The sequence below is a fragment of the Erythrolamprus reginae genome, chromosome 12, assembly GCF_031021105.1.
Source record: "Erythrolamprus reginae isolate rEryReg1 chromosome 12, rEryReg1.hap1, whole genome shotgun sequence".
NCBI classification, from domain to species: Eukaryota; Metazoa; Chordata; class Lepidosauria; order Squamata; family Dipsadidae; genus Erythrolamprus; species Erythrolamprus reginae.
The window spans coordinates 7,197,646-7,341,824 of record NC_091961.1 but is presented as its reverse complement, the minus strand read 5'-3'; the positions used below and the strand labels follow the sequence as shown (position 1 = coordinate 7,341,824).

The 144,179-nt window shown below is 41.9% G+C and overlaps 2 protein-coding genes across 4 annotated transcripts; one reads left to right on the top strand and one right to left on the bottom strand.

Moving 5' to 3' along the window:
* The first annotated feature begins 36,369 nt into the window (after nt 1-36,369).
* Nucleotides 36,370-44,182, top strand: NKX3-1 (NK3 homeobox 1). Its single transcript, XM_070765134.1, has 2 exons — nt 36,370-36,883; nt 43,434-44,182. The coding sequence occupies exons 1-2, from the start codon at nt 36,595-36,597 to the stop codon at nt 43,835-43,837; spliced, it is 693 nt and encodes a 230-aa protein (XP_070621235.1). The 5' UTR covers nt 36,370-36,594; the 3' UTR covers nt 43,838-44,182.
* A 43,645-nt stretch (nt 44,183-87,827) lies between these two features.
* Nucleotides 87,828-142,150, bottom strand: SLC25A37 (solute carrier family 25 member 37). 3 transcript variants are annotated; one of them, XM_070765260.1, is made up of 5 exons: nt 142,086-142,150; nt 139,580-139,887; nt 98,940-99,168; nt 93,742-93,798; nt 87,828-90,190 (listed from the first exon to the last, which is right to left on the bottom strand). In XM_070765260.1, the coding sequence occupies exons 2-5, from the start codon at nt 139,856-139,858 to the stop codon at nt 89,670-89,672; spliced, it is 1,086 nt and encodes a 361-aa protein (XP_070621361.1). In that variant the 5' UTR covers nt 139,859-139,887; nt 142,086-142,150; the 3' UTR covers nt 87,828-89,669. The 3 variants fall into 3 exon arrangements, with proteins under 3 accessions (XP_070621361.1, XP_070621360.1, XP_070621362.1); XM_070765259.1 differs by lacking the exon at nt 142,086-142,150 and adding an exon at nt 140,170-140,449; XM_070765261.1 differs by lacking the exons at nt 98,940-99,168; nt 139,580-139,887; nt 142,086-142,150 and adding an exon at nt 98,675-98,931.
* Between the last annotated feature and the right edge of the window lie 2,029 nt (nt 142,151-144,179).

Below are 144,179 nucleotides of genomic sequence, written 5' to 3'. Positions count from 1 at the left end.
AGGGGCGGCATATAAATCCAATAAATCTAATCTAATCTAATCTCAGATTGTGCCCCCTTGTTCTTTTGTTCACTTTCCTATTAAAAACACCTCCCTCCTGAACCTTATTTAACCCTTTGACATATTTAAATGTTTCGATCATGTCCCCCCCCCCCCCTTTTCCCTTTTGTCCTCCAGACTATACAGATTGAGTTCAGTAAGTCTTTCCTGATAAGTTTGGTGCTTAAGACCTTTCACCTTTTTGTAGCCCATCTTTGGACCATATCTCCAAATCTTTTTATAGGTGATCTCCCCAGAACCGAGCACAGTATTCCAAATGGGGTCTCACCAGCACTCTATACAGAGGAATCACAATCTCCCTCTTCCTGCTTGTTATACATCTAGCTATGCAGCCAAGATATTCTACTCGCTTTCCCTACCGCCTGACCGCACTGTTCACCCATACAAACTCAAAGTAAACTGCCCCAAACTTGACTTTAGAAAATACGACTTTAGCAACAGAGTGGTTAATGCTTGGAACTCACCAGCTGACTCTCTGGTTTCGTCACCAACTCCCCAAAGCTTTACCGTTAGACTGTCCACTGTTGACCTCACCCAATTCTTAAGAGGTCAGGAGAGGGTGTGCCTACCATCCCTGTCCAATTGTTCCCTCTTATCAGTACCCTTCTTATGCATATAAACAATGTTATATCTATGTATATTAAAATATGTACTTGACAGAAGGAAGGAAGGAACAAGGAAGGAAGGAAGGAAGGAAAGGAAGGAAGGAAGGAAAGGAAGGAAGGAAGGAACAAGGAAGGGAAGGAAGGAACAAGGAATGAAGGAACAAGGAAGGAAGGAAGGAAGGAAGGAAGGAAGGAAGGAAGGAAGGAAGGAAGGAAGGAAGGAAGGAAGGGGGAGGAGACAGGGATGAAAAAAGAGAGGAGAGTGTGTTAGAGTGTCATTTTGTGTCATTTTGGTTGGTGGTGTGCCCCAGGATTTTGTAAATGTAAAAAAATGTGTCGCGGCTCAAAAAAGGTTGAAAATCACTGCTCTAGGTGTGGTTTAACTAAGGCTGTATAGAGTGGTATTAGTACCTCCCTAGTCCTAGATTGTATCCCTCTGTTAATGCAATTTAGGACTGTATTGGCTTTTTTGGCTGCAGCTGCACATTGCTGGCTCGTATTTAGTTGGTTTCCCACCAAATCTCCAAGATCCTTCTCACAGTTGCTGCTCTTGAGTATGGTTCACCCAATTTATTTGTATATCTTTGGTTTTTCTTCCTTGGGTGTAGTCTTCGGAGAGGGGCGGCGTATAAGTCCAATCAAATAAATAAAATCTCTGCCAACTACCCATGGTTTGACTGATTTGAGATTGACTCAGCCCTCCATCCGTTTGGTAAAAGGAGGATCCAGACTGTTGGGGGCAATATTGCTATTTCTTTCCTATATCTCCTATACCTTTCTTCTGTTCCTATATCTCTTCTTCTATTCTTTCATTGATATGTTCTATTACTTTATCTTCTTTTCTATTATTTCTTAGATACATTTTATTATGAGTATCTCCTCTATAACCTTCATCATGTATTTTACTGTGTGTATATAGATATATACCCACTAAAACCCTCATTGTGTATTGGACAAAATAAATAAATAAATAAATAAAATATGCTAACTCTCTAAACCGCTCTTTTTACTCCACGCTCCATCTTTTGCAAAGTTACTCTGAAAAGCATGGTTTCTGATTGGCAGCTAGGCTCCTCCAGTGACAGCACTAGAAATTTTTAGAGAGAAATTGAATCCACATTCTGAAGTATTTATATTAAAGCCTGCCTTGCACGAGCAAATCAGATTCCAAAAACCGAACTGCCTCCTAACTCCTTTGAAAAGCAATTTGCGATTGCTATCTACTTACCCTTCTCTCCAGAAGATCCTGTCATCTTCCCAGCCCTAAGGGGCACCGTAGTGTGATCTCAGCTGTTTTGGCCCAAAGCTGGTGAAATGATTGAGAAATAACCTTTGCCCAATACATCCACGTTCCCTCATTCGCTGGCAACCGTTGTAAAGATAGATCAAAGAAAAGATTGCTCTGATCTCCAAGTTGCACTAATAAGACACAGCTGCTCTTTAAGAAGGCTAATAATGTAAAGGAGCTTAGTCATGTTTTAATGTCCTTAATAAGCCAATCCATCTTTTACCCCTCCTTCCCAATCATACACATTTCTGTTTCCATTTAACTACTAACACTCTCCTCCTTCCCTCTTCTCCTTTCAGCTCTATGTTTTTCATCTGACTTGTTCAAAAATAGAAACATAGAAGATTGACGGCAGAAAAAGACCTCATGGTCCATCTAGTCTGCCATTTCCTGTAATCTATCTATCTATCTATCTATCTATCTATCTATCTATCTATCTATCTATCTTTCTATCTATCTATCTATCTGTCTGTCTATCTATCTTTCTATCTATCTTTCTATCTATCTATCTATCTATCTATCTATCTATCTTTCTATCTATCTTTCTATCTATCTTTCTATCTATCTATCTATCTATCTTTCTATCTATCTATCTTTCTATCTATCTATCTATCTATCTATCTTTCTATCTATCTATCTATCTTTCTATCTATCTATCTATCTATCTTTCTTTCTATCTATCTATCTATCTTTCTATCTATCTATCTATCTTTCTATGTATCTATCTATCTATCTATCTATCTATCTTTCTATCTATCTATCTATCTTTCTTTCTATCTATCTATCTTTCTATCTATCTTTCTATCTATCTATCTATCTATCTATCTTTCTATCTATCTATCTATCTATCTTTCTTTCTATCTATCTATCTATCTATCTATCTTTCTATCTATCTATCTATCTATCTATCTATCTTTCTATCTATCTATCTTTCTATCTATCTATCTATCTATCTATCTTTCTATCTATCTATCTTTCTATCTATCTATCTTTCTATCTATCTATCTATCTATCTATCTTTCTATCTATCTATCTATCTATCTATCTTTCTATCTATCTATCTATCTATCTATCTTTCTATCTATCTATCTTTCTATCTATCTTTCTATCTTTCTTTCTATCTATCTATCTATCTATCTATCTATATATCTTTCTATCTATCTGTCTATCTATCTATCTATCTTTCTATCTATCTATCTATCTTTCTATCTTTCTATCTATCTATCTATCTATCTTTCTATCTATCTATCTATCTATCTTTCTTTCTATCTATCTATCTATCTATCTTTCTATCTTTCTTTCTATCTATCTATCAATCTATCTATATCTATCTTTCTATCTATCTATCTATCTATCTTTCTTTCTATCTATGTATCTTTCTATCTATCTATCTTTCTTTCTTTCTACCTATCTATCTATCTTTCTGTCTATCTATCTATCTATCTATCTATCTATCTACCTACCTACCTTTCTATCTATCTATCTATCTATCTATCTATCTTTCTATCTATCTTTCTATCTATCTTTCTTTCTATCTATCTATCTATCTTTCTATCTATCTATCTATCATCTATCTTTCTATCTATCTATCTATCTATCTATCTATCTACAGTGGTACCTCGTGATACGAACACTTCGAGATACGAACACTTCGAGATACGAACCCGGGGTTCAAAAAAAATTTGCCTCTTCTTACTAATTTTTTTTGTCTTACGAACCCACCACAGATCGCAAAATGGCGCTCCGCTGGGCGCCGCTGCCCGGCTGTCACCTTTTAAAACAGCCGGGGAGCTTCTTGGCGTTCTCCCAAACCCAAACCCAAACCCGAACTTTTCGGGTTCGAAAGGCCACTGAGAAGCGCCGCCGCCCGCCTGTCACCTTCTTAAACAGCTGGGGGGCTTCTCCCTCCCTCCCTCCCGAACCCAGGGGTTTGGGTTTGGGTTCCGAAGGCCGCCAAGAAGCGCCCGGCTGTTTCAGAAGGTTACAGTTGGGTGCCGCCGCTCGGCAGAGCGCCGTTTTTGCGATCGGCGGCGTCGTTTTCGGCCAATCTGAAGGCTGGAAAGGAGGTGGGGAATCCCAATAGGGAATTCCATGGGCGGAGCTTTGACGTTTTATCTTGGAGGAAGAACGGGAAACTCTAATTTATCTCCTTGAATGCTCCAGAATGCATTGTCTAAGAGTGTCCTTGATAGAAAACTAACGTTTAAAAAGTGTTAATTCTGGGCAGGGACTTGATGAGAAAGCTGTGATGTCCCACTGGAAATAGATGGGAGTTCAGGGAACGCCCTACACATGTCTCAGTGAGAAATAGTTCGAGTGCCTGTGAATTTTTTTGTACATGCTTATCAGAGTCTTGAGATTCTTCATTGGAAGTTTCTTCATAGTTTTTTGCCCTTGAGAATTTCTCTCCTTTTACTCCCTTCTCATTATGTCTCTCGTCTTCTTTGTTTATATGTCTGATATGAGCCTTTTATTGCTTATTCTGCCTGTCTTATTATGGAAGACGTTGCCTAAAAAAAGTTTGGTAAGAATTAATAATAAACAAATAGGCTTTTATAGATATATATACACTAATACCGGTAGCAGCAGTTAGAGGAAGTAGTACCTGTCTCCCAAGTGATATAAGAACATAAGAGAGAGGGGAGTGGCATACAAATCTAATAAATAATAATAATAACATTAGAAGAGCCATGCTGAATCGGGCCAAAGCCCATCGAGTCCAGCATTCTGTGTCACACAGTGGCCCACCAATTGTACATGGGGATCTTGAGCAGAAAGTTAAAACCGGTGTTCCCCAAGGTAGTGTACTGGGACCAACGCTCTTCATTCTCTCCATCAATGACCTTTGCGATTACGTCACAAGCAACTGTGTCCTCTTCGCCGACGATGTAAAACTCTTCAACACCACCGATAACACAACTACTCTCCAAAAAGACCTTGACGCTGTTTCTGAGTGGTCTAACACATGGCAACTCCAAATCTCAACTCGCAAATGCTCTGTCCTACACATTGGGAAGAAGAATCTGAACTCCAAATATGAACTGATTAATCAAATTATCACAGATAATCCCCACTCGGTTAAAGGCCTTGGTATACTAATAACAAAAGATTTAAGTGCCAAAGCCCACTGCAACAATATAGTCAAGAAGGCTTCAAGAGTTGTAAACCTAATCCTACGTAGCTACTGCTATGGCAATCTCACACTGCTTACCAGAGGTTACAAAACTTTTGCCAGACCCATCCTCGAGTACAGCTCATCTGTTTGGAACCCATATTGCATCTCAGACATCAACACCCTTGAAAATGTCCAAAGATACTTCACCAGAAGAGCCCTTCACTCCTCCACTCAAAACAGAATACCCTATGAGACTAGACTTTCAATCCTGGGCCTAGAAAGTTTAGAACTAAGACGCCTTAAACAAGATCTAAGTATTGCCCACAAGATCATATGCTGCAACGCCCTGCCTGTCGGCGACTACTTCAGCTTCAACCACAACAACACAAGAGCACACAACAGATTTAAACTTAAGATTAACTGCTCCAAACTTGACTGTAAAAAATATGACTTCAGTAACCGAGTTGTCGAAGCGTGGAACTCATTACCGGACACCATAGTGTCATCCCCAAATCCCCAACACTTTACCCTTAGATTATCTACGCTTGACCTATCCAGTAGGCAAAACCCTCCCTTTCCCTTGACCCCCAACAAATGGTACCCAAGGGAATCCAACTGCCTCAACCAACATAGAGACAGCACTATCCAAACAGAAGAGGTCATGATCAAAATGATATATCTTCACTTCTTACCCTTGAGATGTATGTAGTTCTCAGCCTTAAGATACATCTCAAATCTTCACAAAGCTACTCTTGGACTTAAAATGGAGAAATTTAGGGACAACCATGACATGGATGATTGAGAATCTCCATAGACATGGTGAAAGAGAAATTTATTTTTCTCCCCACCTTTAAAGGTGTCACCAACACAGACTTCAGAGGATAATCAGGACTGCAGAAAAAACAGTTGCTGCCAATCTGCCTTCCATTGAGGACCTGTAGACTGCACGTGTCAAAAAGAAGGCTGTGGAAATATTTACTGACCCCTCGCGTCCTGGACGTAAACATTTTCAACTCCTACCCTCAAAATGTCACTACAGAGCACCGCACATCAAGACAACTACACAAAAGAACAGTTTATTCCCAAATGCCATCACTCTGCTAAACAAATAATTCCCTCAACACTGTCAAACTATTTACTAAGTCTGCACTACTATTATTACTAATTTTTTCTCATCATTCCTATCACCCATTTTCTCCCACTTATGACTATGTGACTGTAACTTGTTACTTGTATTGTTAAGGTTTTTATTAATACTGATTGTTTCCTGGTGGCTTATTTGACTCCTATGACAATCATTAACTGTTGTACCTCATGATGCGTGACAAATGTATCTTTTCTTTTATGTACACTGAGAGCATGTGCACCAACCAACAACAAATTCCTTGGGTGTCCAATCACACCTGGGCAATAAAGAATTCTGTTCTGTTCTGTTGTTCTCCTCTCCTCTCCTCTCCTCTTGGTATCTTTTTATAAATGTACACTGGAAGCATCTCTACACGGGGCTACCTTTGAAAAGTGTTCGGAAACTTCAGATCGTGCAGAATGCAGCTGCGAGAGTAATCATGGGCTTTCCTAAATATGCCCATGTCACACTAACACTCCGCAGTCTGCATTGGTTGCTGATCAGTTTCCGGTCACAATTCAAAGTGTTGGTTATGACCTATAAAGCCCTTCATGGCACCGGACCAGATTATCTCCGGGACCGCCTTCTGCGGCACGAATCCCAGCGACCAGTTAGGTCCCAGAGAGTGGGCCTTCTCCGGGTCCCGTCAACTAAACAATGTCATTTGGCAGGACCCAGGGGAAGAGCCTTCTCTGTGGCGGCCCCGACCCTTTGGAACCAGCTCCCCCCAGATATCAGAGTTGCCCCCACCCTCCTTGCCTTTCGTAAGCTCCTTAAAACCCACCTCTGTCATCAGGCATGGGGGAATTGAGACTTTCCCTCCCCCTAGGCTTATAAAATTTATGCATGGTATGTCAGTATGTATGATTGGTTTCTAAATTGGGGTTTTAAATTAACTTAAATATTAGATTTGTTTACATTGTATTATTATTGCTGTTTGCCGCCCCTAGTCTGCGGAGAGGGGCGGCATACAAATCTGATTAATAAATAAATAATAAATAAATCTGCACCGAAGACAAATTCCTTGTGTGTCCAACCACACTTGGCCAATAAAGAATTCTGTTCTGTTCTAACTTTTTGGTGTCTCCTCTCACTTCACCTTAGCAAAACTAACAGATCTGTCTATCAAAATCTTTCGATGTATTACACAGATTTTTTTTTCCCCATCCTTGACCAGGATATCACACTTGAGATCTTCTCCTCAAAGCAAGAAAAGGCACTTTCAGTACCACTTGAATGAATTAGGCGTTATAAAAACAACAAAGGAAGAAGAGACGAGTTTTCCCAGCGCAAGATTGAATGGAGCTCAATGGGAGTATTCTTGTCTAACTAGTTGTGGCAGACTGCCACCCGAAAAATCTTCTGACGGAGGTTTTGAGGGGATTAAGAAAAGGAGAAAACCTTCCAGGGGAATCCAGAAGTCTTTGTCAGGCCAGGAGATGCGAAATCTGCTCATACTCCTTGCGTGCCAAATCCATCTATCTTTTTTTTCATGTTCGGACAATAAGGGCAGAAGAAATCTATTTGAAGTCTTCGGAGGAATCAGGGTGAAAAAAATAAAGTTAAGAGCAAAGACATTGTAAGGGAACTCTGTGGTTAAAAGGGTTGGATCACAAAAGGTGCAGACTTAGCAGCCAGGAGTGGGTTCCGGTTACCTTTGCCGCTGGTGTGCATTGCAATGTTTTGAGCATGCGCATCCTCTTGTGCATGCTCAGAAGGATGTTCCAGGCTGAAACACAGGTGAGGAGCTCAGGTGTGCTTTGGATGAAGAAATAAACCCACTAAATGGTGGCAGAGTCAGACCTATTCTAGAATATAGCTCACCTGTGTGGAATCCACACTGCATATCAGACACTGTAACACTCTCTACATGGGGCTACCTTTGAAAAGTGTTTGGAAACTTCAGATCGTGCAGAATGCAGCTGCGAGAGCAGTCATGGGCTTTCCCAAATATCCCATGTTACTCCAACACTCCGCGGTCTGCATTGGTTGCCGATCAGTTTCCGGTCACAATTCAAAGTGTTGGTTATGACCTATAAAGCCCTTCATGGCACCAGACCAGAATATCTCTGGGACCGCCTTCTGCCGCACGAATCCCAGCGACCGGTTATGTCCCACAGAGTTGGCCTTCTCCGGGTACCGTCAACTAAACAATGTCGGTTGGCAAAGAGCCTTCTCTGTGGGGGGGCCGACCCTCTGGAACCAGCTCCCCCCTGAGATTAGGATTGCCCCCACCCTCCCTGCCTTTCGTAAACTCCTTAAGACCCACCTCTGCCGTCAGGCATGGGGGAACTAAAACACCTCCCCCTTGCCCATGTTGTTTTGTTGATTGATTGACTGTGTGCCTGTTTTTTTTAATATATATTGGGATTGTTTTATGACATTACTAATTTTAAATTGTAATTAGATTGGTGGGCATTGGATTTGTTATTATGTACTGGTTTTTTATTATTGTTGTGAGCCACCCCGAGTTTGCGGAGAGGGGCGGCATATACATCCAATAAATCTAATCTAATCTAATCTAATATTAAAAATAATCTAAAAAACCCCCAATTTAAGAGACCAATCATACCAACAAGCATACCATGTATAATGGTATTTCGGAGAGGGGTAGCATACAAATCTAAATAATAAATAAATAAAAATAAATAAATTCTATAAGCCTAGGGGGAAGGGAGAAAAAAAAATTCAATTCCCCCATGCCTGACGACAGAGGTGGATTTTAAGGAGCTTGCGAAAGGCAAGGAGGGTGGGGGCAACTCTGATATCTGGGGGGAGCTGGTTCCAGAGGGTCAGGGCCGCCACAGAGAAGGCTCTTCCCCTGGGTCCCGCCAAATGACATTGTTTTGTCGACGGGACCCAGAGAAGGCCAACTCTGTAGAATGAATGAATGAATGGATGGATGGATGGATGGATGATTGAATGAATGAATGATTGAATGAATGAATGAATGAATGAATGAATGATTGATTGAATGAATGATTGATTGAATGAATGAATGAATGAATGAATGAATGAATGAATGAATGAATGAATGAATGATTGAATGATTGAATGAATGAATGAATGATTGAATGAATGATTGATTGAATGAATGAATGAATGAATGAATGAACGAACCAATGAACGAATGAATGAATTTAAACAGCCGTCCAGCAGGGCAAGTACTAAATACATTAAATGAGTTTTGTCTAGTGCTGAATAAACAAGAAAATAAGATGTCCCCCCCCCACCCTCCCCCAAAACATAAAGGCTTCTGGAGAGTGGCAGAAGACCAGTGTTTCTCTGCTTCTGCTCCAAGTAGCGCAGCTTGTCCTAAGGTGATGTAAGTGACCCAGATTTAGCCTCTGCACAATGTCCTCATGTGTCACCGTCCAGTCTCTGAATGGGGTGATGGAATAACAATGGGAACCTGAGCCGGTTCAGTTCTCCATTGACCAGGCAAGGAAAGGAAGAAAGGAGGGAGGCAGAACACTGAAATCGTCTCTCGCACAAAGGAAAGACAAGTCGGGCAGAGCCAGGGCCAAAGAGGAGGCAGCCAAATCCTATCCTTAATTAATTAATATCCTTAATTAAACTCTGGGACTTAAGGCCGAATGGTGGTCGAAACTGATTTATTTATTCGAGTAAATTTGATTAGATTAGATTAGATTAGATTAGATTGGATTGGATTAGATTGGATTAGATTAGATTGGATTGGATTGGATTGGATTGGATTGGACTGGACTGGACTGGACTGGACTGGACTGGACTGGATTGGATTGGATTGGATGGGATGGGATTGGATTGAATTAGATTAGATTAGATTAGATTAGATTAGATTGTCAGGAACTCCAGAAAGATCTCTTGAAATTGAACGAGTGGGCAACCAAGTGGCAAATGCATTTTAACCTTAACAAGCGCAAAGCTATGCACATCGGGACAAATAACCCCAAGTCTACCTACCAACTGATGAGGACCAAGCTTTCTGAGACACCCCAAGAAAAGGATGTTGGGGTTTTGATGGACAGCTCAATGAAGATGTCAACTGGTATTCACCATTACCCTTCTTGCGCAAGCGCAAAGCTATGCATATCGGGGCAAAGAACCCCAATTCTACCTACCAACTGATGAGGACCAAGCTTTCTGAGACAACCCAAGAAAAGGATCTTGGGGGTTGGGTGGACAGCTCAATGAAGATGTCAACCCAGTGCGCAGCAGCAGTAAAAAAAAAAACGCAAATTCCATGCTTGGCATGATTAGGAAGGGAAGGTTGGCAAGTGTTGTATTGCCTCTGTACAAATTGATGGTGAGACCACATTTGGAGTACCGCACCTCAAGAAAGGTAATGGTGAATACCAGTCATTTGCAAAAAACAATTAAAGTGGTGTGTGTATGTGTTTGGGTGTGGTATGTATATGTCAATAAAGTAACAAAATTATTTTGGCAAAAAAATAAAGAAAAATCATTCAAAGTATGTTAAATACTTGGGGAAGAGAAAAAGCTCCATATATAAGACTAATAACTTTCCATTTTCTTCTCTTCCCCAATCCTATCCCTGTCCTGCAAGGGAAATACAGTGATACCTCATCTTACAAACTTAATTGGTTCCGGGAAGAGGTCCTTAAGGTGAAAAGTTTGTAAGATGAAACAGTGTTTCCCATAGGAATCAATGGAAAAGCGATTAATGCGGGCAAGCCCAAAATTCACCCTTTTTCCAGCCGAAGCGCCCATTTTTGCGCTGCTGGGATTCCTCTGAGGTTCCCCTCCATAGGAAACCACACCTCTGGACTTCTGTGTTTTTGCGATGCTGCGATTTCACTGAGGCTCCCCTCGCAGGGAAACCCCACCTCCGGACTTCCGTTGCCAGCGAAGCGCCTGTTTTTGCGCTGCTGGGATTCCCCTGCTGGGATTCCCCTGCAGCATCACAAAAACACGGAAGTCCGGAGGTGGGGTTTCCGATGGAGGGGAGCCTCAGGGGAATCCCAGCAGCGCAAAAATGGATGCTTTGCTGGCAACGGAAGTCCGGAGGTGGGGCATCCCAGCAGCGGCGGTGGGTTTGTAAGGTGAAAATAGTTTGTAAGAAGAGGCAGAAAAATCTTAAACCCCGGGTTTGTATCTCAGAAAGTTTGTATGATGAGGCGTTTGTAAGACGAGGTATCACTGTAGTAGGTTGTATTAGATTTGGCTAAAAGGCGGCACTGTCCCATTAATGCAGTTGCTGGGTTTACGATGTTATGTGAATCCAGCTGTTGAAAGAGGCCACGATTGAATATAGAGCCACAGTTCAGGGCTGCAAAAATCCAGATAACTGCTAGAAGGCAGCAAACAGTAAAAATTGTCTATGTCTCTCTGTTGCCATCTGGTGGTTTTGCAGATTTCTGCAGCCCATATCTACCTAGTAGCCCTGGACCGCTATTAAAGCCATAAAGCCATTTTGGTATGGCTGGGTTGCTCCCAGTTCGGGCTGGTTTGGCAAACTGGTAGCGGCGGTGGCAGGAGGCTCCACCCACTCACCCGGGATGCTTCTGCACATGCAGAACTGGTAGCGACTGGTTTTAGAACTGACTAGTGATTACAATGCTGTAAATAAATAAGTGGTCCTATTCTGGGGTGATGGAGACAGCTGCACAGCCTTTGCTGAGTAATTTCGGACTCCAAATGGACCACTATTTATATGGTATTCATTTTTAGTAATCTGCCTTTATTTTCTCTGCAGAAATGTGGTGTTCCCATTCATTGGATTGCACTGTAGGTGCAATAAACACCATTCATTTTTAGGTCCAGAAAATCAATTTCCACTAATAAAATTATTATTTAAAACATACTTGTCATTATTTCCGATGATGGAGTTAATATAATTTCTGACTTCACATTAGTGCTTTAAAGAAACTAGCACAAAATATTTCATCTTTAGAGGTGTGCTAGCAATATAACAGGACATGTCCAGTCAACGAAGCAGTGGGAGTGATGTGCCGGTGTCTGGAGGCTGTTGGGGCCTGGATGGGTGCCAACAGACTCAAACTCAACCCGGATAAGACGGAGTGGCTGTGGGTCTTGCCTCCCAAGGACAATTCCATCTGTCCATCCATTACCCTGGGGGGGGGGATTATTGACCCCCTCGGAGAGGGTCCGCAACTTGGGCGTCCTCCTCGATCCACAGCTGACATTGGAACATCATCTTTCGGCTGTGGCGAGGAGGGCGTTTGCCCAGGTTCGCCTGGTGCACCAGTTGCGGCCCTATTTGGACAGGGAGTCATTGCTCAGAGTCACTCACGCCCTCATCACCTCGAGGTTCGATTACTGCAACGCTCTCTACATGGGGCTACCTTTGAAAAGTGTTCGGAAACTTCAGATCGTGCAGAACGCAGCCGCGAGAGCCGTCGTGGGGCTTCCAAGATTTGCCCACGTTTCTTCAACACTCCATGGCTTTCATTGGCTGCCAATCAGTTTCCAGTCACAATTCAAAGTGTTGGTCATGACCTTTAAAGCCCTTCATGGCAATGGACCAGATTACCTCCGGAACCGCCTGCTACCGCACGAATCCCAGCGACCGATAAGGTCCCACAGAGTTGGCCTTCTCCGGGTCCCGTCGACTAAACAATGTCATTTGGCGGGCCCCAGGGGAAGAGCCTTCTCTGTGGCGGCCCCGGCCCTCTGGAACCAACTCCCCCTGGAGATTAGAACTGCCCCCACCCTCCCTGTCTTTCGTAAACTACTCAAGACTCATTTATACCACCAGGCATGGGGGAGTTGAGATAGCTCTTCCCCCTAGGCCATTACAAGTTATGCATGGTATGTTTGTGTGTATGTTTGGTTTTATAATAAGGGTTTTTAGTTGTTTTTATTATTGGATTGTACATGTTGTGTTTATTATTGTTGTTAGCCGCCCCAAGTCTGTGGAGAGGGGCGGCATACAAATCCAATAAATTATTATTATTATTATTATTATTATTATTATTATTATTATTATTATCAAAATAATTTATATTCCGCTTTTCCACAATCGGAATGACTTGCAGTAAAGTATGAAACTTCCTCCTAGAAAGGGGTATCATCCCTGGTGTCGGTGTGGGTGTGGATGTGAGAGAGAGAGAGCACACACACACACATTTATTGAATTTTTGAAGCCTTCTCTACTTCCTGGCAACATTTCATTGAAACAACTAACAGTGCAACCTTCTTTAATGAGGTATGTTGCAAATCTATTAAATGCATTCATATGTGACTCTACCTTTGGTTGGCTTTAACATTACTTCCCTTCCCTGTTCTCCATTTTTTGTTTGCAATTCCACTTGCATTTTGCAACATCAGGAAATAAATTCTGTAACCCATTTAAATGTGTTCTGTGTCTTGCTGGGTGCACAGCAAGTGTTTCTCTTTAGTTATTCCTTGCAAACAAACCAAAATCCCCTCAAAAATCTTTTGCATTCTCACGGCGCAGCAGAAGAAGTAATAACTGCCTTCTTGTCCAGTTGGGAGCATTTTAAATTTCAGCTACAAAGAATATGTGGCCCTTGCTTAATATTTTTATATCATCTTGCTGACATCCTATGCGCTGTTTGTAAAAACCAGCATCAAAGTTTCGAGAGAGAAAAAAGATAAGTAAAAGAAAGAGCTCCATCTACTGGTAGCGATAGCTCTAACTTCATTATTTATCCATTTTGGGGAACTTGGTGCAAAATATCCATCGGAGCTCACAACAAAGGATAAATCTGTCCATTAACTGTGAGTTGTACATGCATAAATATTCGCTAAGATTAACAACTCAGACTATATCTGGTTTACCCCCTTAATCTGCAACTTATTCTATAATGAAACATCCAGAAAAATTGCTCCCCATTCTCCTAAGATACTGATTGGAAAAGACTTTGATAGGCAAAAAAGTGTTGGGCAAAAATACACGGAGGATTAGGAAAAAATAGCAAAATAACATAGAAATCTAAAGCCAGCAATATTTTTGTTGGGTAGTTTACCAGGGAAATACAATAAAGGGAATATGTATCTAATTCTACAGGTATTAACAACAACCACAACAAAGGGTGGGAAGGGATTCCTACAGATGAAATTGTAATTTTTAAAAAATATTAGAATGTGCAGAAATGGAGCGATTAACACTTAAAATTAAGGAGAAAGAAGAAACTGAATATGGGATTTGTTTTATCAATGCTCAGTCAGTAGAAGCAGAAGTTAGAAACCTAAAAGTATAAGGAAAGGATCAATTACAATGAAGATTTATTAAAATGGATAAGTAAATACAGTGGTAGATCTACCTAAGAACGCCTCTACTTAAGAACTTTGCTAGATAAGAACCGGGTGTTCAAGATTTTTTTGCGTCTTCTCAAGAACCATTTTCTACTTAAGAACCCGAGCCCGGAAAAATTTCCCAGGAAATTGTGCAGGTGGATGTGGGGGAAACATCCACATGCCGCAAGCCTGTTTTGTTCCCGATGGAATCTGCCGATGAAGCCTCCTCTGATCAAGGAAGCATGAGTGACAGGGAAGAGAGGAGTTTGGCAGACAGCCCAGGAGGAGATCAATCATCTGTATCATCCCTGGATACTGAACAAGAATTAATGACACATCCACGCATGCGTAGAGTGATGCATAGGAGGCAACAACTGAAGGATTATTACAAGAGAAAATGAGGCCACCTGTGGTTGGGTGGGGCTCCAGTAATTAGGGCTGCTGCTATAAATAGCAGCGTGTGGGTTTGGCCAATTGTGAAAGAGTATCTGATCGCAGTTCTTCAGGAATCCTGTGTTGCTGTTTCCTGGACTTTGTTGATTTTTCACGCCTTTGAAACCAAAGCAGAGCAACGTGTGTGTGTGTGTGTCTCACTTCGTTGGAAGAAGAAGGGGTGTGAAGTTTTTTCACAGCTGCTAGCTAAGTACTTAATGACTGCTTAAGGGAAATTGTACAGACTACCCGGTTGTTTTGGGATGAGTGCTCTTTGCAATACAAAAAGAGTGCTTAGTTTATTTTGAATTTTGTGATAAAGAACATTGTTTTGAATTTTCAAACGTGTGTGTGTGCGTCTGAAATTTGTACCCTTGAATTTTCGGGAGGCTCCTACCAGAGAGTCCAGCAGAACACTTTCGATTGCAGTACCCACCAACATCCTGAGGCCAGATGGTGCTCCTGGGTAAATTCAAGTCCAGGCAGAACCTCGGACAGCTCTCAGAACAACTGTCTGTAAGACACAAAAAAGTCTTCAGCCACCAACAACCTGTTTTGGTCATAGGTTTTTGTTTATCCAAAATTAAAGTTAGAGATTAGAGTTAGAGGCTAGAGGTTGGAAGTTATAGTTTAGAGTGTAGAGGTTAGAGCTTAGAGTTAGAATAATTAGAGTTAGACTTAGAATTACCATAGAATTAGAATTAATTAGAATTATTAGAATTAGGATTAGAATTCTTCATTGGCCAAATGTGATTAGACACACAACAAATTTGTCTCATATGCATAATCTCTCAGTGTACCTACAACAATAGTGATAGATCATTATCCTAGTCATCGTAAAAATACATTCTGCCCATAACAATAGGAGGCAGAGGACTATTGCAAATCCATCAAACTGTAGAAGAAAAATGCAATTTGAATGATTATGGGAACCAAAGTACAGAAAAAAATTGCTGCAGGCTGTGAAAATGGAGCACATTATAAAAACAACAGAAACAAAGGCAGAATATAAGGAAAAACAGCTGGATGGCAGATTAAATAGATGGAAAATCAAAGTTTTGCACGGACAACACTTGAAAAACAATGAAGGGAAATGTGATGGCAACCTTACATGGGCATAGCTTAAGATGCGTTAGCAAAAACTTCAGAAGAGAAGGATTTAGGGGTAGTGATTTCTGACAGTCTCAAAATGGATGAACCGTGTGGCCAGGTGTTAGGGAAATTAAATAGAATGCTTGGCTGAATAGCTAGAGGTGTAACAAGCAGGAAGAGGGAGATTGTGATCCTTCTATATAGGCCGCTGTCAAGACTATATTTGGAATACTGTGTTCAGTTCTGGAGATTGCACCTACAAAAAGATATTGATAAAATTGAATGGGTCCAAAGACGGGCTACAAAAATTGTGGAAGGTCTTAAGCATAAAACCTATCAGGAAAAACTCAACCTGTATAGTCTGGAGGACAGAAGGAAAAGGGGGGACATGATTGAAACATTTAAATATATTAAAGGGTTAAGTAAAGTTCAGGAGGGAAGTGTTTCTAATAGGAAAGTGAACACAAGAACAAGGGGTTAGTTGGGGGAAAGATCTGAGGTTAGTTGGGGGAAAGATCAGAAGCAACGTGAGAAAATATTGTTTTTTTAAATAAATATTGATTTTTTACAATATAAAACTCTCACAACATAAAACCTAATCCTACATAGCTTCTGCTCTGGCAATCTCTCACTACTTACCAGAGCTTACAAAACTTTTGCCAGACCCATCCTCGAATACAGCTCATCTGTTTGGAACCCCTATTGCATCTCAGACATTAACACCCTTGAAAATGTCCAAAGATACTTCACCAGAAGAGCCCTTCACTCCTCCACTCGAAACAGAATACCCTACGAAACTAGACTTACAATCCTGGGCCTAAAAAGCCTAGAACTAAGATGCCTTAGACAAGATCTATGTATTGCCCACAAGATCATATGCTGCAACGTCCTGCCTGTCGGCGACTACTTCAGCTTCAACCACAACAACACAAGAGCACACAACAGATTTAAACTTAATATTAACCGCTCAAAACCTGACTGTAAAAAATATGACTTCAGCAATCGAATTGTCGAAGCGTGGAACTCATTACCGGACTCCGTAGTGTCATCCCCAAACCCCCAACATTTTACCCTTAAATTATCCACTGTTGACCTATCCAGATTCCTAAGAGGTCAGTAAGGGGCGAGTACAAGTGCACTAGAGTGCCTTCCGTCCCCTGTCCTATTGCTCTCCTATATCTCCTATACCTTTCTTCTATTCCTATATCTTCTCTTCTATTCTTTCTTAGATATATTTTACTATGAATATATCCTCTACAACCTTCATCATCACTAAAACCCTCATTGCGTATTGGACAAAATCAATCAATCAATAAATAAATAAATAAATAAATAAAAAGACCCGTGGCGGATGTTGCTGATTCTTGGCATTCGCCAGAAAGTGAGCCCCAGAATCAAAACTCAAATGAACAACGAGAAGCGGCAGAAATATACCACGTCAGAGAATCACACAGTAATGAAATGCTACCACAAATCAGAACCTCAAAAGCGTGGCTACCAAAAAAGGATGTGGCTATCAATTGTGGAAATAAGTATAGCCTGACTCAAAGATAACTGAGCTTTGACTGGCTGATCAAAGAAGAGTCATAATCAGAAACAAAGCATACAGTGAAATGGAGCTTGAAGAAATTCGAAAAAAGTTTTAAAAGCTTTTAATTGACAAAATGATTCGGGAGAACTGCAAAAGCCAAAAAACTGACTGTGCATGCATGCGCAAGGATGTGGGGCACATTGGAGGCATTGAATTATGGGTATGGGCATGCATGTGGCATCCGAGGGCAAAAAGGTTCACCCTCCTCTGCCTTATAACTTTTCAGACAAATGATTATCGAATCTCTTCCTAAAAACTTCCAGCGTTGGAGCATTCACAACTTCTAGAGGCAAGTTGTTCCACTGATTCATTGTTGCAACTGTTAGGAAATTTCTCCTTAGTTCTAAATTGCTTCTCTCCTTGCTTAGTTTCCAACTGCTTGCTTCTTATCCTACCCTTAGGAACTTTGGAGAATAATTTAACTCCCTCTTCTTTGTGACAACCCCTGAGATATTGAAACACTGCTATTATGTCTCCCCTGGTCCTTCTTTTCATTAAGTAAGTCAAGGACTATTAGTAACTGTTGTGGTTAGCTCTGGCCCAGCTCCTGCCCCAAGGACTGTGGATGTGGGGGAGACATCCACATGCTGGAGGCCTGTTTTGCCCCCGGTGGAATCTGCTGATGAAGGCTCCTCTGACCAAGAAGACATGAGTGACAGGGAGGAGGAGAGTGTGGCAGACAGCTCAGAAGGAGATCAATTATCTAGCTCCTCCTTGGATTCAGAACAAGAGTTAATGATACAACCACGCATGTGGAGAGCGATGCATAGGCAACAACAACTGAGAGATTATTATCAAAGAAAATGAGGCCACCTGTGGTTGGGTGGGGCTGTGGTCATTAGTGAGGCTGCTATAAAGAGCAGCCTGTGGGTTTGGCCATTGTGGAGGATTATCTGATCCTTGTGTTTCATGACTGTTTTGCTGACTTTGACTTTTTGTGTACTGATTTTCCCCCGCTTTGAAACTAAACCAGGGCAAAGTGTATTTCACTTTGTGAAAGAAGAAGGACTCTGAATTGCCTCACAGCTGCAAGGTAAGTATCACAGAACTGATAAGGGACTTGTACCAATTACCAGTTTGTTTGGAGACGAGTGCTCTTTGCTATACCAAAAGAGGGCTTGGTTTAAGTGACTTTTCATTATAAAGAACATTGTTTTGAATTTTCAAACGTGTGTGTGTCTAAAATTTGTACCTGTGAATTTTTGGGAGGATTCTACCAGAGAGCCCGACAGAACAGTATCCAAGGAATAGACTTCCAAATACTTTTATTTTATAACCAAGCAGATGACTTTTCTTTTCTCTGTCTGTGTTGTTACACGCCTCCCTACCCGGTAATTACAATGCAATAGTTGTTGACCACCAAAAATGCAACATTGCCAAAACATGGAAAAAGACAAACCATGGAAAATACAAACATGGAAAATTATAAACATTTGGTTAAGGCATTTGTTAATGAAGCAAGGGAAAAGTGATTAATGGAGATTTTTATTACTCTGGAGAGAGGAATGAGTAGACTCCACAAGGCATTTGGAAGCTTCTGTTTGAAGGAAGAGCAATGACAGAAGCTGAAATAAAGCTTAGGATATGTCTTTCTCCTTTGCCTGATATCAGGTTCTTAGTCCATCAAGATCCAACAGTATTATTTGTCTGTCTGTCTGTCTGTCTGTCTGTCTGTGCCTATCTATCTATCTATCTATCTATCTATTCATCTATCTATCTATCTACCTATCTATCCATCCCTCCATCCCTCCCTCCATCCCTCCATCCATCCCTCCATCCATCCATCCATCCATCCATTTATCTATCTATCTATCTATCTATCTATCTATCTACCTATCTATCTATCTATCCATCCCTCCATCCCTCCATCCCTCCATCCCTCCATCCATCTATCTATCTATCTATCTATCTATCTATCTATCTATCTATCTATCTACCTATTTATTTATCTATCTATCTATCTATCTAAATATCTATCTATCTATCCTTCTATCTATCTATCTATCTATCTATCTATCTATCTATCTATCTATCTATTAGATTTCTATGCCACCCTTCTCCTTGGACTTAGGGTGGCTCACAGCAAAGATAAATACAAAAAAACCATATAGAAATCTAAACTTAACAATACCCTAAACCCCCCCAATTTTAAAACCCAGCATCCACATTCATCCTATTGTACATATAGTTTCGGTCATCGGCCAGGGCTTGATGTTAAGACTCAATGGACCCAGGCCTGTCAGCAAAGATGGGTTTTAAGGGCCTTGCAGAAGGTCGGGAGGATGGTGGCATTGCGAATCTCTGGAGGGAGTTGATTCCAAAGGGCTGGGGCTGCCACAGAGAAGGCTCTTCCCTTAGGCCAGTGATGGCGAACCTTTTTTCCCCTGGGTGCCAAAAGAGCATGTGCGCACACTATCACGCATGCCTGAATGCTCACACCCATAATTCAATGCCCAGGGAAGGCAAAAACAGCTTCCCCCACCCCCCGGAGGCCCTCTGGAGGCCAGAAACAGCCTGTTTTCCAACTTCTGGTGGGCCCAGTAAGCTCGTGTTTCACTTTCCCCAGGCTCCAAAGGCTTCCTGGAGCCAGAGGAGGGTAAAACACCCCCCTCATCTCCCTGGAGGCCTTCTGGAAGCCAAAAATGCCCTCCCAGAGCATCTATGTGAGCCAAAAATCAGCTGGCCGGCACACACATGCACTCACATTAAGAGTTTGGGTTAGGGTTAGCGTGCCTGGCTTCTTCTCACCTCAAAAAGTGACCGATTAAGTCCCACAGAGTTGGCCTTGTCCGGGTCCCATCGATTAAGCAATGCCGTCTGGCGGGACCCAGGGGAAGAGCCTTCTCTGTGGCGGTCCCAGCCATCTGGAATCAACTCCCCCCAGAGATCAGGACTGCCCCACCCTCCTTGCCTTTCGCAAGCTGCTGAAAACCCACCTATGCCACCAGGCATGGGGAAATTGATATACCCTTTAGCTATCATGATTTATGTATGTTTTGTTTGGGTTGTTTGCTTAATTTTATTATAGGGGTTTTTAAATTGTTTTTTAATATTGGATTTGTACACTGCGTATTGTTGTTGTGAGCCGCTCCGAGTCTTTAGAGAGGGGCGGCATACAAATGTAATAAATTATTATTATTATTATTATTATTATTATTATTATTATTATTATTATTATTAACTAATTCTATGCATATATACCATAGGTATACATACATATTACACACAGGCACACAAAATAGACATTATTTACTATATAAAGTGTATGTAAGGGAACACACAGCTCTTCCAAAATTATACACATTCAACCTCATTCACTGCAATAGGAAAAACACACCCAGAGCCCCTCACTGATCTAGATGCTAAAGTTGGACTTTAAAGGTCCCTTCCAATTCTGTTATTCTGTTATTTTCTGAGGCCTCCTTTTCTTTAAGGAAGTATTTATGCGCGGGGAATCCCCCTACAAGTTTGCAACACTGGTGATGAACCATAGACAAGATCATTGCAGTGGGGTGGACCATATCATTCTGGTTACCCCTTTAGCAAGGCTATAAGTAGCTCACATATGCTCTTTTCTTTCTTTTTTCTTTTTTTAAAAAAACCTTGTTTCCTGCTGTTCTGCCAGGTTCTCTGGTAGGAGCCTCCCGAAAATTCAAGGGTACAAATTTCAGACACACACAAACACACACGTTTGAAAATTCAAAACAATGTTCTTTATCCCAAAAGTCAAAATAAACAAAGCACTGTTTTTGTATTGCAAAGAGCACTCGTCCCAAAACAACCGGGTAGTCTGTACAATTTCCCTTAAGCAGTCATTAAGTACTTAGCTAGCAGCTGTGAAGAAACTTCACACCCCTTCTTCTTCCAATGAAGTGAGACACACACACACACACACACACACACATTGCTCTGCTTTGGTTTCAAAGGCGTGAAAAATCAACAAGCAAAGTCCAGAAACCAGCAACCCAGGATTCCTGACAAACTGCGATCAGATACTCTTTCACAACAGCGAAACTCACACGCTGCTATTTATAGCAGCAGCCCTAATTACTGGAGCCCCACCCAAACATAGGTGGCTTCATTATTTCTTGTAATAATCCTTTAGTTCTTGTCTCCTATGCCAGTGATTTTCAACCTTTTTTGAGCCACGGCACATTTTTTACATTTACGAAACCCTGGGGCACATTGAGCTGGGGGGCGAGGGTAAAAAAAGTTTGGACAAAAAAATTCTCTCTCTCTCTCTCTTCCTCCCCTTCGCTCTATTTCTTTCTCCCTCCCTCTTTCTCTCCCTTCCTTCCTCTTTCTTTCTCTCTCTCTCTCCATCCCTTTCTTTCTCTTCCTTCCTTCCTCTTTTTTGCTCTTTTTCTCTCTCCCTCCCTACCTCCCTCTATGTCTTTCTCTCCCTCCTTCCCTCCCTCTTTCTCTCTCTTTCTTTCTCTCTCTTTCTCTCTCTCTCTTTCTCTCTTTCTTTCTCTTGTTCTCTTTCTCTCTTGCTTTCTTTCTCTTTCTCTCTCTCTCTCTCTTTCTCTTTCTTTCTTTCTCTCTCTCTCTCTCTTGCTTTCTTTCTCTTATTTTCTCTCTCTCTTGCTTTCTTTCTCTCTGAGCTTCGCGGCACACCTGACTATGTCTCGCGGCACACTAGTGTGCCGTGGCACACTGGTTGAAAAACACTGTCCTATGCATCACTCTACGCATGCGTGGATGTGTCATTAATTCTTGTTCAGAATCCAAGGATGATGCAGATGATTGATCTCCTCCTGGGCTGTCTGCCAAACTCCCCTCTTCCCTGTCACTCACGCTGCCTTGGTCAGAGGAGGCTTCATCGGCAGATTCCATCGGGAGCAAAACAGGCCTGCGGCATGTGGATGTCTCCCCCACATCCACCTGCACTTTCCTTGGGGCAGGAGCTGGGCCAGAGCTAACCACAACACCCGCAGTGCACAAATTTAGAAAAGGTTCCCATTTTAGCAGTATTTTATCAGGGTCCCGAACCTTTGGAATGAACCACCCACCAAATTCTTTCAGAATGTCATTGATGATGACCCTGCGTTGTTTCTTGTGGAATGTCAAATCGTCTGCTCATGCTTGAGATATTTCTTCAAGGCACGAGGCTCAGATGGAGAATGTAGTTTAGTCTCAATGTGGACCCAGTAGAAAGAGATGTGGGAGGATGATTCTTAATGAATGATACTTTTCCCCCAGTCCCTTTTAGTGCTTCAAGGTTGCGTTTTATTTAGATCCTATCATGTCAAGAATCACAGCTCACGCGCCCCTACAAAGGACGTCAGGGAGAAATTAAGCAATTTCCTTGCTCTTTGGAGTCCACATAGTTTAGGTCATAATTCCTCACCAAGTCATTCTTGTTCAAAATTAAATAAATGCCTCTAATTTAAAAAAAAACAAAAAACAAAAGGAAAACACACAAAGGCACAAACACATGTTATATATTCCTGATGTTTTGCAGTTGTTCTTTTTTTTTTTTAAGGAGAAGACAAATGTCCTCCTTCCCTTCAAACAGATTTTTTCTTTTTAATCTAAAGCAATGAGTAATAAATATTCAAATTCCACGATTTTAAATGAAGTCAGAGAAAGCCCTTGGGGAAAACAAAAGGATTACATAGATAAGGAATCGACCGTTCTTAGCACCAGTCTGTGGAGTTCCATTTTGTAGACATCCCTGGTACAATGTGACATTTTTAATATTTCAGAGCAGAAAGGAGACATTTTTAAGAAAAAAAACAGCAGGAGCCTCAAGAAGATGCTAACTTGTACATTGGCTATTAACTATTAAATTAGATGAGATGAGATTTATTGGATTTATATGCCACCCCTCTCCGCAGACTCGGGGCGGCTCACAACAATGGCAAAAACGGTACATAGTGACAAATGTAATATTTACCAATCTAATTACAGTTTTAGGTTAAAAAATTCATAAAAGCAACCCCAATATATATAAAAAACAAGCACAGAATCAATCAAACACCAAAACAACATGGGCAAGGGGGAGATGTTTCAATTCCCCCATGCCTGACGGCAGAGGTGGGTTTTAAGGAGTTTACGAAAGGCAAGGAGGCTGGGGGCAATCCTAATCTCAGGGGGGAGCTGGTTCCAGAGGGTCGGAGCCACCACAGAGAAGGCTCTTCCCCTGGGTCCCGCCAGACGACATTGTTTAGTCGATGGGATCCGGAGAAGGCCAACTCTGTGGGACCTAACTGGTCGCTGGGATTCGTGTGGCAGAATTGTTGTTTTAACCATGTAAGGATGGTTAGAATAGAGTGGGAGGTCTGCTTAGGCAGGAAGACCTACATCACTTTAGAGACAAACAGTTATCCAACATCTTCTTAAAAACTTCCAGTGTTGGAGCACTTACAACTTCTGGAAGCAAGTTATTCCTCTGATTAATCATTCCAACTCTCAGGAAATTTCTCCTTAGTTCTAAGTTACTTCTCTCCTTGATTAGTTTCCACCCATTGCTTCTTGTTCTACCCTCAGATGCTTTAAAGAATAGTTTGACTCCCTCTTCTTTGTGGAAGCCCCTGAGATATTGGGACACTGCTATCGTATCTCCCCTGGTCCTTTTCATCAGACTAAATCATTGATGGCGAATCTATGGTATGGGTGCCAGAGGTGGCACGCGAAGCCACATCTGCTGGCATGTGAACAGTTAATAATAATAATAATTATTATTATTATTATTATTATTATTTATTAGATTTGTATGCTGCCCCTCTCCGAAGACTCGGGGCAGCTCACAACAATGATAAAAACAATATTATAGTGGCACAAATCTAATATTAAAAGAAATAACTAAAACCCTATCATATTAAAACCAGACAACACATACATACCAAACATAAATTATAAGGAGCCTGGGGGAAAGATGTCTCAAATCCCCCATGCCTGGCGGTATAGGTGGGTCTTGAGTAGTTTACGAAAGACAAGGAGGGTGGGAGCAGTTCTAATCTCCGGGAGGAGTTGATTCCAGAGGGACGGGGCCGCCACAGAGAAGGCTCTGTATATTTGTGTGTGCCTGTGTGTAATATGTAGGTAGACATATGGCATATATACATAGAATTAAATAGTATATTTGGGATGTTCAGTAATAGTAAATAGATAAGGAAATTGTATCTCTTTGAGGCGAGGAGAGGCCAGGCCTCCTAACCCTAACCCTTGACATGAGTGACGTCAAGTTGGCCACCTTTAAGCCAGTCACATGACCTTTAAGCCACCCCTCCATCACATGATCATCAAGCCACTCCCACCTGGTCACACGGCCAACAAGCCACACCCACAAAATAAGCCATGCCCACAGTGTGCTAGCAAACAATTACCTGAATCCTGAGGCCTACGTTTGCCTCAGAGTTTTCACAGGTGACAGTTTTGAGGCAAACGTCCAATTGTATTTGCTTAGGAACTGTAACGGCTGAGGAACATGTTCCCTGGTTTTACAACCACAGACACATCCCCATAATTGCACAAAGTTGAGTTGACAGAGTGAGGAAGCCCAGTCTGAATTCCGAATTAGAACATAAAGAGGTCAAATTCTTACTCAGCCACAAAGTTCTCCGGGTGACTTGGGGACAGTCCGTGACGTTCAGTTCGGTTTACCTCAGAGGAGGTTACAAGAAGGGAAGAAAACCATGTGTGTTGCTTTGAGCTGCTCCCAGAAAGGCTTTAATGGATTAAATAGAAAAGCAGGCCCATTCTCACACATATAAATACACCAAGGGCGTACAGGAAGCACCTGGTCACACCAACAGCTTATTCGGACCGCAGACTAGGCTAAAAAAATAAATAAATAAAGAGGTTGAGCAATCTGTGGGCCGAAGCGTCGCAGAAGAAATGGCATTGGGATTAATAAGCCAGAATGTGGCTTCCGCTCTGGGTTCTGTGTGTTTTGGGAATCCAGATGTAAACCTTGCGTTCATTGCTCTTTTTAAATAGTCCGTTCATCCCCCCCCCCCAATGGGGAAAATCTCAGCTTCTCATGAAGAAATAGAAGGGAGGTCAGGATGGCCAGATTCCTGTCTCCATCTGCTGGCCAACTTTGGCCACTTCATTTGAGGGACATTTTCCTTTTGCAGATCTTTTGCCTCCTTTCAGGGAGTTTAGACCGGAAGAAAACAAAGCAGGCACTATTTTCCATTTGTATCTCAATTATATTCTCTCTCTGTTCCCCCCTCTCCCTTCCTTCCTCCCTCTCTCTCCCTACCCATTCCCCTCCCTCTTTCTCTCCATCCCTCATTCTCTCCCTCCCTCTCCCTCCCTCCCTCTCTCTATACACCTTTCCCCCCACTCTCCCTCACTCTTCCTCACCCACTCTCTCCTTCCCTCTCCCTCTCTCCGTACTCATTTCCATCCCTCTCTCTCTCCGCCCCTCTCTCCCTCCTTCTCTCTCTCTCCCTCTCCTCCTTCTCTCTCTCTCCCTCCCTCTCTCCATGAATCTCCCTCCCTCTCTCCCTCTCTTTCTCTCCATACCCCTCCCTCTCTCTCTCCGCCCCTCTCTCCCTCCCCATTCTCTCTCTCCCTCCCCTTCTTCTCTCTCCCTCTCTCTCTCCATGAATCTCCCTCCCTCCCTCTCTTTCTCTCCATACCCCACCCCCTCTCTCCCCACCTCTCCCTATCCATTCTCTCTCCCTCCCTCTCTCTCTACCTCCCCCTTCCCTCCACCCTTCCTCTCCTTCCCTTCTCTTCTCCCCTCCTCTCCCTCCCTCTTTCTCTCCATACCCCACCCCCTCTCTCCCCACCTCTCCCTACCCATTCTCTCTCCCTCCCTCTCTCTCTACCTCCCCCTTCCCCCCGCCCTTCCTCTCCTTCCCTTCTCTTCTCCCCTCCTCTCTCCCTCCCTCTCTTTCTCTCCATACCCACCCCCTCTCTCCCCACCTCTCCCTACCCATTCTCTCTTCCTCCCTCTCTCTCTACCTCCCCCTTCCCCCCTTCCCCCCACCCTTCCTCTCCTTCCCTTCTCTTCTCCCCTCCTCTCTTCCTCCCTCTCTTTCTGGCTGAGAAACACTGATCTGGAAGAAGTGCCTGAGTCAACCCTGAGCCAGTGAGAATCAAACTGCCAAACTGCTGGCAATCAATCAATCAATCAATCAATCGATAAAATATAAAATATAAAATAAAATAAAACAATATAAAATAAAATATAAAATAAAGTAAAATAATAAAATAAAATAATATACTATAAAATATAAAAGAAAAGAAAAGAAAGTAAAAGAATAATATAAAATAATATAAAATATAAAATAATATAAAATACAATTTCGGAGCCTCGGGTATGTAAGTAGAAAATGGTTCTTGAGAAGAGGCAAAAAAATCTTGAACACCCGGTTCGTATCTAGAAAGGTTTGTAAGTAGAGGCATTCTTAGGTAGAGGTACCACTGTATTCTTATACATTGAAGATACATGGCAATGCATTTCACACATAAATCAGAATAGTATAAAATTCTGGGCCCCATCCATTCCAATGTTCCTAATCGGTTGTAAGAGGAATGACTCCGTTTTGATGCAAGGAAGACAAGGATGGAGAAAGGCATATCACCAACTAAAAAGATGTTGTTATTTTTTTTTAAAAAAATGGAACACGGTGTATTTACTCATTGCAAACGTCCCGATTTATCTGATTAGTATGCTGCCTCCCTGTTTATAAAGCCCAGCTAGCATATTCTTTCAAATAAAACAGGAATCGAGCAAAAAGAAACATGCCAAAACTTTAAAGTGGATGCTACCAACCTGCCTTCCATTGAGGACCTGTATACTGCACAAGTCAAAAAGAGGGCGGGGGAAATATTTACTGACCCCTCACATCCTGGACACAAACTGTTTCAACTAGCCTCAAAACGTCGCTACAGAGCACTGCACACCAAGACAACTAGACACAAGAACAGTTTTTTTCTGAACGCCCTCACTCTACTAAACAAATAATTCCCTCAACACTGTCAGACTTTCTACTAAATCTGCACTTCTATTCTACTAGTTTTTCTCATCATTCCTATCACCCATTTCCTCCCAAGTTGACTGTATGACTGTAACTTGTTGCTTATATCCTGAGATTTTTATTAATATTGCTTCTTCATATGATTCTTGACAAATGTATATTTTATTTTATGTACGTTGAGAGCATATGCACCAAGACAAATTCCTTGTGTGTCCAATCACACTTGGCCAATAAAAATTCTATTCTATTCTATGTAGATCATTTAATAAACCGTCTTCAAAGGAATCTCTTCGTAAGATGCCCTCCAAGTGAAAATCTGAGAAGTCCAGCAACTTAGTTGTGATGGGCACTCCATCACTGGTGGTTTCTAAGAAGAAACTAGACAACCGCTTATCTGAAATAATATAGGTTCTCCTGCTTGAGCAGAAGGCTGGACCAGACCTCCAAGGTGTCTTCTCTTCTCTTCTCTTCTGTCTGTCTGTCTGTTCGTTTGTTTGTTAAACAATTATAGGGTGATAATTTGTACATATAAAACATTAGATAAGTAATGATAAAAAGTAGACAATAGGACAGGGACGGTAGGCACAGTGGTGCGCTTATGCACGCCCCTTACAGACCTCTTAGAAAGGAGGAGAGTTCAATTGTAGATAGTCTAAGGTTAAAGGTTTTGGGGTTAGGAGTAGAAACCACAGAATCGGGTAGTGCATTCCAGGCGTTGATTACTCTGTTGCTGAAGTCGTATCCTTCTCTTCTCTTCTATTCTCTTGCCTTCCCTTCCTTTCCCTTCCCTTCCTTCCCATTCCATTCCATTCCAATCCATTCTAGTCTTCATCCTACTTCTATTCTACTCTACTCTATTCTATTCTATTCTACTCCATTCCATTCCATTCTATTCCATTCTATTCTATATTTCTCCATCCCATCCCATCAACCAGCTGTTGTGGCCTAGAGGGCTGCCAATAAGGAGGTTGTGAGTTCAACCCTAGGTAGAAGCAGATTTAAGGGTCTCCTGCTTGGGCAGGGGGTTGGGTCAGATGCCTGCAAGGCCCCTTCCAACTCTGTTATTCTGATCTGATCCCATCCCATCCTATTCTATATTCTGTTCTGTTCTATTTTCCTCCATCCCATCCCATTCTATTCTACACTCTACATTCTACACTCTACACTCTACGCTCTACGCTCTACGCTCTACACTCTACGTTCTATGTTCTACGTTCTATGTTCTACGTTCTACGTTCTACACTCTACATTCTACACTCCCATCCCATCGCATTCCCATCCCATTCTATTCTATTGCTTTTTTTTTCTCCAAACGCAGCAGTTTGAATTGTGCAGTACCCACATAGGCCACAAAGAGGCAAACTTGCAAAACAGAAAAATAAAACCCTCCCAAAATATTCATTACTGCACATTGGTGATACATAGATAAGGAAGAAAATGGAACTCCTTCGTGGGAGAAATTCCCTTTATGAAAAACATAATAAAGGTAATCCTTGACTAACTACCATAACTGCACCCCTAAAATTTCTCATTAATGAGCAAGATAACTGCTAGCCTCATTTGTGACATTTCTTCCCACCATTATTAAATGAATCGCCGCAGTTGTTAAATTTTGGTCAGAATCAGTAGAAAAGTTTTGAATTTGTTTTCTTTTTTCCCTTCTGGGCTCTGGGTAGGTTTTTCCTATAGCAGTAAATGAGGTTGAATGCATATAATTTTAGAAGAGGTGTTTAAAGGAGAGAAAGATATTCATATTAATTAAGAATATTATCTTTTTTCTGTTTACTTTTTGTTAATTTTATTATTATCAATACTACTAATTAGTATTTATTGTTATAAAGTTATTTAAGATAGGCAATAGAGAATATACATAGTTAATATTACTATACAGACTTGTTGCACACTTGCCCATTTATCATTGTGAGTTTTAATTTTGTATGTTTGTACTGTTTATTTGTTTATATATGTAAATAAAAATAATTTTTTTAAAAAAACAGGTGGTTTAGTTGAGGGATTACTAATGATCAGGACACAAGGCGATACCGTGGACAATTCCTTCCACATGATGAAGGTTATAGAGGAGATACTCATAGTAAAATATATCTATGAAAGAATAGAAAAGAAGATATAGTAATAGAACATATCAATGAAAGAATAGAAGAAGAGATATAGGAATAGAAGAAAGGTATAGGAGATATAGGAGAGCAATAGGACAGGGGACGGAAGGCACTCTAGTGCACTTGTACTCGCCCCTTACTGACCTCTTAGGAATCTGGATAGGTCAACCGTAGATAATCTAAGGGTAAAGTGTTGGGGGTTTGGGGATGACACTATGGAGTCCGGTAATGAGTTCCACGCTTCGACAACTCAGTTGCTGAAGTCATATTTTTTACCGTCAAGTTTGGAGCGGTTAATATTAAGTTAAAATCTGTTGTGTGCTCTTGTGTTGTTGTGGTTGAAGCTGAAGTAGTTGCCGACAGGCAGGACGTTGCAGCATATGATCTTGTGGGCAATACTTAGATCTTGTTTAAGGGGTCTTAGTTCTAGGCTTTCTAGGCCCAGGATTGTAAGTCTAGTCTCGTAGGGGATTCTGTTTCAAGTGGTGGAGTGAAGGGCTCTTCTGGTGAAGTATCTTTGGACATTTTCAATGTCCTGTCGGGGTGTTCGGAGGTCATTTCCCACAGGCGTAGAGCAAACATTAACAATGTGCGTTACAGGTGGAAAGCTCCTGCTAAGCGGTTGAGCATGTTACAAAAGCACTGTGCCATGGCCCACCCACGCTGCACATCGTCTAAGCATTTCAACAGCCAGCTACAGGTCTTAATTTCCTCTGCAGAAGCTGGGAAGGAGGAGGGGGTGTAGAGGGGGGAGGGAGGGCAGCCCACTTCAGGGCAGAAGTGATGGCCAAAAACCTGCCCCTATTATACTCTGGGTTTCCTATTACTGCATGAATCATTTCTCTGCAGCTGTTAAGGGAATCAGAGTGTAGAGTTATTGCCACTTCCTGACAGTTCCTAAAAATGTGGCAGAGAATAGACAGGTGAGACGGATGGTTACAGAGAAAACCCTTTTAGCGGGAAAGCATAGGAGGAATGAGCTACTTAAATCGACCCAGGCATTTAATGACATTAATTACAGAGTAATTAATTAATTAATTAGATAAATGGTCAAAGCAATGGAAACCAGTGTTCCCTCTATTTTGGCGGGGGGCGGAAAAGTATAGTGTCTGAGCGGCAGTCCCTTCGGGACTGGGCGGCACAGAAATAATAAATAAATAAATAAACAAACAAACAAACAAACAAACAAAAACCCCACCCTGTTTTGCCTCGGAGAACTTCAAAATAAAATACTGTACTGTGTGTCTATAACAGTGAGCTCATAATAGGGCAACTCTATCAATATCAAAATGCCACTTAAATAGTTGAGCTAGTTTCAAACTAGATTGTGATTTCCTTTCTCTCTTCCTTACTCCCATTCTTTTTCTTTCTCTTTTCCTTCCTCTCTTTTTTCTATCTGTTTCTCTCTCTTCCTCTCTCTCTCCTTCCCTCTCACTCTTTCCCTCTCGGCTTCTGGGCAGGTTTGGAAAACTCTGAGTTGATGATGATTTTTAAGTGAGCAATTGCTCACTGCTCAGCTTAGAGGGAACTATGGCCAACGGTATAACATTTTATATTCGTTTTCTTTGTATATTGTGGATTTTGTTAATTTGATATTTCTCTTCCAAATCTGTTCCCATTCCTCTTTATATATATATTGTGGCCAACGTTTTTCGCCCAGGCAATCATTGTACCTTTAACTATCTCCTCTGGTCTTTCATATTCCATATATTTTAGATATTGCTTTTTCTTCCGGGCCGATGACTCTAAAGTTGATATTCTAGGGTTGATATTCCTGGAGGGGTCTGTAATATGATAAATGATTTAGCTTTACTAGATAAATGGTCAAAGCAATGGAAACTGCAGTTTAATATTTCCAAATGTAAAATAATGCACTTGGGGAAAAGGAATTCCTGAATCTGAGTATTGCATTGGCAGTTCTGTGTTAGCAAAAACTTCAGAAGAGAAGGATTTAGGGGTCGTGATTTCTGACAGTCTCAAAATGGGTGAGCAGTGTGGTCGGGCGGTAGGGAAAGCAAGTAGGATGCTTGGCTGCATAGCTAGAGGTATAACAAGCAGGAAGAGGTAGATTGTGATCCCCTTATATAGAGCTCTGGTGAGACCACGTTTGGAATACTGTGTTCAGTTCTGGAGACCTCACCTACAAAAAGATATTGACAAAATTGAACGGGTCCAAAGATGGGCTACAAAAATGATGGAAGGTCTTAAGCATAAAACTTATCAGGAAAGACTTCATGAACTCAATCTGTATAGTCTGGAGGACAGAAGGAAAAGGGGGGGGACATGATTGAAACATTTAAATATGTTAAAGGGTTAAATAAGGTTCAGGAGGGAAGTGTTTTTAATAGGAAAGTAAACACAAGAACAAGGGGGCACAATCTGAAGTTAGTTGGGGGAAAGATCAAAAGCAACGTGAGAAAATATTATTTCACTGAAAGTGTAGTAGATCAAACTTCCAGCAGACGTGGTTGGTAAATCCACAGTAACTGAATTTAACCATGCCTGGGATAAACGTAGATCCATTGTAAGATAAAATACAGGAAATAGTATAAGGGCAAACTAGATGGACCATGAGGTCTTTTTCTGCCATCAGTCTTCTATGTTTCTATGTTGCTAATTAATTAATTAATCTTAGAACTACATCGCCTTAAACACAACGTAAGCATGGGCTTCAAGAGTTGTTAACCTAATCCTACGTATCTTCTGCTCCGGTAATCTCACACTACTAACCAGAGCATACAAAATGTTCGCCAGACCAATCCTTGAATACAGCTCATCTGTCTGGAACCAGCACTGCCTTTCGGACATAAACACTCTAGAAAATGTCCAGAGATACTTTACTAGAAGAGCCCTCCACTCCTCCACGCGCAACAAAATACTCTACGCAGCTATACTTACAATCCTAGGTTTAGAAAGCTTAGAATTATGTTGCCTTAAACACGACCTAAGCATAGCCCATAAAATCATCTGCTGCAATGTCTTTCCTGTCAACGACTACTTCAGCTTCAACCACAACAACACACGAGCACACACCACTGGTCACCACACTTCAAAAGAGACATTGAAACTCTGGAGAAGGTGCAAAAAAGAGCAACCAAGATGATTAAGGGACTGGAAACCAAGACTTACGAAGAGAGACTGAGGGAACTGGGCATGGATAGCCTAGAGAAAAGGAGGGCCAGACCGGACATGATAGCAGTCTACAAGTATACGAGGGGATGTCACAGAGAGGAGGGGATCACTTTATTCTCCAGGGCACCAGAGGGCTGGACGAGGAACAACAGCTGGAAGCTGACCAAGGAGAGATTCAACATGGAGATAAGGAGGAACTTCCTGACGGTCAGAGCGATCAACCAATGGAACAACCTACCAGCGGACATAGTGAACTCCAACACTCTGGACATTTTTAAGAGAAGATTGAACTGCCACTTGACTGGTGTGCTATAGGGTTCCTGCTTGGGCAGGGGGTTGAACTTGATGGCCTTCATGGTCCCTTTCAACTGTAACAATAAATAAATAAGTAAATAAGTAAATAAGTAAATAAGTAAATAAGTAAATAAGTAATTAGGTAGGTAGGTAGGTAGGTAGGTAGGTAGGTAGGTAGGTAGGTAGATAGATAGATAGATAGATAGATAGATAGATAGATAGATAGATAGATAGATAGATAGATAGATAGATAGATAGTTCCAGAGTTAAAGTAAACTGCTCTAAACTCGACTGCAGGAAATATGACCTTAGTAACCGAGTAGCTGATGCATGTAGTATCATCACCTAACCCCCCAAACTTTACCCTTAGATAATCCACTGTTGACCTCTCCCAGTTCCTAAGAGGTCAGTAAGGAGCGTGCATATGTCCACCAAAGAGCCTTCCGTCCCCTTTCCTAATGTTTCTCTTATACTAATATCATGTATATAAATATTATTATATCTTTGTATATGACCAATATGTACTTGACAAAACAAATAAATAAAATAAATAGTCATTATTAAGTTGAATTAAGCCAACTGTGGCTTGTGGGAATCCCTTCGGACAAGGAGTGGCATCTGTTAAACACTTCCTCAAAGGACCAGCCTTTAAAAAAGCTCAATGCTCTTTGGGATACTTAAGAAATCATGTCAGTCTTCAAGACATTCTTGAAGTAGATCCTCTCCCCGGCCATTTCCCTGGTGGAAAGACCGTTCCTACATCTGGCTTTTAACAGTGGAATTTCTGCATGTTTATTTTGGGTAGGATGGTGGAGCGTTCCCACCAGAAAGGAAGATAAGTCTTGAATTTATGTTGACTGCTTCCTCAAAGGAAGCTTAAATAGGGAGGGGAAAATCTCCGATTTGAGATCTTGAGGGGTTCTTGATCCTTTCTGAGTTTGGGTTTTTTTTTCTTGCAGATGTGTTATTACCCAAATTAGGTAACCTCTTATCTAGTTTGGGTAAAGAATTGGACATCCCCTGGCACTGATCAGCTGCATTGTTTTTGGCTGAAATACCTGACCAGCCTGCATACAAAAATGGCTGGATTGTTCAACAAAATGCTGCAGACAGGAAATATCAGTGAATGGCTTACAACTGGCAGAACATATTTAATACAGAAAGATGCAGCGAAAGGAGCCATACCAGGAAACTACAGGCCAATAACATGTTTGCCGACCATGCTCAAACTGCTGACAGGTATCATAGCTGACAGAATTCAGGACTACCTAGAAGAAAATGACATCATGCCAGTGGAACAAAAGGGCAATAAAAGACGAAGCAGAGGTATGAAAGACCAGATCCTAATTGATAAAATGATTTCGGAGAACTGTAAGAACAGGAAAACAAACCTATACATGACCTTGATTGACTACAAGAAATTGCCACACAGCTGGATCATAAAATGCCTGGAAGTCATTGGAGTCAATGAAAACATCAGGAAATTCATAGAAAAGACGATGAAATATTGGAAGACTGAGCTTTTTGTTGGGAATGAAAGCTATGGACTGGTCAACATCAGAAGGGGCATCTTCCAGGGGGTCTCTTTGTCCCCATTGCTATTCATCATCGCTATAATCCCACTGTCACTCATCCTACAGAAAACAAACCTAGGCTACCAAACTGCTAGGAATTCACCAAACATTTCACACCTGCTGTATATGGATGACCTGAAGTTGTACGGAAAATCAGAAACTGAGATACAGTCACTAACCAACACTGCAAATCTTCAGCAATGACATCAGCATGGAGTTTGGCCTGGATAAATGTGCCACAGTGGCACTGAAAAAGGGGAAAATCACTGAAAATGAGGGCATTGAAATGCCAAATGGTCAAACCATCAAGTGCCACCAGCCAGAAGCCTACATATACTTGGGCATCTTGCAACTGGATAATATCAAGCATGGCCATGTGAAAACTGTGATCAGCAAAGAGTACATCCAAAGGACCAGAAAAATTTTGAAGAGCAAACTGAATGGTGGCAACACTATCAAGGCTATAAATACTTGGGCCATACCTCTCATTAGATACACAGCTGGCATAGTGAACTGGACTCAAGCAAAGCTGGACAACCTGGACAGGAAAACCAGAAAATTAATGGCAATCCATCATGCACTACACTCCCGTAGTGACATTGACAGGCTGTATTTACCAAGGAAAATAGGCGGCAGAGGACTTTTGCAAGTGAAGCAGACAGTGGAAGAAGAGAAGCATGCACTAGCTGACAATGTGAAGGGGAGCAAAGAGTCAGCATTGATGGAGGTCAACAATAGGAAGCTTCTCAAGGTGAAGCAAACTAAGGACCAGTACAGAAAATCTGTAACTCAATGCCGTACGGACAGTTGGCGGAACAAAGCATTGCATGGCCAGTTCTTGGAGAAGATTGAAGGCAAAGTGGATAAGGAAAAGACCTGGTCATGGCTTACAAGTGGAACACTCAAAAAGGAGACAGAAGGACTAATACTGGCGGCACAAGAACAGGCCATTAGAACAAATGCTGTCAAAGCCAGAATTGAAAAATCAACAGACGATCCAAAGTGCAGACTCTGTAAAGAAACAATGAAACAATCGATCACATACTCAGCTGCTGCAAAAAGATCGCACAGACTGACTACAAGCATAGACATGATGCTGTGGCACAGATGATCCACTGGAACTTGTGCCGGAACTACCATTTACCAGTGGCAAAGAACTGGTGGGATCATAAGCCCGAAAAAGTGGTCGAAAATGAGCAAGCAAAAGGCTGCTTTACTGGGATCGGCAAACATAATTCGCCACTACATCACGCAGTCCTAGGTGCTTGGGAAGCGCCTGACTGGTGATGAAATACGAAATGCAGCATAGTGATCTTGTTTGCTGTGTTGTACTGAGATAATAATAATAACAATAACAACAACAACAACAACAATAACAATAACAATAACAATAATACACATGCACGTTGGAGCTGAGCTAGGGCAACAGCTCGCATGCCAGCAGATATGGCTCCATGTGCCACCTGTGGTCCCGGTGCCATAGGTTCGCCATCACTGCCTTGGAAACTTCTATCTCTGGATAGGTGTAACCTGATATAACCTGACCTTCCACCCTTTCAGTGAATCTCGAAGCCCAACGCAACCGGAGGGCGGAGACCCTTGGGGAAGGCTGGAGTAGACTACCCGAGAGGTTCGTAGTGGCCTCCCCTTTCAAGCGCGCACTTGAACATCGCCAGGGCATAGACTACAAATACTACTACCGGTAGCAGCGCTGCCTCGAGGACCATTCCTTGCAGAGCATCTCGCGCAAGAAAAGAAGGAGGGAGGGGAGGGACGCACCGGCTCGAAGCGCACGGCGGAGGTCATCGGGGCGCCCGGCTTGTTGGGTGGAGAAGCCCGCGAGGCGTATCTCGGGCCCGGAGGCACCAATCCCCAGCCAGGAGGGCTCGCCGCCCCTCCGCCCAGCTACTTAAGCGACCCTCCCGACCTGCAGGGTAGAGGGGAAACCTCAGCGGACGAGCGTGCCAAACTTTGCGCACAGCGCCCGGGCGCCCCAGGCTGATGCAGAGCGCCCAGCAGCGCCTTTCCCCCAGCGCCGGCCCACCGCGGCTGCCTCTGCCCGAAGATGGGGGCGGCCGGGCCGCGGTGGACCCCCCTTCCAAGCCGTTCACTTCGTTTCTCATCCAGGACATTCTGCGCAAGGCCGACGCGCGGGCGGCTTCCAGCGCGGAGCCCAAGGCGGGCAAGACCTCGCGCCCTCATTGCCCCGACGGAGCTTCTCCCGGGGAGGCCGCCCCGAGCGATCCCCTCCCTCTCGGAGCCCCCCGAGCCCACGAGACGGATGCAACAGGTAAGGTGAATGAACTCTTGTGCTCCCTTGCCAAAGTGTCGGGTTCTCACGGCATCCTGAGCGCGAATCTTCCCGCCGCGGTGCCAAAAATAAAAAAAGAAGACGGGAAAAAATCGGCGCTTGGGAGCATCTTTTCCGAACAATTCTTTTGACCAAAACGTATCACCTGCTGCTGTTATGCCTTCTGGTTCTTTATTTTTTTAATATATTTTTGGTTATCATATTCCAACACAAGTGCCCTTCTACATTGTCTCAGAACTTTTCTGAGGTCCCGAAACTAAAACTGTAAACGGGGCACCTGGCATGAAAGTCAGAGAACCTGACTTAAATGTGTTAATTCATTATCCTATACTTTACTGAATAGCAATAATGTGTGATTAAAGTGATGGATCTAAAATACACCAAAAATGAGAATGTAACAATGCTAAACCGCCCCGAGTCTGCGAAAAAGGGGCGGCATAGAAATCCTAATAATAATAATAATAATAATAATAATAATAATAATAATAATAATAAACAACGATATGAATAACTGTATAAAATATTCTTTGAAAAGGGGGGGAAAGATATAAATAATAACTTGATAGCTAAGAGAGAAAGGGAGCTTTCTCTCCCATTTTTAACCAAGTGAATTTTTGTATGTTTTTGTACTTTTTCTTTTCTTTTCCTTTCCTTTCTTTACTTTCTTTGTTTGTTGTAGCCATGTTGTTTTCTTTGACCCATATGCACATTTGTAAATACAAGGCTTGTTTATTTTGCTTTTAACTAACAAAAATAGTTTTAAAAAAAATATATCAGAGAACCTGAATACCCAGAGCTTAATGCCTCACGCAAAAGTGGCTTCTATGTTGTATATAGAACATCAGATAAATAGAATAACAGAGTTGGAAGGGGTCTTGGAGACTTTCTGGTCCAACCTCGGCTTCAATAGGACACCTTATATCATGTCAAACAAATGGTTTATCCAACATCTTGCAAGAACTGGGCCTGGCTAGATGAATGAAAAGAAGAACCAGGGGAGACATGATAGCAGCCTTCCCATATCTCAGGGGTTGCCACAAAGAAGAGGGAGTCAACTATTCTCCAAAGCAGTGATTTTCAACCTTTTTTGAGCCGCGGCACATTTTTTACATTTACGAAACCCTGGGGCACATTGAGCGGGGCGGGGAGGGCTAAAAAAAGTTTGGACAAAAAAATTCTCTCTCTTTCTCCCTTTCGCTCTATTTCTCTCTCCCTCTTTCTCTCCCTTCCTTCCTCTTTCTTTCTCTCTCTCCATCCCTCTTTCTCTCTCTTCCTTCCTTCCTTCCTCTTTTTTGCTCTTTCTCTCTCCCTCCCTACCTCCCTCTATGTCTTTCTCTCTCTCCTTCCCTCCCTTTTTTTCTCTCTCTCTCTTGCTTTCTTTCTCTCTCTTTCTCTCTCTCTTGCTTTCTTTCTCTTGTTCTCTTTCTCTTGCTTTCTTTCTCTCTCTTGTTCTCTTTCTCTCTCTCGCTCTTTCTCTCTCTTGCTTTCTTTCTCTCTCTCTCTTGCTTTCTTTCTCTTTCTCTCTCTCTCTCTTGCTTTCTTTCTCTCTCTGAGCTTCGCGGCACACCTGACAATGTCTCATGGCACACTAGTGTGCCGCGGCACACTGGTTGAAAAACACTGCTCCAAAGCACCTGAGGGTAGAACAAGAAGCAATAGATGGAAACTAAACAAGGAGAGAAGTAACTTAGAACTAAGGAGAAATTTCCTGGCAGTTAGAACAATTGTTCAGTGGAACAGATTGCCTCCAGAAGTTGTGAATGCTCCAACACTGGAAGTTTTTAAGAAGATGTTGGATAACCATCTGTCTAGTGTAGTGTAGGGTTTCCTGCCTAGGCAGGGGGTTGTATTAGAAGACCTCCGAGGTCTCTTCCAATTCTGTTGTTATTATTATCTTCTTAAAAACCTGTAGTGTTGGCTCACCTTTGCCCAATTTTGGAAAGACTCAGAAATTTCCCCAGAGAATACAATAATTAAAAATATATACAAATGCACCAAGATGGATAGGCTAACAATTGACTTGCGAGGCCGGAAAGATTCAGAGTGTTTTGAAATTTGGGATAGATGGTATCGATGGATCTAGCATAGAAAAACAAAAATGAAAAGAAAGAGCTAAAATAGAAGCATAACATGTTACAATATTATTATTATTATTATTATTATTATTATTATTATTATTATTATTATTATTATTATTATTTATTAGATTTGTATGCCCCCTCTCCGTAGACTCGGGGCGGCTCACAACAGTGATAAAGAACAATATGTATTGACAAATCTAATAATTTAAAATCTAAAATAGCAATTGTACATTTAAAAAATCTAAAAACAAGGAACCCCAATATAAAAAACATACATACAGTCATACAGTCTACTAAATCTGCACTACTATTCTACTAGTTTTTCTCATCATTCCTTTCACCCATTTCCTCCCATGTTGACTGTATGACTGTAACTTGTTGCTTATATCCTAAGATTTTTATTAATATTGCTTCTTCATTGCTTATTTGACCCCTATGACAATCATTGTTGTACCACATGATTCTTGACAAATGTATATTTTATTTTATGTATGCTGAGAGCATATGCACCAAGACAAATTCCTTGTGTGTCCAATCACACTTGGCCAATAAAAATTCTATTCTATTCTATTCTATTCTATTCTATATCATGCACTAACACTACATAGGCAGGGGGAGATGTCTCAGTTCCACCACGCTTGACGACAGAGGTGGGTTTTGAGAAGTTTACGAAAGGCAAGGAGGGTGGGGGCAGTTCTAACCTCTGGAGGGAGCTGGTTCCAGAGGGTCGGGGCTGCCACAGAGAAGGCTCTTCCCCTGGGTCCCGCCAGACGACATTGTTTAGTCGACGGGACCCGGAGAAGGCCAACTCTGTGGGACCTGACCGGTCGCTGGGATTCGTGCGGCAGAAGGCGGTCTCACAGGTATCCTGGTCCGGTGCCATGAAGGGCTTTATAGGTCATAACCAACACTTTGAATTGTGACCAGAAACTGATCGGCAACCAGGGCAGATATATATAGAAACGTATAAGTATTTTAGTTATTGGAACAAAATAAGATTAACTATAGTGTGATTAAGTGTAGAAAATGTGATGAAGCTCAAAAGAAAAATATGCAACGATATAACAGTGCAGAATTACGTACTGTACTTATTGTGTTGCTGATTTTTTTTAATGGAAAATTAATAAATTCTATTTTTTTTAAAAAAACTTGTAGTTTTGGAGCAGCCACAACTTTTGGAGGCAAGTTGTTCTGCCACTTAATTTTGTCAGGAAATCTCTCCTTATTTCTAGGTTGGTCCTCTGCATGATTGTTTTCCTTCATGACTTCTAGTCCTGCCTCCAAGTGCTTTGGAGCAGTGTTTCCCAACCTTGACAACTTGGAGATATCTGGACTTCAACTCCCAGAATTCCCCAGCCAGCATTCGCTGGCTGGGGAATTCTGGGAGTTGAAGTCCAAATATCTTCAAATTGCCAAGGTTGGAAAACACTGCTTTGCAGAATAGCTTGACTCCCTCTTCTTTGTGGCAGCCCATCAAATACTGTAAAACTGCTATCGTGTCACCCCTACATAAGAAACAGAGAAAGTTAAGCTCAAACTCTTTTCAAGATTGCTGGGCAGGTTGAGATGACTTCCTATTTCTCAGCATGTTTTGTAGGCTTTGTATGACAATAAATAAGACCTGTTGTCTCTTCTGGATGTAATGGGATTTCATAAAGGGTCCCATGATGAAATATTACATGTTGAGGATTCATGCACAGATCTAAAGAATCTTTTCTGATCGAAAAAAATGTAGATTTTTCACATTCCTTTAATTGATACTATCTTGGCTGCTATTTGTATTTAATTTTCTTTTTGTAGTGAGTTTTAACAGTTTTAATTGGGCTTTTTAATCGGTTTTTTATTCTTAGAACGTCACAGTATTTTGACACAGATCCAAATCCCTGGGGGGGGGATTATTGACCCCCTCGGAGAGGGTCCGCAACTTGGGCGTCCTCCTCGATCCACAGCTCACATTAGAGAATCATCTTTCAGCTGTGGCGAGGGGGGCGTTTGCCCAGGTTCGCCTGGTGCACCAGTTGCGGCCCTGTCTGGACCGGGACTCACTGCTCACAGTCACTCATGCCCTCATCACCTCGAGGTTCGACTACTGTAATGCTCTCTACATGGGGCTACCTTTGAAAAGTGTTCGGAAACTCCAGATCGTGCAGAATGCAGCTGCGAGAGCAGTCATGGGCTTACCTAGGTATGCCCATGTTTCACCAACACTCCGCAGTCTGCATTGGTTGCCGATCAATTTCCGGTCACAATTCAAAGTGTTGGTTATGACCTTTAAAGCCCTTCATGGCACTGGACCAGAATATCTCCGAGACCGCCTGCTGCCGCACGAATCCCAGCGACCGATTAGGTCCCACAGAGTTGGCCTTCTCCGGGTCCCGTCAACTAAACAATGTCGTTCGGTGGGGCCCAGGGGAAGAGCCTTCTCTGTGGCGGGCCCGACCCTCTGGAACCAGATTCCCCCAGAGATTAGAACTGCCCCCACCCTCCTTGCCTTTCATAAACTCCTCAAAACCCACCTTTGCTGTCAGACATGGGGGAATTGAAACATCTCCCCCGGGTCTATACAGTTTATGTGTGGTATGTTTGTGTGTATGTTTGCTTTTAATAATGGGATTTTTTAAATATTTTTAAACTGTAATTTAGATTTGTTGTAAACTGTTTCACTTTGTTGTGAGCCGCCCCGAGTCTGCGGAGAGGGGCGGCATACAAATCTAAATAATAAATAAATAAATAAATAAATTTCCTTTACATTGTATCTACTTAACAATATATTTACATAGTTCTTATTTTTCATCATTCATTTCACATTGTTTCACAGTCCTTTCTCTTTTTTTTTCTAATCCAGTTTTAATTGTTTTATGATCCTTGTTTGATGATGTTTTGAGATAGGCAGCTATATAAATTAAATATGTTCATACAAAGGCGATGGGGTTCAAACGGCATTTATCGAAACTTATTTCCTGTTTGCCAAACTGTCCTCCATGTTAAAATTTTAAAAGATCCGGTAGTAAACTTTGCCGACAAATCCTTACCTTCTACTGTACTCTATCACAGTAGAGATTTTACCAAATGTAAGTATAAGTAATACATATTTTTTCCACATTTTTAATTTGAATGAAACTAGCACTAATATTGTACAGCGCTACCCGATGTGGTTGTATGAGGCAAAGCTGCTAAAGTAATGGAAAATGAGTCTATCAAAGAAAATTAATCATAATTTATTTATTTATTTATTTATTAGATTTGTATGCTGCCCCTCTCCGCAGACTCGGGGCGGCTAACAACAACAAGACAATATAAACAAATCTAATATTAAGTTAATTTAAAAACCCTAATTTAATAAACCAATCATATATACAGACATACCATGCATAAATTTTTTGTAAGCCTAGGGGGAGGAGAATATCTCAGTTCCCCCATGTCTGACAACAGAGGTGGGTTTTAAGGAGCTTGTGAAAGGCAAGGGGGGTGGGGGCAACTCTGATCTTTGGGGGGAGTTGGTTCCAGAGGGTCGGGGCCGCCACAGAGAAGCCTCTTCCCCTGGGTCCCGCCAAACGGCATTGTTTAGTCAACGGAACCCGGAGAAGGCCAACTCTGTGGGACCTAACTGGTCTCTGGGATTCGTGCGGCAGAAGGCGGTCCCGGAGATATACTGGTCCGATGCCATAAAGGGCTTTATATGTCATAACCAACACTTTGAATTGTGACCGGAAACCGATCGGCAACCAGTGCAGACTGCGGAGTGTTGGTGTAACATGGGCATATTTAGGGAAGCCCATGATTGCTCTCGCAGCTGCATTCTGCACGATCTGAAGTTTCCGAACACTCTTCAAAGGTAGCCCCATGTAGAGAGCGTTACAGTAGTTGAGCCTCGAGGTGATGAGGGCATGAGCCGCCCCGAGTCTTCGGAGAGGGGCGGCATACAAATCTAAATAATAAATAAATAAATAAATAAATGAGTGACTGTGAGCAGTGACTCCCGGTCCAAATAGGGAGTCCAACCATTAACTGCCCAGCCTTGTTTAGCTGTTGACAAGATTTGCAAAGATCCTGATCAACATTATAATCGTACGTGGTGATAAAAAAAAACCAGAAGATAGAAGCATAGGTCTGGAAGAGACATAACAGGTCTTCTAATCCAGTGTTTCCCAACCTTGGCAACTTGAAGATATTTGGACTTCAACTCCCAGAATTCCCCAGCCAGCATTCAATTTGTATTGGACAAAATCAATCAATCAATAAAAATAAATAAATAAACCCCTTTTGAATGGGCTGCCAAACATGCTAAATTAACCCAGCAGAATTATGGTATGGTGTGTAAGGTGCAACTCCAGTATTCCTATGTCTAATTCCATTGTTGTGTCTTGATTGATGTCACGTGAAACTGTCTGCCCTCTTCTGAAGTGCCGTTGTTGAAGTTGTAACCCATCTTTTCCCCCACCTGCTAGATCCAGACATCCCTCAACTCAACGGCGAGCATTCCCCCAAAACCTTCATGAGAACCTCCAAGCAACTGAAGCGTTCCAGGGCAGCCTTCTCCCACAGCCAAGTCATTGAGCTGGAACGGAAGTTTAGCCACCAGAAATACCTCTCTGCGCCGGAACGAGCCCTCCTCGCCAAGAACCTGAAGCTGACCGAAACCCAAGTGAAGATCTGGTTCCAGAACAGAAGATACAAGACCAAGAGGAAACAGCTGGCCTCGGAGCTTGGAGAACTGGAGAAGAACTCGCCTCTGCCAGTCTTCAGAGAGAACAATTTCTCCAGGGCTACCCTAGCACTTTCCGTATACCACACCTATCAGTACAACCCCTATTTATGTTATCTGAATGGTTGGAGGCCAATCTTTTGGTAAACAATGCTGTCTCTCGGGGATCTGTATGTTTGATCCATTCCCAACTTCAAAAATTTTAGCAAAGGGTTCTCTTCCTGGTTGCTGGGTGGGCGTGGCTAAGGTGGGTGTGGTCTCCTGCACCATGGCAGGGGAGGGCGTTTTTGCCCTCCCCAGGCTCTGGGGGGTTTCTTTTCCAGGAGGGCAAAAACAGCCTCACCAGGCTCCAGAGGCCCTCTGCAGTCCAATTCCACCCTTCCCGAACTTCCGGTAGGCCTATTTTTTACCTTCGCATATGCCCTGTACTTACTTGCATCCAAAACCGGTAGCATGGAGACTCCTGGGAGGAGGGGCATGGTAGAGTGGGAAGGGCAGGTTGGGGCCAGCCAGAAGTGGGATTTGGGGGTTCTCCGAACTGCCCAGAGTCTCAGCTAGAGGTTCTCCCAAACCCCTGCGAACCCCCAGCAGTTCCTCCCTAACCCTCTCTCCCCACTAATTTTGCTCTGAAATTGATTGCCCGGGTAGATTTTGCAGAGAGATTTGGTCAATCTGTTTCCTTCGCCATTTCCAGAATTGTTGCTGGGTGTCCTCACGATCCACGCGGAGGGACTGTCCAAAAGAATTCCATATTGTGGTTCCCTCTATTTTCTCAGTGCTAGGCAATCACATACACCCCTCAACGTAATATTGAGATTATGGCACCCTGACCAAGGCATTAAATTATGACACAGAATTATGGCGCCCTGCCATAATGCTGAGATTATGGCACCCTGACCAATGCATTAAATTATGACACAGAATTATGGCGCCCTGACATAATGTGGAGATTATAGCACCCTGAACAATGCATTAAATTATGACACAGAATTATGGCATCCTGAACAATGCATTAAAACATGAAAGTCCAAAACACCACTTTCCAGAATAAGCTAATAACTCCGGAGAGCAACAATAACAAAGACACCATGTTTCAGCCTTATTCAGTTAGGCAGAATCAGTTATAACACAGGCAGTTATATCAGTCTCTTTTAGGCCTGGAACCACCACCGCAAATGCAATTTGGCATATAAGGATCCACTTCCTTTTAAATAGAATCTTGTTCAATTCAATTTTCTTGAGCGCCATCTGAAAGGGCAGCATGCCATGCAGACCATGGGTTGGAAAATTCTGACTGGGTTCTCATCAGGAGTGGACGCCTCTTACCTTTTCCTACCTAACATAATAACGCTGCATGTGCGTTATTGTGTTATGCTCATAACATGTCACCTAGCGTGATTTTGCTTCCGCACATGGGCAAAGGGGTGATTTTTTTTTCCTTCTACGCATGATCAGAGAGCCAAAAAATCACCAAAAATTAGGAAAAATATATGACGGCGCGCATGGACTGGAAAAGATGGCATTGTAGCCATCATGCCAAAATTGTGCAATTGCAGGTCTGACAATTTCACAATTTTGGCATGATGGCTACAGTGCTGTCTTTTCCAGTCCATGCGTGCCGCCATCTTTTCTTCCTAATTTTTGGTGATTTTTTGGCTCTCTGGAGCGGCGCACTGGAGTGCACCAGTAGCAACCCAGCTCTGGTTCTCATGGGGTACAATGCATTTAGTTTGGTTTCGATGTGGGGTTCAGGTATAGGTGTTTTTCAGGCTGTAGGCTGCCTTCACATTGTGGCATCCATAACAGTCACCTGAATCTCAGATTGGGCATCCCTAACTTCATCTATTGGATGAATTGTTATGATGTACCATGGTAGGTAGTCTCCTGTAAAATGTGAATCTAGACAAGGATGGTGTATTTTTAAAAAAACCTATGCACTAAACAATTCCGGGTTCAGCTTAAGGTGGGAACCCAGTCCTTACACAACTGAAATTTCATAAATCCGCTGCTATAGTAGAAAATGAGTCTGCTTTGGAATGAGCGGCATATAAATGCAATAAATAAATTAAGGTGGGGTTTCTTGATTAGAAACATAGAAACATAGAAGAGTGACGGCAGAAAAAGACCTCATGGTCCATCTAGTCTGCCCTTATACTATTTCCTGTATTTTATCTTACAATGGATATTTGTTTATCCCATGCATGTTTAAATTCTGTTACTGTGGGTTTACCAACCATGTCTGCTGGAAGTTTGTTCCAAGGATCTACTACTCTTTCAGTAAAATAATATTTTCTCATGTTGCCTTTGATCTTTCCCCCAACTAACTTCAGATTAGTTGCAAGAAAAGTTTCCATTTTTGTGCCTTGCTGCTTTACAATCTAGATTAGCTTTTGGTAGCTTCTAGTGCGATCTGCACTGGCTTCCAATCGGTCTCCAGACGCAATTTAAGGTGTTGGTTATCACCTACATGGCATCGGGCCAGACTATTTACGGGACCGTCTTCCGCCACAGGCTTCCCAGTGACCGATTAGAGTCCACAAGGTTGGTCTTCTCTAGGTCCCTTCAGTCAAACCATGCCGATTGGTGGGAATGCATGGGAGGGCCTTCTCTGTGGTAGCTCCGGCTCTCTGGAACAAACTACCCCCAGAGAAACGTACCGCCCCCACCCTCCTAGCCTTCTGGACGGCCATAAAAACCTGGCTCTGCCAGCAGGCCTGGGGCCATTGAGCAAGACCATCTAGCTCCACCCAAGAAATAATGAATGTTCTGCTTAATGACTGTTTTATCTTTGGGTTTTTAAACTGTTTTGCATTGCTTTTATTTGCTGTACGCTGCCCAGAGTCTGTAAGGAGTTGGGCAGATTGTAAATTTGATACATTAAATTAAATTAAACAGCTTCTCATAACATAGATAATTCCAATGGGGAGATTCCATGGGCTGAAATGACCCTGGAGAATATCTAGGGGATTATGTGAAATAGCCACTCTAATACCTGTCAAAGGTAGAATTCTTCCTTGTGGTTTTTTTTAGCAAAGCCACAATGAACTCTTCACTTTGTTGAGTAGCTGTTCTGCCGGGCTCTCTGGTAAGAGCCTCCCGAAAATTCAAGGGTACAAATTTCAGACACACACATGTTTGAAAATTCAAAACAATGTTCTTTATCCCAAAAGTCAAAATAAACTAAGCACTCTTTTTGTATTGCAAAGAGCACTCGTCCCAAAACAACCGGGTAGTCTGTACAATTAACCTTAAGCAGTCATTAAGTACTTAGTTAGCAGCTGTGAAGAAACTTCACACCCCTTCTTCCAACAAAGTGAGACACACACACACACACACGTTGCTCTGCTTTGTTTTCAAAGGCGTGAAAAATCAACAAGCAAAGTCGAGAAACCAGCAACCCAGGATTCTTGACGAACTGCGATCAGGTACTCTTTCACAATGGCCAAACCCACACGCTGCTATTTATAGCAGCAGCCCTAATTACTGGAGCCCCACCCAAGCATAGGTGGCCTCATTTTCTCTTGTAATAATCCTTTAGTTGTTGTCTCCTATGCATCACTCTACGCATGCGTGGATGTGTCATTAATTCTTGTTCAGAATCCAAGGATGATACAGATGATTGATCTCCTCCTGGGCTGTCTGCCAAACTCCCCTCTTCCCTGTCACTCATGCTGCCTTGGTCAGAGGAGGCTTCATCGGCAGATTCCACCGGGAGCAATACAGGCCTGCGGCATGTGGATGTCTCCCCCACATCCACCTGCACATTCCTTGGGGCAGGAGCTGGGCCAGAGCTAACCACAACAGTAGCACTTCTGGTTTCTGAGCTATCTTGCTTCATTTACTAGGTGGGTACATAATTCAGGGCGAACCTTTCTTGTACAATCCCAATATGGTGTCCTTCAAGCATGAGGATTCATCAAACTGCTTCCATGCGAGTAGAACATCACCTTGCTTCATTTTTGAATGAAGTGCCACCTGGGGTCGCTTACCTGTCGTGTTGAAGGGATCCTGGGTGATGATGCATTTAGCACAGTGTGTACATTCCCTTCTCTCAAGTACACAATTGTTTCCTCCAATAAAGGTCTCTTGGGTGTTACTCTAAATCAGAGGTCTTCAAACTTGGCAACTTTAAGATTTGTGGGATTTAACTCATAGAATTCTCCAGCCAGAATAGCTTTTCAACTCCAATTCTGAGAGTTGAAGTCCACAAAAGTTGCCAAGTTTGGGGACCCCTGCTCTAAATAAACATCTTTTGAAGGTCAAAAAGTAGAGTATGCATCTCATTTTAATTCCAAGCAGGAAGAAATGGGATTCAGCTTTTAGAAGGTGATGGGGCGCTTTCCCCCACTAGTTACTGGATTAAGGGGCGCAATCTTCTTTGAGCCCAACAACTTCATTTTCCAGATTGAATAGCACTGCTATGTTAATTATTGTGAGGAAGGGTAATTAAAGAAAGTTTGTAAATTCACTTTGTGCATTATTAATTCACTTCTGGGAGCTTGCATTCAGTTGCAAACTGCTTCAAGGATTGGTAGAAAGAGATTCCAAAGCTACCTAGGATGATTGAATTAGGTAGGGGCACACTGAGAGCATCAAGTATAATTCCTTGCTCAGATTCAAATATCCATGATTGAGCTGCCAGGAACATAACATAGAAACATAGAAGACTGACGGCAGAAAAAGACCTCATGATCCATCTAGTCTGCCCTTATACTATTTTCTGCATTTTATCTTAGGATGGATATACGTTTATCCCAGGCATGTTTAGATTATTATTATTATTATTATTATTATTATTATTATTATTATTATTATTATTATTTATTAGATTTGTATGCCGCCCCTTTCCGTAGACTCGCGGCGGCTCACAACACAATAAAAACAGTTTATAACAAATCTAATAATTTACAATATAAAATATTTTAAAAAACCATTATTAAATGGTCTGCAGAGAGGGGCGCCATACAAATCTAAATAATAAATAAATAAACAGACATACACACAAGCATACCATACATAAATTGTATAGGCCTGGGGGAGATATCTCAGTTCCCCCATGCCTGACGACAAAGGTGGGTTTTAAGGAGTTTGCGAAAGGCGAGGAGGGTAGGGGCAGTTCTAATCTCTGGGGGGAGCTGGTTCCAGAGAGTCGGGGCCGCCACAGAGAAGGCTCTTCCCCCTGGGCCCGCCAACCGACATTGTTTAGTTGACGGGACCCGGAGAAGGCCCACTTAGATTCAGTTACTGTGGATTTACCAATCACGTCTGCTGGAAGTTTGTTCCAGGGATCTGCTACTCTCTCAGTAAAATAATATTTTCTCATGTTGCTTTTGATCTTTCCCCCAACTAACTTCAGATTGTGTCCCCTTGTTCTTGTGTTCACTTTCCTATTAAAAACACTTCCCTCCTGGACCTTATTTAACCCTTTAACATATTTAAATGTTTCAATCATGTCCCCCCTTTTCCTTCTGTCCTCCAGACTATACAGATTCAGTTCATTAAGTCTTTCCTGATACGTTTTATGCTTAAGACCTTCCACCATTCTTGTAACCTTAATTATTGTATCTACTGCCTAATTACTGTTATTAGAAAGGGGTTTTTTTCCCTTAATACTTAACTGGAATTCTCCTTCTTAAAAATTGAAACGCCCTCCTTCCACGCTTTGTCTTAAGATTCTGCCAAATGCAATCACTTTGTCTCATTCATGGATTTTATAGAAGATCCAGATGTTAATATATTCCATTTGAAATTCTCATCCAGATTCTTTGTTTTCTTTCCATCCAGTCAGGAAAATTCAATGGTTTTTCTTTAGACTCTTTGATGTGAAATAATCTTTATGAGGAATGGGGCGGAGAGGAGTGGAGAAATGCAATGCGATGTGTTTTTAAACCACTGTACAAACTCAAATTCAGCTCTCCATTTTTTCAAAATCAATTTTCTGAGTTTTTCTGTGCCATTTGTCAAGCTTAAAAGCAAATCTATTAGAATGCCTGCGCCAAAGTACACATGCTGTACTGCCCTAAGTACTTTGTCGAAATTATATTAGGCACAATAGTCACAAAAAACCGATGACCACAAAACCAAATTGCAAAGAAAAAAATGTGCATGAATGAAGCTCAAATCAAATCATTTCAAATCTCCGTCACAGTCATAAACTAATGTAGCATGAGTGGAGAAACAGATACCAAAAAAAGGCACACGAATCTAAATGTAAACAGGAAAAAATATGGAACTTAGAATAATACGGTTGGAAGGAACCTAGTGATATCAAACTGGCCATGCTTGATGTCATGTCAAACACAACCCTGATGTGGCCCTCAATGAAATCGATTTGGGATTGGACTAGACCAGGGGTAGGGAAAGTTGGCTCTTCTGTGACATGTGGACTTCGACTCCCAGAATTCCTGAGCTAGCACCCGAGCCTCTGAAACTGTAACAGGAAAAGGTGGGGAGAAGCCTCCATGGGGCCTCTCTAGGAATCTCCTGGGAGGAAACAGGGCTGGAAGAGGTGGGGTATAGCCTCCATGGGGCCTCTCTAGGGATCTCCTGGGAGGAAACAGGGCTGGGAAAGACGGAGAGAAGACTACAAGGGGCCTCTCTAGGAATCTCCTGGGAGGAAACAGGGCTGGAAGAGGTGGGGTATAGCCTCCATGGGGCCTCTCTAGGGATCTCCTGGGAGGAAACAGGGCTGGGAAAGACAGAGAGAAGACTACAAGGGGCCTCTCTAGGAATCTCCTGGGAGGAAACAGGGCTGGAAGAGGTGGGGTATAGCCTCCATGGGGCCTCTCTAGGGATCTCCTGGGAGGAAACAGGGCTGGGAAAGACGGAGAGAAGACTACAAGGGGCCTCTCTAGGAATCTCCTGGGAGGAAACAGGGCTGGAAGAGGTGGGGTATAGCCTCCATGGGGCCTCTCTAGGGATCTCCTGGGAGGAAACAGAGCTGGGAAAGACGGAGAGAAGCCTCCGTGGGGCCTCTCTAGGGATCTCCTGGAAGGAAATGGGGCTGGATAAAGTGGGGAGAAGCCTCCGTGGGGCCTCTCTAGGAATCTCCAGGGAGGAAACAAGGCCTCCACCCTCCCTGTGGTGTCCCCAATCGCACACATTATTTGCTTTTACATTGATTCCTATGGGGAAAATTGCTTCATTTTACAAACTTTTCTACTGTACTTAAGAACCTGGTCACGGAACGAATTAATTTCGTAAGTAGAGGTACGGCTGTACCTGTATAGTGCTATCTATCATATCCCCCCGCCCTCCTTTTTCCTAGACTATCCAGGCCCAGTTCCTGCAATCTCTCTTCCTATGTCCAGTCCTTCATTCTGGTTGCTTTCACAAGGGTTTCAATGTCCTTTTTACAGTGAGGTGACCAAAATTATTTCATCTGTATCCATCTTTCTTCTCTCCACTATTTCACCTGCACTGCCTACTTTCCTACTCCTTTTCTCTCCTTCTACCACCTTACTGCCAAGAGTTTTGAAGCCCACCGCTGCTCCTCATCACGTCAATCTACCCAAATTTGGTGCAGGTAGTCCAGCATCTCTACATGGGGCTCCCTTTGAAGAGGGTTCGGAAACTTCAGATCGTGCAGAATGCAGCTGCAAGAGCAGTCATGGGCTTTCCCAGATATGCCCATGTCACACCAACACTCCGCAGTCTGCATTGGTTGCCGATCAGTTTACGGTCATAATTCAAAGTGTTGGTTATGACCTATAAAGCCCTTCATGGCACCGGACCAGAATATCTCCAGGACCACCTTCTGCTGCACGAATCCCAGCGACCAGTTAGGTCCCACAGAGTTGGCCTTCTCTGGGTCCTGTCAATGAAACATTGTCGTCTGGCAGGACCCAGGGGAAGAGCCTTCTCTGTGGCGGCCCCGGCCCTCTGGAATCAACTCCCTCTGGAGATTAGGACCGCCTCCACCCTCCTCGCCTTTCGCAAACTCCTTAAAACCCACCTCTGCCCTCAGGCATGGGGAAATTGATTCCCCCGGGCTGTTCCTGTTTCATGTATGGTTTTTGTCTGGGATGTAGGACTGTTTTTATATTAAGGTTTTCAAATTGATTTTTAACTATTGGATTTGTACTGTGTTTTTTGTTGTGAGCTAAATAAATAAATAAATAAATAAATAAATAAATAAATAAATAAATAAATAAATAAATAAATAAATAAATAAATAAATAAATAAATAAATAAATAAATAAATAAATAAATAAATAAATAAATAAATAAATAAATAAATAAATAAATAAATAAATAAATAAATGGATGGATGGACGGACGAATGGATGAATAAATAAATAAATACATACATACATACATACATACATACATACATACATACATACATAAATCTGAGAAGACAAATTATTATTATCCTTTCGGATCAGACGATCAGGCCACTTCATTTGGCTATTCTGCAAACATTTTCTTCAAGTGTTGCCAATTAACTCAAGTGCATTACGAGTTCTTTTACTGGATTACTAATTTGCCTTTTGTTTTCAGCAAACAATCTAAATTAATGTGCATACTTTAAAATTAAAAAGAAACAACACACCAGCAGGTCAAGATGTACCTCCTCGAGCTCTTGAAGGATGGGTAAGAGTAGTTAATGATTGCATGAAGGCTATTGTTCCCTTCTGGATGAAAATGCAACTGTTAATATTTCTTCAAATTTTCTTTCTTATTACACTGACCAAGCAAGGGAGGTTCAGTTCTTGTTCTCAATAATTAATCCCTCCCCGGCTGGTTGTAAGAGTGTAAATGTTGCTTAAATTCAGGCTTTAGTTTCTTCTGAGAGTCTTAGAATCGCAGCGGAAGAAAGGGAAGACGTTGACTCTACGAAGTAACTTCTCTGTTCACTGCAGGGATTGATATTGTGTCTGCCTTGCTAATTAAGGAGAGATGCCATTATGCAACTGTTTATTTATTTATTTATTGGATTTGTATGCCGCCCCTCTCCGGAGACTCGGGGCGGCTAACAGCAACAATAAAGCAGTGTACAATAGTAGTCTGATGCTAAAAACCCATTAATAAAAAAACCCAAACATACATACATACCATGCATAGAATTGTAAAGGCCTAGGGGGAAGAAGGTCTCAATTCCCCCATGCCTGACAGCAGAGGTGGGTTTTAAGCAGCTTATGAAAGGCAAGGAGGGTGGGGGCAATTCTAATCTTTGGGGGGAGTTGGTTCCAGAGGGCCGGGGCCACCACAGAGAAGGCTCTTCCCCTGGGTCCCGCCAAGCGGCATTGTTTAGTTGACGGAACCCGGAGAAGATCCACTCTGTGGGACCTAACTGGTCGCTGGGATTCGTGCAGCAGAAGGCGGTCCCTGAGATAATCTGGTCCGGTGCCATGAAGGGCTTTATAGGTCATAACCAACACTTCGAATTGTGATCGGAAACTGATCGGCAACCAATGCAGACTGCGGAGTGTTGGTGTAACATGGGCATATTTGGGGAAGCCCATGATTGCTCTCGCAGCTGCATTCTGCACGATCTGAAGTTTCTGTTCTCATTGTTGATAAGATTTCTTTAACATCCAATTGTTTTTATTTTGAATAAAGTAAACAGCTGCACACATATTGTGTGCCTGCATTCAAAAAAATTTATTTATTTATTTATTTATTTTGTCTAATACATAATGCACATTGAAGAGAATAGATATGTAGTAATATAAATAAAGGATAGAAGAAAAGATATAAAAATGTGCTGAAAGTCTACCGGAGTTGTAGCTGCTCCAGAGTTTCTCAATAGACTAGACAACCATTTGACCAGGATGATATAAGTTTGAGCAGGTGGTTGAACTAAATGACCTCCAAGTTCCCTTTCCAGTGCTATGCTTCTATGTTCTTCATTTATTTTGTTTGTTTGTTTTATCAAGTACGCATTGGTGGTATACAAAGATATAACAATGTTTATATACATGATACTAGTCAGAGAGAAACATTAGGACAGGGGACGGAAGGCACGCTGGTGGACTTATGCACGCCCCTTACTGACCTCTTAAGAATTGGGAGAGGTCAACAGTAGATAGTCCAAGGGTAAAGTTTTGGGGGGTTAGGCGATGATACTGCAGAGTCTGGTAGTGCGTTCCATGCATCAACTAATCGGTTAGTAAAGTCGTATTTCCTGCAGTCGAGTTCAGAGCGGTTTACTTTAAGTTTGTATCTGTTGCGTGCTCGTGTGTTGTTGTGATTGAAGCTGAAGTAATCATTGACAGGAAGCACATTGCAGCTGATGATTTTGTGGGCTATGCTTAGGTCGTGTTTAAGGCGACATAATTCTAAGTTACAAACCTAGGATTGTAAGTCTAGTTGCTTAGTGTATTCAGTTGTGAACGGAGGAGTTGAGGGCTCTTCTAGTAAAGTATCTCTGGACATTTTCTGGAGTGTTTGTGTCCGAAATGCGGTGTGGGTTCCAGACAGATGAGCTGTATTCAGGAGTATTCAAAGTTAAGCATGAATGAACTGTTCATTCATTTATTTATTTATTGGATTTGTATGCCGCCCCTCTCCGTGAACTCGGGCGGCTAACAACAGTGGTAAAAACAGCATGTGACAATCCAATACTAAAAACAGCTAAAAACCCTTGTTAAAAAACCAATCATACATACAAACATACCATGCATTAATTGTAGAAGCCTAGGGGGAAAGAATATCTCAGTTCCCCCATGCCTGACGGCAGAGGTGGGTTTTAAGGAGCTTACGAAACGCAAGGAGGGTGGGGGCTATTCTAATCTCCAGAGGGCTGGGGGCTGCCACAGAGAAGGCTCTTCCCCTGGGTCCCGCCAAACGGCATTGTTTAGTTGACGGGTCCCGGAGAAGGCCCACTCTGTGGGACCTAACTGGTCACTGGGATTTGTGCGGCAGAAGGCGGTCCCGGAGATAATCTGGTCCGGTGCCATGAAGGGCTTTATAGGTCATGACCAACACTTTGAATTGTGACTAGAAACTGATCGGCAACCAATGCATGCTTTAGTTTGCATTCTGTAACGATTGTGCTGGTTTCTATTCACATAGAGATTTGCGTAGTTTGACCATGGACGCCTCAATAACTATAAATGGAACACAAAGTCCCGTTGCAACTAAAATCCATGCAATGATGGGAGCAGCCATCTAACCTAAGAACCAGAATCTTCAATGAAATCCAGTGGAGCCCTGAGAATGAGATTCCAACTGGGATCAATAAAATAGAGACTTAAAGAACACGGACCAAAACGACCTTCTAAAGCCTCCGTTCACCAAATTTGCTTAACAAGATTTGCTTCACAAAGTGCATTCATTTTATTGTTTGATCGATTTTGCTGTCAGCCACATAGGATTAGTGTATAAAATAGCCGTATAAATCTTATAACTGTAATAAATAAATCCATCCGCCCATTTTCTGGGTTAACACAACACACTGGACTGACAGCTAGTCAAACAGGGTAAGTGTGCACAAGCTAAGACAGATGCAAACACACATCACAGATACACAAATTAATCAAGATTAGCAGTATCCAAACTTCGTTGTGCGTTTGCAGCTACAATCTTCAACCGATCTAGCATGCTGCACTGTGTGACATAACAGAATCTGACTAGCTTAGCAATGGGTAAACCTTTTGGAAGCATTTTTCTAGGATTTTAAAAGGAAGCATTTTTACCTTGACTTGGAAATATGAAAGACTATTTCTTTCTTCCAAAGTGTGCGAGGCTTTTTGCTTGAAAGAGAACCTTGAGTTGGGCCAGTGTTTCTCGATTATTTTCTGTTCTGCCCCCCCCCCCAAAAAAAGAAGTAAGATGCCTTAAACAAGATCTAAGTATTGCCCACAAGATCATATGCTGCAACGTCCTGCCTGTCGGCGACTACTTCAGCTTCAACCACAACAACACAAGAGCACACAACAGATTTAAACTTAATATTAACCGCTCCAAACTTGACTGTAAAAAATATGACTTCAGTAACCGAGTTGTCGAAGCGTGGAACTCATTACCGGACTCCGTAGTGTCATCCCCAAACCCCCAACACTTTACCCTTAGATTATCCATGGTTGACCTATCCAGATTCCTAAGAGGTCAGTAAGGGGCGAGTACAAGTGCACTAGAGTGCCTTCCGTCCCCTGTCCTATTGCTCTCCTATATCTCCTATACCTTTCTTCTATTCCTATATCTCTTCTTCTATTCTTTCATTGATATGTTCTATTACTATATCTTCTTTTCTATTATTTCTTAGATATGTATTTTACTATGAGCATCTCCTCTATAACCTTCATCATGTACTTTACAATGTGTATATAGATATATACCCACTAAAATCCTCATTGTGTATTGGACAAAATAAATAAATAAATAAAAAATAAGTAAACATTTCGCGTGCCCCCCAACTCTCCACCAGGACAATATTCAGTACGTTTTTGCTAAAAAAAACTCAAGTGGCTTATCAGCGTGATTGGGGTGTAACATGTTTAAGTGATGCCTTAATTTATTTGGCTTCATGCTGTCCGCTGCCAACATTTTTTACACACAGTTAAACATACCGTTCTTTCCTCGTCTCCCACCGTAGTCACAGTGAAGCCAAACGCTACATACGCTTCGTCATATTCCCTGGTTTTAGCTTTCGGGAGACTTACATTTGTCTCATGATCTCCGTCTCTCTCCTCCTTTCTTTTCATCCCTGTTAAATATTTTTCCATGGTGTCTCTTAATGGTTTGTTATCTGCACTTCATATCTCCTGCTCTGTGCTGTGTGCCATTTATTTGGTGCAAAAAACCACTACTCCCTGCAGCAAACCCCCCCCCCCATTGTATTGTATTGTATTTATTGGATTTGTATGCCGCCCCTCTCCGGAGATTCGGGGTGGCTAACAACAATAATAAAACAGTATACACAATAATCCAATAATAAAAACAATTAAAAACCCATTAAAGTAAAAACCAAACATACATTCAGACATACCATGCATAAAATTGTAAAGGCCTAGGGGGAAAGAATATCTCAGTTCCCCCATGCCTGGTGGCAGAGGTGGGTTTTAAGGAGTTTCCGAAAGGCAAGGAGGGTGGGGGCAATTCTAATCTCTGGGGGAAGTTGGTTCCAGAGGGACGGGGCCGCCACAGAGAAGGCTCTTCCCCTGGGTCCCACCAAGTGGCATTGTTTAGTTGACGGGACCCGGAGAAGACCCACTCTGTGGGACCTACCGTAACTGGTCGCTGGGATTCGTGCAGCAGAAGGCGGTCCCTGAGATAATCTGGGGTCACGCGCCCCACTGGCATTGCTCCGCGGGGCCCCCCCCAGGGGGGGCCACCCCACTATTTGAGAAACACCAAGTTAGGCAAACTTTTCATTTCACCCAACACAGCGATTTTTACAATGAGCATTCCCAGTTATGTGAAACTATCTTGGAGTTTCAGAATGGAAGGACAACTTTGGAAACCCTTTAAAAAACAATTTAGATCAGTAAAAGTCTTACATATTTGGAACAAGACATGGGTTTGGCATAAGTCCCAGGACTCTTAGAGAGGAATCTTTGTGTGAACTGAGTTTATGAACTACCGTAACAATTGCCTATTTTCTAACAATCCAGAATGTTGCACATCTAATCTTCAGATAATGCTTTACCCCCACCTACCCCTTTGTTTTATCTTGCTACTCAGAGGCAGGAGATCTTGGAATACCCAGCCTCAGCCCTTCACTAACCAGAGGAGCAGAAGGTCACCACAAAATGCTGAGAACAATGTTTCAAAGCCAAGTTTGCTCCTTATCCACTTTCTAAAATGCGATCTTGCAAAAGAGAAGCAAAGATTACTTTCCAGGCTATCTTTTATTGAACAAGAAGTTCTTTTAAACCCAAAGAGAAATGATTTGGGCAATTTGAGCATATCAAGCTACAAGAATGGTGGAAGGTCTTAAGCATAAAACGTATCGGGAAAGAGGAGAAGGAGAAGATGAAGGTGAAGGAGGAGGAGGAGGAGGAGGAGGAGGAGGAGGAGGAGGAGAAGAAGAAGAAGAAGAAGAAGAAGAAGAAGAAGAAGAAGAAGAAGAAGAAAAAGAAGAAGAAGAAGAAGAAGAATTCTCCTCTTTTACAGCTTCAGATGTTGAACAAAGATTCTGATTCTTCCTCTTCAGGCAGTCTCAACCATTGTTAATTAGTTTTGTTGTAGTATATCTTTGATGTTGTCTCTCCATCTCCTTCTGGATAAGGCCTCTCAAACCCCAGCTTCACCATCTCTCAAACTGCAATCTAACATCTACATCATGAGAGATGGTAACAGGACAAAGTAAGGGGTGTGACTGACTGACTGACTGACTGACTGACTGACTGACAGACTGACTGACTGACTGACTGACTGACTGACTGACTGACTGATTGATTGATGCCACCCTTCTCCTTAGACTTAGGGCGGCTTACAACATAGCACTTTTTTTTAACAGAGGCAGCCTATTGCCCTCACAATCCGGGTCCTCATTTTACCCACCTCGGAGTCAACCTTGAGCCGGTGATGAGATTTGAACCGCTGACCTGCCTATCTAGCAGTCAGCTTTAGTGGACTGCAGTATTGCACTCTACCCACTGAGCTACCTCGGCTCTCCTTGCTAGGACTGGGCAAAGCCTGGTGTAATGTTGTGCCACTGGGCCACTACGGCAGCCACGCAGGCTCTCCTGGGGCACCTTGGACAGACTGGCTAAAGAGGCTCTGGTGAAGTCGCGACAGGCCCAACAAGTCAGCAACAGATAATATATTGCCGCAGAAAGCATAAACCTGGCAACTTCAAATATCAACCAACAAATGCTCTACCCTCCACATCGGCAAAAAGAATCCAAGCCACACATATGAACTGAGTAAACAATCTCTCACTGCTAACCCACAGTCTGTAAAAGACCTTGGAATACTAATATCGAATGACCTAAGTGCCAAAGCCCACTGCAACAATATCGCCAAAAAAGCCTCTAGAGTCGTTAACCTGATCCTACGCAGCTTCTGCTCAGGCAATCTCACACTACTCACAAGAGCCTACAAAACTTTTGCCAGACCCATCCTAGACTACTGCTCATCTGTCTGGAACCCATACCACGTCTCAGACATCAACACCCTTGAAAATGTCCAAAGATATTTCACCAGAAGAGCCCTTCACTCCTCCACTCAAAACAGAATACCCTACGAAAACAGACTAACAATCCTGGGCCTAGAAAGCCTAGAACTACGGCGCCTAAAACACGATTTGAGTATTGCCCACAAGATCATATGCTGCAATGTCCTACCGGTCAATGACTATTTCAGCTTCAACCGCAATAACACAAGAGCATGCAACAGATTCAAACTTAATATGAACCGCGCCAAACTTGACTGTAAAAAATATGATTTCAACAACCGAGTCATCGAAGCGTGGAACTCATTACCGGACTCAATTGTGTCAACCCCTAACCCCCAATGTTTCTCCCTTAGACTCTCCACGATTGACCTCTCCAGGTTCCTAAGAGGCCAGTAAGGGGCATACATAAGTGCACTGGTGTGCCTTTCGTCCCCTGTCCAATTGTCTTTCCTGTCTTTCAACTATCATATATATTCTCTTCCTTTCATATATCCTCTACTCTAAGTTCACTTTCACCCTCTTTTATATTATCACATGTCTATCTTTCTTCCTATGTATTTGTGTATTGGACAAATGAATAAATAAAAATAAATAAAATAAATAAATGGACCGATGAAACAACGAGGAGCAAGGAAGTCATATTTTAAACATCAAGGAGGAAGCCAAGCTGAATGAGATTGTGAAGAGAGGAAATGTGAAGAAAAATAAAAGGAGTGTGATGTTTTAATAAGCAAATAACCCCAAGATGTCCATTACTTACATTAAACTCATGGCAGGGAGTTATGCAAATATTCACTTCCTCTTGATGAATGAGAATGAAGAAAAGCATCTAACCACAAAGGCACAGAAGCAGTTTTCTGGCGTTTTACAATCGTATTGGTGCACCATTAGAAAAAATTTGAGGCATCATTGAACATCTGTCAAAGGGCCCCATGCTCCATTGCTAACAATTCCATCAAGAGGCTGACACAACGTTGACAGTTGCTCCTGCCAAATTATGTCAAGCTGTTTTTTGGCTGGCCCTGGACAAACATTTGCATGCATTCAACCACAAACCTGGCAAGGAAACTAAACCACTATGCCCAGGGAAAGCTTGTGCTTTTACCCAAAGAACACTTAGAGCAGAAGAAACTATGGGGTGGGGTGAGCAACTGATGTCAGTGGGGTAATTTATAGCTCCTTGGCTTCAAGGCCAGGTCCAGGGGCTGCCCAGCAACCTTACCATAAGATGGACCCTACCAACTTAAGCACTCCACCATAACCAACCATCCATCCTGTAATTCCAAAGTCATTTTGGTCATTTTTTAAAAAAAAATATTTTGTGCAATACACAATGAGAGTTTTAGTGGGTATATATATATACACCAGCTGAAGGGGTTGGATACTGTAGCCTAGAGGATAATTCTCTGCCTTACAAGGCAAAGGTTGCAGGTTCAAATCCCAGTGGGTATGGCTAGCTGATGAGGCCAAAATAAGGCTGAAATAGATCTATCCTAGTCTCCCTTAATTTTCAAATTCAGCAAAAAAACATGTGATATATATATATATATATATATATATATATATATATATATATATTTTCAAATTAATTTTCAAATTTTTTTCAAATTCAAATTTCAAATTTTTCAAATTCAGCTTAAACATGTGATATATATATATATATATATATATTTGTTTTCGTAAATTTTCATGGGTATATGTATGTAGATTGTTCTGAGTTCGGGTTTTGCCCTGTGTAATATTTTGCATGTTTATGCGACGTTTCGGTGAAATCACATCCACCATCATCAGGCTGAAGTTTCCAAGCTTCGTGCTGTTGTAAAATGGAATGTCTGCAACATTCCATTTTACAACAGCACGAAGCTTGGAAACTTCAGCCTGATGATGGTGGATGTGATTTCACCGAAACGTCGCATAAACATGCAAAATATTACACAGGGCAAAACCCGAACTCAGAACAATCTACATATATATATAAAATACGTGATGAAGGTTACAGAGGAGATACTCATAGAAAAGAAGATATAGGAATAAAACATATCAATGAAAGAATAGAAGAAGAGATATAGGAATAGAAGAAAGGAATAGGAGATATAGGAGAGCAATAGGACAGGGGACGAAAGGCACTCTAGTGCACTTGTACTAGCCCCTTACTGACCTCTTAGGAATCTGGATAGGTCAACCGTAGGTAATCTAAGGGTAAAGTGTTGGGGGTTTGGGGATGACACTATGGAGTCTGGTAATGAGTTCCACGCTTCGACAACTCGGTTACTGAAGTCATATTTTTTACAGTCAAGTTTGGAGCGGTTAATATTAAGTTTAAATCTGTTGTGTGCTCTTGCGTTGTTGGGGTTGAAGCTGAAGTAGTGGCTGACAGGCAGGACGTTGTAGCATATGATCTTGTGGGCAATACTTAGATCATGTTTAAGGCATCTTAGTTCTAGGCTTTCTAGGCCCAGGATTGAAAGTCTAGTCTCGTAGGGTATTCTGTTTCGAGTGGAGGAGTAAAGGACTCTTCTGGTGAAGTATCTTTGGACATTTTCAAGGGTGTTGATGTCTGAGATGCGATATGGGTTCCAAACAGATGAGCTGTATTCGAGGATGGATCTGGCAAAAGTTTTGTAAGCTCTGGTAAGCAGTGTGAGATTGCCAGTGCAGAAGCCACGTAGGATTAGGTTTACAACTCTTGAAGCCTTCTTGGTGATGTTGTTGCAGTGGGCTTTGGCACTTAAATCTTTTGTTATTAGTATACTGAGGTCTTTAACCAAGTGGGGATTATCTGTGATAATTTGATTATTCAGTTCGTATTTGAAGTTCAGATTCTTCTTTCAAATGTGTAGGACAGAGCATTTGCTAGTTGAGATTTGGAGTTGCCATGTGTTAGACCACTCAGAAACAGAGTTCAGGTTTTTTTGGAGAGTAGTTGTGTTATCGGTGGTGTTGAAGAGTTTTACATCATCGGCGAAGATAATAATATGGGGGATATCCATCCATAATAGTGGAAAATGACAGCAGCCCTATGATTAATTGCAAGAGTTTATGGGTTGTCTGCTGGTTATCTGTAATGTTCTTATTATGGGCAGTACAGGAGATTTCAAAGATGGCTTTCTGCAGGAACTGCCTGATCCGATGTGGACATTAGAATTGTCTGATCCAATGTGGGCATTTGACATCCAGAAATATTTCACAAGAAGAGTCCTTCACTCCTCCGCTCGCAACAAAATACCTTATCCCACCAAACTCGAAATACTGGAATTGGACAATTTACAACAACATCACCACCGATCTGATCTAAATATAGTTCATAATGAAGCAGCACATTTGGGATCAGTACAAATATGAGCCAAAATTAAATTCTTCATATAATGCCATTACACTTTCAGCCATATCCTACTCAAACATAGAAACATAGAAGACTGATGGCAGAAAAAGACCTCATGATCCATCTAGTCTGCCCTTATACTATTTTCTGTATTTTATCTTAGCATGGATATATGTTTATCCCAGGCATGTTTAAATTCAGTTACTGTGGATTTACCAACCACGTCTGCTGGAAGCTTGTTGTTTTTAGTTGATTTTGCTTTATACGTTTTAACATTCAGCCAGAATGTGGTATACAGTATTAGTCTGGTTACAATATATTATGTGAAGATGACCGCTGTTTTTTTGAGCTGGATTGAGGATTCAAATAGGAGCAATTTTCACTTTATAACTTGTCGTCCTATCATAATATCTTAGGGTTCTTACTAATGAACAGAATGGAATAGAATAACAGAGTTGGAAGGGACCTTGGAGGTCTTCTAGTCCAACCTTCTGCTTAGGCAGTAAACCCTACACCACTTCAGACAAGTAATTATCCAATCTCTTCTTTAAAACTTCCAAATATTGGAGCACACACAACTTCTGGAGGCAATCTGATTCACTGATTAATTGTTTTGACGGTCAGGAAATTTCTCCATAGTTCTAAGTTTGTTTGTTTGTTTGTTTATTCATTCATTCATTCATTCATGTATTTATTTATTTATTTATTCATTCATTCATTTATTTATTTATTCATTTGTCCAATACACAAATACATAGGAAGAAAAATAGACATGTAGTAATATATATAAGGGTAAAGTGAACTTAGAGGAGAGGATATATGAAAGAAAGAAAATATATATGATAAGTGAGAGAAAGGAAAGACAATTGGACAGGGGACGAAAGGCACACCAGTGCACTTATGTACGCCCCTTACTGGCCTCTTAGGAACCTGGAGAGGTCAATCGTGGAGAGTCTAAGGGAGAAATGTTGGGGGTTAGGGGTTGACACTATTGAGTCCAGCAATGAGTTCCACGCTTCGATAACTTGATTGTTGAAATCATATTTTTTACAGTCAAGTTTGGAGCGGTTCTTTTAAGTTTGAATCTGTTGCGTGCTCTTGTGTTGTTGCGATTGAAGCTGAAGTAGTCATTGACCGGTAGGACATTGCAGCATATGATCTTGTGGGCAATACTCAAATCGTGTTTTAGGCGCCATAGTTCTAGGCTTTCTAGGTCCAGGATTGTTCGTCTATTTTCGTAGGATATTCTGTTTCGAGTGGAGGAGTGAAGGGCTCTTCTGGTGAAATATCTTTGGACATTTTCAAGGGTGTTGATGTCTGAGATGTGGTATGGGTTCCAGACAGATGAGCAGTAGTCTAGGATGGGTCTGGCAAAAGTTTTGTAGGCTCTTGTGAGTAGTGTGAGATTGCCTGAGCAGAAGTTGCGTAGGATCAGGTTAGGGTTAGGGTTAGGGTCAGGTTGCTTCTCTCCTTGTTTGGTTTCCACCCATTGCTTCTTGTTCTACCCTTAGGTGCTTTGGAGAATAGTTTGACTCCTTCTTCTTTGTGGCAACCCCTGAGATATTGGAACGCTGCTATCATGTCTCCCATGGTCCTTCTTTTCATTAAACTTGACATACACCATTCCAGCAACCATTCTTTTCTTTCTTTGCCTGGGACTGTGCTGATATGCAAAACCTACTTGTTTTTTGTCCCTCGGAACACATATTTTAAGCATGAGCAAGAACAAAAAGTGTTACAAATCCTCAACAATGCTATCAGTCTACCCCAAAGCGTTATCCTCTGATGAAAACCCAAGAGCCGTGTAAAATGTATACAAAATTGCACTGGATAAAAAATGTACTTCAGTTCTATGTAACTGTATGTAACAGCTTAATCTCCAATGACACAATCAACTTATCTAGTAGCACTAACAGCACAAGGTTGGTTTCTGCAGTGACCTCCAGATGCCTCCTGGCAAGCCACACAATTGTGTCCATTTGTGGACACCACTTCTTAAAGAAGAATGGAGACAAACTGGAGCACATGGAATATTGGAATGCTTCATCCAGTTCTGATCACCACAAAGTAAAAAAGATGGAGGCTAAAACATGCAGGGTGCGTTCCAAAAGTAATGCAATTGAATTTCTCGCGCCGGTCCTATTGGTCGGAGTGGGACCGAAGCACTTGGAGTAGGTGGGGGGGACGCTAAGATTTGCCAAGAAACCGGTCTCGGTGCTCTCCAAGCTGTGGAAGCGGCAGGACGTCAGTTATTGTAAACCTCTGGGCGCTGACCGTGTCATGAAAAAAATGGAATAGACGACCGAGCAACGTTACGTGGTTAAGTTTTGTGCTAAACTGAAATTGAACCTGTGCATTTTTTGGAGGATTCTACCAGAGGGCTCGACAGAACAGAAACTGATCAAGGAAAGATTCAATCTAGAAATAAGAAGATACTTTCTGATAGTGAGAGCAACCAACCAATGGAACAGACGTTGCCTTTGGAAATTGTGGGAGTTTTATCACTGGGGACTTTCAAGAAGAGATTGGGGTGCCATTTGTCAGAAATGGTGCAGGTTTTTCTGCTTGGGCAGGGGGTTGGACTAGATCAGTGTTTTTCAACCAGTGTGCCGTGGCACACTAGTGTGCCGCGAGACATGGTCAGGTGTGCCGCGAAGCTCAGAGAGAAAGAAAGCAAGAGAGAGAGAAAGAAAGACAGAAAAAAAGCAAGAGAGAGAGAAAGCAAGAGAGAAAGAAAGAGAGAGAGAAAGAAAACAAGAGAGAAAGAAAGCAAGAGAGAAAGAGAAGAAGAGAAAGAAAGAGAGAGAGAGAAAGAGAGAGAAAGAAAGCAAGAGAGAGAGAGAGGGAAGGAGAGAGAGAGAAAGACATAGAGGGACGTAGGGAGGGAGGGAGAAAGAGCAAAAAAGAGAGGAAGGAAGGAAGAGAAAGAAAGAGGGAGAGAGGGAGAGAGAAAGAAAGAGGAAGGGAGAAAAAGAGGGAGGGAGAAAGGAATAGAGCAAAAGGGAGGAAGAGAGAGAGATAATTTTTTTGTCCAAACTTTTAGGCCCCCCCCCCCCCGGTTCAATGTGCCCCAGGGTTTTGTAAATGTAAAAAATGTGCCGCGGCTCAAAAAAGGTTGAAAATCACTGGACTAGATGACCTACAAAATTGAAATTCCCTGATATTTTCCTGGGCGGGGGGGGGGCAGCCAGGAGTGGGATTTGGAGGTTCTGCAAACTGCAAAGAGTCTTAACTCGAGGTTCTCTCGAACCCCTGTGAACCCCCAGCAGCCCACCCCTGGTAAAAAATCCTTGAGCTGTGGCCACATTTAAAAAAAAAAAAACCCTGTGCAGAGCCTGTGTCTTTGTTTAATCTGCTAACAGGATTCTTTCCCTCCCTTTTGAATGGCCTTTGACTGTGTATTGACATGAGAATGTCCAACTTTTCTTGTTCTGTGTTTGTGCGGGTGAAAAGAATTGCCCAGGAACGTTTGTCTAGTAAAATCCTCCCTCGTCAGGTGATTGTTTCCCCTTCTTTGCAAAGCAGGGTTTGGAGGGAGAGATCCGCCCTAGGTCCTCTACACACACCTTATTCAAAAACGATACATAGATCAGGAAGTATCACCGGTGACTTTAATCAAAGGAGATTAAAGAGCGGTAAGGGCACCTGCACGCAGTGAATAGAAGACCTGTTGGAAAAAGTACTTAGGATGTTTGGCCATGTGGCTTAGGGTGTAGAAGAATCAGATGTGAAGATTGGACTGAGCGAGCATCTTCTAAGCCAGTGTTTTTCAACCAGTGTGCCGCGAGACATGGTCAGGTGTGCCGTGAAGCTCAGAGAGAGAAAGAAAGCAAGAGAGAGAGAAAGCAAGAGAGAGAAAGAAAGAGAGAAAGAGAAAGAAAGAAAGAAAGAGACAAAAAGAAAACAAGAGAGGAAGAAAGAAAGAAAGAGAGAAAGACAGACAGAGAAAGCAAGAGAGAAAAAGAAAATGAGAGAGAGAAAGAGAGAGAAATAAAGAAAGAGAGAGAGAAAGAGAACAAGAGGGAGAAAGCAAGCAAGGGAGAGAGCAAGAGATAGATAGAAAGAAAGAGAGAGAGAGAGGGAGGGAGGGAAGGTGGGAGAGAAAGACAGGGAGGGAGAAAGAAAGAGGGATGGAGAGAGAGAAAAAAAAGAAGGGAGAGAAAGAAGGAGGGAGAGAGAAATAGAGCGAAAGGGAGGAAGAGAGAAAAAAATTTTGTCCAAACTTTTTTTAGCTCCCCCCCCCCCCCCAATGTGCCCCAGGGTTTTGTAAATGTAAAAAATGTGCCATGGCTCAAAAAAGGTTGAAAATCACTGTTCTAAGCCCAGCGGGAGAACTAGAGCAGTGGCTCTCAGCCATTTGCTGACCAGGGACCCTCTTTAAATAACCTTTTGTGGCCATGGACCGTAGACATAGACCACCAAGACTTAATGTATTTTTCGAAGTGTGAGATGTACCTGGGGCATTTTTGCCTTTTCCCAGCCCCCAGAAATTTTCTGCAGGCCTCCCAAACCCTCTCTCCACCCTATTTGTTTTTTAAAAAAGGGTGTGTGTGAAAAAATGGGCCACTTTTGTCAAAAACAGGGTGCACAGAGGGTTTGGGAGGCTTGCCAAGAGCTCCTGGGGGCTGGGGGAAGGCAAAAACCCTCCCATTTTTGCAAAACAAATGGGTTCGTTTTAGTAAAAAATGGGACATGCAGAAGTTTTGGGAGGCTTTCAGAGTGCTCCTAGGGCCAGAGAGGACATAAATATTCATGGCATTGGACCAGAATACCTCCGGAACCGCCTGCTACCGCACGAATCCCAGCGGCTGATAAGATCCCACAGAATTGGCCTTTTCCGGGTCCCGTCGACCAAACAATGTCGTTAGGTGGGCCCCAGGGGAAGAACCTTCTCTGTGGCGGCCCCGGCCCTCTGTAATCAACTCCCCCCAGAGATTAGAACGGCCCCCACCTTCCTTGTCTTTCGCAAGCTACTCAAGACCCACCTATATCGCCAAGCATAGGGGAACTAAGACATCTCCCCCAGGCTTTCTTATATTTTATGTTTGGTATGTATGTGTTGTATAGTTTTTAATTGTTGGGGGTTTTTATATAATTTTTATTATTAGATTTTTTTTCCATTGTTATACTGTTTTTTATTACTGTTGTGAGCTGTCCCGAGTCTTCGGAGAGGGGCGGCATACAAATCTAATAAATTGAATTGAATTGAATTGAATTGAATAAACTGTTTTTTCTTGCTTATCACTTTGAAATCTTGGTGCATCTTATACACTGGTGCATTTTATAGTCCGGAAAATACGGTAACTCGAGATTAAAATCATAGCATTTCTTCAAGCCTTTGTGGAACCCTTATGATGACATTGTGGCCCACCAGGGTTCCTCAGATCATCAGGGATGAGAACCCCTGAACTAGAGGTTCATCAGAAAAACAGGAGCTGCTGTTCTCCTAAATTTCCAGGTGTGTAGTGGTGCCAAAATATCTGAAGAATCATCTCTCCTTGGTTGAGCCTTACCATTCCCTAATATTGTTTTCAGAGGCCAAGCCTTCAGGAAGGACACTTTTCTGGTGGAAAACTGCAGATATGAGAACACTTTCTCAGAACTGTATCCTTATTTTTTTACCTCTAGTTTTATTGTAATGTCCTTGTTTGATTGTCGTGAGCCTCCTAAAGTCGTTGACATTTGGATGCCATATAGGTTTAATGAATATTCATTTATTCATTCATTCATTCATTTATTTGATTTCTATGCTGCCCCTCTCTGAAGACTCGGGGCGTCTCACAACATATAATAAACAGTAAGCAATAACTTGGATCAAATTAATTAATTAAAAATCTAAACCCCCCAAAGCATAAAAAACAATCATTCTATTCGCACAACATTCTCTCGATACATTTATTGGCCAGGGGCCAAGGATCTAGTAGTCCCAGGCTTAGCGGCATAAATGAGTCTTCAGACTCTTATGGAAAGCAAGGAGGGTGGGGGCCGTAGGAATCTCCAGGGGGAGCTGATTCCATTGGGCCGGGGGCCCCACAGAGAAGGCTCTTCCCCTAGGTCCCGCCAAATGACAGTTGACGGAACCTGGAGAAGGCTGACTCTGTGGGACCTGAACAGTCGCTGGGATTCATTTGCACTACCATCTGCGTCTATTTAGAGAATGGTGGCTTATAAATTTAATTAATTTATAAATTTAATTAATTAATTAATTAATTAAATCTTGAGTATCTTCTATTTATTTCATGTATTAATCAATGATTCCCCAAAATAAGCATATAATCATTGTAAAAAATACGACTTTAGTAATCGAGTTGTCGAAGCGTGGAATTCACTACCGGACTCTGTACTATCATCCCCTAACCCCAACACTTTACCCTTAGACTATCCATGGTTGACCTCATCAAGTTCCTAAGAGGTCAGTAAGGGGCATACATAAGTGCAGAGTGCCTACCGTCCCCTGTCCTATCATCTCTCCTATATCTCCTATATCTTTTCTTCTATACCTATATCTTTTCCTGCTATTGTCTCATAGTTATATTTCACTCCTTTATTTTCTCCTCCATTCCCCCTTTAATACATTCTACCTGATTATATCCTCTATAACCCTCATTGTGTATTATTGTGTATTGGACAAAACAAACAAACAAACAAACAAATAAATAAATAAATAAACAAATAAATAAGCAGCATCACCTATTGTAGCTCTGGCCAAGTAGAATGAATGTTTTTATATTCTGGGGTTTTAGTGTGCTGATTGTTCTAAGTTGTTGTACGTCACGCAGAGTCTGCAAAGAGTTGGGCGGCTTAGAAATTGAACGAATAAATAAATAATAAAATAAATAAGTCAGATGATAACACAACTCAAATTCTCGACACATGATATCAAGTCCATAATGTCTTCCAGAAAAGCTCTGGCTTCAACTTTTTCCAGAAGATGGATAATGTTGGAGACAAACTGAACTTTCAGAGGTCTTACCCCATCACTGAAAAACTTTACTTTGGGGGTTTGTTTCTCCCGATCTCCTGGAAGTGGGAGACAACCAGCTGCTGCTTCTTCCGATGCACCTGGTTGAGTGGTAGTACTTTAGTCTGGCAAGATTCCTGTCTATAGGCGAACAACCATAAAGAAACTACTCTGAGCTAACTCCTCATGTCATTCTTGGTTCCTTGGTTTGTCTCTGTCCGCATGAATGACTGAATTCCATATTCTCTGTTTAAGTTCTACCTGGGTTTTTGATAGGTCCAAAGCAAATAATAACCTGCACGAATAATCTAGGTTATTGTCATCACATTTCTATTATTTTGATATTTTTTTTCGGGTTTTCAAGCCATCAAATTTTTAGGGGGGGGGAAATAAGCGTATTAGCATACTTTATTTTTGCTCTCTACATGGGGCTACCTTTGAAAAGTGTTCGGAAACTTCAGATCGTGCAGAATGCAGCTGCGAGAGCAATCATGGGCTTTCCTAAATATGCTCATGTTACACCAACACTCCGCAGTCTACATTGGTTGCCGATCAGTTTCCGGTCACAATTCAAAGTGTTGGTTATGACCTATAAAGCCCTTTGTGGCATCGGACCAGAATATCTCCGCCCCGAGTCTGCGGAGAGGGGCGGCATACAAATCTAAATAATAAATAATAAATAAATAAATAAATAAATAAACAAACAAACAAACAAATCTCCGGGATCGCCTTCTGCCGCACGAATCCCAGCGACCGGTTAGGTCCCACAGAGTTGGCCTTCTCCAGGTCCCGTCGACTAAACAATGTCGTTTGGCGGGACCCAGGAGAAGAGCCTTCTTTGTGGCGGCCCCGACCCTCTGGAACCAGCTCCCCCCGGAGATCAGAACTGCCCGCACCCTCCTTGCCTTTTGTAAAGTTCTTAAGGCATGGGGGAACTGAGACATCTCCCCCGGGCCTATACAGTTTATACATGGTATGTTTGTGTGTATGCTTGCTTTTAAAAATGGGTTTTTTAGTGTTTTTTAAATTATTAGATTTGTTCTTACATTGTCTTTGTTATTGTTGTGAGCCGCCCCGAGTCTACGGAGAGGGGCGGCATACAAATCTAATAAATAATAAATAAATAATTATTATTTTTCCTCTGCCGTTGGGAGCAAAAAGCAAACGAAAACCCTCTTACTTCTATCAAGTATCTTGTCATTCAAAGCCAACAGAAGCTTTCAGGGCATCACAAGCGAGAGAAAGTGAGGTCTTTATATTTCATTCATCCCGAAGCATTAATAGCATTTGACAAGAAAGAATTAAGTAAACTAGATGATAATCGCACACGGTGAATAAATAACCCCTGGATCCTGGATTAAAGCGACGTGACAAAAGTAATCAAAAATCCAAGCGCTTAGAACTTTGGCAATGAGAGCTGTGCACAAAAGGTTGCCGATAGGGTGTTTTCGGAAACTGGCACAACACACCGTTATTGAACCTGTCAAGGACTGTTGACAAGCGGTTGAAGACAAAAGGCCCAAACCAAAAGGAAATTTCCCTGCACAATTCATGTTGAAATAAAGATGATATTTGGACCAGAATAGCAAGTAAGTTGCTTCCTCGTTTCCTACCAAGCTCGTGTTTCACTCTGGATGAGCGTTAGGAGACAGAGACAAATCCGTAATGGGAATGGAAGAGGAAGGGGTAGGTTGAATCAACGGCTTTTCAAGCAGGGAATCTCTAGGGCAGTGTTTCCCAACCTTGGCAACCTGAAGATACCTGGACTTCAACTCCCAGAATTCCCCAGCCAGCATGAATACAGCTCATCAGTCTGGAACCCTATGAGACTAGACTTTCAATCCTGGGCCTAGAAGGTTTAGAACTAAGACGCCTTAAACAAGATCTAAGTATTGCCCACAAGATCATGTGCTGCAACGTCCTGCCTGTTGGGGACTACTTCAGCTTCAACCACAACAACACAAGAGCACACAACAGATTTAAACTTAATATTAACCGCTCCAAACTTGACTGTAAAAAATATGACTTCAGTAACCAAGTTGTCGAAGCATGGAACTCATTACCGGACTCCATAGTGTCATCCCCAAACCCCCAACACTTTACCCTTAGATTATCTACGGTTGACCTATCCAGATTCCTAAGAGGTCAGTAAGGGGCAAGTACAAGTGCACTAGAGTGCCTTCCGTCCCCTGTCCTATTGCTCTCCTATATCTCCTATACCTTTCTTCTATTCCTATATCTCTTCTTCTATTCTTTCATTGATATGTTCTATTACTATATCTTCTTTTCTATTCTTTCATAGATATATTTTACTATGAATATCTCCTCTATAACCTTCATCATGTATTTTACTATGTGTGTATAGATATATCCCCACTAAAACCCTCATTGTGTATTGGACAAAATAAATAAATAAATAAAATAAAAACTCACACCACATTTCGGACGTAAACACTTTAGAAAACGTCCAGAGATACTTTACTAGAAGAGCCCTTTTTCTCTTTCACTAGTATCATGTGCTGTATATAAACATTGTTATACCTTTGTATATTACCAATATATACTTGACAAAGGTACTTCCCAAAGTATGCCCATGCTACACCAACACTCCACAGTCTGCATTGGTTGCCGATCAATTTCCGGTCACAATTCAAAGTGCTGGTTATGACCTATAAAGCCCTTCATGGCATCGGACCAGAATATCTCCGGGACCGCCTTCTGCCGCACGAATCCCAGCGACCGATTAGGTCCCACAGAGTTGGCCTTCTCCGGGTCCCGTCGACTAAACAATGTCGTTTGGCAGGTCCCAGGGGAAGAGCCTTCTCTGCGGCGGCCCTGACCCTCTGGAACCAGCTCCCCCCTGAGAATAGAACTGCCCCCACCCTCCTTGCCTTTCGTAAACTCCTTAAAACCCACCTCTGCCGTCAGGCATGGGGGAACTGAGATAACTTCCCCAGGCCTATATTGTTTATGTATGGTATGTTGTGTGCATGTTTTTTAAACTATGGGGTTTTAGTTTTAATTATTAGATTTTTATTTATTATTTATTTATTTATTTATTAGATTTGTATGCACATTGTTTTTTTTCTATTACTGTTGTGAGCCGCCCCGAGTCTACGGAGAGGGGCGGCATACAAATTTAATAAATAAATAAATAAATCAAATGAATGAATGAATGAATGAATATATGCATACATACATACATACATACATACATACATACATACATACATACATACATACATACTTTGAGGTATCTGGATTCCAACTCCCAGAATTCAACATTTATGTGACGGGCTACAAGAATGGTGGAAGGTCTTAAGCATAAAACGTATCAGGAAAGACTTCATGAACTCAATCTGTATAGTCTGGAGGACAGAAGGAAAAGGGGGGACGTGATCGAAACATTTAAATATGTTAAAGGGTTAAATAAGGTCCAGGGGGGAAGTGTTTTTAATATGAAAGTGAACACAAGAATAAGGGGGCACAATCTGAAGTTAGTTGGGGGAAAGATCAAAAGCAACGTGAGAAAATATTATTTTACTGAAAGAGTAGATCCTTGGAACAAACTTCCAGCAGACGTGGTAGATAAATCCACAGGAACTGAATTTAAACATACCTGGGATAAACATATATCCATCCTAAGGTAAAATACAGAAAATAGTATAAGGGCAGACTAGATGGACCATGAGGTCTTTTTCTGCCGTCAGAATTCTATGTTTCTATGTGGCCCCCTATCTTTTAACCAACTCCAAGCATCTTCTTCCCATAAGGAAGGCTGAGCGCCAAATAATGGAGGCCTGTGAACTCTGGTGCTGTGAGTCCCTTGGATTGCAAGGCTATCCAACTGGTCAGTCCTAGAGGAGATCAACCCTGACTGCTCTTTAGAAGGCCAGATCCTGAAGATGAAACTCAAAGACTTTGGCCACCTATTGAGAAGGAAGAACTCGCTGGAGAATAGCCTATTGCTGGGAACGATGGAGGCAAAAAGAAGAAAGGGACGACAGAGAACGAGGTGGTTGCATGGAGTCACTGAAGCAGTCGATGAGCTTAAATAGACTCCAGGGGTGGTAGAGGACAGGAAGCCCTGGAGGAATGTTGTCCATGAGGTTGCGATGGGTCGGACACAGTGATGGGCTACCAAAATTTTTACTACCACACTGTGGGTGTGGCTTATGCAGTTTGTTTCAACATCTAACATCAACAATGTCGTTTGGCAGGACCCAGAGGAAGAGCCTTCTCTGTGGCGGCTCCGACCCTCTGGAATCAGCTCCCTCCAGAGATTAGAACTGCCCCTCCCTTGCCTTTCGTAAGCTCCTTAAAACCCACCTCTGTCGTCAGGCATGGGGGAACTGAAACATCTCCCCCTGCCTATGTAGTTTTCTGTGTATGATATGACTGTATGTATATTTTTTATATTTTGGGGTTTCTTGTTTTTTAGACTTTTTAAATGTATTATTGTTATTTTACATTCTAACTATTAGATTTGTCATTATATATTGTTTTTATCATTGCTGTAAGCCGCCCCGAGTCTACAGAGAGGGGCGGCATACAAATCTAATTAATAATAATAATAATAATAATAATAATAATAATAATAATAATAATAAAAAATAATAATAATAATAAAATGAGCAAGCAAAACTACTGTGGGACTTCCGACTTCAGACTGACCGAATTCTGAAGCATAACACATCAGACATTGTGATCGTGGAGAAAAAGAAAGCGTGGATCATCGACATTGCAATCCCAGGAGACAGCAGAATTGAGGAGAAGCAGCTAGAGAAATTAGTGAAATACGAAGATCTAAAAATCGAGCTGCAACGACTCTGGCAGAAGCCAGTGAAAGTAGTCCCAGTGGTACTTGGCACGCTGGGCGCAGGGCCAAAGGATCTCAGCGAACATTTGAAAACCATCGGAATTGACAAAATCTCCATCTGTCAATTGCAAAAGGCCACTTTACTGGGATCGGCAAACATAATTCGCCGCTACATCACGCAGTCCTAGGTGCTTGGGAAGCGCCCGACTGGTGATGAAATACGAAATCCAGCATAGTGATCTCGTTTGCTGTGTTGTACTGACATAATAATAATAATAATAATAATAATAATAATAATAATAATAATAATAATAATAATCTTTCAGTGCAAATTGGGTGCTCTGGAGTGGAGCTCTAAATTTTGCTACCGGAACTGCGTTCCTGACCATTCCTGTAGGAGCCCATCACTGGTTGGACATGGCTTTGGGACTAACAACAACAACAAAGCAGCTCCTTAAGGTCTTAACTTTGTTTCACAACTCCTTAAGATAATCATTGTGTTCCACTTTCACACCTCCCAAGCTACATCACAATTAGAAAAGCGAATACTGTTTGAGAAGAGATACTGTTCTGTTTGTATATACCAGTGGAGTTAACATAATAGAGTTGCTATTCCTTTGTTCCCATTTTCTGTCCTCAACCTTGACATATACAAATATTTATCAGTCCAAGATGTTTGTGAGCAGTGTCCTTAGTGTGCCTTCTCTCCGTTGTCATATTGCAACACAAAGTAAAACTCTAAAGTCTATCAAAGTCGGGGGGGGGGGGAGAAAATTGGCTCGCAAACCCAATTGCATTGTATTAATTCTACCTATTCTCTCTTATAGCTTTTTTCAAAAATAGTGAAGTATTGAACATTTTTCTAAGCTGCCCAATTCTAGAGCACAGAGGTGAGCTGTATCTCTTCTTGGGGGGGGGGGGGGGGAACACACCACACAATTTTACTCCAGGAAGCTGTTTTTAGAAGAGAAATGATAGGTATACAAACTTGGTTGATTTATGCTGATCTGTTGTTCTTTATTGAAAGCGAACCTAAATTAAAGAAGAAGATAGGTTATATTTGCCAATACTTTGCCGATGCACAATTGGCAGAAAGATTTAAATTGGATAAAAACAATTTGTTTGGACAGATATTTTTTTAAAAGGGCCTTGAAAGGGAGTCATGTTTTAATGGCAAATATCTCATTGCCAAGGTATAGAAATTGTTGCTGAAAACGAACAAGGTTTTTTAAAAGGGGTAGAGAAGAAAATGGAGCAAAGGATAAAAAATGGGGACAAAGGCATTGACTTCCAACCAGCAGCGAAATCTCCTGAAGTCTGCTACCGGTTCTGTGAGACTGCTACTAAGCAGGCAGTGCTTAAAAAAGAAAATTTTGAAGCCTTCTGAGTCTGCAAAGGTAAATAGAACAGTGAGATTGAGAGATCCACTGAGCCATGTGATTTAGGTTAGATAGAAAGAAGGAAATCCGATGATTCAAGCTAATATAAATTAGGCATCACAGCTGATCGTCACCCAATTGAATCGTCCGAAATACCAGTTCAGCCAAACTGGGAGCATTTTTACTATTGGTCCAGGAGAACTGGCTTGAGCCAATAGCGTTTCACCCCAGCTTCCAACTCTTTCCAGTTGTGAAATAATAACCACATTTACAATTTAAAATAAAAAATAAATTTATTATTGCAAGGCGTTTCTCTAATAACATAATTATTTGATCTTCAAACTAAAACCTGCTTTGTGGTTTGTTTGTTTGTTTGTTTGTTTCTTCATTTCAAGCATAAAAAAACACCAGAGCAATTTTCCAATGGAAAGAGGCGTAAGTAAACTGTTTCTTTCGAACGTTTTACTTTCTCAGGTCAATCCGTTTTTTCCCCCCTCATTGAGAGAAATCGTATATCTTTCTAGATAAGAACCAGGTGTTCAAGATTTTTTTTGCCTCCACTTAAGAACCCGAGCCCAGAAAAAATTCCCAGGAAATGTGAGAGCGGCACGAAGGCCCGGCCAGTTTCCTGCCTCGCGCCAGGTGTATGAGACAGGCGTGCTCCTCCTTACCACCTCAAAGTCCCTCTTTTTTTTAAGCCTTACAGTTTTGGATTTTTTGGATAACCCTCCCCTTCTTCCTTCGGCAGCGACTGTCCTCCTCTTCCTCCTCCTCCTCCTCCCACCCAAATTCTGAGCTTTTATTTATTTCTTAATGGTTTTTCCTGCATTATTTGCTTTTACATTGATTCCTATGGGAAAAATTGCTTCTCCTTACAAACTTTTCTACTTAAGAACCTGGTCACGGAACGAATTCGGTTCTTAAGTAGAGGTACCACTGTAATACAACAATCAGAAAATGCTAACCACTGATTTTGCATGCATTATTTGCTTCTTACATTGATTACTATGGGAAAAATTGCTTCTTTTTACAAACTTTTCTACTTCAGAACCTGGTCACGGAACGAATTCAGTTCTTAAGTAGAGGTACCACTGTAATGCAACAATCAGAAAATGCTAACCACTGATTTTGCATGCATTATTTGCTTTTACATTGATTCCTATGGGAAAAATTGCTTCTCCTTACAAACTTTTCTACTTAAGAACCTGGTCACGGAATGAATTCAGTTCTTAAGTAGAGGTACCACTGTAATACAACAATCAGAAAATGCTAACCACTGATTTTGCATGCATTATTTGCTTTTACATTGATTCCTATGGGAAAAATTGCTTCTTCTTACAAACTTTTCTACTTAAGAACCTGGTCACTGAACGAATTCAGTTCTTAAGTAGAGGTACCACTGTAATACAACAATCAGAAAATGCTAACCACTGGTTTTGCATGCATTATTTGCTTTTACATTGATTCCTATGGGAAAAATTGCTTCTTTTTACAAACTTTTCTACTTCAGAACCTGGTCACGGAACGAATTCAGTTCTTAAGTAGAGGTACCACTGTAATGCAACAATCAGAAAATGCTAACCACTGATTTTGCATGCATTATTTGCTTTTACATTGATTCCTATGGGAAAAATTGCTTCTCCTTACAAACTTTTCTACTTAAGAACCTGGTCACGGAAAGAATTCAGTTCTTAAGTAGAGGTACCACTGTAATACAACAATCAGAAAATGCTAACCACTGGTTTTGCATGCATTATTTGATTTTACATTGATTCCTATGGGAAAAATTGCTTCTTCTTACAAACTTTTCTACTTAAGAACCTGGTCACGGAACGAATTCAGTTCTTAAGTAGAGGTACCACTGTAATACAACAATCAGAAAATGCTAACCACTGATTTTGCATGCATTATTTGCTTTTACATTGATTCCTACGGGAAAAATTGCTTTTTCTTACAAACTTTTCTACTTAAGAACCTGGTCACGGAACGAATTCAGTTCTTAAGTAGAGGTACCACTGTAATACAACAATCAGAAAATGCTAACCACTGATTTTGCATGCATTATTTGCTTTTACATTGATTCCTATGGGAAAAATTGCTTCTTCTTACAAACTTTTCTACTTAAGAACCTGGTCACTGAACGAATTCAGTTCTTAAGTAGAGGTACCACTGTAATACAACAATCAGAAAATGCTAACCACTGGTTTTGCATGCATTATTTGATTTTACATTGATTCCTATGGGAAAAATTGCTTCTTTTTACAAACTTTTCTACTTAAGAACCTGGTCACGGAACGAATTCAGTTCTTAAGTAGAGGTACCACTGTAATACAACAATCAGAAAATGCTAACCACTGATATTGCATACATTATTTGCTTTTACATTGATTCCTATGGGAAAAATTGCTTCTTCTTACAAACTTTTCTACTTAAGAACCTGGTCACGGAACGAATTCAGTTCTTAAGTAGAGGTACCACTGTAATACAACAATCAGAAAATGCTAACCACTGGTTTTGCATGCATTATTTGCTTTTACATTGATTCCTATGGGAAAAATTGCTTCTTCTTACAAACTTTTCTACTTAAGAACCTGGTCACGGAACGAATTCAGTTCTTAAGTAGAGGTACCACTGTAATACAACAATCAGAAAATGCTAACCACTGGTTTTGCATGCATTATTTGCTTTTACATTGATTCCTATGGGAAAAATTGCTTTTTCTTACAAACTTTTCTACTTAAGAACCTGGTCACGGAACGAATTCAAATCTTAAGTAGAGGTACCACTGTAGTACAACAATCAGAAAATGCTAACCACTGGTTTTGCATGCATTATTTGCTTTTACATTGATTCCTATGGGAAAAATTGCTTCTCCTTACAAACTTTTCTACTTAAGAACCTGGTCACGGAACGAATTCAGTTCTTAAGTAGAGGTACCACTGTAATGCAACAATCAGAAAATGCTAACCACTGATTTTGCATGCATTATTTGCTTTTACATTGATTCCTATGGGAAAAATTGCTTCTCCTTACAAACTTTTCTACTTAAGAACCTGGTCACGGAAAGAATTCAGTTCTTAAGTAGAGGTACCACTGTAATACAACAATCAGAAAATGCTAACCACTGGTTTTGCATGCATTATTTGCTTTTACATTGATTCCTACGGGAAAAATTGCTTCTTCTTACAAACTTTTCTACTTAAGAACCTGGTCACGGAACGAATTCAGTTCTTAAGTAGAGGTACCACTGTAATACAACAATCAGAAAATGCTAACCACTGGTTTTGCATGCATTATTTGCTTTTACATTGATTCCTATGGGAAAAATTGCTTCTCCTTACAAACTTTTCTACTTAAGAACCTGGTCACGGAAAGAATTCAGTTCTTAAGTAGAGGTACCACTGTAATACAACAATCAGAAAATGCTAACCACTGATTTTGCATGCATTATTTGCTTTTACATTGATTCCTATGGGAAAAATTGCTTCTTCTTACAAACTTTTCTACTTAAGAACCTGGTCACGGAACGAATTCAGTTCTTAAGTAGAGGTACCACTGTAATACAACAATCAGAAAATGCCAACCACTGGGTTTGCACCAGGGAGATGTCATTTGAACAATTTACACTATAGACATTAGGTGTGAAACTTGCAAAATGCACCCAATCATTTAGTTACTGAAGAAAAATGTACATTTCTTCCGCTTGTTATAATCCAGACAAGATGTTCGCCTAGCCATCATAATGTGCCACAAAAAGTAAGCCGAAACAGTGATTGCACCCTGCCACCTTTTGGCTGAATGAAGCTAAGAAAAACTTCCTATTAAGCCTGCTTTTCTATCTATGTCTACATTGGTACTTGAGCCACAGTGGAGCAGTGGTAAGAGTGCAGTATTGCAGGCTACTTCTGCTGACTGACAGCTGTCTGCAATTTGGCAGTTTAGATCTCACCTTCCATCCTTCTGAGGTGGTTAAAATGAGGAACCAGATTGTTGGGGGAATTGTGCTGATTCTGTAAACTGCTTAGAGAGGACTGTAAAAGCACTATGAAGCGGGGGTGGACAAAAAACCGGAAACACCTTGAAAAATCATCAAAATATATTTTAATATGGTGTTGGTCCGCCCTTTGCGGCAAATACAGCCTCAATTGTCCAGGGTATTGATTCATACAAATTGTGAATTGTTTCCAAAGGAATTTTAGCCCTTTCTTCATTTAAAGCACCCTCCAGTTCTTTTAGAGACGATGGTGGTGGGAATTGACTTCTTACTTGAATCTTTAAAATCGATCATAAATGCTCAATAATGTTGAAGTCTGGTGATTGTGGTGGCCAGATGAGATACTGAACTTCATTAGAATGTTCCTCGTGCCATTCTTTAACACTTCTTGCTCTATGGATTGGTGTTTTTATTGTTTGTTTGTTTGTTTGTTTGTTTATTCATTCATTCATTCATTCATTCATCTATTTATTTATGCCGCCCTTCTCCTTAGACTCAGGGCGGCTTACAACATGTTAGCAATAGCACTTTTTAACAGAGCTAGGCTATTGCCCCCACAATCCGGGTCCTCATTTTACCCACCTCGGAAGGATGGAAGGCTGAGTCAACCTTGAGCCGGTGATGAGATTTGAACCATTGACCTTCAGCTTCAGTGTCCTGCAGTACAACACTCTACCTGCTGCGCCACCCCGGCTCATTAGCATCTTGAAAGATGGCATCCCCCTCTGGAAACAGTTCTTAAACCATAGGATGAATTTGGTCAGCCACAATTCCTAAATAGTGATGGCTGTTAATTCTTCCATGAAGGGAAATCATTGGCCTGGCGGTTTTCCAAAAAATAGCACCCAAGATCATCACTGAACCCCTGCCATGTCTGACGGTTGGGAGAAGGCAGTCTGGGTGAAATGGTTCTTTCTTTTGGCTGTCTCCAAACATAAACATGGCCGGAGGTCAGAAAAAGGGTTAACGATGATTCGTCAGAGAAAATCACATTTTGCCACTGCTCGAGGGACCATTACTGGTGGTTTCTACACCACTCTAAACGCTTTGAAACATTTGTCTCTGAGAGCAGAGGTTTTCTAATTGCAGCTCTTCCGTGGAATCCAGATTTGTGAAGCTCCCTTTGAACAGTTTTTGTGGAAACTGGGTTCTGTACCTGTCTATTGAGCTCTGCAGTGATTTTAGGAGCTGTGGTCTTGCGATCCGCTCTAACAATTCGATTTAGAGTCTGTTCTGCCGGGCGCTCTGATAGAATCCTCCCAAAAATTCACAGGTACAAATTTCAGACACACACACGTTTGAAAATTCAAAACAATGTTCTTTATAATGAAAAGTCACTTAAACTAAGCCCTCTTTTGGTATAGCAAAGAGCACTGGTCTCCAAACAAACTGGTAATTGGTACAAGTCCCTTATCAGTTCTGTGATACTTAGCTTGCAGCTGTGAGGCAATTCAAAGTCCTTCTTTCACAAAGTGAAACTCAATTTGCTCTGGTTTAGTTTCAAAGCAGGGAAAAATCAGCACACAAAAAGCCAAAGTCAGTAAAGCAGTCACGAAACACAACGGTCAGATAATCCTCCACAATGGCCAAACCCACAGGCTGCTCTTTATAGCAGCCTCACTAATGACCACAGCCCCACCCAACCACAGGTGGCCTCATTTTCTTTGATAATAATCTCTCAGCTGTTGCTGCCTATGCATCGCTCTCCGCATGCGTGGCTGTATCATTAACTCTTGTTCCGAATCCAAGGAGGAGCTAGAGAATTGATCTCCTTCTGAGCTGTCTGCCACACTCTCCTCCTCCCTGTCACTCATGTCTTCTTGGTCAGAGGAGCCTTCATCAGCAGATTCCACGGGGGGGGGGGGCAAAACAGGCCTGCAGCATGTGGATGTCTCCCCCACAACCACAGTCCTTGGGGCAGGAGCTGGGCCAGAGCTAACCACAACAAGAGTGTGACGATCTCTCTCGGACAACTTCGACTTTCGACCAGACCTGTGCTTGGCTGAGGACGTTTTCCCTTCTCTTTCAAAAGCAGTCATTACTTTTGAGACATGACCTCTTGAAACGCCAAACATTCGGGCACTTTCTGTTACACGAGCGCCTGCCATTCGAGCACCAACAATTTGGCCTCTTTGAAAGTCTGAGAGGTCTGCCATTTTCTTAAATTTCTATTTTTAAAAAAGGTACCGTATATACTCGAGTATAAGTCGATATTTTCAGCACAAAAAATGTGCTGAAAAAACCCAACCTCGACTTATACTAGAGTCCCTGACTTTCACTGACCTGAAAACTGTCCCAAAGCTCCACAGTTCTGAGGTGAAAGGCAGGGAGGAAAGAAACCTCATGGCTGGCAACAGGAGGGTTTTTTTCCTTTCTGCTCTTGCTACCCCTCAGCTGCCTGATTGGCAGCAGGCTGAACCAATCACAGCTCCTCCTCTACACAGAAAGGAGGCACTGAGAGAGCTATCCAAATGGCAGCAAGCTGTACCAATCACAGCTCCTCCTCTACAGGAAGCACTGGGGGAAGGGGCGGGAGGGTTGAAGAGACTTTCAGAAGGAAGGAGCCATGGCTTTCTCTTCTGATCAAGCCAGCAACAATATTTTACAAGTAAATAAAATGTACAAGTAAAATGTAAGTTACCCGTTTAAAATTGATTAACAGGATAGGTTATTTTGTAAGGAATTGTTGCTTCAAGTGGGGATAATTCTGTGTAATTAAACTTTTTCTTCCAACTATACTTATACCCAAGAGGATTGTTAATGCTGACTTGTTTAAAACAATACAAAGGTTAGGATAATATTATTAATAGTATGAATTTTGTCATTAATCATTTGTTCTACATAATGAATATGAATAGATTTACCTTTTTTAAGACTATGGTTTCTCCTTATGCAAGATAAATATCATGTAGAAGAAAGATTTTACAATTAATGATTGAGTAACCCCAATTGTTATTTACTGATCTATTGAGATAGTAATAATGATTTTAACTTATGAAATATCTTTTTAAATGGAAAATCTGAATATTTATCATATGGAAGTTTGATTTAAGCAATTGTTTTGAAAGAATATATGAAATCCCAATTATTAAGAAAATTATAATGATATTGTAATAAAGATTAAGATAACAGGTTTTAAGATTAAGATAACATTCCTAAAGATATTTTAAGAGGGTTTTGGAATTAAGGAAAAGAAAGATTTTGGAAGGGGAGGAAGAAAGATGCAAGAAATAAAAAACATTTTGGAAGGAAAAAAGTTACATAATATAATAATAACAACAGGGTTGGAAGGGACCTTGGAGGTCTTCTAGTCTAACCCCTTGCCTAGGCAGGAAACCCTACAATACTTCAGACAAATGGGTATCCAACATCTTCTTAAAAACTTCCAGTGTTGGAGCATTCACAACTTTTGGTGGCAGGCTGTTCCACAGATTAATTGTTCCAACTGTCAGCAATTTTCTCCTTAGTTCTAAGTTGCTTCTCTCCTTGTTTAGTTTCCACCCATTGCTTCTTGTTCTGCCCTCAGGTGCTTTGGAGAATAGGTTGACTCTTTCTTCTTTGTGGCAAACTCTGAGATATTGGAAGAATGCTATCATGTCTCCCCTGGTCCTTTTCTTTCATTAAATTAGATATACCCAGTTCCTGCAACCGTTCTTCATATGTTTTTCTTTATTCTCCTACAAAAACAATTTTAAGAAGCTACAATAGAAGAATATTCCATTTTTATAAGTTACCAGTAACCACTGTATTTTCCACCCTGGACTTATATTCGAGTCAATAAGTTTTCCCAGTTTTTGTGGCAAAAGTAGATGCCTCAGCTTATAATCGGGTCGACATATACTCGAGTATATACGGGGTAGTTTAAAAAAACATATCAAATAACAGAATTTTAAAAAAACATTAAAATATGTCAAGTCTTGATTGATTTGAACATGTTCAAACATTATGATGCCAAAATTTCAAGTGTTTCCATTGTTTTGTCCACCCCCTGTAAGTCTAAGAGTTATTGCTATTGCCTTCCCTTCCTCTCCCTCCTTCCCAGATGAAAACATAGCATTGCAGGCTAACTCTGCCCGCAGCCAGGGATTCGATTCTCAACCTTGATAATGTCTGTGGATGCACCGAATGCTTTGCGCAGGCACAGAAGGTAAAAGAACCCAAATGGTGGTGGATGGGCGGAGCCTAGCATTCCCTTCGCGACCGGCTCTCCGATGACCGATAGGAACAAGTGAACCAGGAGCATTTCACCCCTGGCTTCTGGACATAATGTGGGTTTTAAAACCAGACTTTTTCTCACTGAGACTAGTGGACAGAGAATTAGAAAAGATTATGGAAGGTTGGTTTTGTGTAGGACAGAGATGGCGAACCTTTTTTTCCTTGGGTGCCAAAAGAGCGTGCACAAGGGACCATAGCCATAATTCAATTTCTGGGGAAGGCGAAAACAGCTACCCCCGCCCCCTGGAGGCCCTCTCGAGGCTGGAAATGGCCTGTTTCCCAACTTCTGGTGGGCCCAGCAGGCTCGTGTTTCATCCTCCCCAGGCTCTAAAGGTCCCTGGAGGCTGTTGGGGTCTGGATGGGTGTCAACAAGCTCAAACTCAATCCAGACAAGACAGAGTGGCTGTGGGTTTTGCCTCCCAAGGACAATTCCATCTGTCCATCCATTACCCTGGGGGAGGAGAAATTATTGACCCCTTCAGAGAGTGTTCACAACTTGGCCGTCCTCCTCAATCCACAGCTAATATTGGAACACCATCTCTCGGCTGTGGCGAGGAGGGCGTTTGCCCAGTTTCGCCTGGTGCACCAGTTGCGGCCCTATTTGGACAGGGAGTCATTGCTCACAGTCGCTCATGCCCTCATCACCTCGAGGTTCGACTACTGCAACGCTCTCTACATGGGTCTACCTTTGAAAAGTGTTCGGAAACTTCAGATCGTGTAGAATGCGGCTGCAAGAGCTATCGTGGGGCTTCCTAGATTTGCCCATGTTTCTACAACACTCCGTGGCCTGCACTGGTTGCCGATCGGTTTCCGGTCACAATTCAAAGTGTAGGTAATGACCTTTAAAGCCCTTCATGGCATTGGACCAGAATACCTCCGGAACCACCTTCTATCGCATATATCCCAGCGGCCGATAAGGTCCCACAGAGTTGGACTTCTCCAGGTCCCGTCGACTAAACAATGTCATTTGGCGGGCCCCAGGGGAAGAGCCTTCTCTGTGGTGGCCCCGGCCCTCTAGAATCAACTCCCCCTGGAGATTAGAACTCAAGACCCACCTATCTCGCCAGGCATGGGGGAATTAAGACATCTCCCCCAGGCTTTCTTATATTTTATGTTTGGTATGTATGTGTTGTATGGTTTTTAAATTGTTGGGGGTTTTTAATGTAATTTCATTATTAGATTTGTTCCATTGTTATACTGTTTTACTGTTGTTGTTAGCCGCCCCGAGTCTTTGGAGAGGGGCGGCATACAAATCTAATAAATTGAAATTGAAATTGAATTCCCTGGAGCTGGGGCAGAGTAAAAACGCCCTCCCTCATCCCACTGGAGGCTCTCTGGAAACCAAAAACGCCCTCTTGGAGCCTCTGTGCAAGCCAAAAATCAGCTGGCCAGCACACACATGCATGTTGGAGCTGAGCTAGGGCAATAGCTCACGGGCCAGCAGATATGGCTCCGCGTGCCACCCATGCCATAGGTTTGCCATCACTGGTATAGGATAACCACCGTGCAATTATTAAATATGACACAAAGATGAAAAACCCACAATGGAGAAGTGGTTGGCGAAGACAACAGCATTTGCAGAGATGGTAAAATTGACTTCTCTTGAGTAGAGAAAAGACATTAACTACATTTGTGATTGACTGAAAACCTTTTATGGAGCTTTTTGCTGAAAATAGTGGGAGAAATGAACTTGTCATTTATGGGTTTGATAGTTAGAAAGAACATGGAAAAGGACCAGCCAGACAAGATAAAATATATGTGCATTTATAACTGGCATAGAGATTGGAAGGCACTTTTTTCCCATCTTTTATTTTTACTAATTTTGGTTTGTCACAGTTACCCAGATGTTTCAGACTGGATTTGGAATTTTTGTCTATTAAGAATTAATTAAACCCTAGTAAAAACATGAGAGAATAAGATGACAGATATACAGGCTCCATAGTCTAACTCCGTCAAGGCAATCTTCCTTGTCCTCTAAGTACAAGGGTCACCCAGAAGTTAATGCACCATTTTTTTTCTCAGGCTAGTAATGGTACGAATGCGAAACTTTAGATATACATTATTTGAACGGTCAGGAGTGCGTGTGTAAATTTTGCGTTTCTTCAGACAAATAGCGTAGTTGCAGCCGTGTTTCGAAATGGCGTCTGTAAGTGATGTACGTTACAAGTAGCGTGTTGTCATTGAATTTCTCACTGTGGAGAAAGAAACTGTTGGGAACATTCACAAACGTTTGTGTACAGTTTATGGGGAATCTGCAGTCGACAGAAGTACGGTTAGTCGCTGGGCACAGAGGGGGAGGCCATTACAGTGCAGAAATGGCTTCGTGACCAGAACAAGGAGTGGTACCAACAGGGCATACACGCCGTTGTGTCTCGCTGGAGGAAGGCCATAGAACGGGACGGAGATTACGTGGAAAAATAGGAAGTAGGTTCCTCCAGTATGGCTAATTGCATGCAGTTCCACGGCTCTGGTGCACAACTTTGCTTCCTGCAACTGTGCAGATAGCAAAATCTCAAATGGAGACACATGTGCATGCGTGTTTAGGTGATTTTTCTTTTTTTGCTCGGATGCATGCGCACATGCATCCCAATGTGAGATTTTGCTGCCTGCACAGGTGAATGAAACAAAATAGTGCTCGAATCCACGCTCATGTGCCAGAGCCACAGAGCTGCGCGCAATTAGATGTACCAGCAGGAACCCAAACTGATTTTCATAGTGATACACCCAGTTTGTCCCAAATGCTAAAATTACTGTTTTCATCTTCATTTTCATTCCACTGTATGACTGTCACTTGTTGCTTGTATCCTTAAGATTTACATCAATATTGATTGTTTCCTCATTGCTTATTTGACCCCCATGACAATCATTAAGTGCTGTATCTCATGATTCTTGACAATTGTATCTTTCATGTTATGTACATTGAGAGCATAGAAACATAGAAGATTAATAGCAGGAAAAGACCTCATGGTCCATCTAGTCTGCCCTTATACTATTTCCTGTATTTTATCTTAGGATGGATATATGTTTATCCCGGGCATGTTTAAATTCAGTGACTGTGGATTTACCAACCACGTCTGCTGGAAGTTTGTTCCAAGCATCGACTACTCTTTCGGTAAAATAATATTTTCTCACGTTGCTTTTGATCTTTCCCCCAACTAACTTCAGATTGTGTCCCCTTGTTCTTGTGTTCACTTTCCTATTAAAAACACTTCCCTCCTGGACCTTATTTAACCCCTTAACGTATTTAAATGTTTCGATCATGTCCCCCCTTTCCCTTCTGTCCTCCAGACTCTACAGATTGAGTTCATGAAGTCTTTCCTGATAAGTTTTATTCTTTAACACCTTCCACCGTTTTTGTAACCCGTCGTTTTGTAGCATATGCACCAAAGACAAATTGAATATACTATTAGGTGGTTTCTCCTTTCTTGCCCCCTTTATATATATATTAACTACCATTTTTTAGCAATGGTTGGTTTTTAATTCAAATACTATGTTAGAGGTAATTGGAAATTTTAGCTCTTTTTCTTTTCCCTTATTGTCCCTTTTCTTTTCTATTTTAAAGGGCATTTATTATGGAAGAGGGTTTAAAGCATATATGAAGACTGATATGGAGGAGATTTTGAGAAAATTGAAACATTACGATCTAATTAATTTGATGTGATTAAGAATAGTAACAGCCCAAAATGTATATTGGCTAACAGTTTTTAAAAAAATTCTTATCATGTAAGGAATTGGAATAATTATTTTTTGGTTCAGACGTCAAATGGTAAGGAGGTGGCATTGGTTAATTTATGTATACCAAAATTGCAAAAATGATATACAGTGTTCCCTCGATTTTCACGGGTTCGAACTTCGCGAATAGCCTATACCACGGTTTTAAAAAAAATATTAATTAAAAAATACTTCATGGTTTTTTCCCCTATACCACGGTTTTTCCCACCCGATGACGTCATATGTCATCACCAAACTAATAATTTTTGCAAATAAATAACAAACAAAATAATTATTGTTAATAAATAATTATGTTTATAAATATCAGGATCACTAAGTGTCTTATTCAATGGTGAGTACCAGTAATAATGGTGAGTAAATGGTTGTTAAGGGAATGGGAAATGGTAATTTAAGGGTTTAAAGTGTTAAGGGATGGCTTGTTATAGTGTCCATAGCCAAAAATGGTGTATTTACTTCCGCATCTCTACTTCGCGGAAATTCGACTTTCGCGGGCGGTCTCGGAACGCATCCCCAGCGGAAATCGAGGGAACACTGTATTGTAAATTAATTTGAAATTAATGCTATCTTTTTTTCTGTAAACGTGATTGGAGAAGAAATTTTTTTAAAAAAATAACCCCCCCAAAAAAGACAAATTCCTTGTGTGTCGAATCACACTTGGCCAATGAAGAATTTTATTCTATTCTATTCCATTCTATTTAATCGAACAAGTTCAAAGGATGCTCACCAATGCAACACCCCACCCTCATTTCTCTTTTTCTGTTGACTTTGGAGGTAAGTTGGACTTCAAACCTTTCCTTCACTGAGGGTTTCCAATGCCAAAATGGAACACCAGTGAATGGCCGTCAGTATTATTCTTCCTTTTATTTGGAGAAGCAATTCGAGGCAAGCTTTACTACAGAAATGTAAACCTGATGCCCATGTTCCTGAACACGTTTCTTGAGTGTCTATTTACGTATGAGTGCAATTATACCTGGGTATCATAGTACGTCTGGCTTAGAGGCAGAGAGAGAAGGGAGGACGAAGGGAAGCAGAGCATTTTTGGCGAGAAGCAGGGATAAATTAAAAAGACCGCAATGACCATCCAAAACTTGAGATGGAAGTCACTGGAGCAGTGTTTCTCAACCTTGGCAGTTTGAAGATGTGTGGACTTCAACTCCCAGAATTCCCCAGCCAGCAACGCTTAGCTGGCTGGGGAATTCTGGGAGTTAAAGTCCACACACTGCACTGGAGTATCTTTGGAGGCTAACGCATGACCAACGTAAGGGCTTTTGAATGGCTATTATCAGAAGAAGCCCAGTACAGATCTGCTTAAGGAGGGGAAAAATATAACATAAACCTTTGGGATTTCCAGAGTCTGAAACAAAAGCACTGGGAGAGTGTTTTGGTGTGTGTGTATGTGTGTAACAGTGACAAAAGTCCAGGTGATATCCATAGCTGTTACCACGCAAACAAAACCGAGCCCTTTTTTTGTGTGTCTTTCAGCATCCCACCTACACGAAGAGACTGTTCTTTGATCGTAAGAGACATATTCTGATTATTTCTGACATTGCCACCTCCCCATCTCACCCCATCTGCCCAACAGACACCCAACCTCCCACCCTGGTCTGAAGAATCCCTTCAAGTTCATTGAAAGGAAAAGAGAAAAAATATATATATTTAACTGCCAGTATAATATCAGACCAGATGTGCTTGGCGGTATTCTAGTTTAGGAGGAAAATGGTCTTCTTAACAATGGAACAACAACAACAACAACAACAAAAACCCAGTAAAGCCCTTTAAAATTCACAAAGCAGTCACCCTGGCACAATTGTTTTGTTTTTTTGCCCCTTACAAAAATTAATAATAATAGAAAAATAAAGGATAAACATTATCCATCTATTTTATCCATTGCATTAATGCAGTGTTTCTCAACCTGGGCCGTTTGAAAATGTGTGGACTTCAACTCCCACAATTCCCCAGCCAGCAACACTGGCTGGGGAACTCTGGGAGTTGAAGTCCACACATCTTCAAATGGCCCAGGTTGAGAAACACTGTGTTAATGTCTCTGTTCGGTTTAAAGGCATTGCCTTTTCCGAAAAACTGCCCAAAGTAGAAGCATTTGTCTTCCCCAACCCCCAGCCCCACACTACACAACCCTCCCCAGGTTAGGCCCCTTCACCCAAGCGATCCAGTGAAAAAATAAGTACAAACTTGTACAAATCTCATCACACTTATCCACACCTTAGAAAACTATAAATACAGGTCTAAAAGAATAAACATTTTGATTTAGCAAAAGCAAGGGGGAAGAGCGCGCCCCCTCTTCTCCAAAGCATACCCATTGTTGCACGCACACACAAACACACACACACGCACACACAATCCAGTCGGGGATCCACCAGCTATCTTTTACAAATGGCCATAAAGAACCTGGTGAAGTTTACACAGAGAGAGAGAGAGAGATGGAGAAGCCCAACAGAGATTTTTGTCTTGCAATCACTCCGGGCGGATCCGTCAACAAGGAGCTCCTTTCTTCAACTGGCGTTTGGTAAGGACGTACTTGAAAAATTCGTAGACGGACCAGGCGATGGCGGTCGAAGGCATCTGGTAGATGACGCGTGCTTGGACCCCCTTAAAATACCCCGGGACCCCTCCCAGTTGATAGACTGTTCTAAAGGCGTTGGCCATGCCGGAGAGGTGGCCGCTGATGTTGACGGAACTCAACGCCAGGTTCTCCTGCGTGTTGAGCAAGGTCTTGCAAACGTCTAAGGGGGTGGTGGCGGCGGCCGCCACCGCTCCCGCCACAGCCCCCGAGATGATGTGCGAGCGAGGGTTGTACTGCCGCCGGGGGTTGATCTGTTCCTGCATGAACTCGTAGGTGATGAAGTGGATGGCTTGAAAAGGGATGTTCATGGTGAGCTGGGTGGTGTAGCTGCGGTAAAAGGCACCCAAGCCTTCAGTCCGATGCACGGCCCGGATACATTCCGTGACTGTCTTGTGCGGGGAATTGTACATCTGCATGCGCTGCTTCACCACTGGCGGCCGGAGATCAGACCGTTGCGCACGTCCGCGGGTAAGAAAGGAAAGCGGAGCGAAGGAACAACATAGAGACGACAAACAACAACAACGACAAAAGAAATGCAAGTTAGATCAAGGTCACACATATGAATGGAAGATCCCCATTTACAGTAATCCCTCACTACTTCGAGGTTCATCTTTGGCGGATTCGCTACTTCACGGGTTTTCAAAGGGGGCTTAAATCCATTGAAAATTTTAAATCCATTAAAAAGTCATAAATTTCTTCTACAGTATTACTGTACTCTACTAAAGAAACTGGTAGGATATCACATGTAGTTCCAGCTGAGAAACATTAGAGAATGACTGTTTAATGCAAAGGGTGGGTTTTAAAAGTCCAAATATGCGTTAAAATACATTAAACATATATACAGTGTTCCCTCAATTTCCACGGGGGATGCGTTCTGAGACCGCCCGCGAAAGTCGAATTTCCGCGAAGTAGAGATGCGGAAGTAAATACACCATTTTTGGCTATGGACAGTATCACAAGCCTTCCCTTAACATTTTAAACCCCTAAATTACCATTTCCCATTCCCTTAACAACCATTTACTCACCGTTATTACTGGTATTCACCATTGAATAAGACACTTAGTGATCCTGATATTTATAAACATAATTATTTATTAACAATAATTATTTTTTTTGTTATTTATTTGCAAAAATTATTAGTTTGGCAATGACATATGACGTCATTGGGTGGGGAAAACCGTGGTGTAGGAAAAAACCCGTGAAGTATTTTTTAATTAATATTTTTTGAAAAACCGTGTTATAGGCTATTTGCGAAGTTCGAACCCGTGAAAATCGAGGGAACGCTGTACAGCGTTCCCTCAATTTTCGCGGGTTCGAACTTCGCGGAAAGTCTATACCACGGTTTTTCAAAAATATTAATTAAAAAATACTTTGCGGGTTTTTTCCCTATACCACGTTTTTTCCCACCCGATGACGTCATATGTCATCACCAAACTTTCATCTGCCTTTAATAAATATTTTTTTAATAAACTTTACTAAATAAACATGGTGAGTAATAATCTAAATGGTTGTTAAGGGAATGGGAAATTGTAATTTAGGGGTTTAAAGTGTTAAGGGAAGGCTTGTGATACTGTTCATAGCCAAAAATAGTGTATTTACTTCCGCATCTCTACTTCGCGGAAATTCGACTTTCGTGGGCGGTCTCGGAACGCATCCCCCGGGAAAAGCGAGGGAACACTGTATCTTTCCTCTACTTCACGGAAATTCGTTTTTCACGGATGGTCTTGGAAGAGATCCCCCGCAAAAAACGAGGGATCACTGTATAGGAAGGGCCACCTGGGAGCAAGGCAGAAACGTTGCAGTGGCGACTTTGGGTGATTTAGCAGATTTAGCATATAAATCCAATAAATCTAATCTAATCTGCCAGACCTCTGACACTTCAGCCCATTTCTTCTGCATCCGGGAAGGTTTTCCTGAAGTCCTCGGCAGCCGATAACAGAGCTCCAGAGTGATCTAGACCTCATGTCAGTGTAATCCTAGTCTCACACTACTTCTTCCTGTACTTCTGCTCCTGTATATGTCAGCATTAAATGTTTTATTTCCTTTTTCTCTGGGAACAGAGAAGCAGAGCGCTGACATGCAAAATTATGCCTTGCTCAAACTGCCCAAGGAGCTGCGGATACAGTTCTACAGAGGAATCATTGAGTCTGTCATCTGCACCTCTATAACTGTCTGGTTTGGTGCTGCAACCCAACAGGACCGACACAGACTTCAGAGGAGAATCAGAACTGCAGAAAAAACAGTTGCTGCCAACCTGCCTCCCATTGAGGGCCTGTATACTGCACGAGTCAAAAAGAGGGCGGGGAAAATATTTACTGACCCCTCACATCCTGGACACAAACTGTTTCAACTCCTACCCTCAAAACGTCGCTACAGAGCACTACACACCAAGACAACTGGATACAAGAACAGTTTTTTCCCGAACGCCATAACTCTACTAAACAAATAATTCCCTCAACACTGTCAGACTTTCTACTAAATCTGCACTTCTATTCTACTAGTTTTTCTCATCATTCCTATCACCCATTTCCTCCCATGTTGACTGTATGACTGTAACTTGTTGCTTATATCTTAAGATTTTTATTAATATTGCTTCTTCATTGCTTATTTGACCCCTATGACAACCATTAAGTGTCGTACCACATGATTCTTGACAAATGTATATTTTATTTTATGTACGCTGAGAGCATATGCACCAAGACAAATTCCTTGTGTGTCCAATCACACTTGGCCAATAAAATTCTATTCCATTCTATTCTATAATGTAATATGTCATACAACATGGCTGCACTCTTGCTCTTATTGCTACGAGAATAAGATTCCATTGCTCTGAAGAAGAAATGGGCCGAGGTGTGCAAGGCCTGGTTGCAACTATCTGAAAGTAAGTAGTAGGGCAGCTCCACTTCCGTTTTGTTTCCGAACTTCCGATTGGCCCGTTGGGCCGTTTTTTGATAATCCCCAAAGCCTGGGGAGAGCAAAAACGGCCGAAAAGGCCGAAAATCAGCTGGCCAGATGTGGTTCCATGTGCCACCTGTGGCCACGTGTGCCATAGGTTCACCATCACTGCCCTGTGATGTTGAAATGCATTCCATGTATCTCTCTTAGAATCTGGTGCGCCAGTTGCGGCCCTATTTGGACCGAGAGTCATTGCTCACAGTCACTCATGCCCTCATCACCTCAAGGCTCGACTACTGTAATGCTCTCTACATGAGGCTACCTTTGAAAAGTGTTCGGAAACTTCAGATCATGCAGAATGCAGCTGCGAGAGCAATCATGGGCTTTCCCAAATATGCCCATGTTACACCAACACTCCGCAGTCTGCATTGGTTGCCGATCAGTTTCCGGTCACAATTCAAAGTGTTGGTTATGACCTATAAAGCCCTTCATGGCACCGGACCAGGATACCTTTGGGACCGCCTTCTGCCGCACGAATCCCAGCAACTGGTTAGGTCCCACAGAGTTGGCCTTCTTCGGGTGCCGTCGACTAAACAATGTCGTCTGGCGGGACCCAGGGGAAGAGCCTTCTCTGTGGTGGCTCCAACCCTCTGGAACCAGCTCCCCCCTGAGATTAGGATTGCCCCCACCCTACTTGCCTTTCGTAAACTCCTTAAAATCCACCTCTGCCGTCAGGCATGGGGGAACTGAAACATCTCCCCCTTACCCATGTTGTTCTGGTGTTTGATTGATTGTGTGCTTGGTTTTTACATATATTGGGGTTGTTTTTTATGATTTTTTAGCCTAAAATTGTAATTGGATTGGTGGGTATTGGATTTGTCTCTATGTACTGTTTTGCCATTGTTGTGAGCCGCCCCGAGTCTGCGGAATGGGGCGGCATATAAATCCAATAAATCTAATCTAATCTAATCTTCTGATATCCCATATGGAACCCTGACGTGCAATATAATGCCTATCTCAGGTCATTTTTGAATTGTCCTTCCCTTCTCTCGGCCTCGCTGGGCCACTTGCCCCAAACTGGATTACCTTCAGCTGGGTTCATGACGCCATCGTGAAGAAGGGTAGCCATACTGCCAGCCATGCCTGCAAAAGAAGAAATGAAGACAGACCCCTTTCACAAAGGAAGTTTTGACAAGCCAACCCTGGTTCTGTGCACAAAACATTGTACCCTTAAGAATTAGCAATCAACACATCAGCCTCCAGGCTCATTATAGACGTTAGAAACCAACCTAATATACAGCAGATCATTTGAAAAAGAACATTCAGTATCACAGGTGTATTGTATATAAACATAGAAGACTGACGGCAGAAAAAGACCTCATGGTCCATCTAGTCTGCCCTTATACTATTTCCTGTATTTTATCTTAGGATGGATCTATTTTTATCCCAGGCACGTTTCAATTCAGTTCCCGTGGATTTACCAACCACGTCTGCTGGAAGTTTGTTCCAAGGATCTACTACTCTTTCAGTAAAATAATATTTTCTCATGTTGCCTTTGATCTTTCCCTCAACTAACTTCAAATTGTGTCCCCTTGTTCTTGTGTTCACTTTCCTATTAAAAACACTTCCCTCCTGAACCCTATTTAACCCTTTAACATATTTAAATGTTTCGATCATGTCCCCCCTTTTCCTTCTGTCCTCCAGACTATACAGATGGAGTTCATTAAGTCTTTCCTGATACGTTTTATGCTTAAGACCTTCCACCATTCTTGTAGCCCGTCTTTGGACCCGTTCAATTTTGTCAATATCTTTTTGTAGGTGAGGTCTCCAGAACTGAACCCAGTATTCCAAATGTAGTCTCACCAGCGCTCTATATAAGGGGATCACAATCTCCCTTTTCCTGCTTGTTATACCTCTAGCTATGCAGCCAAGCATCCTACTTGCTTTTCCTACCGCCCGACCACACTGCTCACCCATTTTGAGACTGTCAGAAATCACTACCCCTAAATCCTTCTCTTCTGAAGTGTTTGCTAACACAGAACTGCCAATGCAATACTCAGATTGAGGATTCCTTTTCCCCAAGTGCATTATTTTACATTTGGAAACATTAAACTGCAGTTTCCATTGCTTTGACCATTTATCTAGTAAAGCTAAATCATTTACCATATTACAGACCCCTCCAGGAATATCAACCCTATTGCACACTTTAGAGTCATCGGCAAATAGGCAAACCTTCCCCACCAGACCTTCCCCTCACAAACACATTAAAAAGAATAGGACCCAGAACTATTAATATACTTAATAGTCACATACAAAAGGAATAAAGTGTTCCCTGGATTTTCGTGGGTTTGAACTTTGCGAATAGCCTATACCACGGTTTTTCAAAAAATATTAATTAAAAAATACTTCGCTTTTTTTTTCTATACCACGGTTTTTTTCCGCCCGATGACATCATACATCATCGGCAAACTAATATTTTTTGCAAATAAATCATTATTGTTGATAAATAATTATGTTTATAAATATCAGGATTACTAAGTGTCTTATTCAATGGTAAGTACCAGTAATAATGGTGAGTAAAAGGTTGTTAAGGGAATGGGAAATTGTAATTTAGGGGTTTAAAGTGTTAAGGGAAGGCTTGTGATACTGTCCATAGCCAAAAATGGTGTATTTATTTCTGCATCTCTACTTCGCGGAAATTCGACTTTCGCAGGCGGTCTCAGAACGCATCCCCCGCGAAAATCGAGGGAACACTGTATAAGTAATTGCGTTTAACAGCTGTGAAACAATTTCTTTTAAAATATCTGAAGGTACCAAATGAAAACCTTCACAATGACAAGTTTTAAAAATATCTAAAATCTATCATTATATGCCGCCCCGAGTTTGCGGAGAGGGGCGGCATATAAATCCAATAAACCTAAACCTAAATCTATCCATGAACTTACCAACAGCATGGCTGGGAAGAATAAAAGGTTTTCTTTCTCATTTTTTTTTTTAAAGGATATGTTGCCTAGATTTACAGATAATAGAAATATACAACCTGAGGCTCTGTTATTGCTGGCAGCCAATCAGAACTCCTTCAAAAATTACCATTAAATTACAACTTTCAGTGTGATAGAAGATGTTAGCAGGGATTATTTAACCTCACCAACTCAAGAAGTATTCAGCAAGTTACTCAAAAGGCACAAGTTAACTAAAAAACCCTCTTTGCTCTATATATAAAACCAGAAATACAGTCATTTGAACTCAATTATCAGTTATAACATATGACAAAAGATTCCCTTTGTGGCTGCAGAGAACATTCACAATTGCCTTAATAATGACAGCAAAAGCTATTACTGTAGATCAAGGATGTCCAATCTTGTCAACTGTAGGATTTAAAGACTTCAACTCCCATGCTGACTATGAATTATCTATTTATTTATCTATCTGTCTATTTTATTCACTAAGCATGAAACTCCATTAACTGAACATTTTAAAAAATGTCACAAATACTGGTGCTAATGGTTGATACGGGTTATTATTATTGTTGTTATTATTATTATTTATTAGATTTGTATGCCGCCCCTCTCCGTAGACCCGTTATTACTATGACTATTAGTATTATGAATAGAATAGAATAGAATAACAGAGTTGGAAGGGACCTTGGAGGTCTTCTAGTCCAACCCCCTGCTTAGGCAGGAAACCCTACACTACTTCAGGCAAATGGTTATCCAACATCTTCTTTAACACTTCCAATGTTGGAGCATTCACAACTTCTGGAGGCAAGCTGTTCCACTGATGAACTGTTCTAATGTCAGGAAATTTCTCCTTTGTTCAGCATAGCTGGCTGGAGAATACTGGGAGTCGAAGTCTGAAAGTTGCCAAGTTTGGGGACCCCTGCTCTATATGGGGAAAAAAACCATAATGATGATTGAAATAAAATGTCAAGTATCCATGTAAAATACATAGAAACATAGAAGACTGATGGCAGAAAAAGACCTCATGGTCCAGCTAGTCTGCCCTTATACTATTTCCTGTATTTTATCTTACAATGGATATATGTTTATCCCAGGCATGTTTAAATTCAGTTACTGTGGATTTACCAACCACGTCTGCTGGAAGTTTGTTCCAAGGATCTACTACTCTTTCAGTAAAATAATATCCCCCAACTAACTTCAGATTGTGTCCCCTTGTTCTTGTGTTCACTTTCCTATTAAAAACACTTCCCTCCTGAACCCTATTTAACCCTTTAACATATTTAAATGTTTCGATCATGTCCCCCCTTTTCCTTCTGTCCTCCAGACTATACAGATTGAGTTCATTAAGTCTTTCCTGATACGTTTTATGCTTAAGACCTTCCACCATTCTTGTAGCCTGTCTTTGGACCCGTTCAATTTTGTCAATATCTTTTTGTAGGTGAGGTCTCCAGAACTGAACACAGTACTCCAAATGTGGTCTCACCAGCGCTCTATATAAGGGGATCACAATCTCCCTCTTCCTGCTTGTTATACCTCTAGCTATGCAGCCAAGCATCCTACTTGCTTTTCCTACCGCCCAACCACACTGCTCACCCATTTTGAGACTGTCAGAAATCACTACCCCTAAATCCTTCTCTTCTGACGTTTTTGCTAACACAGAACTGCCAATGCAATACTCAGATTGAGGATTCCTTTTCCCCAAGTGCATTATTTTACATTTGGAAACATTAAACTGCAGTTTCCATTGCTTTGACCATTTATCTAGTAAAACTAAATCATTTACCATATTACAGACCATAATTCCCCTTGTGCATCTTAAAATCAAACCAAACATGAGAACAGCACTCAGCAGCCTTCATTAAAATTGTACTGAACTACAAATTATTAATCTTGTGTAAACCCAAATTCTGCACTATATAGGAAGGCTAAAATTTAAAAATCTTTGAAGTCCACATGTCATAGAACCAAATTTGCCTACCCCTGATCTAGTGGGACCAAGAAGTAAGGCATCCGACATGGTAGCAGAAATACGATTGGCATATGCCCCCCCCAAAAAAAATAATCTGGGTCTTCATTTTACCAACCACAGAAGTATGGAAGGTTAAGTCAACCTTGATCCGGTCAGAATCGAACTCCCGTCTTTGGGCAAAGTTCGCTTACAATACTGCATTCTAATCCCTGTGCTGCTATGGCTCAATTAACTGCACATTTAATCTCTATTTTTTTGTATATTCAGAGAAATGCACCATTTTCGATTTCAGTGTCTTCCAAGCAAACAGGAATTGGGAGGCATACGTTTAAATATTAGCAACCTACGGATTCTTTCATTCAGTGCAGTGGTGGGTTGCTACCAGTTCGTCCTGGTACAGGCGAACTGGTAGTGGCAGCGGTGGGAGGCTCGGATATAACCACAGATAATCTGCACATGCGCAGAAGGTTCTGTGCATGTGCAGAAGTTCCCCACGTACATGTTCGCAATTCTGAACCAGTAGCGAAGGTAAATGAAACCTGCTATTGATTCAGTGCCAAAATGATCTAAATAAAACGAACAAAAATCAAGTGAAAAGCTATTTGTGTTAATTGGAGGATAATAGAAACGCAATTAGATGCATATTTGCGAACTGCCCATTAAGAGACCACAGAATTTATTCTAGCACATAATTTGCCATGAAGCAAATTAAGAAGCATCAACGTAGATCCTAAAAGCAGAAATTCCAATTAAAGAATCGGAATGCCTTTTGGGTGTCATATTCTGGAGAGAAAGACTGGTAAATTTTTAAAGACAGCTGGTCGATTATAATGGGAAGTAAAAATGTCGCACCAGAGGTAGAGATTGGAGCGATCCAGCCAGCTTGTAATTTTATATTCATTATAGCACGGCCAAATTTGGTAAGATTTAGCAGCGATAAAACAGATCTCCGGAGAGAAGCGAACCCCAAAATCTAAGAACCAAAATTTTCCTAGAAATTTGCCCGTGTTAGACCGACAAGCTATTTCCGACCACTCCTTCCCAGAGCCCAATCAGAGGTATTTATGATCAAAACACTTTGACATCTAACTTTTAGAGGAACTGGAGCACTACGTATCTTCGGTATTCTTCATACATTCGTGCCTCTAAAACTGAGCAGGTGCCTGTAGGAAATAGACAAGAGGTTGAAGGTTGCAAGAGCGCCTAGGTTGCCAAAGACGGAGTCTTCCAAGCGTCTTGTGTTTTGTCTCTCTCCAGAAGCAGAAATTGCATGCTGAAGATGTCAGACCACATGAAAAAGGACGCAAGTCAAGTCAAAGCGCCAAGACGGCACCCATTGGGTTATGTCAATATACCGTTGGCCAGGTGGCTGTTGCCTCCGTGTTGAATAATGTCACTTAAAGTGCGTTTCATTTTTTCGTAGCAGGCAAAATACAAGGCGTGGGCCGGGCCGGCCCCCAAGACGGTGACGTTAATGCCTCTCAGCGGCCTCCAGAGTCCTTCCGTGCGGACAATCTTCCTCAAGGCCTCGAAGACGCTCCGGTATTGAGCTTTGGGGTCAGGTTGCAAACTCTGCATCCGAGTCTACGAGAAGATAAAAAAGAAGATGGATGAGGTACAGGAGAAGAAGACACTCTGGGCTGGGAGACACGACTTTGAGGAGGAAGCAGTGGTTCTCAACCTTTGTAATGACACGACCCCTTAATACAGTTCCCCAATACATGCCTTCTACCGCACAAATCCCAGCGGCCGATAAGGTCCCACAGAGTTGGCCTTCTCCGGGTCCCGTCAACCAAACAATGTCGTTTGGTGGGCTCCAGGGGAAGAGCCTTCTCTGTGGCGGCCCCGGCCCTCTGGAATCAACTCCCCACAGAGATTAGAACGGCCCCCACCCTCCTTGTCTTTTGCAAATTACTCAAGACCCACCTTTGTCACCAGGCATGGGGGAGTTAGGATATTCCTTCCCCCTAGGCCATTACAAGTTATGCATGGTATGTTTGTGTGTATGTTTGGTTTTATAATAAGGGTTTTTAGTTGTTTTATTAAATTGGATTTTTACATGTTGTTTTTTATCATTGTTGTTAGCTGCCCCGAGCCTGCGGTGAGGGGCGGCATACAAATCCAATTAATAATAATAATAATAATAATAATAATAATAATAATAATAATGATGTTGTGGTGACCCCCAATCATAAGTCTAGCGCCAATTCTCCCGACAGAGCTTTAAGCTGATTGGCAGGAAGGTCAGAGGGACACCCCCACTGTAAACGTCTGATTGGTCGGATTGTAAAAATATGTTCCAAGGCGCCAGAATTTAGTTCCTAACACCATGGGAATTTTGCCTTTCTCGAGGTCTTAGGCGACACCTGTGAAATGGTTGTTCGACCCACCCAAAGAGATCCCGATTCCCAGGTTGAGAACCACTGCTTCAAATACTTCTTGACTGTTGGTTATGACCTATAAAGCCCTTCATGGCATCGGACCAGAATATCTCCGCAACTGCCTTCTACCGCACAAATCCCAGCAACCAGTTAGGTCCCACAGAGTTGGCCTTCTCCGGGTCCCGTCGATTAAACAATGTCATCTGGCGAACCCAGGGGAAGAGCCTTCTCTGTGGCAGCCCCAACCCTCTGGAACCAGCTGCCCCCAGAGATTGCCTTTCGTAAACTTCTTAAAAACTCACCTTTGCCATCAGTCATGGGGGAATTGAGACATCTTCCCCAGGCCTATATAATTTATGTATGGTATGTTTGTGTATATGTTTCGTTTTTAAATAAGGGGGTTTAGATATTTTTTAAATAAATTAGATTTGTCATTGTACCTTGTTTTTATTATTGCTGTGAGCCGCCCCGAGTCTGTGGAGAGGGGCGGCATACAAATCTAATAAATAATAATAATAATAATAATAATAATAATAATAATAATAATAATAATAACTTTTAAAAAAATATGTTTTATTGATACATTTTTAATAAACATAAAAAGTTCCATATCTATCTGAACATGTTGTCTGGGCAGTCCCTAACCTGTTTCTTTTAGTTAGATTAGAAGATAGGAAAAATGATTAGTTCCCACAATGCAATGGGGGTGGGTAGGAAATGCCTGTAAAAGTAGTAATTTTAAGTAGTAAAACGACTTCAGCTTCAACCACAACAACACACGAGCACGCCACAGATACAAACTTAAAGTAAACTGCTCTAAACCCGACTGCAGGAAATACGACTTTAGTAACCGAGTAGTTGATGCGTGGAACTCACTGCCAGACTCTGTAGTATCATCACCTAACCCCAAAACATTACTCTTAGTCTTAGACTATCCACTGTTGACCTCTCCCGATTCCTAAGAGGTCAGTAAGGGGCGTGCATAAGTGCTCCAGCGTGCCTTCCATACCCTGTCCTAATGTTTCTCTTTTACTAATACCATGTATATAAATATTATATCTTTGAATATCTCCAATGCATATGCGACAAAACAAATAAAGAAATAAAATAAAATGTAAGAACATGATTTTGGAACATGCCAGGAGAGGGCGCTGTAAGCCTGCCCAGGATAGCAGCGCCATCTCCAGCAAAGATTTAAACTTAATATTAACCGCTCCAAACTTGACTGTAAAAAATATGACTTCAGTAACCGAGTTGTCGAAGCGTGGAACTCATTACCGGACTCCATAGTGTCATCCCCAAACCCCCAACACTTTACCCTTAGATTATCTACGGTTGACCTATCCAGATTCCTAAGAGGTCAGTAAGGGGCGAGTACAAGTGCACTAGAGTGCCTTCCGTCCCCTGTCCTATTGCTCTCCTATATTTCCTATTCCTTTCTTCTATTCCTATATCTCTTCTTCTATTCTTTCATTGATAAGTTCTATTACTATATCTTCTCTTCTATTCTTTCTTAGATATATTTTACTATGAGTATCTCCTCTATAACCTTCATCATGTATTTTACTATGTGTATATAGATATATACCCACTAAAACCCTCATTGTGTATTGGACAAAATAAATAAATAAATAAACAAATGAATGAATGAATAAATAAAAAAATAAAAAAATTGTTGCAAGCCCTTTCTAGTCAATATGTGTCTAGATTGGGCCCAGATTTCAGCAATGGATACCCATCTTAAGCCGATATATAGTGTCCAGAAGTGATAGTCCCTCTAATGCCTTGTTTCTCAACCTTGGCAACTTGAAGATATCTGGACTTCAACTGCCAGAATTCCCCAGCCAGCTGTCAAGTTTAAAGTTTGTAAAAAGTGTACATGGTTGTAAAAAGTATTCTGCTGCAACTGGTATTTTATTAAATAATATATTACTACACCATTTGGTTCAGAATATTTTTTTCCTTGTTGTCCACCTCTAAAATCTAGGTGCGTCTTATACTCCCAAATACGGTAGGTTCTCCTCCCCCAAGCAAAGCCCGGAACATCATCCACGACAGATGCTGTAGCCCTATACTTCCTGCATCAAGCACTGACTGGTCTACCAGATTTAAAGCAGTCTTTTCTCCACCTCTTGTTGATTGAAAAATATCCCAGCGCAGGATGACACAGGACTAACGAATGGCATGATTTAAAATCCAAGTTGAATGCCTGCAAAACGCCAGATGTCTGACTGGACATGTCCAAACAGTGTAATATCGACCTGACTAATGCAGGGTGACTGTAATTCTGTTTTAAAAAATGCCACTTCTCTGCTTGTTAAAACATCTGAAAATGTATAACTCTGAACGTTTTCTACTCTGCAAGCATTAGCAGAAGATCCAACCTAATTCTTGGGTATATGCTTTATTTATTTATTTATTTACTTACTTACTTACTTACTTACTTACTTACTTACTTACTTACTTACTTACTTATTATTTATTTATTTATTTATTATTTATTTATTTAGTCCAATACATAATACACATTGAAGAGAAAGATATGTAATAATATAAGTAAAGAAAAGAATAGAAGAAAAGATATAAAGGTGAATATATCTGAAAGGAAGAAAAGATAAATGAGATAAGGAGAGACAATTGGACAGGGGACGGAAGGCACACTGGTGCACTTATGCATGCCCCTTACTGACCTCTAAGGAACCTGGAGAGGTCAATCATGGATAGTCTAAGGGGAAAATGTTGGGGGTTAGGGGTTGACACTACTGAGTCAGGTAATGAGTTCCACGCTTCGACAACTCGGTTGCTGAAGTCATATTTTTTACAGTCAAGTTTGGCGTGGTTAATATTAAGTTTGAATCTGTTGCGTGCTCTTGTGTTGTTGTGGTTGAAGCTGAAATAGTCATTGACAGCTATAGCCCAAACATCATCCCATTTTCCTGGGCATCATGGTTCTTAAATAACAATATAAGAAAGAAAGAGATATCTATGGAGATTCTTAATCATCCAAGTCATAAGGCTTTCTTTTTTCAAAAGGCAGCTGGATTTTCTTGTTTGTTTGTTTTTAAAGCTTTATTTATTCAATTTTTCATTTTTAAAAGCATCCCAATAATTTTACACAGATCAATACCAATCTCTTATATTGTATCAATTCTATAATCTGCTATGCATGTTAATAGGCTTTTTAGTTTCTTTTTTAAACGTAATTCTCAATTCTTAATTTTAACTATTATCTTGATGTATAGTTTTAATATATTGTGTGCCGCCCCACGTCTTCGGAGAGGGGCGGCATATAAATGTAATAAATAATAATAAAATAATAAAGAATTGTTATTTATATTTACATTATTTATGTATATTATTCATATGTACATAATTCTTATTTTCATATGTTCTTTCACATTGTATCACAGTTTTAAAATTTGTTTTCCATCCAATTAGGCCATCTTTGCCAAGTATCATAATACTTTGAGTTGTGTAATCCTTCCTTTCTTTCTTTCTTTCTTTCTTTCTTTCTTTCTTTCTTTCTTTCTTTCTTTCTTGATTGGATTTGTATGCCACCCCTCTCCGGAGACTTTAATCTCCATCGCCATCCATTTCTGGACATCTATATATTTTATCTAGGTTTTCTGGTGGTATTTGGATTTTCTTGGTTCAGTAGAAGCCAAAAAAGCTTGAATGAAAAGGAAAATGTTTTCAAGGAAAAAAATATACAATAAAGTCCAGTTGCCTTTTGGAATAAAACACCTTTGGGAGAAAAATATAGCTTCTTAGTTCATTCCAAGTTTCTGATTGCTGATGAAAACGTAGAAACATAGAAGATTGACGGCAGAAAAAGACCACATGGTCCATCTAGTCTGTATTTTATCTTAGGATGGATATATGTTTATCCCAGGCATGTTTAAATTCAGTTTAATAATAATAATACTAATACTAATAATAATAATAATAATAATAATAATAATAATAATTTATTGGATTTGTATGCCGCCCCTCTCCGTAGATTCGGGGCGGCTAACAACAATGATAAAAACAGCATGTGACAATCCAATAATAAAACAGCTTAAAAAGCCCTTATTTATAAAAACCAAACATACACACAAACATACCCTGCATAACTTGTAATGGCCTAGGGGGAAGGAATATCTCAACTCCCCCATGCCTGGCGGTATAAATGAGTCTTGAGTAGTTTATGAAAGACAGGGAGGGTGGGGGCAATTCTAATCTCCAGGGGGAGTTGGTTCCAGCAGGCCGGGGCCGCCAGAGAAGGCTCTTCCCCTGGGGCCTGCCAAACGATATTGTTTAGTCGACGGGACCCGGAGAAGGCCAACTCTGTGGGACCTTATCAGTCGCTGGGATTCGTGCGGTAGCAGGCGGTTCCGGAGGTAATCTGGTCCAATGCCATGTAGGGCTTTAAAGGTCATGACCAACACTTTGAATTGTGACCGGAAACTGATCGGCAGCCAATGCAAGCCACGGAGTGTTGAAGAAACGTGGGCGAATCTTGGAAGCCCCACGATGGCTCTCACGGCTGCGTTCTGCACGATCTGAAGTTTCCGAACACTTTTCAAAGGTAGCCCCATGTAGAGCATTGCAGTAATCGAACCTCGAGGTGATGAGGGCATGAGTGGATTTACCAACCACGTCTGCTGGAAGTTTGCTCCAAGCATCTACTATTCTTTCAGTCAAATAATATTTTCTCATGTTCCTTCTGATCTTTCCCCCAACTAACCTCAGATTGTGGCCCCTTGTTCTTGTGTTCACTTTCCTATTAATCTTTCCCCTTTCTTAGATGGTTGTTGATTATTAAACAAGTCAGCTGTTTAACTACCTAGCAGGCTTGAGCTACTGAACTTGCAAAATTCAAGGGAAGTTCTGCAAGTCTAAACAGTCTGATGGAATTTTTCGGCTTCTCTGTGAACAAAGCAGTCGCTCGTTCAAGCACACATCCTCATTTGGAAATTTCAGGTTCTTTCTTCTCAAGAGAGAAAAAATATTCCTGTTATCTCATAATACTTTGCTGAGAGAAACAGCAAGGCTTAAATCCCAGGCTTCTCAGTTACCCAAGTCTAGCAAATCCCACTTCCACGTAACCATCTATTTGAAAAGCCTGAACAACATGCAAATCTAATCCCAAAAAATCATTTTGTCAGTTCTAAATCCTCAGAAAATGCAGGGGAGGAATTACAGCGAATAAAGACCAATTTGCCAGCTGCCAAAATTCTTGGCTTTGGCAAATCCCATTAAAGAGAGCTTGTGCTCGTGGGTTTGTGTAGACACAGACCTACACCTGCAATTGAATGAAAGATCATGTAACTTTTCAAACCACTAGTGTAAAGCAAATTAAAGAACCGCGTCAAGGTTCTGATTTTTATACATTGTCTATATAATTTATTTTAATGAAAGATGAGCAACGCTGAAAATATTTCAATAGACACATTAAAAATAACCCCTTACTTCCTTAGTTACTAGTCCTTATGATTTGGGAACAAGCTGAAAAATACATGCATATGTCCAGCCTGACTTTCCAATTCTATGAAGTTCCTATGGTATTACTAGACGACAGAGATGGGATAGAAAAGCTAAAGAAGGAACTGGAGTTCGAAATATAATTTTATCATATTTTATCTATATCGGAAATTATTATATTTTATTCCATTTCATTTTAGACTCTCTTTTATTCCAACTTCATAAAATCTTATTTTATCCCAATTTCATTTTTAAATTGTATTGTAGCCAATTCCATTTTAAGTTATCAATTATCAAAATTATCAAATCTTAGTAATCATTTGTTTCTGGGATTTAGCACTTTGATATGGCTCAATAAAGACTCGTGTCAGGAACTGGAGTTGCTAGCTGTTTAAACTACAGAAGTTTGTAATCATCAAAACAATGTCTCATATATAATCCAAGTACGGCTTCTATTCTCCTTCCACAGCCTAACCAACTGATCAAAGTGGTGCCTGAGCTAGAATCTCGATCTAAGAATTTCCAAATGGTGGCTTTTCAAGAACCAACTAATATTGTATATCTCTGTTCCTTCCTTCCTTCCTTCCTTCCTTCCTTCCTTCCTTCCTCGCTCCCTTGCTCCCTCCCTCCCTTCAGGAAGGAAGGAAGGAAGGAAGGAAGGAAGGAAGGAATAAACTCCGTTTATTCTTTCAGGGAGGGAGGGAGGATCTCCGTTTATTCTTTCAGGAAGGGAGGGAAGGAGGAAGGAAGGAAGGATGGAAGGAAGGAATAAACTCCATTTATTCTTTCAGGGAGGGAGGGAGGGAAGAAGGAAGGATCTCCGTTTATTCTTTCAGGAAGGGAGGGAAGGAGGAAGGACGGAAGGAAGGAAGGAATAAACTACGTTTATTCTTTCAGGGAGGGAGGAAGGAAGGAAGGATCTCCCTTTATTCTTTCAGGAAGGGAGGGAAGGAGGAAGGAAGAATCGCCGTTTATTCTTTCAGGAAGGGAGGGAAGGAGGAAGGAAGGACGGAAGGAATAAATTCCGTTTATTCTTTCAGGGAGGGAGGGAGGGAGGAATAATCTCCGTTTATTCTTTCAGGAATGGAGGGAGGAAGGAAGGAAGGAAGGAAGGAAGGAAGGAAGGAAGGAAGGAAGGAAGGGTGTGTGTGTGTGATGAGTTCCTGAACTTAGCTGAACTTTACATCTCTCTTAAGACACAGTAATTGTCCCTAATAGTGTAAACAAACCAAGAACTTATTTCACGTAAAGCTCCTTCTGACTAAACGGGGTGTGGTGCTCAAATGTTTTCAAAAAACGCCCCTGATCCATCTCCTTTTCCTTTTCATCCCTGCTACACAAGCCGCCCCTGGAAATGAAGCTGCCTTGTGCGGCCCTGTTAAATAATGACTGGCCTTGGAGGAAACAGCGAGGAGACGAAAGAATGGAGGCCCCAAGCCCCAGTAATCCTCAAACCGAGGGTGGGACAGGAAAACCCAATCATCTCACATAACACACACACCGGATTGTTGTGGTAGGGGTGGTTGTTATTATCTGTCCTGCATCTGTCCGGGGATGATAAGTTCGGCAGCCAAGCTTAAAAAGTTATCTACAACCCTTCCACCAACTTTTTAAAACTCTGCACGTATTAGATACTATAGCAGTGCTGGCAAAGCTACCCTGTTTCCCCGAAAATAAGACAGCGTCTTATATTAATTTTTGCTCCCCAAGATGTGCTATGTCTTATTTTCAGGGGAGGTCTTTTTTTTTTCAATGAAGAAGAATTCACATTTATTGTTAAACAAAAAAAAAAGAACATTTATTATATACTGTACAGTAGGGGTTGGGCAGGCCGCTCGCAGCACGGTGCAGTGTGCAGTGGCATGGCAGAGCGGGCGGTGGGGGGGAAGCTGGCATGAGAGGCGCATGGGACGAACAGCAGCGAGTGGGCGGTGGTGTGACAGAGCGGGCAGTGTGGGGAGGGAAGCCGGTGCGAGAGGTATGGCCGGGAATGGTAGTAGGGTAGGGGATCCTGGGAAAGTTCTAAGTGTGAAAAATGGTTATTATGTTATTATTTTCCCCATGCTGTTGTAACTTCATTATTATTATTATTATTATTATTATTATTATTATTATTATTATTATTATTAATTGGATTTGTATGCCGCCCCTCTCCGCAGACTCGGGGCGGCTAACAACAATAAAAACAGCATGTACAAACCAATTAATAAAACAACTAAAAACCCTTATTATAAAAACCAAACATACACACAAACATACCATGCATAACTTGTAATGGCCTAGGGGAAGGAATACCTTAACTCCCCCATGCCTAGCGATAAAGGTGGGTCTTGAGTAATTTGCGAAAGACAAGGAGGGTGGGGGCCGTTCTAATCTCTGGGGGGAGTTGATTCCAGAGGGCCGGGGCCACCACAAAGAAGGCTCTTCTCCTGGGGCCCGCCAAACGACATTGTTTGGTCGAAGGGACCCGGAGAAGGCCAACTCTGTGGGACCTTATCGGCTGCTGGGATTCGTGCAGTAGAAGGCGGTTCCGTATGTATTCTGGCCCAATGCATGTAGGGCTTTAAAGGTCATTACCAACACTTTGAATTGTGACCGGAAACGATCGGCATCCAGTGCAAGTCACGGAGTGTTGCAGAAACGTGGGCGAATCTAGGAAGCCCCACGATGGCTCTCGCAGCCGCATTCTGCACGATCTGAAGTTTCCGAACACTTTTGAAAGGTAGCCCCATGTAGAGAGCGTTGCAGTAATCGAACCTCGAGGTGATGAGGGCATGAGTGACTGTGAGCAATGACTCCCTGTCCAAATAGGGCCGCAACTGGTGCACCAGGCGAACCTGGGCAAACGCCCTCCTCGCCACAGCCGAAAGATGATGTTCCAATGTCAGCTGTGGATCAAGGAGGACGCCCAAGTTGCGAACCCTCTTTGAGGGGGTCAGTAGTTCCCACCCCAGGGTAATGGATGGACAGATGGAATTGTCCTTGGTAGGCAAGACCCACAGCCACTCCGTCTTGTCTGGGTTGAGTTTGAGTTTGTTGACACCCATCCAGGCCCCAACAGCCTCCAGGCACCGGCACATCACTTCCACTGCTTCGTTGACTGATTAGATTAGATTAGATTTATTGGATTTATATGCCGCCCCTCTCCGAAAACTCGGGGCAGCTCACAACAAGATAAAAACAATACATAATAACAAATCCAATACCCACCAATCCAATTACAATTTTAAGCTAAAAATTCATAAAAAACAACCCCAGAATATTAAGAAACACGCATACAATGGGGCTGGACATGGGGTTCACCAAATGAACTGTTATAATTCAAGGACTATCTGTAAAACATTACTTTAGTAAAACATATGAATCTGAGGCTACCTATGAAAGCTGATTCCAAGGTGCCAGTTTAGCCCGCTCAAAACTTACAAGCCTTTAATCCTACTTTTCAACACAACTTTAGATTTAATTCGTCTGGCTGGGGACTTCATCAAACAGGCTGGGAATTTGGAGTTTTGTTTTTCATTTTTATTTGCTGCTGCCAAGCTCAAAGGGACATTTCAAAACAGCATGTGATTAATAATGCTGGGATGTTAAGGCCGGGCAAGAAGATCTTGTTCATAAAATAATAAATGTCTCTTTGTAAATATGAATTCCATGCTCAAAATTAAAAAAAAAAAAAGGCCGCAAACCCTTTGCTATCCTCATAGAGAGATAAATGCAACATCTAAAGGCCACAAATTAGACCTGCATTTAATGAGTGACACACCTATTTCTTAATTTACTCCAACAAAATTCACATACCAGTTTGCCAACGAAGAACGAGAAAATGCAATGATACATAATGCACTTAAGTGTGCAGTCTTGATTTTTTTTAAAGGCATAACTGGCAAACAGGTTTATTGGAGTCTATTGCACTATGAAGTGGAATATAACCCTAAGTGCTATTGCTATTGTACTATTTTATTTGGCTGGGTTTTATTGGCCAGAGTCAGCCTGGAGTTGGGCGATGCCTAAATTGAATAAATTAAATTAAAACGATCTGTTCTGAATTAAACATTAGTAACACAGTGAGGAATTAATAGCTCATTTTCTGCTTTAAAAATCAAAATAGCATTGGACAAAACTGAGAGATTTCTGCTATTAACAACGTAGAACAAAAACTCAAAAGTAGTGATGAGTTCTGGAAAAATTTCAGCTGGAATGTTTCCCTTTCCAACGGTGCAAAAGATTTTATTTATTTAATTTATTTATTTATTTTGTCCAATACAGAATGAGGGTTTTAGTGGGTACATATCAATATACACATAGTAAAATACATGATGAAGGTTATAGAGGAGATACTCATAGTAAAATATATCTAAGAAAGAATAGAAAAGAAGATATAGTAATAGAACATATCAGTGAAAGAATAGAAGAAGAGATATAGGAATAGAAGAAAGGAATAAGAAATATAGGAGAGCAATAGGACAAGGGACGGAAGGCACTCTAGTGCACTTGTACTCGCCCCTTACTGACCTCTTAGGAATCTGGATAAGTCAACCGTAGATAATCTAAGGGTAAAGTGTTGGGGGTTTGGGGATGACACTATGGAGTCCGGTAATGAGTTCCACACTTCGACAACTCGGTTACTGAAGTCATATTTTTTACAGTCAAGTTTGGAGCGGTTAATATTAAGTTTAAATCTGTTGTGTGCTCTTGTGTTGTTGTGGTTGAAGCTGAAGTAGTCACCGACAGGCAGGACGTTACAGCATATGATCTTGTGGGCAATACTTAGATCTTGTTTAAGGCATCTTAGTTTTAAACTTTCTAGGCCCAGGATTGAAAGTCTAGTCTCGTAGGGTATTCTGTTTCAAGTGGAGGAGTGAAGGGCTCTTCTGGTGAAGTATCTTTGGACATTTTCAAGGGTGTTAATGTCTGAGATGTGATATGGGTTCCAAACAGATGAGCTGTATTCGAGGATGGGTCTGGCAAAAGTTTTGTAAGCTCTGGTAAGTAGTGTGAGATTGCCAGAGCAGAAGCTACGTAGGATTAGGTTTACAACTCTTGAAGCCTTCTTGGCTATATTGTTGCAGTGGGCTTCCGCACTTAAATCTTTTGTTAGATATTATATCCCATCAGAAAGCAGTCAATCTGCATCAAAAAAATATGTTTCTTTTGCAAAAAAAAAAAAAAATTATATGCGAACTCTCATTTATTTCATATTTGGATTCACATTTCCTAAATCGACTCTACAAGGTCCATTTTTATTTCAAAACTCTTCTAAAATAATCCTGACCATTTCAAATGCGAAACATGTGTTTTACGCTTGACATCAACTGTTTCAAAACGAAAACAAGGGGTGTTTTATAATGGGAGATGGTTCGAATTTGAAACAATTTCACACACCACGCGCACAACACTTTTAAAAGTCAGGCTGCAATTTATCCTGGCTGAGGCACATGTTGCAAGACTTCTTTTTTTAAAATTTGTACATTTAAGGCAATATTACGAAGTCTGGAGTAACAGGCCAACAGTCCGGATTCTGACATAAAACAGTAACTGAAGCGACACAGGCCTTAAAATGAGATTCAGCAGGATACAGAGAAAGTCCCTGAAATGTTAACTTATGCTTTAAAACTTATCATAAATGGGAAATTTATGATAGGTTTTAAAGGCATACCCAGATCTCTCCAGCACTCCGCAGACTGCATTGCCTGCCGATTGGTTTCCGGATGCAATTCAAAGTGTTGGCTATGACCTATAAAGCCCTGGGCCTAGAAACAAGATCTAAGTATTGCCCACACGATCGTATGCTGCAACGTCCTGCCTGTTGGCGACTACTTCAGCTTCAACCGCAACAACACAAGAGCACACAACAGATTTAAACTTAATATTAACTGTTCCAAACTTGACTGTAAAAATATGACTTCAGTAACCGAGTTGTCGAAGCGTGGAACTCATTACCTGACTCCATAGTGTCATCCCCAAACCCCCAACACTTTACCCTTGGATTATCTACAGTTGACCTATCCAGATTCCTAAGAGGTCAGTAAGGGGTGAGCATAAGTGCACTAGAGAGCCTTCTGTCCCCTGTCCTATTGCTCTCCTATATCTCCTATACCTTTCTTCTATTCCTATATTTCTTCTTCTATTCTTTCATTGATATGTTCCATTACTATATCTTCTTTTCTATTCTTTCTTCTCCTGCCTTGTGTATCCCAGCAACCGGTGGAATCCCACAGAATTGGACATATTTGCCGCCTTAAGTTATTTTTAAAATGATAAAGGCGGGATACAAATAAACGAACTATTTGGCAAATGAACTACATTCTGGTTGTGCAATTTAGCAACGATTGTATTGTGCAAAGTGGAAGCAGCTTGCCTCCAAAAAGCCTCTTACCTCCACTTTGAAAAAATTGGAAACACAACTGTTGAAATCACAACATTGTGGGAAGCCAAGAGACTAAGCTGCAACCTTCAAAGCAACAAGGACTATTCATCCCCTAACTCTGCTTCCATTAGCTTTTGGGGGGTTTTCTAAATAATGACACAGTTGGGAGTGTTTATGCCACCTGAGTTCATAGTTGTCTGGATTTTAATCACTGTTTTGTTTTATTTCAGGTTTTGTCATTTTTCTCTTGCAGCTGTCTCGATAGCCAAGGCAGGAGATTCTCTGTCTTATCTCCACCGCAGTTATTTCCCAAAGATGCAAAAAGAGAGAGACTTTGTTAAACACTCAGTGATAGGAAATCTAATCAGGGAAACATAAAACAACCCCAAGTCCAACCAACCGGCAGGAGCAAAAATGCAAAGTAAACACATAACTGGGCAAAGAATTCGCTTTTAAATTCCTAGTCCCAATTTCCCCCCCTCCCCCCTGGCAGACAGTGATGGGAATTGCCCGTAATCATTCCTAGGAGAATTGCCAGAAAACATTAGTCAGTGCACATACTCAACAAATCTCGGAGCAATCACTCGTACACATACACATGCATACACCCGCCGCAAATTATGCAAGCTGCTGGCAACTCGTGCAATTAAAAAGTGAATGTTTTTTCTTAATGCAATTAACCCAGTCGGCCCCCACCCGCGTTGCTCTTTCTGCTGAACAAGGCTTGCTTTTGGATGGGTGCATATCTAGATCAGTGTTTCCACACCTTGGCAACTTGGAGATATTTGGACTTCAACTCCCAGAATTCCCCAGCCAGCGAATGAGAGCCAAAATTCAACTGCCCAGACACACATGCACTTTGGAGCTGAGCTAGGGCGACAGCTTGCGTGCCGGCAAATATGGCTCCGTGTGCCAGCTGTGGCACCCATGCCATAGGTTCGCCATCACTGCACTAGAACAGGGGTCTCCAACCTTGGCAACTTTAAGACTTGTGGACTTCAACTCCCAGAATTCTTTATCTATCTATCTATCTATCTATCTATCTATCTATCTATCTATCTATCTATCTATCTATCTATCTATCTATCTATCTATCTAATCTATCTATTATCTATCTATCTATCTATCTATCTATCTAATCTATCTATTATCTATCTATCTATTATCTATCTATTATCTATCTATCTATCTATCTATCTATCTATCTATCTATCTATCTATCTATCTATCTATCTATCTATCTATTGGATTTGTATGCCGCCCATCTCTGGAGACTCGGGGCAGCTAACAGCGACAATAAAACAGTGTACAGTGTACATAGCTATGCTATGCTATGCTATGCTATGCTGGCTGGAGAATTCGGGAAGATGAAGTCCAGAAGTCTTAAAGTTGCCAAGTTTGAAGACCTCTGGGATAGATGAAAGGAGAGCAACACAGGCTGTGTTCAACTTACAACAGTTCATTTAGTGACTGTTCAAAGTTACAACGGCACTAGATAAAGGGACTTATGTCCGTTTTTCACAGTGACCACCTTTGCAACATTCCCATGGTCAGTTGATCAAAATTCCAAAACTTGGGAACTGATTCATACTTATGATGCAGGATCATGTGATCCCCTTTTGTGATCCGCTGACAAAGTCCATGGGGAAGCCAGATTCACTTAACAATCGGATTACAGTGTTCCCTCGATTTCTGCGGGGGATGCGTTCCGAGACCGCCCACAGAAGTCGAATTTCCGCGAAGTAGAGATGCGGAAGTAAATACACCATATTTGACTATGGACAGTATCACAAGCCATCCCTTAACACTTTAAACCCCTAAATTACCATTTCCCATTCCCTTAACAACCATTTACTCACCATTATTACTGGTACTCACCATTGAATAAGACACTTCGTGATCCAGATATTTATAAACATAATTATTTATTAACAATAATTTTTTTTTGTTATTTATTTGCAAAAATTATTAGTTTTGCGATGACATGACGTCATCGGGCGGGGGAAAAACGTGGTATAGGGAAAAAAATGCAAAGTATTTTTTAATTAATTTTTTTTAAAAAAACGTGGTATAGGCTATTCGCGAAGTTCGAACCCGCGAAAATCGAGGGAACACTGTACTAGCTTTGCAACTTCAGTGATTCACTTAACAAGAAAATTAGTAAAATACGAAGCAAAACTCAACAAATGTCTCATTTAAGAACATGAATTTTGGACTCAACTGCGGTCTGGGAGTTGAAGTCCACAAGTCTTAAAGTTGCCAAGGTTGGAGACCCCTGCACTAGAAAATAAATTCCACTCTAGGTATATTCCAGTTACACAACACAGCTGCTGTGGCCTCAAACGAATGACCTTCTTGGCTGGAGTGCTTCGAAAGCCTTTTTATCAGGAAGAAGGCGGCTGCCAAGGCAGGTCTGTGATGCAACTTAGGACTTTTTCCTCTTACAGTTTATTTAATTTCAGAAGGGGGAGGAGGGAGGAGGCAACTGAGAGATGAGACAGAAGAAGTCCCCTGGATTGCTCTTGCTGAAGAAGGGACTTCTCAATAACCTGGAGAAGTTTCAAACCAAGCCTTGCAGTTCAAAACGTGTTTCCCCGCAAAATAGGACAGCGTCTTATATTAATTTTTGCTCCCAAAGATGTGCTATGTCTTATTTTCAGGGGATGTCTTATTGGGTTTTTTTTTTCAATGAAGAAGAATTCACATTTATTGCTGAACAAAAAAAATTGAACATTTATTATATACAGTATTGTACAGTAGTTGTCATCCCAAACCAGCATAACCAGACAAACTGTGAATCCTATCAAAAATTTCTTACTACTACAGAACCATTATTTCCATGTACAGTGGTACCTCATGATACGAACCCCTCGCCATACGAACAACCCAAGATACGAACCCAGGGTTCAGAATTTTTTTGCCTCTTCTTACGAACGTTTTCCATCTTACGAACCCGTCGCCGCTGCCGCTGAGAAGCCCCGCAGCCCGGCTGTCATCTTTTGAAACAGCCGAAGGGCTTCTCAGCGTCCTCCTGAACCCGAACGCCAAACTTGAACTTCCGGGTTCAGCGTTCGGGAGGCCGCCGAGAAGTCCCCCGGGCTGTTTCAAAAGGCGGTGGCGGTTTTTTGCGTTTTTTTCCCCTGCACGAATTAATTCATTTTACATTGTTTCCTATGGGAAACAATGTTTCATCTTACGGACTTTTTGCCTTACGAACCTCCCCCAGGAACCAATTAAGTTTGTAAGACGAGGTATTACTGTACAACAATTATACTTTCTTCAAATATATGCTATATATGTTCTGTACAGGAATGCTGCGAAACAAAACGTCTCCTACGTCTTACTTTTGGGGGACGCCTTATATTAGGCAATGAGCCTGGTTATGTGTTTCAAAATCTGGGTGCTTGACAACTGGTTATATTTATGAGGGTGGCAATGTCCTGGTATCACGTGAACCACTTTTTTGACCTGCTGACAAGCAAATCCAATACAGTGATCCCTCGTTTTTCGCGGGGGATGCGTTCCAAAACCACCCGTAAAAAACAAATTTCCGTGAAGTAGAGGAAAGATATTTTTAATGTATTTAACAAGTACAGTATTTGGACTTTTAAAACCCACCCTTTGCATTTGAACTCTGACGTCAGAAAAAGACCTCATGGTCCATCTAGTCTGACCTTATACTATTTTCTGTATTTTATCTTAGGATGGATCTATGTTTATCCCAGGCATGTTTAAATTCAGTTACTGTGGATTTATCTATCACGTCTGCTGGAAGTTTGTTCCAAGGATCTACTACTCTTTCAGTAAAATAATATTTTCTCATGTTGCTTTTGATCTTTCCCCCAACTAACTTCAGATTGTGTCCCCTTGTTCTTGGGTTCACTTTCCTATTAAAAACACTTCCCTCCTGAACCTTATTTAACCCTTTAACATATTTAAATGTTTCGATCATGTCCCCCCTTTTCCTTCTGTCCTCCAGACTATACAGATTGAGTTCATGAAGTCTTTCCTGATACGTTTTATGCTTAAGACCTTCCACCATTCTTGTAGCCCGTCTTTGGACCCGTTCAATTTTGTCAATATCTTTTTGTAGGTGAGGTCTCCAGAACTGAACACAGTATTCCAAATGTGGTCTCACCAGCATTCTACATTGCGGGATCATAATCTCCCTCTTACTGCTTGTTATACCTCTAGAAATGCAGCCAATCATCCTACTTGCTTTCCCTACCGCCTGACTGCACTGTTCACCCATTTTGAGACTGTCAGAAATCACTAAATCCTTTTCTTCTGAAGTTTTTGCTAACACAGAACTGCCAATACAATACTCAGATTGAGGATTCCTTTTCCCCAAGTGCATTATTTTACATTTGGAAACATTAAACTGCAGTTTCCATTGCTTTGACCATTTATCTAGTAAAGCTAAACCATTTACCATATTACAGACGCCTCCAGGAATATCAACCCTTTTGCACACTTTAGAGTCATTGGCATTAAACAGTCATTCAATAATGCTTCTCAGCTGGAACTACATGTGATATCCTACCAGTTTCTTTAGTAGAGTACAGTAGTACTATAGAAGAATTTTGTGAATTTTTAACGGATTTAAAATTTTCAATGGATTTAATGGATTTAAGTGCCCTTTGAAAACCCGTGAAGTAGCGAATCCGCCATAGATGAACCGCGAAGTAGCGTTGGATTACTGTAATTCATTTAACAACCGTGTTAATTACTTAACAATTGCTATTATTCACTTAACAACTGTAGCTGGAAAGGTCGTAAAATGGGACAAAACTGACTTAAATCTCTCCCTTAACAATGTACATTTGGGCTCAATTGTGCTCGTAATTCAAGGACTACCTGTATACTGCAAAACAAAGCAATTTTCCATCATTATCATAAGCAAGTTCTCCACCAAACGTGACCATCATCCCTCAAGGTTGATATTACCTGGCACATATTATATTACTGAGGTGTAAAATATGTGACAGAATTGCTCTTTTAATGCGGTAAGAAAGCTGGCTTAACAGGTTTACAGCAAAATGAAGATATGCTGCAGGCATTTCCTGATTCAGAAAAAAACAAAAAAAACTGCAGGAAAAAAAATGGCTGCCTTCCGTTGACGACCTGTACTGTATAGTCAAAAAGAGGGCCGTGAAAATATTTAGTGACCCTTCACATTTATTTATTTATTTTATTTATTTATTTATTAGATTTGTATGCCGCCCCTCTCCGTAGACTCGGGGAGGCTAACACCAATAATAAAACAGCGTATGACAAATCTAATATTTAAAATAATTAAAAACCCTTATTAAAACCAAACATACACACAAACATACCATGCATAAATTGTATAGGCCTGCGGGGAAAGGAGTATCTCAGTTCCCCCATGCCTGACGACAGAGGTGGGTTTTGAGGAGCTTACGAAAGGCGAGGAGGGTGGGGGCAATTCTAATCTCTGGGGGGAGCTGGTTCCAGAGGGTCGGGGCCGCCACAGAGAAGGCTCTTCCCCTGGGTCCCGCCAAATGACATTGTTTAGTCGACGGGACCCGGAGAAGGCCAACTCTGTGGGACCTAACTGGTCGCTGGGATTCGTGCGGCCAAAGTTGATCCTGGAGATATTCTGGTCCGATACCATGAAGGGCTTTATAGGTCATAACCAACACTTTGAGTTGTGACCGGAAACTGATCGGCAACCAATGCAGACTGCGGAGTGTTGGTGTAACATGGGCATATTTAGGGAAGCCCATGATTGCTCTCGCAGCTGCATTCTGCACAATCTGGACATAAATTGTTTCAATTCCTACCCTCAAAACCGCACTATATATCACTGCACACCAGGACACCTAGACACAAGGAGTTTTTTCCCCAACGCCATCACTCTGCTAAACAAATAATTCCCTCAACACTGTCAAACTATTTACTAAGTCTGCACTACTATTAATCTTATTGTCCTCATCACCCATCTCCTCCCACTAATGACTGTATGACTGTAACTTGGTTGTGCATCCTTACAATTTATATGGACTGGTTCCTAGTGTGATTTGATTGCTTATTTGTACCTGGACTATCATTAAATGTTGTACCTTATGATTCTTGACGAACTTATTTTCTTTTATGCACACTGAGAGCATGTACACCAAGACAAATTCCTTTTGTGTTCAATCACATTTGGCCAATAAAATTCTATTCTATTCTATTCTACTCTACTCTACTCACAGTATTGACTATCAGTACTTTAATCTTTGCAAATACATTAAAAAACATTTATTATATAGAATTTAGCTTTCCCAACCATTTTTGGCTAGGAGATTCCAAACACTAGAAATCGGTGTTTATATCACCAGTTCTTTTTTCTCCAACGGTCAACAAAAGCATCCTGTTTTGACCAAAATAAAAATGCTAATAATTTATACAAAGCCACACTGTGTAAAAAAAATGTTGGGTTTTATATTAGATTTGCATTGGGTTTCTTACATTTGTATTTTTTTTGTACTGATTTTATTGTGTAAGCTGCCCTGAGTCGACTGGAGATGGGCAGGCTAGAAATCCAATTAAAATAAGTAAGTAAGTAAGTAAGTAAGTAAGTAAGTAAGTAAGTAAGTAAGTAGTGATTTCTGACAGTCTAGGGGTCGTGATTTCTGACAGTCTCAAAATGGGTGAGCAGTGTGGTCGAGCAGTAGGAAAAGCAAGTAGGATGCTTGGCTGCATAGCTAGAGGTATAACAAGCAGGAGGAGGGAGATTATGATCCCGCTATATAGAGCACTGGTGAGACCACATTTGGAATACTGTGTTCAGTTCTGGAGACCTCACCTACAAAAAGAGATTGACAAAATTGAACGGGTCCAAAGACGGGCTACAAGAATGGTGGAAGGTCTTAAGCATAAAACGTATCAGGAAAGACTTCATGAACTCCATCTGTATAGTCTGGAGGACAGAAGGAAAAGGGGGGACATGATCGAAACATTTAAATATGTTAAAGGGTTAAATAAGGTCCAGGAGGGAAGTGTTTTTAATAGGAAAGTGAACACAAGAACAAGGGGACACAATCTGAAGTTAGTTGGGGGAAAGATCAAAAGCAACGTGAGAAAATATTATTTCACTGAAAGAGTAGTAGATCCTTGGAACAAACTTCCAGCAGACGTGGTTGGTAAATCCACAGTAACTGAATTTAAACCTGCCTGGGATAAACATATATCCATTGTAAGATAAAATACAGGAAATAGTATAAGGGCAGACTAGATGGACCATGAGGTCTTTTTCTGCCGTCAGTCTTCTATGTTTCTAAATAAATGAATAAATAAATTTAATTATATATAGAAAGAAGAAAGAAAGAAAGAAAGAAAGAAAGAAAGAAAGAAAGAAAGAAAGAAAGAAAAAGAAAGTCTTTGGAGAGGGGCGGCATATAAATCTAATTATTATTATTATTATTATTATTATTATTATTATTACATTAAATAAATAAATAAATAAATAAATACATAGTTTAAAACATTCTCCTTTTTTGGGGTGGGGAGCTGTTAAAAGCTGGAACTTTATTTTAAATGCATTGTAGAGTCTAGTCAAACGTCAGCCGCCAGAAACTCTGGTATAATGGCTTGAAGATCCCAGTATTTCAAGTGGCCTTTGAATCACTCTGCTGTATTAGGGCACCCGAGACTTTTTTTTAGCAAGTCACGATGAAGCTAAGTTTACTGGAAAAACAAGCAAGGCATGAAACCAAAGAATGCTTCCCTGCTTTTGTGATATAACAGGCAACCCACGTGCTTCCTGCAGCTGAGACAGTGCTGCTAAATTTCACCCCGGTTGTGTATTACCGCTCTCTGCTAAATAGCTAGGGAATACATTAACCCCTACTTGAAACGTCACCTAGAAAACAATGCAAAAACCTACCCAGGTTGCATTCCAGGTTGTCGTTTATAAGCCCGGCCTTCAGGCATCACCTTTGGAAGATTAGCACATCTCAAACAAGTCAAAGATACGTAGCCTGCTAACCCTATTTGTGCAGACAATCTGGCCTGGTTTCCAATGCCAAATAAGTTAATTATTAATAGGTAGTCCTCGACTTACAACAGATCACTTAGCGATCGTTCGAAGTTGAAATGGCCCTGAAAAAAAATATGACTTTTTCACACTTATGACTCTCTCATGGCAGTGATGGATTGCTGCCCCCATGGGGGGAACGCAGTGGAGGTTGTAAGGTTATGACCTATTTATTGAATACTTAATAGTATTTTTACTGTCCTTCCTTCTCTACTACCTTAGTATGATCCTTAATTACTTTTAAAATAGGGAAGAATTAAAAAGTGTGTTTTTACCTATAAACGCTTGAATCATTTTAACGAATTTCTCACTGAAGCCCCATAAATTTGGGGGCTCAATGGTGGGTGTAGACGGAGGGCTGTATTAGAATCCCTAGTCTACTTGGAGAAGAGTTCAATAGGGATTTAACGGATTGAATAACAATAAAACATCCCAGGCACACTCCAACTTCTCGTCCAGGTATTATTGTTAATAAATAATTATGTTTATAAATATCAGGATCACTAAGTGTCTTATTCAATGGCGAGTATCAGTAATAATGGTGAGTAAATGGTGGTTAAGGGAAAGGGAAATGGTAATTTAGGAGTTTAAAGTGTTAAGGAAAGGCTTGTGATACTGTCCATAGCCAAAAATGGTATACAGTGATCCCCCGATTATCACGAGGGTTCCGTTCCAAGACCCCTCGCGATAATCGATTTTTCGGGATGTAGTGGTGCGGAAGTAAAAACACCATCTGCGCATGCGCGCCCCTTTTTCCATGGCCGCACATGCGCAGATGGTGGAGTTTGCGTGTGGGCGGCGGGGAAGACCCGGGGAAGACCCAGGGAAGGTTCCTTCGGCCGCCCAACAGCTGATCTGCTCCGCAGCGCGGCAGCAGCGAGGAGCCGAAGATGGGGTTTCCCTGTTGCCCAGGCAACGGGGAAACCCCATCTTCGGCTCCTCGCTGCTGCCGCGCTGCGGAGCAGATCAGCTGTTGGGCGGCCGAAGGAACCTTCCCTGGGTCTTCCCGCCGCCCAGGCAAAGGGGAAACCCCAAGATCGCTTGCCCGTTCGCCCGCCCGCCCGGCTGCTCGCTTGCCGCTCGAGAGCAAGAGGGGGAGAGATAGAGAAAGAGAGAGAAGGAAAGAAAGAGATGAGAGAGGGAGGAAGAGAGTGTGAGAGAGGAAGAAGCAAGATAGAGAAAGAGAGAGAGAAAGAAAGATGAGAAAGGAAGGGAGTGACGTCATCGGGTGGAAAAATCGCGATATAGCGTTTCGCAATGATCGAGATCGCGAAACTCGGGGGATCACTGTATTTAGAATAGAATAGAATAGAATAGAATTTTTATTGGCCAAGTGTGATTGGACACACAAGGAATTTGTCTTGGTGCATATGCTCTCAACGTACATAAAATAAAATATACATTTGTCAAGAATCATGTGGTACGACACTTAATGATTGTCATAGGGGTCAAATAAGCAAGGAAGAAGCAATATTAATAAAAATCTTAGGATATACGCAACAAGTTACAGTCAACATGGGAGGAAATGGGTGATAGGAATGATGAGAAAAACTAGTAGAATAGAAGTGCAGATTTAGTAGAAAGTCTGACAGTTTTGAGGGAATTATTTGTTTAGTAGAGTGATGGCGTTCGGGGAAAAACTGTTCTTGTGTCTAGTTGTCTTGGTGTGCAGTGCTCTGTAGCGACGTTTTGAGGGTAGGAGTTGAAACAATTTGTGTCCAGGATGTGAGGGGTCAGTAAATATTTTCATCGCCCTCTTTTTGACTCGTGCAGTATACAGGTCCTCAATGGAAGGCAGGTTGGCAGCAATTGTTTTTTCTGCAGTTCTGATTCTCCTCTGAAGTCTGTGTCGGTCCTGTTGGGTTGCAGCACCAAACCAGACAGTTATAGAGGTGCAGATGACAGATACTTGTGATACTTGTGCATCTCTACTTCGCAGAAATTCGACTTTCACGGGAGGTCTCAGAACGTATCCCCCGTGAAAATCGAGGGAACACTGTAAAGTGAATATAAACAGCCATTTCTCATATTTAAAGCTATCACCTGAAGAGCACACGAAGGAAAGTAAATACACAGCCACAAGAATCTCGAATGTTAACAGCCTGAGGATCACAGTCCTATGGTTGGCTCCACGCTTTGGATATTTGTTTTAGAATAGCAAGTCATAAAAGTTGGATCACCTGACACATTAATGTAGGAGACGACCAGGCCGAGTCCAAAATCGGGGTCAAAATGTATAATCAGTTAGCCATCTCTGTGCCCCCATAAGAGTCTTAAGTCCAGTGCCCCCATCCCTTTGAACTCCGTTGGCACCAATGTGCCTTGACCTTTAGTAGTTTAGAATCTTGTGTAGGCAGCATTGCAAGATACTTCAAGTACTTTTGAATTCTAACCTGCTCCCTGTTTATTTGCACCGGACAGCCACATTGTAAACCATTCATTCATTCATTCATTCATTCATTCATTCATTCATTCATTCATTCATTCATTTATTGGATTTGTATGCCGCCCCTCTCCGGAGACCCAGGGCGGCTAACAGCAACAATAAGACAGCGTACAATAATAATCCAATAATAAAAACGATTAAAAACCCATTAATATAAAATCCAAACATACATACAGACATACCATGCATAAAATTGTAAAGGCCTAGGGGGAAAGAGTATGTATTTATTGATTGATTGATTGATTGATTGATTGGATTTGTATGCCGCCCCTCTCCGGAGACTCGGGGTGGCTAACAGCGACAATAAAACAGTGTACAATAGTAATCTGATATTAGAAATGATTAAAAATCCATTAATATAAAAACCATACATACAGACATACCATGCATAGAATTGTAAGGGCCTAGGGGGAAAGAGGATCTCAATTCCCCCATGCCTGGTGGCAGAGGTGGGTTTTAAGTAGCTTACGAAAGGCAAGGAGGGTGGGGGCAGTTCTAATCTCTGGGGGGAGTTGGTTCCAGAGGGCCGGGGCCGCCACAGAGAAGGCTCTTCCCCTGGGTCCCGCCAGGCGACATTGCTTGCAACATTATTTATCTCAATTCCCCCATGCCTGGCGGCAGAGGTGGGTTTTAAGTAGCTTACGAAACCATGGGTTAGAAAAGTCAGTGGCAGGGCTCTAAAGCCAAAACCAAATGCTCCACGTTATAGCTTAGCACAGTGATGCCGAACCTCTGGCACGGGTGCCACAGGTGGCACGTAGAGCCATATCTGCTGGCACGCAAGCCGTTGCCCTAGCTCAGGTCCAACATGGATGTGGGGCGGGCCAGTTGATTTTTGGCTTTCACGGAGGCTCTGGGAGGGTGTTTTTGGCTTCCAGAGAGCCTCTGGGGGAATGGGGGAAGGACCTTTTTACCCTCCACCAGCTCCAGGGAATCCTTTAGAGTAGTTGTTCTCAACCTAGGGGTCGGGACCCCTTTGGGGGTCAAAGGACCATTTCACAGGGGTCGCCTAAGACGCTGGGAAAAGACAAATTTCCCATGGTGTTAGGAACTAAAGCTTCTATTCTGACGCCTTGGAACATATTTTTACAATCCGACCAATCAGGCGTTTACATTGGGTGTGTCCCTCTGACCTTCCTGCCAATCAGCTTAAAGCTCTGTTGGGAGAATTGATGCTAGACTTATGGTTGGGGGTCACCACAACAAGAGAAACTGTATTAAGAGGTCGCAGCATTAGAAAGGTTGAGAACCACTGCTTTAGAGTCTGGGGAGGGCGAAACATGAGCCTACTGGGCCCACCAGAAGTTTGGAAAGAGGGGGCGGGGAAAGCTGTTTTTGCCCTTCCCAGCCATTGAATTGTGGGTTTTGGGCACTAGCGCATGTACAATAGCATGTGCGCATGCTATTTTATTTTAATTTATTTATTTGTTTGTTTGTTTGTTTATTAGATTTGTATGCCGTCCCTCTCCGGAGACTCGGAGCGGCTCAGAACAAAAAACAGTACAAATCCAATACATTAAAACAATTTAAAACCCTTAATATAAAAAACAATCATACATCTCATACAAACCATACATAAAATGGAAACGGCCCAGGGGAATCAATTTCCCCATGCCCGAAGACAGAGGTGGGTTTTGAGGAGTTTGCGAAAGGCAAGGAGGGTGGGGGCAATCCTAATCTCCGGGGGGAGTAGATTCCAGAGGGTTGGGGCCGCCACAGAGAAGGCTCTTCCCCTGGGTCCCACCAGACGACATTGTTTAGTTGACGGGACCCGGAGAAGGCCAACTCTGTGGGACCTAACCAGTCGCTGGGATTCGTGTGGCAGAAGGCGGTCCCGGAGATATTCTGGTCCGATGCCATGAAGGGCTTTATAGGTCACCCGAGGACGAAAAGGTTCGCCATCACTGGTTTAGCACCATAGACCTAATCTATTTCAGCTTGTGGATTAACTATAAAGATAAAATGGGAAATCAATTGATTCCCAAACTCCTTAGAAGGAACAAGAAAGAACAACTGAGCAAATTCCATTAATCTAACCCTCCCTACACTAAGAATCGTCCGGATAGATTCGATTTCAACTCCAATGCTTCACCATGCTGGCTAGGGATAATGGGAGTTGATTCCCAACTCCTCCAAAATGAACTAATTTGGAAAAAAAGCTAATTTAGCATAACTTTTTTAACCAAAACAAAAAGCAACCCTGGACTTTGGGGTTTTTTTCTCTGAAAACATTTTGTGCTGATGATATGGTTCTAATTCAAATATGACACTCAGGAATAAATAAGCAAGCTGCTGTGCGCTGCCCAACCAATTTGACTTGTCTCATCTTGCAAACATGCCCTAGTACATTTTAATTATCTGGATATATTTCAACCAAGCTATTATTCTCCAGAATACATCTAGATCATAGTAGGGCCCAAACACATGCCAAGCTAAGGATAGCCACAGGAAATTGTTCATCCAGATATACCAATATCTCTCAGAGATTTGGGGGTTCAACTGCAGAGAGAGAGAGGGAGAGAAATATATTTTGCAAGCTGCCCAGACACATTTAAGTATGAGCAACAGGTATATTTGCATATACAATAAAATGTAAATCTACCTACCATTGTAGCGACATATTTCCTTTTGGGATAAGCACTATTACCCAAAGTGTGCAGGGTGAGGAAAAAAATCAATAAATTCAAAGAAAAGTAACTTGAATGAAGAGGGGGGACATGATCGAAACATTTAAATATGTTAAAGGGTTAAATAATGTTCAAGAGGGAAGTGTTTTCAATAGGAAAGTGAATATAAGAACAAGGAGACACAATCTGAAGTTAGTTGGGGGAAAGATCAAAGGCAACATGAGAAAATATTATTTTACTGAAAGAGTAGTAGATCCTTGGAACAAACTTCCAGCAGACGTGGTTGGTAAATCCACAGTAACTGAATTTAAACATGCCTGGGATAAACAAATATCCATTGTAAGATAAAATACAGGAAATAGTATAAGGGCAGACTAGATGGACCATGAGGTCTTCTTCTGCGGTCCCGAAGGTATTCTGGTCCGATGCCATGAAGGGCTTTATAGCTCATAACCAACACTTTGAATTGTGACCGGAAACTGATCGGCAACCAATGCAGACTGCAGAGTGTTGGTGTAACATGGGCATACCTGGGAAAGCCCAAAGCTGCATTCTGCACAATCTGAAGTTTCCGAACACTCTTCAAAGGTAGCCCCATGTAGAGAGCATTACAGTAGTCGAACCTCGAGGTGATGAGGGCATGAGTGACTGTGAGCATGACTTTTTCTCAGAGTCAAGGCCATCTTGCCCTACACCTGGAGGGAAATATTTAATAAACATCTCATTGGGGAGCGTGCATTGATTGGACCATGTGATGGCTTTGTGGGTGCTTGGCAAGGGCTGGGACTTTCCTTTGCATGGGGAAAACCTGGAAGCTTTCAAATTTGGGTTTTCCCAGATGTGCCAACATGACATCTCTAATAAAATGGAACTTTGAGGAAACTCATGCCTTGGAGTTTTCTTTCGCTGGGGAGCGTCACTTGGAGCCCTGACATTAAGTAGGTGTTAAGTAAATATTGTAGCTTCTTTTCCAAGCTGGTTTATGGTATTTCAAACCTGTGATGGGCTGTGCATCACAATCCTGGTGAATATGGCACTCAGCATCCTTGGCTAGAGGTCTTCAAACATGGCAACCTCAAGACTTCTGAACTTCCAGAATTCTGCAAGTCTAAAATCCCATCACCCCACCACCGCTTGTCTTTATAGTCCAAATTAAAGTATTCAAGTTAAGGTTGCACAAATATATACTGCTCAAAAAAATAAAAGAGACACCTAAAAAACAGAATATAACTTCAAGTAAATCAAACTTCTGTGAAATCGAACTGTCCACTTAAGAAGCAACACTGATGGACAGTCAATTTCACATGCTGTTGTGCAAATGGAATAGTTGTGCAAATGAAATATTCCATGAGAATATCTCATTCATTCGGATCTAGGATGTGTTATTTGGGTGTTCCCTTTATTTTTTTTGAGCAGTATATTTTACCCCAATTCCACCAACAATTTTTTTCCAACCTACAAAACTTCCACTCAAGCCGCCCTCAAATGTTTGCAAATACCTGTGTAAGTATGCAGCTGGAATTTGTAATGGGAGTAGAGAGAAAGAGAATTTCCCCAACCTCAAGTAGCTTTTCTGTTTTACAGATCTCTAATCTGCTAAGCCTGCCTAATCACCATATTGGAAAAATTAAAGGGTATGCTTAAAATGGTTTATGTTGTTTTACGATCTTCCTCGGCAATGCCTTAAAGGATTTCCAAGAAAACCATTTAAATTTGTAGTTGTAGGAGGGAAGGGAATATGGTTATTTTCAAAATTTGATTATTGTCCAATTTTGTACATGTTGTTTACAGTATTTTGAACAAAAAATATTCATTCAATGGAAAATTAAATTAAATAATTAAAAGAGATGTAAGCATAATAAGTGTGTTTTTGTTTGAATTAATAAAACATTGCGTTTATTTACGTTGTACTTTGTTCTTAAATTCTTTCGCCCTCCTTTTCATTGTAAAAAAAATTGGTCACATGACTATACTTTGTGACTTGTAGCTAATAGTTCTGGCCATGCATTTGATTAAAATTGATAAAATTGAACGGGTCCAAAGATGGGCTACAAAAATGGTAGAAGGTCTTAAGCATAAAACTTATCTGGAAAAGACTTAATGAACTCAATCTGTATAGTCTGGAGGACAGAAGGGAAAGGGGGGACATGATCGAAACATTTAAATATGTTAAAGGCTTAAATAAGGTCCAGGAGGGAAGTGTTTTTAATAGGAAAGTGAACACAAGAACAAGGGGGCACAATCTGAGGTTGGTTGGGGGAAACATCAGAAGCAACATGAGAAAATATTATTTTACTGAAAGAGTAGTAGATGCTTGGAACAAACTTCCAGCAGATGTGGTTGGTAAATCCACAGTAACTGAATTTAAACATGCCTGGGATAAACATATACTGTATCCATCCTAAGATACCATAAAATACAGGAAATAGTATAAGGGCAGACTTGATGGACCAGGAGGTTTTTTCCTGCTGTCAATCTTCTATGCTTCTATGTTTCTAATTCACCAAAATTAAAATTTAATTCTCCATTCTGGATTGACTACTTTAACATATCATCTGATCCTAAAGTGGGCTTAATCCTACTGAAGAATAAGGCTATCTTGTACCAATAATCTAGACCAGGGATGTTCCATCTTTGGCAACTTTTAAAATTTGTGGACTTCAACTTCAAGAATAGCTGGTTGGGAAACTCTGGGAGTTGAAGTCCACAAGTCTTGAAATTGCCAAGTTTGGAACAACAACTGATCTGCAGCTAGCTGATTTCAAACCTGTCATAATTAAAAATTAGGCAGTCCTGGAAGGGAATGAATAAATGGAGGCGACACTTAAAAATCTCAGCTAAGGGCCCGGAAGTCAGTAAAATTTGATGGCAACATCAAATCTCATGCGCATCAAAATTCAGGGGGGTTTTTTAGGCCTGCTTGTGACAACTGTTATGAAATCCTCCTACCTAAAACAGAAGCCTGCTTTGTACAATGGAAACCACGGGTTGTTGAATAATGCCTTATGTCAGCGGTCTCCAACCTTGGCAACTTTAAGACTTGTGGACTTTGACTCCCAGTCGAAGTCCACAAGTCTTAAAGTTGCCAAGGTTAGAGATCCCTGCTGTATGTAAAAAAACATAGAAATGGTGGTAGAGTTTAGGAGAAACCCTTCCATCCTTCTACCTCTCACAATACTGAACAACACAATATCAACAGTAGGGATCTTCAAATTTCTAGGTTCTGTCATATCTCAAGACCAAAAATGGTCACCTAACGCCAAAACCATCCTGGACACAAACTGTTTCAACTCCTACCCTCAAAACGTCGCTACAGAGCACTGCACACCAAGACAACTAGATACAAGGACTTGATGAACTCAATCTGTATAGTCTGGAGGACAGAAGGGAAAGGGGGGACATGATCGAAACATTTAAATATATTAAAGGGTTAAATAAGGTCCAGGAGGGAAGTGTTTTTAATAGGAAAGTGAACACAAGAACAAGGGGACACAATCTGAAGTTAGTTGGGGGAAAGATCAAAAGCAACATGAGAAAATATTATTTTACTGAAAGAGTAGTAGATCCTTGGAACAAACTTCCAGCAGACGTGGTAGATAAATCCACAGTAACTGAATTTAAACATGCCTGGGATAAACATATATCCATTGTAAGATAAAATACAGAAAATAGTATAAGGGCAGACTAGATGGACCAGGAGGTCTTTTTCTGCCGTCAGTCTTCTATGTTTCTATGTTTCTAAGAATAGTTTTTCCCCGAACACCATCACTCTCCTGAACAAATAATTTCCTCAACACTGTCAAACTTTTTACTAAGTCTATTATTACTAGTTTTTTCTCATCATTCCTATCATCCTTTCCCTCCCACCTAGGACTGTATGGCTGTAACTTGTTGCTTGTATCCTAAGATTTTTATTAATATTGTTTCTTCATTGCTTATTTGACCCCTATGACAATCATTAAGTGTTGTACCGCATGATTCTTGATGAATGTATCTCCCCCCAGAGATTAGAACAGCCCCCACCCTCCTTGCCTTTCGTAAGCTCCTTAAAACCCACCTCTGTCGTCAGGCATGGAGGAATTGAGATATCCCCCTTCCCCCAGTCCTATACATTTTATGCCTGGTATGTTTGTGTGTATGTTTTGCTTTTTTAATAAGGGGTTTTAGTTACTTAAATATTAGATTTGTCATACGTTGTTTTATTATTGTTGTGAGCCGCCCCGAGTCTACAGAGAGGGGCGGCATACAAATCTAATAAATACATAAAATAAATAAATAAATAAATCTTGCCTTTTTATGTACACCGAGAGCATCTGCATCAAGGAGAAATTCCATGTGTGTCCAATCATATTTGGCCAACAAGGAATTCCTATTCTAATGGTATGTGACCTTGGGAGACAAGAGGAAGAGACCCAGACTAGACAACAGTCAGATAAGAAGTAGCTGAGTTCAAAGAAGGAATGAGGATGTAGCAAATATTGCAGAAGGGACCCCCTCTGTAATTTGGACTGTAAAGACAAGGGGGGAAGAAATGGACTCTCAGGCTTGCAAAATTCTGTTAATATAACCTTACTATAACACTGGTGATTTCTGGGTAAGGGTTGGTATTCAGGTGGTTTGGATTATTTCAGGCAAACCGGTAGTAGCATGAATCCCAGCGACCGGTTAGGTCCCACAGAGTTGGCCTTCTCCGGGTCCCGTCAACTATACAATGTCGTCTGGCGAGACCCAGGGGGAGAGCCTTCTCTGTGGCGGCCCCGAGCCTCTGGAACCAGCTCCCTCCGGAGATTAGAATTGCCCTCACCCTCCTTGCCTTTCGAAAACTTCTTAAAACCCACCTCTGCCGTCAGGCATAGGGGAACTGAGCCATCTCCCCTGGCCTATATAGTTTAGGCATGGTATGTTTGTTTGGATGTATTGTTTTAAATAATGGTTTTTAGATATCTTAATTATTAAATTTGCCATTGTATATTGTTTTTTATTATTGCTGTGAGCCGCCCCGAGTCTGCGGAGAGGGGCGGCATGCAAATCCAATAAATTGAATTGAATTGAATTGAACCTGCAGGTGGGATGCCATCCTATTAAGCCACGTTTTCAAGCATGCAAGCCACAGGGGCAAAGTGCATGTGTGGAATGTTGCGCACATGCGTAGAAAGTACGACTGCGCTGACATTTTCAATGCTGGCAAACTGGTAGGAAAATTATTATGAATCCCACATCTTTCCCGGGTGTGCTTTGTGTCTGGACACCTTGCAATAAGCTGTAAGTAGCTGGGTTCACCCAACACACCTGATCCCAAACCAGTCACTCACGCCCTTATCACCTCGAGGTTCGATTACTGCAATGCTCTCTACATGGGGCTGCCTGTGAAGAGTGTTCCGAGACTGCAAATTGTGCAAAATGCAGTCACGCGAGATATAGTGGGGCTTCCAAGATGTGCCCATATTTCAACATCACTCCGTGAGCTGCACTGACTGCCAATTGGTCTCCAGGCGCAATTCAAAGTGCTGGTTATGACCTATAAAGCCCTACATGGCTTAGGACCAGATTACCTACGGGACCGTATGTATCCCAGTGGCCAGTTAGGCCAGTTAGGCTTTCTCTGGCTCCCGTCGGCCAGTCAATGTTGTCTGGCGGGACCTAGGAGAAAAGCCTTCTCTGTGGCAGCCCCAGCCCTCTAGAACGAACTCCCTCCAGAGATACGTACCGCCCCCACCCCTCCTTTCGTAAAGCTCTGAAGACCCACCTCTGCTGGCAGACATGGAGGTCGTGAGTGATGAGATTGTCTCCGGCCGATATTATGAAAGATTGAATTTGATGAATGCATATGTCTGTATATGGAGTTTTTAACACTGTATCATTCTTTTAACGTAAATTAGATTTCTTTTATATATTGTTGCATTTATAATATTGTAGGCCGCCCTGAGTCGCTTTGAGAAGGGCAGCATAGAACTCTGATAGATTAGATAGGTAGGTAGGTAGGTAGGTAGATAGATAGATAGACAATGATAGATAGATGGATGGATGGATATAAATGAATGAATGAATGAATGAATGAATGAATGAATGAATGAATAAATAAATAAATAAATAAATAAATAAATATAGTGTGGCTTTAGCTTGTCGGGGGACAAGACCTCAAGAGTCCTCATGGGGAGGAAAAACAGACTTTCGATAGCCCTGTTCAATAGTCCAGTTTGTGCACAAATGCCATTTTTGTACCCACATTCCAGCACCCCCCAAGTTTGTGGTTGCATTCCAGCACCTTTTTACTTCCTGCTCAATTTGCCCTCCTGAAAAGACTGAACATGGTGTCATTAATTTTAACAGTGAAGCGGAGCACTGGTGGGGGGCATGGGGGTATATTCTCCCCCGCCAATTATGTCCCTCTCACCACAAAGGTGTCCATGGGCTTAATCTCCAGGTTTGGTTCCCCAGCTGAACAAGCCTTCGCTATTAACTTGATGCTCGAAGAGAGAAACAGGCTGTTCCGGTTAACAAGAGAGAAAGCAATATGCATACACGGGAGACTGTGAACTCAGGAGCAAGATTGCCCATTCAACATGCCACATGCTTTTTAAAAATGAGTAAGGGGGGAGCACAGTATGACTGGAAGACACCCCCCATTCCTTAATTCGAACTCCAAAGAGTCACGTCATTAAGAGGAGATCCTCCCCAAGATTCAAAATACAGTGGTACCTCTACTTAAGAACTTAATTCGTTCCGTGACCAGGTAGAAAAGTTTGTAAGTAGAAGCAATTTTTCCCATAGGAATCAATGTAAAAGCAAATAATGCATGCAAACGCATTAGGAAAGAAATAAAAGCTTGGAATTTGGGTGGGAGGAGGAGGAGGAAGAAGAAGAGGAGGAGAACAGTCGCTGGCGAAGGAAGAAAGTGAGGTGAGGGGAGTCAAAAAAAAACAAAACTTTAAGGCTAAAAAAAAAAAAAGAGGGACTCTGAGGCGGCAAGGAAGAACACACACCTAGCATACACTGGCTGCTGCTGCTGCTACCTGCTTCCTCTTCCTTCCCATGCTGAAGGGCAACCCTCTCCTCTCACTCGCTCGCTTTGTAGCCAGTACCTATCCTTCACTGTGGTGACTCCTCAGCTGCCCAGAGCGAAGGGAGCGTTTCTTTTCTCTGGGCACTGGCAGAGGTTTATTCCCTCTCCAAGCGCCCAGAGAAAGGAAAATGCTTTGTTTGCTCTGGACTGTCAAAGCCTCCTTAAGCGCCACCCAAAAGGCTCCTCTGGCAGCCCAGATGGCCGGGATTAAAGGGGGAATTGCAGGAAACTGTCCGGGCCTTCGTGCTGCTCTCAAATTTCCTGGCTCGTGTTCTTAAGTAGAAAATGGTTCTTTTTGTAAAAATCTTGAACACCCGGTTCTTATCTAGAAAAGTTCTTAAGTAGAGGCGTTCTTAAGTAGAGGTACCACTGTACTTTTAAAAGGGTCCTCGTTTTTTTGCAGCTCAGCCAACTACTTTCCCAAGTTTGGATCAGCGCCAGGAAAAATCCAAATAAAAGAGTTATGAATGCAGAACTTAACCACCCAAGCCACGGAACCTGTTTTTTTAGATAAAAGACGCAAACACCTGTCTTGTGGCACCGGGGCTAGTTCACCTTGCTGAGAACACAACCCGGTAACAACCTGCTCTAACAGCTACTCCAGAGTTAGGCGGTGTGACGGAAGGAATTCCTGAAGCCGGGGGGGGGGGATTCATACCACCGGATTCACCACGTACTCCACAGCAGAGTCGAGGGAGGAGAAAAGAAGAGCAACACGATTTCCTGCTCCTATCCCTATCCTGAGCTACAGGTGAAATCCACCTGCAAACCTCAAGGCCTTTCCTGATGCAACTTACCAGCACATTGCCACATTTTTTCTTAATGAAAGTTGTAGTACCGGACCTACACGCCCTCGGTGTTATCAGGCTCCACGCTGTTGCCCGTCCACACAAGGCAATTCAGGCTCCAAGCTGTTTCCCATACCGCATTTCGCTGGAGGAGTTACGCTATGTAAAAACACCTAACTGCCACTATTACAAAAAGTTCAGCCAGGTGAAGAAAGCATTGGTTTTTATTTTGGGGTGGGTGGGAAGCACAAGCTTTCTTTTTTTTTTTTATGCTAAGGGAACTCAGCCCAAGTTGAGCAATTCAGAACTCGAGCCCGATTTTGCTCAACCTGGGTTGCAAAAAGTAGCAGTGAAATTACAATCCAAACACTGTGAGGTTTATGTTCAGTTTGATACTATGATACTATTAGGAAAAGGAATAAACAAGGTTGCCACTTTTGTTGTATCAATTAGCTAAAGTGTATTAGGCATTTAAAAGCTGGCCACAAATGGTACACATACATACATACATACATACATACATACATACATACATACATACATACATACATACATTACAAAAAGATACTGACAAAATTGAATGGGTCCAAAGACGGGCTACAAGAATGGTGGAAGGTCTTAAGCATAAAACGTATCAGGAAAGACTTAACGAACTCAATCTGTATAGTCTGGAGGACAGAAGGAAAAGGGGGGACATGATCGAAACATTTAAATATATTAAAGGGTTAAATAAGGTCCAGGAGGGAAGTGTTTTTAATAGGAAAGTGAACACAAGGACAAGGGGACACAATCTGAAGTTAGTTGGGGGAAAGATCAAAAGCAACGTGAGAAAATATTATTTCACTGAAATAGTAGTAGATGCTTGGAACAAACTTCCAGCAGACGTGGTAGATAAATCCACAGTAACTGAATTTAAACATGCCTGGGATAAACATATATCCATCCTAAGATAAAATACAGAAAATACTATAAGGGCAGACTAGATAGACCATGAGGTCTTTTTCTGCCGTCAGACTTCTATGTTTCTATGTTTCTATTTACATACATACATACATACATACATACATACATACATACATACATACATGTATCTACGGAGAAAGGCGGCATACAAATCTAATAAATAAATAAAATAAAATAAAATAAATACATAGACACACACAACACGTATACACATACATTGGATTTTATCATGGATTTTATCTGTTCTTTATCATTTTATCCTACAACTTTTGATTGTGCATTCACAAAGTGTTTTTTATTTGTTTTAATAATAATAATAATAATAATAATTATTATTATTATTATTATTATTATTATTATTATTTATTAGATTTGGATGCCGCCCCTCTCCATGGACTCGGAGCGGCTCACAACAAATAATACACGAGATACAAATCCAATATTAAAAACAATTTTAAAACCCTTATAAAAAACAATCATACAGTTCAGACAAACCATACATGAAATGGAACGGCAAGAGGGATTCAATTTCCCCATACCTGGTGTCAGAGGTGGGTGTTTAGGAGTTTGCGAAAGGCAAGGAGAGTGGGGGCAGTCCTGATCTCTGGGGGGAGTTGATTCCAGAGGGCCGGGGCTGCCACAGAGAAGGCTCTTCTCCTGGGTTCCGCCACACGGCATTGTTCTGTGGACGGGACCTGGAGAAGGCCAACTCTGTGGGACTTAATCGGTCACTATTTTGGTCTTTGACTGTAATAAAATAAATTTGATTTGAAGTAGCAGTGAAGTTATTAACTTGATTTTGCCTTTTCCCTAGTTTCAGCTGTGAGTTGTTAAAAGTTATCTGACTATATACTGAGCAGCCTGCACTGGTTGCCGATCAATTTCTGGTCACAATTCAAAGTGTTGGTAATGACCTATAAAGCCCTACATGGCATCGGACCAGAATATGTCCGGGACCACCTTCTGCCGCACAAATCCCAGTGGCCAATCAGGTCCCACAGAGTTGGCCTTCTCCGGGTCCCATCGACTAAACAATGCCAGGGAAGAGCCTTCTCTGTGGCAGCCCCAGCCATCTGGAACCAACTCCCCCCGGAGATTCGAATTGCCCCTACTCTTCCCGGCTTCTGCAAGATGTTGAAGACCTATCTATGTCGCCAGACATGGGAGAAATAGCTATCTCTCCCCTCACACACCTTTTTATTCCTGACTGTAATATATGAGAATGGTGTGATTGCGCATTAATAATTGTTTTTTAATATCTATGGGTTTCAAATTTCGTTTTTTAACTTATATTGCATTTGTACCCTGTGTATTGCATTGTTGTTTTCGGAGGGGGGGGCATACAAATCTAATAAATATAATATATATATATATTATATTTATAATTATTATAATATATATATATATATATATGTAGATGGTTCTGAGTTCGGGTTTTGCCCCGTGCAATATTTTGAGTGTCTATGCGACGTTCCGGTGAAATCACATTCACCATCATCAGGCTGAAATTGTTAGCTTTCTGCTGCTGTAAATATAGTTTGTTTGCAACTATATTTATATTTACAGCAGCACGAAGCTAGCAACTTCAGCCTGATGATGGTGAATGTGATTTCACCGAAACATCGCATAGACCAGCGTTTCCCAACCGGTGTGCCGCAGCACAGTAGTGTGCCGCGAGACACGGTCAGGTGTGCCGCAGGAAGCTCCAGGTGGGCGAGGCACTGCCAGTGCCGGACCGCCAGTGCCTCTGACCTGGAGCTTCCACTCGCAGCCCGATGCAGCTGTTTCCGGCTGGGCCCCAAAGAAGGAAGGCGGGAAAAAGGAGGCAGGGGCTGAGAGGTCCGGCAGTAGGAGTAAAGGGAGCCGCGGCCGCCCCTGCCTCCCCACGGTGCCTCTGGCCAAACGCGCCCCTGGCTTCTCTGCCCTGCCCCATTGCCCGCCCAATCCGCCCACTCTCCTCCTCCGCCGCTGCCTCCTGTCTTGGGGCGTGATCCGCCCCCTCTCCTTCGCTGCCGAAGAGAGAATGGAAGGCACCGTTGTCTTCGCCTCCGCCCGCCGGCTCCCCTCGCCCTCCCAGACGTCCCCAGCGCCCGGCCACGCGCCGCCTCCCGTTAGCCCAGCCGACCTTTCCCTGCTGCCGTTTTCTCTTCATGGCGCAAAGCCACACAGTCCCGGACTCCCGGATCGCTCGCTTCTCCGGTCAGCAAAGCCATCTGCCCAGGAAAGCGCCGCGCTTGCTGGCCGGAAAAGCGAGCGATCCGGGAGTCCAGGACTGTGTGGCTTTACACCATGAAGAGAAAACGGCAGCAGGGAAAGGTCAGCCGGGCTAACGGGAGGCGGCGCGTGGCCGGGCGCTGGGAACGTCTGGGAGGGCGAGGAGGCTGATGGTTGCTGTTGCCTCTTAGCTGCAGAGCCGGCGGGCGGAGGCGAAGACAACGGCGCCCTCCATTCTCTCTCCAGCTCTCTCTCTCTCTTTCTTTTTCTCTCTGTTGCCGGCATGGTGAACGAGAGAGAGAGAGAGAGAGAGAGAAAAAGGAGGGGAGAGAGAATGAGAGAGAAAGAAAGCAAGAGAAAGAGAGGGAAAGAAAGCAAGAGAGAGAAAGAGAGGGGGGAAGGAGGGAGAGGGAAAGACATGGAGGGAGAGAAGGAGGGAGAGAGAAAGAGCAAAAAAGAGGAGGAAAGAAAGAGGGATGGAGAGAGAGAAAGAAGGGAAGGAAGAGAGAGAAAGAGGGAGGGAGAAATAGAGTGAAATGGAGGAAGAGATTTTTTTTTGTCCAAACTTTTCTTTAGCCCCACCCCCCCGCCCCCCCTTCAGTGTTCCCCAGAATTTTGAAAATATTAATAATGTGCCGCGGCTCAAAAAAGGTTGGGAAACACTGGCATAGACATTCAAAATATTATATGGGGCAAAACCCGAACTGAGAACAATCTACGTACATATACCTGTGAAAATCTACGAAAACAAATATCTATATCTATATCTATCTATATCTCTCTATCTCTATCTCTATCTCTCTCTCTATCTCTCTCTCTCTCTCTCTCTCTCTCTCTCTCTATATATATATATATATATATATATATATATATATATATATATATATATATATATTCCATTTTACAACAGCACGAAGCTTGGAAACTTCAGCCTGATGATGGGGACAAGAGTTTACAGAATTCACCCTATCACCATTTGAAGTTGCACTCTCAGACCATCTGCGTTTTATTCAAAGAAAGAAAATGCATTTATAGGGCATAGAGCCATAAAAGGTTCCTTGGGAATAAGTTCTGACCAATCATCCTACTCAAGACTATGCTGACAAGGCCTAAAACACACACATAATTGAACGGGTTAAAAAAAAAAAAAGATAAGGCAACTCACGCAACTACACAACCTTCAGCAATATTTTGAAGGAATAGTTGGTGCCAGATGGGTAAGCTGATCTATTTAGAAATACTGTACACTGAATATGTGGGGGGGGGAGAGGGAGAGAGATCAGCCCAGTGGAAATGATAAGGTAGGAAAGATGATTAAGAAATCTGTGCCGCCAGAAAACATAGATAGAAACATAGATTGACAGCAGAGAAAGAACTCATGGTCCATCTAGTCTGCCCTTACACTATTTCCTGTATTTTATCTTAGGATGGATCTATGTTTATCCCTGGCATGTTTAAATTCAGTTACTGTGGATTTACCAACCACGTCTGCAGGAAGTTTGTACCAAGCATCTACTACTCTTTCAGTAAAATAATATTTTCTCACATTGCTTCTGATCTTTCCCCCAACTAACCTCAGGGTGTGCCCCCTTGTTCTTGTGTTCACTTTCCTATTAAAAAAAACTTCCATCCTGGACCTTATTTAACCCTTTAACATATTTAAATGTTTCGATCATGTCCCCCCTTTTCCTTCTGTCCTCCAGACTATACAGATTGAGTTCATTAAGTCTTTCCTGATACATTTTATGCTTAAGACCTTCCACCATTCTTGTAGCCCATTCAATTTTGTCAATATCTTTTATATAATTTAAACATGCCTGGGATAAACATATATCCATTGTAAGATAAAATACAGGAAATAGTATAAGGGCAGACCAGATGGACCATGAGGTCTTTTTCTGCCGTCAATCTTCTATGTTTCTATGTTTTCTCACGTTGTAGTCCGGCAAAAAAAGAGACCACCTGTCACTAAAAGAAGTTGGACGGTCAGGAATCTATGATCACAATTAACGCAGATTTGGGGTCCAGTTCAACAAGTAGATGCTACTTGGGGACTTCTGCACAAAGTATCTCTAGCATTGTCCCAGCTCTTTACAAATTTGCTACAGCTGCAAGATTAAAGCAGAGTCTTCGCTGGCCTTCTAATGAGGTTAATTCTTAATGCCAGGGATTAATAATGCTCAATTAATTAGGCTGAAGCTGATGCTCTTCTCCATGTGCTTGTCAAAGACCTGCTGTAGGGACCAAGCAATGTTCGGAAACTTCAGATCGTGCAGAATGCAGCTGCGAGAGCAATCATGGGCTTCCCTAAGTATGCCCATGTTACACCAACACTCCGCAGTCTGCATTGGTTGCCCATCAATTTCCGGTCACAATTCAAAGTGTTGGTTATGACCTATAAAGCCCTTCATGGCATCGGACCAGAATATCTCCGGGACCACCTTCTGCCGCACGAATGCCAGCGACCGGTTAGGTCCCACAGAGTTGGCCTTCTCCGGGTCCCGACGACTAAACAATGTCGTTTGGCGGGACCCAGGAGAAGAGCCTTTTCTGTGGCGGCCCCGACCCTCTGGAACCAGCTCCCCCCAGATATCAGAGTTGCCCCCACCCTCCTTGCCTTTCGCAAGCTCCGTAAAACCCACCTCTGTCGTCAGGCATGGGGGAATTGAAATTTTTTTCCCTTCCCCCTAGGCTTATAGAATTTATACATGGTATGCTTGTATGTATGATTGGTTCTTTAAATTGGGATTTTTAAGATTATTTTTAATATTAGATTTGTTCACATTGTCTTTTTTATTGTTGTTAGCCGCCCCGAGTCTTCGGAGAGGGGCGGCAGACAAATCTAATAAATACAAATACAAATTAAAGTGAGTTTCCAAATGCAGGGCTCTTTGGGATTCCGAGCCAAATCGCCCTCCCACTGGACCAAGAAAGGCCCAGCACAGCATCCCACAGAACACAAGTGAAGCCACCGAACAGGCTCCAGAATAACCTGCCACATCTGGAAACACCCCAAACTTCCAACCCCATAATTAGCAGTACATGTGATGATTATACCATTGCAAGGCCCCGGGGCCAATTTTGCATATCTTTTGCCAAGAGGGCACCCTGAGAGGAGACTCAAGGCAAAGATTTGCTGACAGTGATCAATGCAAGAAAAGTGATCTGACAGATCTCTTTTTTGAGGGGGGGGAGAGGGGAAAAGCCAGCCTGGAGCAGAGCAACATTGAAGCCAGGTTGTCCCAAACCCAGGCGCCTGGTTGATTTCCCAATCCCTAAGTGCAATTTGCAGAATTGCACAGAGGCAACGTTCGCGTTTTCTTTTTTTAAAAGTACTGTAATGTTTTACAGGAAACCCCAACAATTATAAAGTGAATTCTTGCACCCGGGTAGGAATGCCAGAAAGAGAAACCCAGGTTTAGGCACAAGAAGAACTGGGGGGGGGGGGGGGTACAGGGTCACCCTCTCTCCCAGCCAAACGCCTCCTCCGGCTGCAGTGATGGGCTTTGTAGTCCAGGAAAGATCTGGGAAGCGTGGAGCCAGGAGGAAAGGGGTGACCGTCCTGGCCCACGCCTCCGACTTCCCCAGCCACACACCACCACCCGCACCCCGCACCCTCCAGCTCGCCCCTGGACCCACCTTGACGGAGTCCACGGGATACATGACCGTGTGCTCCAGGATGCCGGCCACCGCCCCGGCCGTCATGTGCGTGTAGAGGGAGGCGTTGGTGGGCAGGCACTCGTAGTCCTCCTCGCATGGACACTCGCCGTCCATCAGGAGCCCGGCGGAGGAGGAGGAAGAGGAGGAAGACGTGAGGTTGGCCGGCGTGGCCGTTGTTTGCCCGCCGCTGCCGCCGATGGTGGAGCCGCCGCCGCCGCCACCGCCGTTCCTCCCCGCGACACCGCAGCTCAGTTCCATCCGCGCGCAAAAACAAGGCGAAGCGGCCGCTGCGGGAAGGGGAGAGAGACACCGTGGAGGGAGGCGGGCAGGGAGGGAGGAGACGGGGCGGAGAGGGGGGGCGGAGGGAGAAAGTTCACTTCGGAAAGTAAGGCTTCCCACCGCCGCTACCCCCCGCCCCCGGCACGCCCTCCCCGCGCTCGCCAACCGCCGGCCAATAACCGCGCGTAAAAACGCAGCGCCCGGTGCGCCATTGGCACAAGCTTGGGTAGGTTCCTTCCTGGCAGGCAGCCGCTGGGGCGCTCGGGCTTGGCGAGCCGGAGGTGACTTACAGTCCTGGCAGCAAATCCTAGGGAAGGCCGAGGGGCCGTGCTTTGCCATCCGGGCCTGCCCTCGCCTTGCCCGCCTGCCTGTCTGGCGAAGGCGGGCCGGGGACGCATGGCATCGGCCTTGGAATCTGGGAAGCGCAACGGAGCTGGGCCTTTTTTAATTATTATTTTTTTCGGGGGTTACTTTACGAATTGGAAATAATCTGGCCGGCTTGCAATGCCTGGTGGGGAGGGCGGGGGAGTGCCAAGGGCCTGGATTGTCCCGATCCACTCGATCCCCTGGGCTCTGTCCTGCTTTCCCCCTTCCCACCGTGGCTTTGCAAAAGCGCCTCGCTTTATTTAAAATAAAGAGGCGTTGGAGCCCAAAGAGGGCGGGCGATTGGATTGGGAGACGTTCAAATAATAAATGCAAACGCGCAAGAGCCCGGCTGGCAGGAAATGGAATCCTGGTTTGTTGAACAAACTACAACTGGCCAGCTTTTGCGGCCTGAACTTTGTGCCTGGCAAGTCGCAGAAGCGGACGTGATTGTTTCATCATGTGACCATTCCTTGCAACATATTTATGTCGGTTTGCTTTTTCGCCACTTAAAGCAGTATACAATGTGGCACAGTAGATACAGCAAAACTTAACAAAACCGATCCAGGTCCATCTTCTCCCCTCCCCCCCCCCCAAAAAAAGCATTTTTATATGCCGCCCGGGAGTGAAGTGGCATATAAATTCAATAAATAAATAAATTTTGGAATTCAGTATTTTTTTTTTAACATACCACTCCTTGGCTTGTTTGGGTTGGAATGAAAAATTGTTATTTTGTGTTTCCTTGGCAATGTTAACATAAACTCGGTCGGTGGTTCACTCAACAAATTCTGGTTTGTGATGGGTTGACTCCAAATAAAAGCAGTCGTAAGCAAAACAATTTTGGAATACTAAATTTTCCCAGTCAGTTTAATCACTAACCGCCAAGGCCAAAGTGATGGTCAGCATATTTATGGTGTCCGCTAGGCAAGACCGCTTTAAAATGGATGGGCCGCCTGTATACCACCCAAATGTTTATTTTATATACAGTGGTACCTCTACTTACAAACTTAATTCGATCCGTGACCAGGTTCTTAAGTAGAAAAGTTTATAAGATGAAGCAATTTTTCCCATAGGAATCAATGTAAAAGCAAATAATGCATGCAAAACCAGTGGTTGGCATTTTCTGATTGTTGTATTGCAGTGGTACCTCTACTTAAGAACTTCATTCGTTCCGTGACCAGGTTCTTAAGTAGAAAAGTTTGTAAGAAGAAGCAATTTTTCCCATAAGAATCAATGTAAAAGCAAATAATGCATGCAATTGGGGAAACCACAGGGAGGGTGAAGGCCCTATTTCCTCCCAGGAGATTCCTAGAGAGGCCCCATGGAGGCTTCTCCCCGCCTTTTCTGGCCCTGTTTCCTCCCAGGAGATTCCTAGAGAGGCCCCACAGAGGCTTCTCCCTGCCTTTTTCAATTACAGTTTCGGAGGCTCGGAAAGCAGTTCTTGAGAAGAGGCAAAAAAATCTTGAACACCCGGTTCTTATCTAGAAAAGTTCTTAAGTAGAAGCGTTCGTAGGTAGAGGTACTACTGTATAGGCAGTCTACAAACTTATAATTATTCATTTAGTGACCGTTCAATGTTACGATGACATTGAAAAAAATGACTTACAAGTGGTCCTCACACTTACAATTAACACAGCATCGTCACATGATCAGAATTTGGTGCTTGGCAGCCGGTGAGTATTTAAAGTCCTCAGAGAGGGGTGGCATATAAATCCAATTAATAAAATAAAATAAAATAAAACATTGGCAAAGTCCTGGGATTATGGGATCACCACTTGCAACCTTCCCAAGCCAAGTCAATGGAGGGTAGCCAATTCATTTAGTGACCACATGCACAACTTACTTAGCAACCACCTTGCTTAATAATAGAAATTCTGGCCTCCATTGTGGTCGTGAGTTGCAGGCTACCTGCAGATAAAAGAGATATTTTTTAATTAAAACTTTGAAATGAGATGAAAACTTCATGCAAAGTAATATTTGAAGGAGGGAAAAGAAAGGGAGAGAGGGGAAAAAACACAAGAATGTTCTTTCTGCACCAACTCAGGAAGCCCAAACTGTCCAAGGAGCTGCTGATACAGTTCTATAGAGAAATCATTGAGTCTCATCTGCACCTCTACCGTGTTTCCCCAAAAATAAGACACTGTCAGTTCTGGAGACCTCACCTACAAAAAGATATTGACAAAATTGAATGGGTCCAAGGGCGGGCTGCAAGAATGGTGGAAGGTCTTAAGCATAAAACGTATCAGGAAAGACTTCATGAACTCCATCTGTAGAGTCTGGAGGACAGAAGGGAAAGGGGGGACGTGATCGAAACATTTAAATATGTTAAAGGGTTAAATAAGGTTCAGGAGGGAAGTGTTTTTAATAGGAAAGTGAACACAAGAACAAGGGGACACAATCTGAAGTTAGTTGGGGGAAAGATCAAAAGCAACGTGAGGAAATATTATTTTACTGAAAGAGTAGTAGATCCTTGGAACAAACTTACAGCAGACGTGCTTGGTAAATCCACAGTAACTGAATTTAAACATGCCTGGGATAAACATATATCCATCCTAAAATAAAATACAGGAAATAGTATAAGGGCAGACGAGATGGACCATGAGGTCTTTTTCTGCCGTCAGTCTTCTATGTTTCTATGTTTCTTATACTAATTTTTGCTCCAAAAGTTGCGCTACGTCTTATTTTCGGGGAGTGCCTTATATTCCGATCCTTCCCCTTTAATTCTTAGCCTTACTGCCCCCGCTGCCGCCAATTTTGCTGCCGCCGATTTCGCCACCGCCGGGCCCCTCAGCTGTTTGGCAGCCCACGTGTCTTCTGTTGGCCGCCGCGGGGGCAGGAGGTACAATCTGGGCAGCGGCGGCCAAGGCTCAGCCCCCTCGCCGGCCCCGTCTTTTTTCGGCGCCAGCACCGCTTGGGGAGGAGCCCTCGGTGGCCATGGGCGTGCCTCCGGATTCGGAGGTAGAAGACAGCCTGACGGATGGGCGGCTACCCGCTTGCAGCAGCAAAGGGAGCCAACGGTTTGGGTTGGTCAGCGTCGGGAACTGCTCCTCCGATGCCACCACCAATTTTGCTGCTGCCGGGCCTCTCAGCTGTCTGGTGGCCCATGTGTATTCTGTACGCCGCTGTTGCGCCCAGTTGATGTCCAAATATCTTCAAGTTGCCAAGGTTGGGAAACACTGGACTAAGCCCTTGATGCTGAACTTATGGCATATATGCCAGAGGTGGCACACAGAGCCATCTCTATGGGCATGCACACCGTCACCAAGTACTCTTCTGGTTTCCAGTGTGTGTAGGCACACCGGCCAGCTGGTCTTTGTGCGTGCCCAAGCACTGGAAACCCCAAGATCATGACAGCTGTGATTTAACACCTTGTGTACATAATAATACATTTTCACCAGTACAGAGCCATCACGGTCTTTAGAAGTCCCACTGTTTCTAGTGGTATGCCAACCGGGGTTAAATGGGAGTCAAGATAATGCCTGCTATTATTCATTGGGTAAGAGAGGCCAACCAGTTCAAATGGTCTGGATTCTAAAGTTTCCTTTTGCAAGCGAAATTAGAGTTACGGGAAACAGATTGAGAAAATGTTCTCCCTCACCAACTTCCACACTTCTCCGGCATGGTATGCTGTCAGAGAAGAAGTAAACGTAGGTTCAACTCAGACTCCACCCAACATAAACCGAAAGGCGACTCAGCATGACTTGCTGAATGGTTCAAGACCCAATTGACAGTGAAAATCCACAACTGCAGGCTGCTACCCAGGAAGATATGCCAGGGTGGCTTCAAGAGGACCTCCATCCGTTTGTGCTTTTAACCAAATGCAATATACAGTGGTACCTCTACCTAAGAATGCCTCTACTACTTACGAACTTTTCTAGATAAGAATCAGGTGTTCAAGATTTTTTTGCCTCTTCTCAAGAACCATTTACAAAGCTGA

Excerpts from the sequence above, each read along its gene's own strand:
- NKX3-1 (XM_070765134.1), top strand. The coding sequence starts at position 36,595 with ATGCAGAGCGCCCAGCAGCGCCTTTCCCCCAGCGCCGGCCCACCGCGG. Across the intron at positions 36,884-43,433 it reads CCACGAGACGGATGCAACAG|ATCCAGACATCCCTCAACTC; the intron begins GTAAGGTGAATG and ends CCCACCTGCTAG.
- SLC25A37 (XM_070765259.1), bottom strand. The coding sequence starts at position 140,218 with ATGGCAAAGCACGGCCCCTCGGCCTTCCCTAGGATTTGCTGCCAGGAC. Across the intron at positions 139,888-140,169 it reads TAGGATTTGCTGCCAGGACT|CGGCCGCTTCGCCTTGTTTT; the intron begins GTAAGTCACCTC and ends CCCTTCCCGCAG. Across the intron at positions 93,799-98,939 it reads CAACAGCCACCTGGCCAACG|GCATGGCTGGCAGTATGGCT; the intron begins GTATATTGACAT and ends CTTCTTTTGCAG.